This window comes from Elephas maximus, chromosome 17 (genome assembly GCF_024166365.1).
Source record: "Elephas maximus indicus isolate mEleMax1 chromosome 17, mEleMax1 primary haplotype, whole genome shotgun sequence".
Classification (NCBI taxonomy): domain Eukaryota; kingdom Metazoa; phylum Chordata; class Mammalia; order Proboscidea; family Elephantidae; genus Elephas; species Elephas maximus.
The window spans coordinates 34,135,424-34,258,789 of NC_064835.1; the positions used below are offsets into that span (position 1 = coordinate 34,135,424).

Genomic DNA, 123,366 nt, shown 5'->3' on the forward strand with positions numbered 1-123,366 from the left:
CTACATACCCAAAGTATAATCAGTTAGATCAATATTATCTTCAAAAACAAAAGATATTTACATGGATACTCTAGGGCCAGATTCTTTCCCGTGCCTAGGCCCTGCTCTGGTGGTATCAAGTTTGGGTGTTTTATACTGATTTCAAGTACTTGATGTTTTCATCTACTGGGCTTAACTGACAAAATCAGAGCCTCTTTTTAGTACAGACCAGGAGAAGGTAGAATCGAGGCTTTATCAATTAAGATATTTAAATCTTAGTTATCACAGTAAAGGTGTAATCCAGGCAAGGCTAAACATATTCTGTTTAAGAGACCACATCACTCTCCTTAGAGAAGTGGCCACACACCCCTTCAGCGTCAGTGGCACGGAGAACATGGAAGTGTTCCGAGCAGGAGATAAAGAGGGGACTGCTAGGTAGCTTTCTAACTTCTCTTGAGTCACATTTATAGACTGACCTCTCTGTTTATTATTAGAAGTGTAGTTTTACAGAATATCACAAAGCCTGTTAAAATGAGAGCAAAAAGAATGGAAAGCCATTTATACATTTTTCATGTACCCATGGGGGAATTTATCAGACTAATATTTCTCTGATATCTGGTAGGGGGTTGGTTAACATAATGTGTTCAGAAGACCGTAAATTTCTGAGTCAGACAAAAAAGGATTCAATCGTTTTCTCTGCTAGGTACTGACTTTTGGCTGTGAGCAAGTTATTTACTCTCTCTGAGCCTCAGTTTACAAGAGTCCTGGAAGCGCAGTGGTTAAGTGCTTGGCCGCAACACATGAATACCCATTGCCCTAGAGTCGATTCCAACTTATACCGACCCTACAGGACAGAGTAGAACTTCCCAATAGGGTTTCCAAGGAGCGGTTGTTGGATTTGAACTGCCGACCTATTGGTTAGCAGCTGAGCTCTTAACCACTGTGCCACCAGGACTCCACAGCATTGGAATAAAGGGTTTAAGATGTTAGTATTTCCTCTTCCCTTTTTACTCCCTTTCACAGCAGAAAACACAACTAACAGTTCAGGGTGTACTCTTCCAGGTTTCTTCCATGCATTTTGTTGTTGTTCTGTGCCATCAAGTCAATTTTGATTCATAGTAACCCCATGTGACAGAGTAGAACTGCCCCGTACAGTTTTCTAGGCTGCAATCTTTTTTTTTTTAATAAATATTTTATTGTGCATGAGGAGAAAGTTTACAAAGCAAATGAGTTTCCCATTTGATAGTTTTTTTATACTAATGTTCGATGACATTGGTTCTGTTCCCCACAATGTGCCTGCCCTCCCCCTATTTCCATCCTAGGTTCCCCGGTTCCTTTGGTCTTGAATTGCTACCCCTTCCTACCTTCTCATCTTTGCTTTTGGGCAAATATTGCCCTTTTGATCTCGTATAATAGATTCTTCTAAGGAACACATTCCTCTCTGGTATTATTTATTTTAAGGGCCTGTCTATGATTTGACTGAAAGACAGTCTCTGGTAATGGCTTCAGTTCCAGTTCAGAAGGGTGTCTTAGGGCTATAGTCTCTGGGGTTCCTCCAGTCTTTATTAGACCAATAACTCTGACCTTTTTTTGTGAATTTGATTTTCTGTTCTGCAATTTTTCTCCTGCTTTGCCTGGGACTTTCTGTTGTAATCCCAGTCAGCGTGGTCTTCTGTGGACCATCTAGTTCTTCTGGTCTCGGTTTGTGTAGGCTGTGTTTCACGTGATCCAATAGTCCTTTGGACTAATTGCTCCCTTGAGTCTTTGGTTTTCTTAATTCTCTCTTGCTTGGTGCGGTAAGAGACCAATAATTGTATCTTAGATGGCCACTCACAAGCTTTTAAGACCTCAGACACTACTCACCAAAGTAGGATGCAGAACTTCATCCTTCTGTACTATGTTGTGCCAATTGATGTAGACATCCACTGAGTCTATGGTCCTTCACCTTTGAGCCTAGGAACTTTGTGCCACGAGGTGTTTGGTTATGTCTAAGAACTTGCCCTGACTGTGGCCCTTGCGTGCTCTATTGTCTGTACTGATATATAATCATCACCTGTAGTTGTGTATGTAGAAATATCCACAACCAAATCTATACCTGCAAATGAGTGTGTTCTCTTATACCCTCCCACACCTCTTGTCATATCTATCTAGCTAAGTATTCCTTTGTAAATTACTGCTTGTTAATACTATCATTGCATGATTGTCTATACTATAGAAATGACTGTTGCTGCCCTTCCCTTTCTTCTTGTCTTCTTCTTAGTGTCCTCCCATGCCTTGGTCACATTTGGTTGACTTCCCGCGTACTATATACTGCCTTTCCTTTCATCAAATTAACACGTGTCTTCTATTTGGTAATTTTCCCTCCTTCCTCACCCCTGGTAACAATCAAAGAAAGCTTTTTTTTATGTGTTTCTTTCTAATAGTGGTCTCAGAAAATATTTGTCCTTTTGTGACTGATTTATTTCACTCAGCATAATGTACTCCAAATTCATGCATGTTGTGAGATGTTTTGCAGATTCATTATTATTCTTTATGATTGTGTAATATTCCACTGGAAGTTGTCAAAAATGAAATGGAACAGCATAAAGATCAATATCCTAGGCATTAGTGAGCTGAAATGTACTGGTATTGGACATTTTGAATCAGACAATCATAAGGTCTACTTTGCCGGGAATGATAACTTGAAGAAGAACGGCATAGTGTTCATTGTTAAAAAGAACATTTCAAGATCTATCCTGAAGTATAACACTATCAGTGATAGGATAACATCTACACACCTACAAGGAAGATCGGTTAGTATAACTAGTATTCAAATTTATGCACAAGCCACTAAGGCCAAAGATGAGGAAATTGACAATTTCTACCAGTTTCTGCAGTCTGAAATTGATCAAACATGGAATTAAGATGCATTGATAATTACTGGTGATTGGAATGCAAAAGTTGGAAACAAAAAAGAAGGATTGGTAGTTGAAAATACAATGTCAGAGATTGCATGATAGAATTTTGCAAAACCAGTGACTTATTCACCGCAAATACCTTTTTTCAACAACATAAACAGCGACTGCCTATACATATGGCCCTCACCAGACAGAAAACACAGGAATCAAATCCACTACATCTGTGGAAAGAGACAACGGAAAAGCTCAATATCATCTGTCAGAACAAGGTCAAAGACTGACTGAGGAACAGACCATCAATTGCTCATATGTAAGCTCAAGTTGAAGTTAAAGAAAAATTAAAACAAGTCCACAAGAGCCAAAATATGACCTTGAGTATATGCCACCTGAACTTGAGACCATCTCAAGGATAGATTTGATGCATTGAACACTAATGACCAAAGACCAGAGGAGTTGTGGAAAGACATCAAGAACATCATACATGAAGAAAGCAAAAGATTGTTAAGAAGACAGGAAAGAAAGAAAAAAAAAAGACCAAAACGGATGTCAGAAGAGATTCTGAAACTTAGTCTTGAACATAGAGCAGGTAAAGCTAACAGAAGAAATTATGAAGTAAAAGAGCCGAAATGGAAGATTTCAAAGGGTAGCTCAAGAAGACAAGGTAAAAATATTGTAATGAAATGTGCAAAGACCTGGAATTAGAAAACCAAAAAGAACATGCTTGGCATTTGACAAGCCGAAAGAACTGAAGAAAAATTCAAGCCTTCAGTTGCAATTTTGAAGAATTCTGTGGGAAAAATATTGAATGACACAGGAAGCATCAAAAGCAGATGGAAGAAAATACAAAGAGTCACTGTACCAAAAAGAATTGGTCAACATTCAACCATTTCAGGATATATCATATGATCAAGAACTGATGGTACTGAAAGAAGTTCAAGCTGCACTGGAGGCATTGGTAAAAAACAAGGCTCCAAGAATTGATGGAATACCAATTAAAATGTTTCAACAAAGGAATGCAGTGCTCACTCATCTATGCCAAGAAATTTGAAAGACAGCTACCTTGCCAACTGACTGGAAGAGATCCATATTTGAGCCTATTCCAAGCAAAGGTGATCCGACAGAATGTAGAAATTATCGAACACTACATTTTAATATCACATGCAAGTAAAACTTTGCTGAAGATTATTCAGAAATGTTGCAGCGGTACATCAACAGGGAACTACCAGAAGTTCAAACCAGATTCAGAAGAGGATGTGGAACAAGGGATATCACTGCTAATATCAGATGGCTCTTGGTTGAAAGCAGAGAATACCAGAAAGCTGTTTACCTATGTTTTATTGACTATGCAAAAGCATTTGACTGCATGATTAACATCGTGAAGAACGGGAATTCCTGAACACTTAATTGTGCTCTTGAGGAACCTGTACAAAGACTAAGAGGCAGTTGTTTGAACAGAGCAAGTCAATATTGCATGGTTTAAAATCAAGAAAGGTGGGCGTCAGGGTTATAGCTTTTCAACATACTTATTCAATCTGTACACTGAGCAAATAATCTGAGAAGCTGGACTATGTGAAGAAGAATGTGGCGTCAGAATTGGTAGAAGACTCATTAACAATCTGTGATATTCAGATAACACAGTCTTGCTTGCTGAAAATGAAGAGGACTTGAAGCACTTACTGATGAAGATCAAAGGCTACAGCCTTCAGTATGGATTACACTTCAACATGAAGAAAACAAAAATTCTCACAACTGGACCAATAAGCAACATCATGATAAACAGGAGACAAGGTTGACTTTGTCAAGGATTTCATATTACTTGGATATACAATCAGCATCCATGGATGCAGCAGTCGGGAATCAAATGAGGTAGTGCATTGAGGAAATCTGCTGCAAGAGACCTCTTTAAAGTGTTTAAAAGCAAAGATGTCACTTTGAGGACAAAGATATTTTCAATTGCCTCATATGCATGCACGTGAATGAATAAGGAAGACTGAAGAATTGATGTCTTTGAATTAAGGTATTGGCAAAGAATATTGAATATACCGTGGACTGCCGGAAGAACAAACAAGTCTGTCTTGGAAGAAATACAACCAGAGTGCTCCTTGGGAAGTGACGATGGTGAGGCTTTGTCTCACGTACTTTGGACATGTTATTAGGCGGGACCAGTCCCTGGAGAAAGACTTCATGCTTGGTAAAGGGTCAGAGAAAAAGAGGAAGACCCTCAATGAGACGGGTTGACTGAGTGGATGCAACAATGGCCTCAAACATAACAATGATTGTGAGGATGGCACAGGACCGGGCAGTGTTCATTTTGTTGGACATAAGGTTGCTGTGAGTTGAAGCCAAATTGATGGCACCTAAAAACAGTAGTATTCCATTGTGTGTATGTTCTACAGTTTGTTGATCCATTTTTCTATTGATGGGCACTTAAGCTGTTTCCATCTTTTTGCTATTGTGAATAATGCTGCAGTGAACACAGGTGTGCATATGTCTACTCATATTACAGCTCTTATTTCTTTAGGGATATACCTACGAGTGGGATTGCTGGGTCATATTGTATTTCTGTTTCTAGCCTTTTGAAGAAACACCGGACTGTTTTTTTTCCAAAGTGGTTGTACCATTTCATGTTCCCACCAGCAGTGTGTAAGTGTTCCAATCTCTCCACAACCTCTCCAACATTTGTTATTTTCTGTGTTTTTTTTTTTTAATTAGTGCCAGATGGTATCTCATTGTAGTTTTGATTGGCTAATGATTTCGAGCATTTCTTCGTGTGTTTATTAGCTGTCTAGATGTCTTCTTTGGTAGAATGTCTGTTCATATTTTCTATCTATTTTTTAATTGGATTGTTTGTCTTTCTGTTGTTGTGTTGTTGAAGTTTTCTATAGACTTTAGAGATTAGACCTTTTTCCCCCCTGTCTGTAGGTTTTCTTACTTTTTTGGAGAAGTCTTTTGATAAGCACAAGTGTTTAATTTTTAGGAGGTCCCATTTATCTAGCTCATTTTCTGCTATTTAGTTGTCTTTTCTTAATTTTCATCCTACTCGGTCTTTTCCAGTTTTTGACTCTAGGCTGTGATGATAAGTATTAGTTGAATAGAAAAATAATACATGCTTCTGGGTTTCATGTGTTCCCTTGTTGCTGCCCCTATTGACCGTCTCATGGATTTAATTATCATGTAGTAATATGTTGCTTTACTCTTTTCCGTCCTTAATATTTAAGTCTCTTAATGCTTTTCACTATTTTCATATTTGTTTTTCATTGGATCACACAAATTGGTAAAGTTAGGCAGATTTTAATAGTCCCACTTGCCAGACAAAGGAAGAGAATTCCAAGTGATGGACTTGTCCATAGCTACATAGCTAAATTAATGACCATTTCAGGACTAAGACGAGAACCCAGGATAACTGGGTTTAGTAACAACTGAAGAAACATTTGAAGAGCGCCTCCACTGTTGAGGGCATGGTGGCATGGCATACCGAAGAAACCTATGGTCTGGTGGGGAATAACTCGGGAAGCAAGAGCCACAATAGGAACAGCACCCTGGGATTCGAAGGTGGATGAAATTACATCTAATGGAGCACAGAAAGAACGAACACGTGTTTAACAGGTAGCTATTGGACAGAGGGCATTGCAGGCGTAGGAACAGCATTCAAAAGGGCTCTGTGATGAAAACCTGTGGGTTGTCTTTGGGGAATCGCTGATTCCGAATCGGGCAGAGACCAGTTGAACCACAGGCAGCTGGGCGTGTAGGGGCGTGGTGCGGAAAAAGGTTGGAAAATGCAGGCTCCTTCTCTTTGCACCACTCTGCTTACTCTACGGACATTGTCTCTCCATTTTAGTGCCAGTTTCCCGTGGGTAGAGATCCTGTGCTCTCCTTGCTTCCTTCAGCCTAAAGGGACTAATCCAGGACTCTGCATAGTGGATACGTAAATCACATTAAGCCTACTGAAAGGAAACAAAGCTGGCGAGCTCTCGCCATGGCGGTGCCGCCCCAGGGGTGGAATGGGGGAGCCGAACGCTCTGCAGTTGAAGTGGGAATACAAGTGGACCGAGAAAGCAGGGAGACGCAGGCCTCTTGCTAGTGATCTTAAACTGAAAAAAAAAAAAAAAAAGGATCTTTTCCTAAAACACAGGAGAATAGGGAATAAGGCCTCAAGGTCAACTGGTCCTCGCCCCACTTGGTCTCCATTGGGGGCAGCGATCCCGGGCTTCGGCGAACGCTGGGAAGGAAAGAATGAGGCCTAAGGACCAGAGACACCAAGTGTGGAAACGAGGGAAGCGGGCAGCGCGCACGGAGAGGACGTGCCCGGCGCAGGAGCCCGGGAGCGGAGGAAGGCAGCCTCATTAGCCCTTCCGCTGCCTCGGGGCAGGTCTTCTGTAAACAGTCCCGGACTCACAATAATTCATCCTGTTTTTAATGAAAACACTTCCAGAACTCAAAAGAGGGCGGTAGCCAAGGCAATCTGGAAAACACCCCGCAGGGCCCGTGGACCGGGATCTGTGTGTATCAGGCGGCCGTAGGCGGACAGACTACGGCCGCACGCACGGGCAGACAGCGTGGGCGGCGCCGGGCCCAGCTACCCCCTCCGAGGCCGCGCTGCGGCGGCTGAGAGCGCCCGGGGGCACGGCCCAGCCCGCCACGCACCGGCTCAGCCTCGCGGCCGCAGGGTCGCAACATGGGCGGAGCCGTCCGCAGCTGGGGGCGGGGCGGGGCGGGGCGGGGCGGGGCGGGACGCGCGCCATTCGCGGAGCCGTGACGCTGGCCCGCGCGGGGGTGGGCGGGAGCGGCCGGCTCCTCGGCTCCCTGATTAGCGCTGGGCGGAGCAGGAGGCGGTGCCTCGGGCGGGTCTGCGGGACAGTATTGGGCGCCGCGGGAGGAGGGCTGTGGTTTTGTGAAGTCAGTTCCGGTTGGTGTAAAACCCCCGGGGCGGCGGCGAAGGGGTTTCAGATGCTTCTGGGTCGCGGTGGGAGACGCGCAGGCGGTCCGCTGTGTGTGTTTCGGAGGCGAGCGCGAGCGCCACCGGCGAGGGGATGGCGGTGACCCGGACCGCGGCCACTGCGGCCATGGGCAGGCTCCTGGTCCTGCTGCTGCTCGGGCTCACGGCGCCCGCCGTGGCGCTAGCCGGCTACATCGAGGTAGGGGCCGCTCGCCGGGCGCCGTCTCCCCCAGCCGCCCGGGGGAGGCGGCCTGGGGCGGGCGGCTGTGCGCGGCGGGGGCGCGGTGCGGCGGGGGTCCGGCTCTGCGGCGGTCGGGCCCTCCCCGCCTCCGCTCCCGCCGCCCACCGCTTGGCGCAGTGCTCAGCCTGGAGGCCGTCCGGCCGGTCGGCTCCTCCGCTGCAGAGGCCACATCAAAGGCATCGGGGTTGCGGGGAGCCGGCGGTGCGGGGGCGGCGCGGGCGGGCTTCCCTGCCCCCGCTCGGCGCTGCGGGTCCTCGGGGATCCCTGCGAAGCGAAGGCTCCAACCGCGCCCTCCCTCGGGACAATGTCAGCCTCCCGCTGCGTGCCCCTGCGGCTCCGCGGGCTGCGGGCGCTGCTGCCGCCGCCGAGGGGTCTCTATCCAGACCTTGGTGGGGCGGTCCTCCCAGTAGGGACCGCGAGTCGCCGGCCCTGCTTGGCAGCCCCCTTAGGGCACCGAGAAGCGCGCTCGCACTCCGGAATGTGCGAGCGCCTTTCTCGAGGGAGATACCCACCTGGAAGCAGAGCCTTTATTGGCAAGGCGGATTTTGCTTATAGGACGCATGCTTCCTGGTTTTCGCCCTTCCCAAAGTAACCTTGATCCTGGGGAGCGAGTCAGTAGGCTTTGGCTAGACTAGGAGAAAGGTTGTGTGAAGCAGCGGGTGTGCGTCTCCTGCGCTGCCCCAGGAGTTGTTGGTTTTGCCTCCCTTTGAAATAAAAATCAGCAATGCTGGAATCAGCCCTTTGAGGGGCATTGTTAAATGTAGCAGTTTGCCAAAGTCTTATAAACAAGGGAGGAAAAAAAAAAAAAACCCTGCGATATTTGTGCTCGTCCCTTATGTAGTGGGTTTTCGCAAGCAAGGGAGGTACCCGTTAATACGTCGTAAAAACACTTTTTTGTAAGTCATGCAGTGGCGTGTGTCTCAAAATTTAAGTATTCTGCATCAGAGCCAGCTTTGTAAACACCTTTGTGCTGTGAGACTGGGTGAAGTGGCTAGAACTTCTTTGGCGATTCCCGGTAATTGGGGCCACGGGAACAGGGAAGGTTGCTTTGGGGTTGGCGTTGGGCTGGTTGTGCAGTGAGGTCTGGAGTGTGCCGGTTTACATAAACCTTCCCGTTGCCGAGGGAGACCGGGAACTTTATTTTTACTTGCCTCTTAGAAATAGTGCTTGATCTGTCGGACTGGAATGTGTTTCTGGTGTAGTTTATTTCTTAACCCTTGTCAGTAGTTTAAAAATTAGAATTGATTTGTGGGTAGTTGGCACATTTCAGAGAGACGTGAGACTGGACTTGATTACGTAGATGTTGACTGACAACTTTCGGATAAAATAAAAGAACGTGTCCACTTCTACAGAATATTTCAGTATCTCCTGGGATATTATAGGGAAAAACCACCCTCTGTGATGGAATGGCATAAAACGTTTGTATTTATCCTGCTTAAAGCTTTATGACTTCAGGAAAAAAAAAAGGGGGGGGTTAACTTTCAAATAGAAACGCACGATTTTAGGTTACACTCTCCACATAGTGGTTAGACATATATCGGTGATCCCCGGTATGAGTAGGATGAAAACAAGCTAAATCCGTAAGATGAGAGGTTTAAAAAAAAAAAAAGATTTGATAAGGAAGGAGGGATTTAGCCGTTTGGGCAAGGTTTTGAAAACCATTGTTCACACTTTTCATCTCATGTCCCAAGTGGTGTGAGTAGCTAAAAAAAAAAAATTCACAATGAAATATTCATCATTTTTAAAAGAATTATCACCCTTTCCCATTTAAACAGAATGTAAATATGTATTTGTATGCTTGCAGAGAAAGAAAAAATAATGTGAGAATTAGTTCTGATTGTTAGCCACAACATCCTTCGGTGGAAGGGCCTGTCTACATAGGAAATAAAAAAAAAAAAAAAAAAAAATTTTTTTATTAGGAAACATAGGAAATAAAAAATAAGACCCCCAAAATCAAGTATTCTTCTCTGATACCTCCTGTTCTTTGAAGCCATGTTTTTGCCCACACTTAATAAATTATGTTCCTAATGGTTTTAAAACAAGCTGCTTTTCCTTTTGTCAAACTGTTGGAATTTTATTCGTACATATATATATGTATATATAAAAAACCTGATTTTGTTTTTCTGCTCTCTGGCAAAGGAGTGCCTAAGCCTTACCTTAAATGAGAATGGTGTAAATCAAATTAGGATGTCTCTGGAAAGTTCCTCAATGAGATTAGCCAAAGGGATTCTAGCCAAATCCCTGGTCAGGTTGCTTGGCACAGAATAATTGATTGGAGAATCTTTAGTGTTGCTTGGTGTTGACTGAATTAATCTCTTACACCTGTTTAAAAAGGAAAACGAACCTTTCTGTACCCTAAGTCACTTCCTTCTGTAAATCCAAGACAAGTTCTTGGATTTTCTGTTGGGAAGTCTCAAGACAGCATTTGGTATTTGCGCTGAAAGCCTGTAAGCCACGGATACTTGGGCTTTGGAGAGCCAGAACTCAGGCTTTGTTCTGTCACATTTGGAAGTGAATGGGCCGTTTGATAACCAAAATTAATCCCAGATTTAGGTATGACAACTGAGGCACATGATTGAGAAGGCTTTGGTGTTGGTGTCTCTGAACGGTGGTGTAGGAAACGTCCGATGACTTCGGGAGATACCTTGGTAATGCATCTGATAGAAGCAGCAGTCATTATTTTGTCACAGCTGTGTTAAAAAATCTTTTGATAAATGTGATAAGCTAAATTTTATCAATCAGGTCCTCTTTTTACAGAGGGCTGTTCAGTATGGTGGCTGGAAATATGGCTAGTGTGACTGAGGAACTGAATTTTTCATTTTACTTAATTTTAATTAATTGAAGTTTAAATTTGAAAACATACATGACTGAGTGACTGGGAAACTTTTACCTGTTTGGAACAACTTGGTCATGTCAATCTAATTGTAGATTTTATAAAATGTAAATGCAGATCAAATATTTTCTGTGAACATTTAGTGTCCAAGCTCAGATATACTTTGAGTGTGAAATATAAACCCAACCTTTAAGACTTAGTGTGAAAAACGGTAAAATATCTCAATAAATTTATACTGACTATATTGAAATGTTAATATTTTGGACAAATTGGGTTAAATATATTAAAAATATTTCTACCTTTTATATGTGGCTACTGGAAAATTTAATACTATGTATGTGGGTCAAGTTATATTCCTGTTTTGGTGAATAGAGAGTGCTGATTTAAAGTCTTTAAGTTAGTCCTGCATGAGTATTTTATTAGTACAGTTTTTGAGTGCTGCTAATTTTCCCCCTGGTGAAGCCTTGCTTGAAGTTGGTCCAGCGTGATCTTAAATGTTTTTGTTAGAACAATGCTAAATGTTATTTTTTAGTTTCAATAAAAAAAAAGAAACTTTAATTAGAAATAATTTCAGACTTACAAAAAATTCCGAGAATTTTACAAACCAGAATTTTCCCTAGATTCACCAGTTGTTAACATTCCCCCTTTCAGCTTTTGCTTTATCATTCATTCTATTATTATTGTTGTATTTTTTGCTGAGCTCTTTGAGAGTAACTTGCTTACGTCATGCTCTTTTCCCCCCGAAAACTTCAGTGCATGGTTCCTACAATTCTAGGACATTCTCTTGCAAAGCCACAGTACAGTTATCAACTTAAGGAAGTTTAACATTAATGTAATGCTTTGGTCAAATCTACTGTCTGTAATCCAGTTTATCAGTTGACCTAATAGTGCCCTTTACAGTGTTTGGAAACATGGTCATTTTTAAAGCCAACGAGCTTTTGAATTCTTGGAAGGGTTAGTTAATTTTCCACATACAAAAATCAGATTTTTAACTTACCTGATAGTGTTTTGATTTTGAAAAATCAAAACTTAAAAATATTTCAAGATTTTTTATTCAGGTATCTTATTCACCTTTACCAAATTCTTAGGCTTTTACATTTTCTTTTTAATGTAACAAGAAAAATTATATAGGTAGTACTTATTCATTGTAAAAAGTTAAAATTACAAACGGTAAGAAATGAAAAATCACCTGAAATCACGTTATCCGGGAAAATCTCACTGTAAACATTTTGATGTCTGTATTTTCATCCTTCCAGATATATCATGTACATAAATTTTATGAGAATAGCCCATATTGCACATTGAAGCTGGTACCTGACAGTTGTTTTGAGTTATCCTGATACAAACTACTGAAAGAAAATACTGTCAAGTGTTCTGTGTTACAAGTAAGAAAGGGTAAATCTTTGTACAGTAATTGTAGTTTCTATGGAGGAGGGCATTTCAGCTAGAATTCTAAATTGCCTGTAATTCATTTTTCATGAGTTGTTTTTTAGTGAGATAAACTAGATTACCTTGAGGCTGAATTAAATTTAGTGTTGTGTACCTTGATTTATGACCTGAGATGGAGAGTGAACCATGCAGGTGCATTCAGATATAGATAGATTTTTATCACTCTTCTGGGTTGCAGTGCTTTATACCAAGTATAACTGATACCTACTTTTGCTAAGGGAATTTTTCTCACATAAGCGTCATGAAGTCTTTTTATTTTTTAATGAAGTCGTGTAAAACATAACTGTGATCCATCGTTTTAAAATAGGAAGGTTGGAACACTAGCTAACTTGTCATTTGATACTCAGCCATCCTACCAGTGTTCATTGAACCACTGTTACGGGTTTCCGTGCTAGAGCTGGATAGAGCAGTACTAAAAACAGGTGTGTGTCCTTTTCACTCCACTCAGTCTGCTTGCTGTGATTTCTAGACCTCACCCCCAGAGACCTCAATGAGTGCACCTGGGATGCTTTGTTTCCAGATGCTCCCAGGTGATTCTGATATGCCAGTAGAGGACAAAACTCCTGCAAACACCTCCCCCGCCCCCCCCCCCCGCCCCCGCCCCACGACAGACACAGACAGACACACACACATCTGGGTACATTATCATTTAAGTCCCAGAAACAGTCTGGTGAAATAGGTATTCTTATCCTCACCTAAAAAAGTGAGCCAGTAGAGGCCCAGGGCTTAAGATCACACAGCAGAACCAGGGTGTGAGTCCATCTATCCTGTGCTAAGTCTAGCCTTCTTTCTCTCCTCTGTATTAGGGTGTTTCATGTTTCCCTTTTGGTTAGAGATTTCTTTTTCACTTGCGTCCACCTGTCTTTCCCACGACCAAAAATCTAATGTAAATATTTTCTTGGAAAAGAACTAATTTCATAGTTAAAATTTCTCATGAACCAGTGTACACCAAACTGTTAACAGTGGTTGTGTTTGAAGGATGGAATTACAGGGAACTTTGCCTTTTTACATCTTCCATTGGTTTTTTTAAAACCTTTTAGTGTTTTTTTATGTAACATGCAAATTATTTTTAAAATAATAAGCTTGTTTCATTTTTGAATTCTGGCCAAAATTTTTAAGGAAAAAAATATACCCAGCTTATATAATAAATGAAGTAAAAGAACTGAAGATTTCAAAGGGCAACTCGAGAAGGCAAAGTGTTATAATGACATGTGCAAAGAGTTGGAGATAGAAAACCAAAAGGGAAGAACACGCTCAGCATTTCTCAAGCTGAAAGAACTGAAGGAAAAATTCAAGCCTGGAGTTGCAGTAGTGAAGGATTCTATGGGGCACATATTAAACGACGCAGGAAGCATCAAAAGAAGATGGAAGAAATACACAGAGTCGTTATACCAGAAAGAATTAGTCGATGTTCAACCATTTCAAGAGGTAGCATATGATCAGGAATAGATGGTACTGAAGGAAGAAGTCCAAGCTGCACTGAAGGCATTGGCGAAAAACAAGGCTTCAGGAATTGACGGAATATCAAGTGAGATGTTTCAAAAAACAGTTGCAGCGCTGAAAGTGCTCACTCGTCTATGCCAAGAAATGTGGAAGACAGCTTCCTGGCCAACTGACTGGAGGAGATCCGTATTTATGCCTATTCTCAGGAAAGGTGATCCAGCTGAATGTGGAAACTATTGAACAATATCATAATATCACATGGAAGCAAAATTTTGCTGAAGATCGTTCAAAAGTGTCTGCTGCAGTATATTGACAGGGAACTGCCAGAAATTCAGGCTGGATTAAGATGAGGATGTGGAACTAGGGATATCATTGCTGATGTCAGATGGATGCTGGCTGAAAGCAGAGAATACCAGAAGGCTGTTTACCTGTGTTTTATTGACTATGAAAGGCATTAGACTGTGTGGATCATAACAAATCATGGATACCATTGAGAAGAATGGGAATTCCAGAACACTGAATTGTGCTCAGGAGGAACCTGTACATAGATCGAGAGGTGGCTGTTAGGACAGAACAAGGGGGTACTGAGTGATTTAAAGTCAGGGAAGGTGTGCGCCAGGGTTGTATCCTTTCACCATACCTATTCAGTCTGTATGCTGAGCAGATAATCCGAGAAGCTGGACTATATGAAGAAGAATGGGGCATCAGGATTGGAGGAAGACTCATTAACAACCTGCATTCTGCAGATGACACAATCTTGCTTGCTGAAAGTAAAGACGAAGCACTTACTGATGAAGATCAAAGACCACAGCCTTCAGTATGGATTACCCCTCAACATAAAGAAAGCAAAAATCCTCCCAACTGGACCAATAAGCAATGTCCTGATAAACAGAGAAAAGACCGAGGTTGTCAAGGATTTCATTTTATTTGGATCCACAATCAACAGCCATGGAAGCAGCAGTCAAGAAATCAAAAGACTCGTTGAATTGGGCAGATCTGCTGCAAAGGACCTCTTTAAAGTGTTGAAAAGCAAAGGTGTCACCTTGAAGACTGAAGTGCTCCTGACCTAAGCCATGGTATTTCATTCATATCATATGCACATGGAAGCTGGACAATGAATAAGGAAGATCAAGGAAGAATTGATGCCTTTGAATTGTGGTGTTGGTGAAGAATATTGAATATACCCTGGACTGCCAAAAGAACGAACAGGTCCGTCTTGGAAGAAGTACAACCAGAATGCTCCTTAAAGAAGCAAGGATGGCAAGAGTGCTGCGTCTTACATACTTTGGAGATGTTGTCAGGAGGGATCAGCCCCTGGAGAAGGATGTCATGCTTGGTAGATTACAGGGTCCGTGGAAAAGAGGAGGACCCTCAACGAGGTGGATTGACACAGTGGCTGCAACAATGGGCTCAAGCATAACAATTATAAGGATGGCACAGGACAGGGCAGTGTTTTCATTCTGTTGTGCATAGGGTCGCTGGGTCGGAACCGAACAACAATAACAAACATAATAAATATGAACCCCTGTGAGGGTCTTGTCAAATCAGATATGGAATTATTTGTGAGATAAAAGGCTGCCTGCACTAGATTTGCAGTCACTTGCCTAGCTGAAAGATAAAACATTAGGAGAAGGTTCACACTGTAACCAATATGACACAGATAAGATTGTCGTTTAGAAAAAAAGCTAATCAGTATTTGGAGTTGGGGCACCTATAAATCCAAAAAGACAAAAACCAAACCCATTGCTGTTGAGTCGATCCCAACTCATAACGACCCTATAGGACAAGAGTAAAACTGCCCCAAGGAGTGCCTGGTAGATTCGAACTACCGACCTTTTGGTTAGCAGCCATAGCTCTTAACCGCTATGCCGCACCTATAAAAAACCAAAAACTAAACCCAGTGCCGTCGAGTCGATTCCGACTCATAGCACCTATATGGTTGGTAAATTAAACAGCTCACCACAACCTTTCTACTCTGCTGTCCTCAAGCTAACTTCTCTAATGGCTGCAGAATGGCTGCTGCAGCTGCAGAGGACATGGTCTGTCCAAAAGTATCCAGGGGAACAAGAGACTCTGTATATCTCCCTTTAAGAAGGAAGAAACCCTTCTCAAAACCTACCAGCACAAAACCCCTCAAATCTTGTTGGACAGATTTGTATCAGATGCCTGTGGCCAAACCAGACATGGGCAGGGAAATGGTGATGAGGCTTAAACTTACCAGGACCTGCTTTCTGGAGAGGAGGAGGATGCATACTTGGATCTAGTTGGGTTCAGTTGGGAAAGGAGGCTCTGGAGGTTGGGTAGCCAACAACAGTTTCTGCTACAAAGGACTGGCTGAAAGGAGGAAGAAGTCCTTTATCTTTACCTGAATTATCTGTAGGTTAGTTAAAATTAGCTGGTGAGATTGAGCCGTAAGCGGAACCTCTCACAGAGTGTGTTTGAGGATCTCAGCACCTCATATTGAAAAATAGTGCTGTCCAGAACAGGGTGACCAGGGTGGCGAAGAATTAAAAATCTGGGATGAAAGATGAACTCTGGGGGGCGGGGGGAGGTATTTAGAGAAGAAGAAAACAGATTTGGTTGGCAGTGTTGGTTAAGGATGTAACTGTTTTCAAGTATTTCATACTTAATCTTTGAAACACTTGTCTAGGCTGAAGTGAGATTTTTTTATATTACCCCTTTAATTGTGAATTTTTCCAACATAATATAGTGAATATATAACAAATACTCGTAGATCCAGCACCTAGTTTTGTTCAGTCTTAACATTTCATATATTTGGTTTAGCCTTTGTAAAAAGAAACACAGCGGTACAAATAACAAAACATTGCAGGAAGGATAAAGGCCTCATTTGATCTTCTCCCTGTCTCATTAACCTTTCCAGAACTAATCCTTATCTGAGTCAGAAGCATTCCCATGCATGTTTTCATGCTGGAAGACCCTTTTCATCTCTTTGGATCTCTGAAGAAACTTGCTCAGGCTCTTAGAGTGTAACCAGTATTTGATTATCAGTGCAGAGGGTTTATTGTTTGAGCATATTGTGGCGATATAAGGAGGTAAGAACGCTGAGGTATTTGCACTGAAATAAAGATGGCTCATGACTCATGAAGGTGCCAAGCATACAAGAAGACACTCTTGCTGCCCTCCCTACCCAGCATTGAAAGCCCTTGAGTATTTTTGAGCATTTTTCAAATACATAATTTTATTTATTTTGTTGTTAAGAATATACACAGCAAAACATACACTAATGCAACAGTTTCTACATGTACCATTTAGTGACAGTCTTCGAGTTGTGTAACCTTTCTCACCCCCCTTTCTGAGTTGTTCCTCCCTGCTTACCATAAATTCACTGTCCCCCAAGATTCCTACCTAATCTTTTGAGTTGCTCTTGTCCGTTTGATCCCATGGTTTTTGAGAACCCTGAATTTGGACTTCTAGCATCCTAAACTGAGAAAAAATTTGTTTGTTAAAGCCACCCACTTGTGGTATTCTTGGATAACTAAGGACATGTACCTAGGTGTGGATTTTTAAAACATTTCTGCTTGCAGAGCTTCTCGAATCTGTGATTTGATGTTTTTCATCAGTTTTTAGCCATTGTCTCTTTAAATATATTGTGTCTGCCTAGTTTACTTCCTTTCTTTTGAAACTCCAAATATACACGTCTGTGTTTTCTACTCCCTTTGTCTCTACATGCTTCGTTTGATAGATATTTTTTCTGTTAAACTTCTTTCTTGAGTTCTTAATTTCAGTTATCGTAGTTTTCAGCTCTGTAAAATTGGTTCTTCTTGTTTCTAGATCACAGCTGAAATTCTCAATCTGTTGTGTTCTTGAACATGACAAGCATAAAGTCAGTTGTGTCCTTGAACATGACAAGCATAAAGTCTCTGTCTGATAATGCCAGTTAGGGGCCTCTGTGGACTTTTTCTGTTTGTTTTTCCTGCTAACTGTGGCTTTATCCCTGTTTTAGAGATGTAGGCACTGAAGCATGCAGGTGAAGAAGTTTGACCGATGTCACAAATCAGTTAACATCAGGTTGATTCTGACTCATAGCGACCCTGTAGGACAGAGCAGAACTGCCGCATAGAGTTTCCCAGGAGCTCTTGGTGGATTTGAACTGCCGATCTTTTGCTGAGTGCATAGCTCTTAACCACTGGGCCACCAGGGTTTCTGGAGAATCCAAAACTTGGGCAAAAATTGGAATAGGTGATTCTTAGGAATCAGAAAGAACCTCTCTTTTATGTTTATAATCTATTTTTCCCTCATTTAATATATTGAATAACTTTCCAGGCCATTAAATATTTTACATTTTTTAAAGTTGACCGTTCAGATGGTTTGGGGCATTTGAACTCCCTGCAGTTGTACATGGTACAGTAGTCACCTTCCTAAATTGCTTTTATTTCCCTGAATTTGGATTTGGGTTCGTAGCTGAAGCGCAAACATGGCCTAAGGACACTGCCTGCCTGGCAGTGGTTGACTTTGGCAGCAGTATTGGAACAAGTATTTGAATATTTGATTGCAGTTTGACCTTATTTTATAAGGATGAGAGGGAGGAAAATGGGTAAACAGAAATGCTTATCTTACAAGCCTATGATTGGTGCTTGCTATATAGAGATTTTTGAAACTTTGGGGGAACACTAGGTGGACTCAAATTGTATAGGAAAAGTTAAGGAATGTATATAAAATGCTGAAAATAATGTTTTCAAGGGTTTTTTCCCTGCTAAAACGCTGGGAGTAATTGATATTTGTATATTTTATCAGCTCTCTAGTATCAGAATCCAAAATAACATGCATGGAATGTGTTTGTAACTTGCACATGTTTTCAAGTAGGGGACTGCCTCTTCTATCATTTATTTAATTGATTCCTTTATAACTGAACATTTGTTTCTAGTTTTTCTCTAATGTACACAGCGCTTAGTGGTTTAAAAAAAATTCTCCTAGCTGTATCTGAAATTGGCATTTAATAGAACCTCTGGGTATTGCTTGTTCAAAAAATGGAGACTTTCTGTGGTAATTGGTTCATTTGAAACTCTTCAGAGTCATCGTTATTAACCTACATTTATTAAATTGCTGTATGTAGAGTACTGTGACAAACAACCCCATAGCTGAAGGCACTATCTAGCTCCTAAGATGATAGATGAGAGAAGTCTTTTATGATAGACAGCACTAGTCCAGGGTTTTTTCTTTTTTAGATAGTTTTAATCTAGCTAGTCTGTTTTCTTACTTATTTAAAGGGTTTTCTTCCAGGTATTTTATACTATGTCAGCCGCAAGAAAGACATAAAAGTTTCCTCATAGTGTACAACTCAAGTGTCATAGATCTTTAAAGTAAATTATTGTAACCAATTTCCTGTGGTTGACAAAATACGATTAACTTTAAACGTGACTTTTGGGTGTTAGGTTTTCTGGTGAGTTCTGTTCTTTTAGATTAACTGCCATTCTCTACAGACTTTTTCTTTAGATATAAATGGTGATAACCTCCTAGCTGTGATGCCTACTACATAACCTAAAGTAGGAAGCATGTAGCCTGCAGACAGAATGTGGCCTGTTATGTGTGCTTTGTTTGGTCCTGACTTAGTTTGCTTTATATAAAATGTTTTAAATTTAAATTAGCTATCACCCAAATAACATGGGTTTTTGTGTAAAAATTCTTTTCCAGCTTTTGAAGAAGTTGGAAGATCTGGTAGCAGGGGTCAAGTAGCAGCAAGCCCTCTTGAGGTGGCAGGAAGGCCCCATCTCCCGAGGCAGGCTGAATATGGGCCACCATTTTTATGTTACACCCCCATATGCTTGTGTTACTTGTCTGTTGTTTTTTTGAGAGCCAAGTTTTTTGTTTTTTTCTATTTGTGACTTAGGTGAAAGTTTACAGCTCAAGTTAGTTTCTCAAACAAAATTTTACACACATTGTTATGTGACCCTAGCTGCAATCCCTGCAGTGTGACAGCACACTCCCCCTTTCCTCACTGGGCTTCCCGTGTCCATGCAGCCCGCTCCGTCACCTCCAGACAGGAGCTGCCCGTTTAGTCTCATGTATTTATTTGAACTCCTCATGAGTATTGTTCTATGTTTTATAGTCCAGTCTATGTCTGAAGAGTTGGCTTCAGGAATGGTTTTAGTTCTGGGTTGACAGAGTCTGGGGGCCGTGTCTTCTGGGGTTCCTCTAGTTTCCAAGTCTGGTCTTTTTACATGAATTTGAGTTCTGCACCACATCTTTCTTCTGCTCCGTCAGGGACTCTCTGTTGTGTTCCCTGTCAGGGTGGTCTTTGGTGGTAGCGGGGCACTATCTAGTTCTGGTCTCAGGCTAATGGAGTCTCTGGTTTATGTGGCCCCTTTTGTCTCTTGGGCTCATGTTTTCTTAGGTGTTCTTTATTCTCCTTTGCTCCAGGTAGACTGGGACCAATTAATGCATCTTAGATAGCTACTTAAACTTTTAAGACCCTGGTTGCCACTCACCAAAATGGGATGCAGAGCATTTTCTTAATAAATTTTGTTATGCCAGTTGACCTAGGGAGAGCCAAGTTTTTTATTTGTTATTTTTTGGATTTGAAATATTGTGTGGTAACATCCTTGGCCTGAGATTCTTTGCCATAGTTTTTAACTGCCACACAACTGCAACCAACGACTTTATGGGGGTTTTCTCTGTGTCAGTTTTACAGAGACGACCCACTCACCTAGTTTCTTGTCATCAACCTTGATCAGGTTGGTGTGGTATTCAGCACAAAGGGCCTCCACCAGCCTGACACACAGACCCAGCACAGTTGGATGCAGGTACGCAAAGAGGGCCTTGGTGCTTGCTTGAGACCTTGGCAGCGTCGTGACTTCTAGGAGCCAGGCCTTCTTGCACGAGGGTGGTCTTGAGCCTCTCTTGTAAAGCAGTATTAACGTCTCTTACACCTCCGGCAGCAGTGCCTGCCTTGGCCATGGTGGTGAGTTGCCGGTGAGCTGAGTCTTGATTTCACCCACGCCTTCACCTTTGTGCTACTCAGTAATGTCAGGGAAAGAGCTACAATAAAACAAAAAAAAAATTTTTTTTTTAAACCCATGACACTTCACAACAGAAATTTCTTTACTTGGCTGGTTAGACCCTGTACCCTTGTTTGAAGAGAATTTCTGCTTAAGACATCATTAGTAGTTTTCCTTTTAACAGTTTCCCCCCTTCTTGTAGCAGCTCTTAAGGAAAATGATTATTTGGGCCTTTATTAGCTTCCTTAGGATCTCCAGTAATGAAAAATCCTGCTGGGCTATCATTTTGAAAGATTAATCTTATGAATTGATATGTCATGAGACTGTTGGTTAGTGTTGTTTTTAAGTAATAGGGATATTAATCAGGACAGATTAAAATATTTTAAGTATTGCTCTTAAAAGATTAAAATGGAAAGCAGAGATTCAAGCCTGATAATCTCCTAGCTGAACAGAACCATTACGTGTGGTTTAATGTCTGTATATAGTGAGTGAGGAAACTGAATTTATCACAGAACTATACAGGTATAAGGCATATTGTGGATCATCTAGCACTAGCCCCTATTGGACAAACAGATCCCATCCCTGTAGTGGTCCCTGAAAAGCTGTAGAAAATAACACAGAACATAAACTCCGAGTCGAGTTTGAGGTAGTGGTGGTTGCTTCAGGAAGATTATTATTGTGATTTGGAAGGCAATGTTATAGGCGTACTGCTTTTAGCATTGTTTTTACTTCAGAGTTTGTAAAGATAAATTTCATTCAGATGTGTTACCACATCATTATTTGGCACGTTTTTGGATTTTATGGGAGAAAATGTTTAGAAGAAAGCATAGAGAGTCTTATGTAGACAAAGAAGTGGGCAGAAAGATAAAGAGTATTCTATTTTTTATACAGATATAGTAAAACCTGCGAAACCAAGAACCTGTATAAGGCAGAAACCTGTTAGAGAAGGAAACCTTAAATATTTTCCACTAAAACTAGCAATGGAAAAGTGGTAAGACTGCACCCTGTCAAAGGCGGAAAACTTGCAAGACCTGGAAAAACAAGGCAGCCCTGTTGAGTTCCAGTTCTCACAGATTTCACTGCATTGCATCATTTTATACCAGTGCAGGTAGAGTTCCTTATTGGCCAGGTAAAATATTATCATGCGAAACATTAGTGAGACTCAGTTACCTACGGAACTGTTAGCCTTACATACTTCTGGAAAATTTTTAAACCAGCATTTTCACAGGGCCGAGGGAGTTACTTTAAGCTAATACAAACACTTAGTTCTCTTTTATCAAGTAATTCAGCCTGTTTCCATTGTGCTATTATATATTAGAAATGATACCTAATATCATTTCTAATAGAACTGATTGAACTTCCATTGAACTACTTAATTGTTGTTCCCAAGAGATGATGGAGGTGAAGGAGAAGCCCTGAGTCATTGCTACTAAAAGTCAGTATGAACTGACCAAATTTGCCTTGGGTACGAAGTTAGCAAGTAGTATTATACCTAAGTAGCTACTTGGCCTGCCAGTCTATGCAAAGTTCAAGGTGAGCTAGTTCTAGAGCAGTCACCTGACTTGTAGGACAATAGTTTTAGAAGAAAAACAAAAGTTTTGGGAGGAGAACGGAAAACAAGGAACAACTTTTGTAGATACACAGTGAGTGTGTTACACAAGCTCTTGTATCTGCTGAAAATTGCCTCAGTGTTTGAATACTGGAGAAACCACTTTTTCCTTTTTTTTTTTGGTAGGGGCAATATGTATGTTGGCAAAAATGAATTCTTGCAGTATTTGGGCTGGCGTATCATTTAGAGGCTGATCTAGCTACTGCTAAGGACATACCAAAGCCTGTACTTGTTACATATTAAATCTTTTGTGTGTGTTTGTGTATGTGTGTGCTTTAGGTGAAAGTTTACAGAGCAAATTAGTTTCTCATTAAACAACACACATTTTTTGTAACGTTGGTTGCCAATCCCATGACATGTCGGCACTTCCCTTCTTGACCGTTGGGTTCCCCATTTCCATTTGTTCAGCTCTCATGTCCCCTCCTGCCTTCTTGTCCTCTCCCCTGGGCTGGTGTGCCCATTTAGTCTCAGATACCTGCTTGAACTACGTGGGTTATTGTTTGCTTTATGGGCCTGTCTGATCTTTGGCTGAAGGACGAACCCCAGGTGTGACTACATTACTGAGTTAAAAGGGTGTTCAGGGGTCGTGTGTACTCTTACGTTTCTCTAGTCTCTGTCAGACCAGTTATAGTCTGGTCTTTTTTTTTTTTTTGGTAGGTTGTTGGTCTTCTCAAATCATATTCAGTTTTCATTAAGTGACTTTTAAAAAAAGTTCAAGAACTACACCCCCATACACACCTTGTTGTTGTTAGTTGCTGAGGAGTTGGCTGCGACTCGTGATGGCCCTGTGTCCAACGTACCAGAGCATTGACTGGTCCTGCACCATCTCCATGGTTGGTGGTGCGTTTGAGTCCATTGTATAGTGCCTTCCACCCTAAGGGGCTCATCTTCCAGCACTGTATCGGACAGTATTCTTTTGTGATCCATAGGGTTTCCATTGATTGATTTTCAGAATTCGATCACCAGGCCTTTCTTCCTGTCTATCAAGGGTGACCCCTGCAGGTATTTGAAATACTGTTGGCATAGCTTCCAGTATCATAGCAACAGACAAGCCAGCACAGCATGACAAACTGACCAGCGGGTGGTGGATATATAAATATAAGTAAATAAATTAGGTTGTGGTTCGTAATGTTGTATTAAAACAAAGACCATTTGGGATACATAAAATCAATTTAGCAAGGTCGTTTTGTCATTTTTTTCATCCAAAATAGTGAAGCCTGTGAGAGCCAGAATGCTATGGGACCACCTTGTTTTTATGAGTCTCGAAAGTTTTCCACCTTTGATGGAGTGCGGTTTACCACTTTTTTGTTGCCCTCTGTTAATGGGAAGTATTTGAGTTTTTCTTCTCTGACAGGTTTCTGCCTTACACAGGTTCTAGCTTTCGCAGGGTTTACTGTAATAGTTTGGTGTTCGGCGATGATTGCCATCTTCTGATTTACTTTTATGGGGCTTCTGAATTCAGATTAATATGATTTATTGTACAGAGTAATTGGTTTAATGTGGTCTGGGCAATGTCTAAATCATCAGAGGAAGGAGATTTTAGCACAAGGAAGGGATGGTTTGATTTCTCCAGGAAAAAGTGATTAGATGTTTAATAAAAGCAGCATTCAGTGGAAAGTTGCAAGCACTGGTATAGAAACAGCAGAGTTTTCCAGAGAAGTTAGCTGAAATTAGGAGTAAGAAATCACGGAAGATGTTTCCGGAAAAATGCCTGACGTCCCCCCCCCCGACATGATTGAGGCAGGCTTGTCCAGTGAATTAACAGTGAAAATCCAGACTCATACCTTCTTTTTAAAATATAATTTTCATTTGTTGTTGAGAATATACACTGTAAAACATACACCAATTAAACAGTTTCTACATGTACCATTTAGTGACATTGATTACCTTCTTTGAGTTGTGCAACCATTCTCACCCTCCTTTTCTGAGTTGTTGGTGCCTTATTAACATAAACTCACTGTCCCCTAAGGTTACTGTTTAATCTTTCCAGTTGGCGTTGTCAATTTGATCACATATAGATCTTAAAAGAGCATACATAATATTCAGGGCAGACATTTTTTGCTGGTTAAGCTAAATTATTATTCGGTTTTAAGAAGACTTCACGGTGTATTTTTGATTTAAAGTTTAAAGATTATCTAAAGGCAGTAGTTGCAGGGGTTCAGCCAGTCTTCATGACTCCAGAAGTCTGGAGTCCATGAGAATTTGAGATTCTTTTCTGCATTTTTCCCCTTTTGATTAGGATTCTTCTATGGAATCTGATCAAAATGTTCAGTAGTGGTAGCCGGACGCCATCTAGTTCTCCTGGTTTCATGGCAAAGGAGGCAGTTGTTCATGGAGGCAGTTAGCCACACATCCTCCTATTCCTGACTGCCCTTCTGTTGCTCCAGTAGAATAGAGCACAATTGTTGTGCCTTGAATGACCACTTGCAAGCTTTTAGACACCAGGCATGACGCAACTAACTAGGAGGTAGAATAGAAACACCAAACACGTTATTAGGCGAGTTAGCTGGGATGTCCAGTGAAACCATGACCCTGAATACCCAAACCAAGGAACCAAATCCCATGGAGTGTTTGATTGTACATAAGCAGCCTCAGCAGCTACTTTTTTTGTCATTATTGTAAGTGTATCTCTCACACAACTTTTGCCGATTGAACTCTTTACAGGTATACAACTTATGCCGGCAGTTACAATAACTGGCTTTGCAAACTTACTGTTAATGAACACATTACTTCCATCACTGTTAACGCCACTTTTCCCCCTCCCTCCCTCCCACCCCTGGTAACTACTACTAAATTTTGTTCTCTGTGCATTGGCCCTTTCTTGTCTGTTTATGTAAGTGAGGTCATACAACATTTGTCCTTTTGTGATTGACTTATTTAAACTCAGTATAAATAAGCTTCCCAGCTTCCATCCATAGTGTAGCGTGTATCAAGACTTCATTTATTGTTCTGCATCCTACTTTAGTGAGTAGCATCTGGGGTTTTAAAAGCATGTGAGTGGCCATCTAAGATACACCACTGTCCCACCCCATCTAGAGCAAAGGAGAATGAAGAAAACCAAAGACACAAGGGAAAGATTAGTTCAAAGGACAACTACCACAGCCTTCACCAGACTGAGTCCAGCATAGCTAGATGGTGCCCAGCTACCACCACTGACTGCTCTGACAGGGATCACAGTAGAGGGTCCTGGACAGAGCTGGAGAAAAATGTAGAACAAAATTCTAACTCCCCAAAAAAAGACTAGACTTACTGGTCTGACAGAGACTGGAGAAATCTCGAGTATGGCCCTTGAACACCCTTTTAACTCCTGAGGTTCACCCTTCAGCCAAAGATTAGACAGGTCCATAAAACAAAATAAGACTAAATGGGCGCACCAGCCCAGAGGCAAGGACGAGAAGGCTGGAGGGGACAGGAAAGCTGATAATGGGGAGCAGTAGGTCAAGAAGAGGAGAATGTTGACAAGGTCATGGGGTTGGCAGTCAGTGCCACAAATAGTATGTATATTGTTTAATGAGGAACTAATGTGCTCTGTAAACCTTAATCTAAAACACCAAAAAGAAAAAAAAAAAAGACTTTGTTTTTCCTGATGGCTGAGTAGTAGTCCGTTGTATGTATATACCACATTTTGTTTATCCATTCATCTGTTGATGGGCGTTTAGGTTGTTTCTACCTTTGGGCTATTGTGAGTAGTGCTGCAGTGAACATTGGTGTACAAACCTGTGAGCCTCTGCTTACAAGTCTTTTGGGTATATACCTAGGAGTAGAATTGTTCGGTCATGTGGTAGTTCTTTTTTCAGTTTTTGAGGAACCTCCACAATGGCTGTACCATTTTGCATTCCCATCAGCAGTGGGTAAGGAGTTCTTATTCCCCACATCCTACCAGCGTTTGTTATTTTGTTGTTGTTTTCTACCCTAGTGATCCTAGTGGGATTGAAATAGGTATCTCATGGTGGTTTTGATTTGCATCTTTCTGATGGCTGATGATGCTGGTTATCTTTTCATGTGTTTATTGGCCATTTGAATGTCCGCTTTGGTGAAATGTCTGTTCATATCCTTTGCCCATTTAATGATTGGCTTATTTATCTTTTTGTTAAGTTGTTGAAATTTATGTATATATTGGTTATTAGATTCTTGTCAGATATATGATTTCCAAAGATATTCTCCCAGTTGGTAGCTTGTCTTTTCACTCTTTTGGTAATCTGTCTTTTGATGAGCAGCAGTTTTTAGTTTTTATGAGGCCCCATTTATTTATTTTGTCTTTTCCTGTTTGTACTTTTGTAATTAGATAATCCACTGTTGAAAGCTAGGCCTGACAGTGTTGCCGCTGCTTTTTATTCTAAGAATTTATGATTTTAGTTTGTATATTCAGGTCCTTAATCCATTTTGAATTTGTTGTGTGTGATACGAGGCATGGATCCTGTTTCATTTTTCTACATGTGGAAACCCAGTTTTCCCAGCACCATTTATTGAAGAGATTCTTCTTTCCCCATCAAATGGACTTAGCACCCTTGTCAAAAATCTGTTGACCACAGATGTTTGGGTTTATTTCTGGACTGTCAATTCTATTCCATTGGTCTCTGTGTCTATTGTTATACCAGTATCAGGCTGTTTTGATTACTGCAGCTGCATAGTATGTTTTAAAATCAGAGATAGTTAGTCCTCCTACTTTGTTCTTCTCTCTCAACATTGCTTTAGCTCTTTGAGGCCTCTTGACTTTCCATATAAAGTTGATGGTTTTAAGACAGGGAGCAAAAGCCCCGAGATCGGAGGGTGCCTGTTTGAGAAATAGCAAAGAGATCTGTGTGGTTAGAGGAGAGGCAAGTAAAAGAGAAATAGGCTATACTGTCAGGGAGGTAATAGGGGGTTGAGTGTGGAACCTAGAGACTTAGTAAGACAGAGAACAGAGGGGCCCCCAAATGTGCAAACAAAGTAATAAGAAATGGGCCAGGGTGCAGAAACAAAGCCATTCCCCAGAACAGTGGGGCAGGGTATCTAAAAATAGCCCACAAACTTCTGTAAAGTTGCCTTTCAGAAGCAGCTGGGGAAACCAGGCCCAGGGACATGCAGAGAACATCCATCCATGACCACTGTGTGACCTTCCACCACAGGTGGGGAGGGGCTACAACCCCAGCCAGGGAATCGAACCTGGGGAGCGAGAGACTGTGCAGGCGTGACACCCCATAATAAGTCCTGCTACGAATCCCAGAGGCCTTCGGGATAGGAGCCATCTTGAAAAGCTGCTGTGCGTGCACCTTAGTTAACATATCCCCACCTGTGCCTATGAATAAACATGAGTCTTTTCCCGCCCAAGAACTTTAAAAACTCAGGCCCATCTTTTGTGAGACGGGGTAAGCGCTGCTCTAGGCCCTCCTCGTGTCCACTTGCAAGCCTCTTCAATAAAGCTTTGCTTGTGTGGAAAACTGCGTGCCTTACCTGGCCATTCTTGACCAGTGAGAGGCAAGAACCTTATTCCGGTAACAGTTTCTTCTATTTCTGTAAAGGAGGTTTGGATTTTGGTTGAGATTGCGTTGAATCTGTAGATCACTTTGGATAATATTGACATCTCAGACACATACTTTTGAAGGAAATAATAAGTTTCTTAGGCCAACAAAGGATACTCATGAAGTTGTACCTCACTAGATTTAAATATTTAAAAAGTCCCAGCCAATCCAGCCCATGAAGGAAGTCACTCCAAAACATTTATGACCTAGAACCTTAAGTTTTAACAGCATTTGTGTCTGTTCTTTTTTTGTTTGGATATTTTTGTGGCAACACGTGCATTTCAGGAATAGATTCCCAGTTTGTAAAACTATACCTATAGAAAATAAGGTCTGTTATGTAATCTTGATTGTGACTTGGAGTCTCTGGGTTGTGCACATGGTTAAGTGCTTGGCTACTAATGGAAATGTTGCTGGTTTGAGTGCACCCAGAGGAGCCTTGGAAGAAAGGCCTGGTGAATTACTTCCAAAAAATCAGCCATTGAAAACCCTATGGAGCAGTTCTGCTCTGACACAAATGGGGTCACTTTGAGTTGGAGTCACTTCGATGGCAACTGGTTTTTTTTTTTTTTTAATCGTGGCTTGACTTTCAGCTGTCATTTAGTCAGACAGTAAGTGGGGGCTCTCCCATGTGGCAGCTGGAGAATCTTTCACTTTTTATTATGCTCATTTGCATGTTTTCCCCCCTAGTAGGCCAAGCCTCCTCGAGGATGAGGACTTGTGATTTGTTCACCTCGTGGTTGCTGGAGCAGCCTCTTGAAGGCCCTTGAAAGTATTTGTTGACTTGAAACAACAGTAGCTGAATTGGCCATTTCTGTGTGATGGGAACAATCTGTCATAAGCATTGTGTCTGCTCTGGTTGTTTTTGTTGCCTTGAAAGACCTTTGGATTTTGTTCTGTGGTTGTCAGAAACCTGGGAGGGGTGTTTTCGAAGTCTCAACCAGTGTTCCCTTAATGTTTTGTGGACCTAAAGAGTTGGGGGGTGAAGGAGATTGTCCCCCCTGCCCCCCCCCCACCCCCCAGCAATTGGATAAAACAAAAACTTTGGCGCTTAGCACTTACCCACACTGAACCTTTTTAAGATGAAATGTCTCAAGGCCGATTTTCCTAATTCCTGTTCATTCTTTTACTTGTAGCCCACCTACCTGCTTTGAACTAGCCAGGCCTCTTCAGCTTTGTGGCTCTTTAACTGTTTAACTCTTGGCCTTGGCCCCTCGTGGATTTCTCAGGGAGCCATCTGAATACCACATTCTTCCAGTTATGAGAAACTCTTACTAGCTATCATAATGGAAGAAAGTGCATTTAAATAGAATATATGGGTGAATGGAAAAAAAAAAAAAGCTGTTTCAGGGCTTTTCTTCCCTAGCATAGTATTAACTGAAAATTTAACAGAAAGCTTTTAATAAATAGAAATAAGTGCAAGCCACACATGTAATTAAAATTTTCTAGTTAACATCTTTTTTAAAAAGTAAAAATGTGAGATTTTAACATTATCTTTTATTTAACCCAACATATCAAAAAGTCATTTCAGCATCAACATGTAATAAAATTAATGATTTTTTAAATTCTTTTTTAATGTACTAAGTGTTTGAAGTCCTGCATGTATTTCACATTTATAGCGTATCTTAATTTTTGCATACTGTTTTCATTGGAAATATTTTGTCTCGTTTAAAAATTCCAGTAAATTCAGATTTTTGACCTAACATAGCTGGAGCTATGTTGTATCTAGCTGAAATTCTTCTTTGGCACATATAAAAGATTAAAAAATACCTATGCCACAAGTTTTTTTTTTTTTTTTAAGGTCACAAATTGCTTCTTCATAAATTTGCAAGTCTTTAGAGACAAAAAATGTGCTCCAATTAATTAATTAATTCTCAAGGTATTTATACTGAATCACTTCCCTAAGGCTAAAGAATTCAGAATTCAACTTTGGAAGGAGTTGGTCTTTGATATTGTTAAATATTTAATGTGGCTGGCTAGACCTTTCCCTGTCCTGGTTCAAAGAGAGCTGCCTGAATGGAAATTTTTCTGGTTTGGGTGTCAGGAGACCTGGCTTCTGGCCTAGACCCATCTTGGTGACCTTGTACAAGCATGTCTCTCATGTACCTGGGCCTCGATTTCCCCTGCCTGTAAAATGGCAGGTGTCTGACATACACAGCACCAGTACCCTTACCTGTGTTCATGGGAAGATGATCCTTCATTCATCATTTAGTTCAACTTCCTACTGAGTTGATTTCCTAAAGCAGTCTTTAGCCAGAATTATAGTGGTACCGTCGATAAGCTAGCAGACTGTATTGGGATTGTAAAATAGTTCAATGGCATAGCCCTTAGGCAGATTTGGATTTAAATATCTGAATTGATCCAAGGCACAGAGCTTCATAAGAACATAGTTGTTTGTTTCTGAAGCCTGTCTTCTTAACCACCGAGCAAACTGCCTCCTAGACAACAGTGATATTCTAACTCTGCTACTAATTGAATAATTTTTGGAAGCAGATCACCAGGTCTGTTTTCTGAGATCCTTTACATTCATTGTCTGCTTACAGATTTTATATACTTGTCAACACAGTTTGTTCTTCTGTGTGTGTGTTGTAAAAATTTTTGATCGTTTTAGTCTTTGTAATTAGCAATTTCATTGTCCATCATCGTTTGGGCTGTTATTTAATGACATGATGTTTATGGTTATTTCTTTAAAATCCCTGTATTCCTGTTAAAAAGGGATATCATTATTGCTCATGCTTCTTTTTCTAGGTTCACTTAAATAGTATCATTACTAATCCATTCTCAAGTCTTACCTATCTTGAAGGTCAAATTTAGCATTTTTGTGAAATTACTGTCTTTTTCTTTCTGACAGAGTACTTTGCCACTTTTAAGTATTATCTGGTCCTAGTTCTTTGGCTGCGACCCCAAAATGATTATTCTCACATGTGTCTTTAATGTAGTCAGAATCTCCAGACCTACATCTTTATTTATCTTTTAAACTTTTTTTTTTTTTACCTTGATATCCTTTGGCAAGTAAATTAAAAACCACATTCCTATAATTTCCCTTATTCCTGTGTTCTTCCTCTGGACTTAAATCTTTGTTTTAATCCAGCCACTGTCCCAGTCATCTAGGCTTGTAATTGGAGTCGTTTTGACTTCTCTGTTCCCAGGGCTATCTACTTAGTGACTCAGGAGCATGGTTCCTTCTTGTCCATTCGCAAGCCATCCCTCTAGTTCAGCTAGATAACCCACCTGTAATACTGCAGTGGCCTGCTGCTGTCACACTAATCTGCCTAGGTAGGTGATTTCTCATCACAAAACCCTCAAGTGGCTCGCCATTGCCTGCAGAAGGGACCCAGAACTACAAGGATCTTTGCAGTGTAATCCCAACCTCTGTTCTCCCCTCTAGCTAAACTGCTGGGACTCTTTTTGACTCAGTTTATACTCAAAAATATAACCTTCTTTTGAATTCTTCCTGTTCCTTTACAGCTTCTTGGTCTTGATTTATCATGATTCTTTGCCCTTCATGTGCCCTTATCCTGACCAATTTTTTTTCCTGACCACTTTTAAAAAATAAGAGCTTTAAACCATTGCCATCGAGTGATTCCGACTCATAGCGACCCTGTATGATGACAGCTTTATTGAGACATAATTCACACACCCTACCATTCTCTTAGCATATACGATTCAGTGGATTTTAGTATATTTACAGAGTTATGCAACCATCACCTCAATCAATTTTAGAACATTTTCATCACCCAAGAAAGAAACACTACGCCCATTAGCAGTCACTGTACCATTTTACGTCCCCACCAAGAGTATATCATTTATGTGTGTCCTCGTCAACATTTGTTATTGTCTTTTGAGTCTAGCCTTCCTAGTGGATGTGAAGTGGTATTGTGTATGGTTTTGATTTTTATTTCCTTGGTGGCTAGTGATGTTGAGCATCTTTTCATGTGCTTATTGACCATTTGTATATCTTTTTTGGAAATACAATTATTCAGGTCCTGTGCTTACATTTTAATGGATTTTTAAAAATTGTGATTGCATTGTAGGAGTTCTTTGTATATTCTAGATATAAGTCCCTTATCAAATATGTGATTAGCAGATATTTTCTCCCATTTTGTGAGTTGTCATCCTTGGGTTCACTTTCTTGATGGTGATCTTTGAAGCATGTAGGTTTTTTCATTTTGATGATGTCCAGTGTATCTCTTTTTTCTTTTGTTCCCTTTTGCTTTTGGTGTCATAACTAGGAAACCATTGCCTAACCCAAGGTCACAATGTTTTATGCTTATGTTTTATTCTAAGAGCTTTATAGTTTCGGCGCTTATATTTTTGGTTTTCAAGGTAATTTTTGTGTATGGTGTGAGGTAAGGGTCCAAATTCACTCTTCTCTGTGTGGATATCCAGTTGTCCCAGCACCATTTATTGAAAAAACTATTCCTTCCCCCATTGAATTGTCTTGGCACCCTTGTTGAAAATCAGTTGACTGTAAATGTGAATGTTTATTTCTGGACTGCCAGTCCTGTTCCATTGATCTACATGTCTGTCCTCATTCCAGTACCACACTGTCTTGGTAATTGAAGCTTTATAGTAGTAAGTTTTTAAATAAAGAAGCGTGAGTCCTCCAACTTTGTTCTTTTTCAAGATTGTTTTGGCTATTCTAGATCCAATGAATTTTTATGAATCCTAGGACCAATTTGTCAGTGTCTGCAAAGAAGCCACCTGAAATCAATTTGGGGAATATTGCCATCATAGTTCTTTGGGCTGTTAATAAGTCATTTGATCCATCAAGGTGAAGTGTCTTTCCATTTGTTTAGTTCTCTTTAATTTCTTTCAACAGCTTTGTAGTTTTTCAGAGTATACGTTTCAAACTTTTGTTAAATTTATTTCTGTTTCATCTGATGCTATTGCAAGTAGTATTGTGTTCTTCATTTCGTATTCGGATTGTTTGTGCAGGGTACAGAAGTACTTGACTTCTTTTTATCTTGTATTTGGCAACCTTGCTGAACTCATTTGTTCTTTTTTTAAGTGGATTTCTACATACAAGATTATGTTATCTGCAAATAGAGATTGTTTTCGCTTCTTTTTGTTCATTCTGAATGCTGTTTCCATCGTTTTCTTACCTAATTGCCCGGCCAGACTTTGTAGTACAGTGGGATTAGAAATAATGAGTGGACCTTCTTATCTTGTTCCTGATTATAGTGGAACCTAATCAGTTTTTGAAGTTGGGGAAAAGCTGCTGTGGTTAATAAATACTGTGCTGCAGGTGCCAACGGTTGCCCAGTGTTGAAAGTCCATGCTTTTTACCACACCCAGGATAAAAATCACGAAACCTATGGATAAAAAAGTGAGCACACAACTTCAATATATATTTTTATTTTTAAATTACATGCACATCCAGATGTACTAGTGAAGTAGATATATAAAAATGCAGATGGAAACAAAACAGATCAAAGAAGAAAATATCAGGAGAACAGCAAAACTTTGTTTACAGTGCAAAAACCTCACTAAAAATACTTTTTTAGAGAGAGTCATGTGATTAAAATACTCTTCATTAATTTTTAAAAACCTAGACCTTAAATTTCGTGAAATAGCTACTTAAAGGCCTAATTCTAAGTTCACTTTACTTTGATTCTTAGTGATAATGGCTGTCAGAGCTGAAGAAAAGACACTTGATATAGATCCCTAAATCTAAATGGAAGAAGTACTTTGCCGCACTTACTGAATTGTTACCTTCATTTTTCAGTCCTACTGTTAATTATGCAAAAAATTTTGTTGACGGTTAACTAGTAAACTTTTTCCTTGTTCTTGCAGGCTGTCTAACGTATGCCTTTTCTATATTTTTAACAAATGGGTGCAGGACTTAGTAAAACTCTTTATTTTGGAAGCTTTAAAATCAGCTTAGAAGGTTATTTCCAAGTTTTTAAGTGTGCAGATAACACATTTTACTATTTTAGTCAATAACATAACATAATGGGAAAATTTTCCAAATATCAGTTTTTAAAATGTCCTCTCATTAGCCATGGGTTACCTTTTAAAAGCAGTTCTTTTATCACTTATTGTGTAAAATATCACATTTACTTTTAAGGGAAGACCCAAACCAGACCAAACCCATTGCCATCGGGTCAAATCCAACTCATAGCAACCCTACAGGACAGAGTAGAACTGCCCCATAGGGTTTCCAAGGAGCAGCTGGTGGGTTTGAACTGGCGACCTTTTGGTTAGCAGCCGATTCTTAACCACTGCACTGCCAGGGGCCCTTAAGGGAAAGACTTATTTTTTCTAAAATGTCTTCTAGGTGTCTAATACTGACTTAGAGTTGCCATCATAAAAAATGTCAGCAAATACAAACCTGTTTTTTTTTTGTTGTGTTGTTGTTAAAAATGTGTTCTCTTTCAGTTTGATGACTCTTGTAAGTACTTGCCACGAGGTAATCATCACACTTCTGTGTGGTAGGAAAGATTTTACCTTTGCAAGGCCTTGGTAGCACAGTCACCACAACACACTAAAATTCATCACATTAGCTGCAATAGTTTGCTGCGTGGAAGTGGCCCAACAAGTGCAGGCTGCATTGTACTAAGACAGGAAATGTTTTAAACATCTGGGTGACCTAGCGCATCCCACTTTGGGAAGCCCTCATCTGTACTCAGAATTTTCTCACTTCTCATTTTTTACCTGGTTTCATTGTGACCTTGAATCAGTTCGCTGAAGTTACCGCTATTCTCGTAATTATTGAAATCTAGGTATTACTTTTTAGTTATTGCTACTTCTTGTCTCTGCAGTGTATAGTTTCACTGACATACGTTTCTGGATTTTCTTTCTGCCCGTCCATTAAATATTGATATTTCTCGTGGTGCTGTCCTTTTTCACACTACACAGTCTCCCCAAATGATCCTACTGTCTGGGCTTAGAAATTCTTCCGGGCTATTATTGAATTACAAGTCCTTCATTCCAGCCCACATTACCCTCTGGAATTCCTGACCTGTATTTTTGTCTGGTAGATAACTCCACTATCGCCACTTGAGTAACATAGGAGTCTTTCAAAGATAACGTATCCAGAACTGAAGTCTTTCTCCTTCACCAGTCCCCGGCCCCCTCCTGGCCATCCCTCTTGGGATCCCTGTTTTCCCTATCTAGATTAGTAGCTCCACAACTCCCTAGGTGTTGGAATTGGAAACTTGGAATCATTTTTGACCCTTCCTTCATGTCTCTTGCTCTAAGTCCTCAGTATTTCTCTAGCCTGCCCACTTCCTATCAATACTGCTCCTGCCTTTGTTCATTGTCTTTTTGCCTGGTTGAATGCAGTGGCTTCCTAACTGGCCTTCTTGTCTATAATCTTTTTCCCTCCACATAATCTTTCCATATGACACCCTCTCACATTCTAAAGTTGCCCAGGAAGGCCATACACATGCTAGAAGAGCAGTCAGCCACAGTTTCCTTGGAGAAGAGGTTCTGAAGACCCCTACCCCCGCCGTTCCTCTACTGTGCTAAGCCTGTAGCACACCTCTGTTACAGCTCTTCTCATGCCTACAGTATGCTTATGGTCTCCACTTCCTTGCCTCTCATTCCTAATGCATACATTATACTGTAATTGTGTATTACTCTGTGTTTGGGTCTCGTCTCTAAGACTTTGAACTCCCTAAATATACATACTGAGTCATTTCTGTTTACCGAGTGACCAGCATCTCGACTGGAATATACACGTGCTCCTCACTTATCACCTATCTCTTTATCTGACATTTTGCATGCATGACGGTAGTGAAAATTTATTCTCTGACTGTTTTGCACATTAATGACATATGGCTGGCAGTAACGAACGCCAGGGTGTGAGGTGAGAGTAACACTGGCTGTGATGGTTAAGGTTATATAATGTCAGTTTGGATAGGCCATGATTCTCAATGGTTTGGCAGTTATATAATGATGTAATTTGGCACTTAGGTAATGATGTAGTTGCCTGCCATTTTGCGATTTGATGTGGTCATCCTCCATTTTCACATAATGGCGATTTTCACGTAATAACCTGATCTTTGGAACCTAACCATGTTGATAAGTGAGAGTGAGGGGTGGGTGTAATTGTAAAATGATCAAATGAAATAGTCTTTGAGTAAAGGGTCAAATTTTATTAAAGGGCATTATGTTTAAAATAATCAGAAACAAAAGCTTGTGATCTTGTGAACACTTTCCCATCTTTAGTTTTCAATATATTTATTCATAGTTAGCTTTTGAATTGTTGCATTTCAGAAGATAGAGGTGAAGGATTCTAGTTTGTTCTAGCTTGTGTCCGGTGAGAGAATCAGACCAACAAAAATAAAGAACAGGATAGAAGAGAAGATGTCAACAAAGTCTTGAAGATGGAAAGTAGATGGACCCGAGTAACTGAGCACACCAGAAAAAGCAGAAACCTAAACTGAGAGCACACTGACTGGCAGAGCAGAAATCAGATAGGCTGAGGAATTGAAGCACTAGAACCTCTGAAGACAGTGAGGCAGGAAACAGGGAAGTGATTGAACTAAATATAAAGGGCAGTTAACTTCCTAAGGCTTTTCCCCACCTCACACCTCAGGAAGAGACTTGAGGTTTACTCTAGAGACGTGGGAGCTGTAGGCCTAGCAGGAGAAAGATAAGGAGAAGTGAAAGCCTCCCCGAGAAGCCCCAAGAACTCTGACAAGGCAGGCTTTTCCCCAGACAGGGAGCTGTGGCTCCTCTCTGGAGGAGTGAAGCCCACTCCCTGACAAGTCTTGTCCATGTACAGAAACCTTCTTAAACGTGAATTAGATGGCTTAGAATCACCAAGCATTTCAGGAAAGCCTTGAGCATGAAAAAAAGGAACAGAACAGACATGGGTGGGGCGGGGGGCAATTGAAGGAAATAGGAAATGCAGGGAACAGAAGAATAATGTCAGGTATGCTGTTAATATCTACCTTAAAGAGTAGGTGGTGTTATATCTATGAAATAGATTGCAACTAGGGAAAAAGAAAAAGACAGAGTGCAAGGAAGAGCTCCTGGACATTAGAAACATGGTACCAGAAATTTAAAAATCTGGTAGAAATCTTCTAGAACACAGGAAAAAAAGAACCTGGAAAGGAAAAGGTAAGAAAAGTAGAAGAGCTATAGGAAGAGAGAACAGAGGAAACAGGGCTGAGCGTGTCCAGACTGAAGTGGCCCAGTGAGTGACAAAAATATCTGCACTAAGGCACACTGTGATGAAATTTCAGAATACCAGCCGGAGATTGAGGAGATCTTAGAATGTATTTCGATATAGAAAAGTAGACCTGCATAAGGGGTTAAGAATCTGATTGGCCTTAAACCTACCAACAGCAGTGCTGGGAGCTAGAAGACAGTAGCTCCATACCTTAAACTCTTAAGAAAATTATTTCCAGTGTACAGTTTGGTGTTCACCCAAATTCCAATGAAGTGTGTGTATGGAATAAAAACTTCTTTTTAAAAAACCTGTCTTGTTTGAAATTCACCGTTCATACACTTTTGGGAAGTCTTGGGAAGATATGAGCCACAAAAACAAGGAAATAAATTAAGAAAGGGGAAAACACTGAGTTAGGAAACGGGAAAGGCAAAAGGAATTTTCATCCAAAGTTAGTTGATGGCACAGGATGACGGCTGTGCTCAGGCCTAGAGAATCATCGGTCCAGCTGAAGCAGGAAAATGGAGGGCCTGAGTAGGGATGTCGTCCAGAAAAAAGAAAATGAAACCAGTGGATCTCGTGGTGCGTCTGACTGTATATTGAAGGGAATATTACAGGTCTTTTTGGTAATTTCAGGAGGAATTAGCAATTGGTACATGTAAAACTAAGCAGGCAGTTGCTAATTCTGAGGGAGATCGATGTCTAAGAAAGCAAATGTAGTCATAGTATACTTTTTATGTTATGATCGTGTAAATAAGGAGCACCGATTTGATAACAGAAGAAAGGGAAGTGGGTGGGTGGGTGAGTGTCTATCTAGGATGTGGTTGGTGGTTTAAGAGTTAAATCCATTTTTAGTAAGAAGTTGATAATGTTTGGACTGAAGAATCAAGGTATGGAAATAGCAGAGTGTGTTTAGTGTCTTAGTTATCTAGTGCTGCTGTAACAAATACCACAAGTGGATGGCTTTAACAAACAGATTTATCTTCTCACAGTTAGGGGTCTAGAAGTCCACATTCAGGGTGCCATCTCTAGCAGTAGGCTTTTTCTGTCAGCTCTGGGGGAAGGTCCTTGTCTTTTCAGCTTCTGTGTCCTGGTTCCTTGGAAGTTTCCATGTGGCATGGTATCAGTCTTCCCCCATCTCTTCTCTCACTTGTTTAATCTCTTTTATATCTCAAGAGAGATTGACTCACGATACACCCTACATTAACCCTGTCTCATTAGCATAACAAAGACAACCCATTCGCAAATGGGCTTATAACCACAGGAATAGAGGCCAGAGTTTTCAACACATATTTTGGGGGAGACAAATTCAATCAGTAACACGTAGGAATGTGGGGATGAAAGGGCAAAAAGACCTGAAAGCAGCTGCCCTGAGAAGCAGGCTGGGGGTTGAAGATTGCACTTCTGTCATGAGCCTTGTACGTTGTGGCTTTAAGAACTGTGTACATGGGCTACTTTCACCAAAATTAAAATTAAAAAATTGAAACTTGCATACTATACAAACTTCTCTTGTCATTTATTTAACTTGCTGTTCACTGCCAATCCATTTATATGAAGACAGGTACAATGCCAGCTGTTTAGACATTGCTGCTGACTGATACCTGCTGACTTATATTGGTTTAACTAAATGTCCCAGGGGAGCAAAGAGCACAGGCTTTGGAGTCAGATGTTGGCTTACTTGGGTATAAATGATAGCCTACCGTAGTCCAGGTGCTTTTCCCGATACAGTGGTTAGAAAAAATAGACGGAGTCCCTCCACATGAGGACATGGACAGTGCAAGTAAACAAGCAGGGTAGTTTTAGAATGTCTGAGGAAAATGAACTGTGGTGTAATGGGTTAGGAAAGGTTGCTTAGATAGAGTTATCCAGAAGGCCCATCAGAGGGCACACATTGGCGTTGAGTTCAGCTCAGGGAAGAGCAGGGGAAGGGAGTTCTAGGTGGAGGGCCTTAGGGCAAGAAAGTCCCTGGCGTGTGTGGGAAACACAAAGAGGTTGGTGCTGAGAGCAAGGTTCAAAAAAAAAAAAAAATACCGCTTTGCCATCGAAGTGATTCCAACTCATAGTGACCCTATAGGACAGAGTAGAACTGCCCCATAGCATTTCCAAGGAGCACCTGGTGGATTCGAACTGCCAACCTTTTGGTTAGCAGCCAAACTCTTAACCACTGAGCCACCAGGGCAAGGTTGGGGTGATGAAATGATTTTGGAGATTGAAGCAGGGGCCAGATCATGGTGGGACTTTGAGGCCATGTTAAAGAGTTTGAATCCCTTGGAACAGAAGAGTAATATGATCTGACTTGAGGTTTGAGGCTATTCAGAACGCCCTGTGGAGAGTGGGTCACAGGAGGGCAAAAGGAGACACAGCTCCTCAGCAGCCCAGCCAACAAGTGGCACAAAAGTGGTATTTTACTGTCCACTTTGGGTGTGTGTTGTGTGCTCACACACGATTACATTCTTTTTATTCCTTGTCTTCACTTTTATGTAGTTTTTCCTGCTGTCCTTCATGGTTTATTTAGTAGTTAGGGGGCTTGAGCCCAGGAAGGCTAATTAATGGCTGATGAAGCAAACAGGAAACACACGGACTTGCAGCTCACACCAGCTTTATTACTTTATATTATTAAGTTGCTGATAATTACAGAAATATACATGGGCACGGGTCCAAGACAGGAAGAATTATGGTCTGCAGGCAGACCTGGTGTGAGCTGATAATATAGCCTGTGTTTACTTTTAAATTTAAATGCTACATAAATCATAGGAAAGATGTCTTTTTGACTTGCTTTCAGCTTGGAGAGGGTGGAGCTCATCCATATTTTTGTTATTGTTACAGTTTTAATGGACATTTTAAGTTAGTGATTCATTACATAAAATTGCTCTCTGAGTAAGTATTACTTGCACCTGCTAAAATGTTTAGTAAAATATCTGTATGGGAATTGCCATTTGTACCTTAGAAAGTGAATTTCCATTCCTCTGTGATTTGAAATCGACTTGACGACAATGGGTTGGGTTTGCGTTTTGCTCTCTGAAGGTCCTTGTGGCAAATTGTCTTATTTTCTAGTAATGAACAAGGAATTTCTGACAAGTTAATTCTTGCTACCTTTCTGCATCACAGACTGTAATGAACTAAGCCTGTAGTTTCCAGTATTTTAGTTTTAATGGAATAGTCAAACTGAGAGAAAAGGTTTTAGATAAGGTTTTCAATATTACAGAAAAAAAAAAAAACACTACCCACTTACCATCATTTTATGAAAAAACACTTTAATAACACAAGATAGAAAGAATATAATCTTAGAATATTGGACAGTCACTCAAGAGAGGACAGGTAGCATTTCTGTACCCTTACACATTCATAGATGCACACATATGTACGCCAGACCTTTCTTAATTTTGTGATTTTTCAGGAAACCTGTTATAGACCCTGTTAGCCCTCTTCCTCTCATGAGTGTTAGGGAAGGTTTGCTTTCAAACACTAGTAAAAACCATTGTGTGTATTAAAACATGAGTGTCTTCAGCTGCATGGATTTGCCAGTTATCTTTTTTGGATGCTGCACTCAAGGCAGAGAGACCCAGTGGAATCGGTTTCAGATCTCTGAGTTGGTGTTGGCTATTCATGTTTGTGGTTTTAACATTTTTTTTTTTTTTTAAATAATGTTTTCGGGGAAAGTTTATACAGCAAATTAGGTTCCCATTTAACAATTGCCGAACAAATTGTTCAGAGACATTGGTTACATTTGTCATAATGTGTTAATATTCGTATTAATTCCTTTTTGGATGTTTTGCGTGTGGCTTTAATATTTGAAGTGAGTTATATTGTGTTCCAGCCAAAGCTGACACATTGGATAGTTCCTCCTCACCTTAATCTTCTTAATAATAATCAAAGTTGATTATTTATTTTAGTGAAATTGGCCTGCCTGAATAATAGAATATTTTTAAAAGAAGTGTGATTTATTGCAGAAGTCCTCCTTTCCCCCTGCCGGTCATTGGTATTATTTTATTATCATTGGATCAATAATGATTTAGAATGAGCATGTGTAATTATCTAGTACTTCTGGGTGTTTGTTACTTGAAATCATCTCACCCTTTTAAGGTTTAGAAAACATCACAGTATGTATCCTCCCCCACCACACACACAGTATTTCGCACACTCTTAATAAATAACTGCTGAAGTAATACTGGCCAAACGAGTTCAAAAGTTAAGCCCAAGTTCACATCATTTAGATCATCTTAGGTTAGTACTGAAGCCTCCTGGCTTCCTGACCTTTGCAGTTAGCATGCCTTGGCGAAGTATGACAGATGGCTGCTTTACTTTGGAATCAGCTAATTCTGATTCAGTGAGGGAAGCTTTCTTTCCAAGCCATGTTTCTTGTGCATTAGAAGTTTTAAGAAAGTAGAGTTCTGTTTGCTGTAGTGTGGACCAAAGGCTGAAGCTGATAGTGTAGGTGCCATTTACTGCAGCCGTTGAAATTTAGGCAGCACAATATTTGTGTTGCACAGAGGTGAAAACTGAAATCCAGAGCGATTGGATACCTTTCCTGAGGTTACATAGCTAATAGAGGGAAAGTCCCACAAGAAAGTGAATTTTGAGAAATAACTTCCCTAGTGCCCTTTTGGTGACAGAATTGTCACAGTACAGCCGCAGATTCATCTTAACCTCACTCCTGTGCCAGCCCTAAGACTGCAGAGCCAGAAAACCAGCAGCTCCAGCTATTTAAGTAGTAGGGGTTGTGTTAAATTGTTTAGGTAGAATGGTGGTGACTGGATTCCCACAGACTAAAATGTGGAGCATTAATGCAGCGTCCTTTTAGGCATGCTCAAACTTGATAGGCAGAGAAGAAGCGTGCAGTCTTTTAACCCATTTCATCCCATCCTGGATTAGGGGAGGATGACCGGTCACGTGGGACTTCAGATGTTCTTCCTGTGTGCCCGTGATTTAAGCCTCAGTTCTGGATAATTCCAGCCAGAGAGAATTAAATCTTACTGGGACAGCCCAGTGATGCTGCTGCTGACATTTGAGTGCTTACTCTGCAGCAGGCGTTGGCTTAGTGCCTATGTAAAGCATTATCTTACTTTAATCCTCACCACAGGCCAGAGAGGAGTAGGTATTTTAGTGGTCCTGCTTCACAGATGAAGAAATTGAAAGCCTGATCATAGTAATAGCTGCCAACACTGGAAGAGCTCCTTCTTTGTGTCAAGTACTGTCAGGAACTTTGTATGTATTCACTCATTTAAATCTCAGAATAACACTATGATGTGTAGGCACCATCCAGACCAAAACCAGACCTGCTGCCATTGAGTTGATTCCCACTCCTAGAACCCTGTAGGACAGAGTAGAACTGCCCCATACTGTTTCCAAAGAGTGACTGGTGAATTCATACTGCCGACCTTTTGGTTAGCAGCTGAGCTCTTAACCACTGTGTCACCAGGGCTCCTATAGTAGTCATCATTTTATAGATGAGCAATCTAGACTCAGGTTAGCTGACCTGCCAGACATGACATAGTGCATCATTGATGGTACCTCTTAAAGAGCCCTGGTGGTACAAACGGTTAAGGTTGGCAGCTTGAACCCACCCAGCGGCTCCAAGGGAGAAAGATCTGCTCATCTGCTCCCATAAAGATTACAGCCAAGAAAATCCTATGGGGCTGTTCTGCAGTGTCATATAGGGTCTCTGTGAGTTGAAATCAACTCGCTGGTACCTAACAACAACAACTTAGAGCCACCACGTCATGCTCTACCTCTGAGGTAAGTGGTGTAATCAACAGAAGGCTAGTGGATGGCCAAAGCTGTCCCTAGTGCTTCTGTATCCCTGGAAATTGGTTTTTTAGAATTCCTGTTTTACTATGGGGAATTGAAAAGGAAACTGTAACGATCCCATCTTGGAATTTTAGGTTTATGAACCACCTATTTGACATAAAAATATCTTATGTATTTTTAAGTAACATCCCTTATAAAAGATTCTTAGTGCTCATCTCAGAGACACATACTGAAGTATAGACCTCGGTTGAATCTTGGTACTTGGATCCTTACCAGTGTGATCCAGATGGACAGATTACCATGTTCCTATAAAAAGCCTGAGAGTCTAAACCATTTTCAGTTTTGGAAATGATACCTCATTTAAACTTATAAAGCAGGGGCTATTTGTATAAATTACTGTTTATTAAATAATGCCTAATAGGTGGTGTATGTCAGTGGGGGAATGATGCTCTTGGTGTTCTCCCCCAAACCTAATTCACTAGTCCCTAATTAGAATTAAGTTCAAAAGTAAAAAAAAAAAAGGCCAAGTATTTCCAAGTTGGTGTAATGCAAGCTGTCACTTTTAAGAATAGGTTTTCTCAGTTTGCTGCTAAAACCAGAAAATGCTTAACAAGAATCCTGCCATTTTATTAAATGGTGGGTTGAAATGCTTGAAGCTTGGATTTTTTTTGTTGTTTGTTTTTAAACTCAAATCTTCACCACTCTGCTGTGGAAGAAGACACTCTAAAGGCTCTAAAGTGACCTTTTTGACTGTGAAACAAAAGTGGAATTTCTTTATATATTAGGCTATGGGTCAGAATTGTTATGTTGTTATTAGGTGCTGTTGAGTTGATTCCGACTCATAGTGACCCTATGCACAACAGAAAGAAACACTGCCTGGTCCTGCACAATCCTCACAATTGTTGCCATGCTTGAGCCCATTGTTGGAGTCACTGTCAGTCCATCTTGTTGAGGGTTTTCCTCTTTTTTGCTGACCCTTTACCAAGCATGATGTCCTCCAGGGATTGATCCTTCTTGATAACATGTCCAAAGTATGTGAGACATAGTCTTGCCATCCTTTCTTCTAAGGAACTTTCTGGTTGTACTTCTTCCAAGACAGATTTGTTCATCCTTTTGACAGTCCATGGTATATTCAATACTTTTCGCCAACACCGCAATTCAAAGGCTTCAGTTCTTCGGTCCTCCTTATTCATTGTCCAGTTTTCACAATTGCGTATATTGCATATGAGGCGATTGAAAACACCATGGCCTGGGTCAGGCGCACCTTAGTCCTCAAGGGGACGTCTTTGCTTTTCAATACTTTAAAGAGGTCATTTGCAGCCAGTTTGCCCAGTGCAGTGCACCTTTTGATTTCTTGACTGCTGCGTCCATGGGTGTTGATTGTGGATCCAAGTAAAATGAAATGATTGACAGCCTCAGTCTTTTCTCCGTTCGTCATGATGTTGCTTATTGGTCCAGTTGTGAAGATTTTTGTTTTGTTTATGTTGGGGTGTAATCCATACTGAAGGCCGTGGTCTTTGATCTTGAGGAAGTGCTTCAAGTCCTCTTCACTTTCAGCAAGCTAGGTTGTCATCTGCATAATGCAGGTTGTTAATGAGCCTTTCTCCCATCCTGATGCCCCATTCTTCTTCTCATAGTCCAGCTTCTTGGATTATTTGCTCAGCATACAAATTGAATAGGTATGGTGAAAGGATACAACCCTGGCCGCACACCCTTCCTAACTTTAAACCATGCAGTATCCCATTGTACTGTTAGAACAACTGCCTCTTGACCCATGTACAGATTCCTCATGAGCACAATTACATGTTCTGGAATTCCCATTCTCTGCAATGTTATCCGTAATTTGTTATGATCCACACAATTGAATACCTTAGCATAGTCAAGAAAACACAGGTTAACATCTTTCTGGTATTCTCAGCTTTCAGCCAGGATCCATCTCACATCAGCAACGGTATCCCTGGTTCCGCGTCCTCCTCTAAATCTGGCTTGAATTTCTGGTAGTTCCTGTCGATATACTGCTGCAGCTGCTTTTGAATGATCTTCAGCAAAACTTTGCTTGTGTGTGATATTAATGATATTGTTTGATAATTTCCACATTCGTTTGGATCACCTTTCTTGGGTATAGGCATAAGTATGGATCTCTTCCAGTCGATTGGCCAGGTAGCTGTCTCCCAAATTTCTTGGCATAGATGAGTAAGCACTTCCAGTGCCGCATTCATTTGTTGAAACATCTCAGTTGGTATTCTGTCAATTCCTGGAGCTTTTTTTTTCCTGCCAGTGCCTTTAGTGCAGCTTGGACTTTTTCCTACAGTACCGTCGATTCCTGATTGTATAGTACCTCCTGAAATGGTCAAACATCAACCAATTCTTTTTGGTATAGTGACTCTGTGTATTCCTTCCATCTTCTTTTGATGCTTCCCTGCGTTGTCTAATATTTTCCCTGTAGAATCCTTCACTATTGCAACTTGAGGCTTGAATTTTTCTTCAGTTCTTTCAGCTTGAGAAATGCCGAGCATGTTCTTCCCTTTTGGTATTCTATCTCCAGGTCTTTGCACATGTCATCATACGACTTTGTTGACTCTAGACGCCCTTGGAAATCTTCTGTTCACGTCTTCTACTTCATCATTTTTTCCTTTTGCTTTAGCTACTTGATGCTCAAGAGCAAGTTTCAGAGTCTCTTCTGACATCCATTTAGGTCTTTTCTTTCTCTCCTGTCTTTTTAATGACCTCTTGCTTTCTTCATGTATGATGTCCTTTATGTCATTCCACAACTTGTCTGGTCTTCTGTCATTGGTGTTCAGTTGGTCAAATCTGTTCTTGAGATGGTCTCTAAGTTCAGGTGGAATATGCTCAAGGTCATACTTTGGCTCTCGTCGACTTGCTCTAATTTTCTTCAGTTTCACTTTGAACTTTCCTATGGGTAATTGATGGTCTGATCTGCACTCGGCCCCTGGCCTTGTTCTGACTAATGGTATTGAGCTTTTCCATCATCTCTTTCCACAAATGTAGTCAGTTTGATTTCTTTATATTGAATCTGGCAAGGTCCATGTATATAGTTACTGTTTATGTTGGTGAAAAAAGGTATTTGCAATGAAGAAGTTGTTGGTCTTGCAAAATTTCTGTCGTGTGATTTCCAGCATTGTTTCTGTCACCAAGGCTGTATTTTCCAACTACTCATCTTTCTTCTTTTGTTTCCAGCTTCTGCATACCAATCACCAGTAATTATCGATGCATCTTGATTGCATGTTCCATCAATTTCAGAGTGCAGAAGTTGGTAAAAATCTTCAATTTCTTCATCTTTGGCTTTAGTGGTCGGTGTGTAAATTTGGATAATATTTGTATTAACTGGTCTCCCTTGTAGGCGTATGGATATTATCCTATCACTGACAGGGTTGTACTTCAGGATAGATCTTGAGTTGTTTTTTTTTTATGATGAATGTAATGCCGTTCCTCTTCAAGTTGTCATTCCTGGCATAGTAGACCATATGATTGTCCAATTCAAAATGGCTAATACCAGTCCATTTCAGCTCACTAATACCTAGGATATCAGTCTTTATGAGTTCCATTTCATTTCTGACGATTTCCAATTTTCCTAGGTTCATTCTTTGTACATTCTGTGTTCCAATTATTAAATGGATGTTTGCGGCAGTTTCTTCTTATTTTGAGTCGTGCCACGCCAGCAAATGAAGGCCTCGAAAGCTTGACTCCATCCACATCACTAAGGTCGACTCTACCGTGAGTTGGCAGCGCTTCCCCAATTGTATTTTGAGTGTCTTCCAACCTGGGGGAGCTCATCTTCCGGCACTATATCAGCAAGTGTTCTGCTGCTTTTCATAACATTTTCACTGGCTAATTATTTTCAGAATTAGACCGCCATGTACTTCTTCCTTGCCTGTGTTACCCTGGAAGCCCAGCTGAAACCTGTCTGCCATGGGGGACCCTGCTGGTATTTGAATACTGGTGGCATAGCTGCCAGCATCACAGCAACGTGCAGGCCCACACAGTACAACAAACTGACAGATGTGTGGGGACAGAATTGTCACAGTCCTCCAATTATAAAAAAAAAAAAATAGACAAATGAAATTTAATATTTGTACACATTGGGTTCTGCTACAATAGAATGTGTCCCTGTGTTCAGCCTGACATGTTACGTTTTTCAGGTACTGGGCCTTCGCTGATTATACTTACAAATTGCCCTATCGAACGCACTTTTTCTTTTCTGATAGATTTTACTCAAGATTGACACCATTAAACCTAGATTCAAATCCAGGCAGAATTTGAACAGGATGGGGGGCGGGGGGACCAAAGTTTTTATTTTGAACGAATCTTAAACTTAAATAAAAAGTTGCAAACATACAATGGTACACCCCTATTCCACCCGCTGCTTTCCTGAATGTTAATGCCTTGCATAATAATCATAGTACAGTGATCAAAGCTAGAAGGTTAACATAGGTATAGTGCTGTTACCTGAATTATGGACCTTGTTCAAATAATTGCACCAGGTTTTCCACCAGTGTCCTTTTACTGTTCCAGTATCCTATCCAGGATCTCCCATTGCATTTGTTATTTCTCTTTAGTCTTTTCCAGACTGTAGCAATCCCTCAGTCTTTCATGACCAGTACTGGTAAATATCTTACTGCATGGTGGTCACTTGGTTAAAGTGGTGTCTGACAGGTTTCTCCAGTGTGAAGTAGTTGTTTTCCCTTTTGTAGTTAATAAATGTCTTGGGAGGAGGGACCGTGAAACTGCTAAGAGTAGGATTTTACTCACTTTGTTCAGTTAAGCCCCTTGAGCATTTGATGATGGTTTATGGGCATAGATGTAAATCATTTCAATTTTCACTAAGTGCCGCTCAGGAATGAAACAGTTATGTGATATTTGTATCTATTAGTAGATTGTCAGTTTACTTTTTTTTTTTAAAGACCTTTGAGTAAGTGTGCTGTGTCTGTTGATAATACTAGCTTGCAGGTGGCTACTCAGTGCTACAAAGGCACTCTTCAGTATTTATTACAGCTAGAACCATGTGGATGTGATTTGTCAGCATGAAGCTTGAACACTGAAGTGTGGGTAATGCAGGGCCTTTCCATCCAAGGGAAACCCTGGTGGTGTAGTGGTTAAGTGCTACAGCTGTTACCCAAAGGGTTGGCGGTTCGAATCCGCCAGGCGCTCCTTGGAAACTCTATGGGGCAGTTCTACTCTGTCCTATAGGGTGGAAATCGACTCAGTGGCGCTGGGTTTGGTTTGGTTTTGGTCCCATCCAAGGAAACTTTCAGTAATGGAATCAAAATGTTCCCCTTTGGAGGGTGCTCCTCTCATGCAGGCACTTTCTCAGTCCCTGGAGCCAAATGTGATTCTGGACAATAGCTTACGCGAGGGAAGAAATAACGGAGCTTGGATATTTTCTTTGGATTGGGAGGCTTGTATTAGTCCTGAGCAGCTTTGTGCAAGGAGTTAAGTCTTACTGTGCCTCAGGAATTGAATCCCCTAAAGCAATGATTGAAGACACTGATTTAAATTAGTTTCCGATTTAGATTTATTTATAGTTACATATTTATTTATTGCTTTAAGCTATTTCAGGTTTTCAACCAAGTTATTAGAGGCACTTTTTACCAAGTTGAATTTCTGTCCTTGGATAGCTAAACTCTTTTCCCCAAGCCAAACTAATAAAATGGAATTTCTTATTAAGAATGAATTATTAAATAAAATGGAAGCACAGGGCTAGGGAAACAATTGATGCAGTTTGTCTGCAAAGCCTTAAAAGTGTTGCAGTGTCCATAGATCACAAGGACTGGCTTAAGTGCCAAAACATGGGGCATTAATTTGCTTTTTGAGAGGATTCCAGAGTCACAGGATATCAGAAGTGCTGACTTGGCAGTGAAATCTCATTTGTAACATGTTAGATGAGGAAACAGATTGATTTATATATTGGCATAATGGATCAAGGCAGTGCATACTTAAGAAAATGGAAAGCGTGTTAAATAAAAGCATTTTCAAAGTAGAGAAGCGTAAACATTACAGAAAACATCATCCTATTGTGTTCTACGTAAGGTTGGGGTATGTTTGATTAGCCGATTCTTAGACATGGTCCACAGGGCTTTTTATATTTCCGATGATACCTTCTTGGGAGTCTCTCACGACCACAAGGATTAATCTTTCTGAACTCAGAGCTGAATTACTACAGTGTATTAGCTGTCTGGAATGATTCCAGTTAGTCTCCTTTTCCTGGTAGTAACTGATGTGAGGATCTGCTGCTGCTTCTTAGCTACCTCTCCCCGTTGCTTTAACCTCTGGTATTTTACATTCTCTTTAGGGAAGGTAATGCCAACCATCTCAGCACAAAGATCAAGTGCACTTACCACTGATGTATTGACCTCGGTGGTTGACCTGTAAACTGAACATTTATACAGTTGGAACTCTTGTGGTCTTTATCAGCCAGCAACCATAATGGGTAGCATGTGGAACATAATCTTTGGTGCTGATAAAAGGCTGCCTGCACTAAAATGGACCACTCTAGGGCTGTGGCTGGGGTGAGCTCACAGTAACTGATGCTGTTTTTTTACTTGTTTTCTTTTGTTGAATTTGGGGAATAAAATTTACCCCCTGTACTTTTGAAAGATGAGATGCTACATCAGAAATCCTATTTGTTTCATGTTGTGGTGTGTTACCGAGTCAATTCTGACTCATACCAACCCTATATGACAGACGAAAAAAACCCACTGCCGATATGACAGACTAGAACTGCCCTATTAGGTTTCCTAGGCCATAATCTTTATGGGAGCAGATCCCCAGGTCTTTATCCCACACAGAAAGATCGATTTGAACCACCGACATTTGATTATCAGCCAAGCACTTAACCACTGTGCCATCAGGGCTCCTTACTTGTTTCGTACCTGCATTTAGTGTTAAAATATACAAGGCCATTAAAAAAAAAAAAAAAAAACCAAACCAAACTTGTTGCCGTTAAGTCGATTTCGACTCATAGCGACCCTGTAAGTCAAAGTAGAACCGCCCCAAAGGGTGTCCAAAGAGTGACTGGTAGATTCCAACTGCTGACCTTTTGGTTAGCCGTCAGCCTCTTAACCACTGCGCCACCAGGGGTCTATACAAGGTCATAGAATTTAAGAAATATTGCTCAAAATCTTTCGGATTTGACTGTGGCGTTCCTTTATAACAGATCTAGGAAACACCTTCTGTCTTAGGCTGGGTTCTCTGGAGAAGCAAAACCAGTGAAGTGTATATACATATGTATATATAGAGAGAGAGAGGTTTATCTCAAGGAAATGGCTCAAGTGGTTGTGGGGGCTGACAAGTCCCAAGTCCGTGAGTCAGGCATCAGGCTGGAAGTTTCTCCTGACTCATATAGATGCAGGTGCTAACGAACCCAATATCAGGAGATCTCATGGGCTGTGGAGACTTATGAACCTGAAGATCAGTAGGCAGTACGGTAGGCCATTGGCTCAAGTCCCAGGAACCGGAGGTCGGATGACACCAAGCTGGATGCAGGATCTAGAGTGAGCATAAGCCTGCTAGCATTACCAGAGCATCCACATATATTGGATGCAGGCCGCACGACCCAGAAAACTCCCCTAGATCCCATGTTGGAGGTGCTTACATTATATCACAAAATGGAGGATAACTGTTGTTGTTAGGTGCCATCAAGTCGGTTCCTACTCATAGTGACCCTGTGTACCACAGAACAAAACACTGCCCAGTCCTGCGGCATCCTTACAATCATTGTTACGCTTGAACCCACTGTTGCAGCCACTGTGTCAGTCTGTCTTGTTGAGGGTCTTTCTCTTTTCCGGTGACCCTGTACTTTACCAAGCATGACGTCCTTCTCCAGGGACTGTTCCCTCCTGACAACATGTCCAAAGTATGTCAGACCCAGTCTCACCATCCTTGAAGATAACTACATCATTACATAACTGCCAAACCAGTGAGTGTCATGGCCCAGCCAAGTTTACACACAACCATCACACTTTCCTCCTGTCTTTCAGTTTGGCTTCTCACATATTTATCATATCTTCCCAGATTTTTGTCGTTTATCTTTGTCTGGGCTTCTGAAGTAGGAAGCAGAGTATTTGGGGAGAGCACTGGTCTCGGTATGTAAAAATGTCCCTGGAATTTTCCTTGCCTTTATCTCTTTGTGTACTCATCTATATATACTTATTTTCCTCTTTGTCATAATTCATTTTTAGCCATAGTCTAGGGAGTGCTCAAAAGCATGCTCTAAGAATGCCCGTTTTACACGTCTTGAGTTCAGTGTGAGAATTGTTGAGCATATTTGTCTTGTTGTGTGTCCTTTATACCCTTTAATAATTTGTTTGACATAAACACCATTAGGGTATTACCTGTAGAAAAGTGTGTTTCTTTTTCTTTGGGGGAGACAGAATTTCACATCAGTTTGTAGCTTTATATGCAATTACACTGAAGGTATAGGACCTGCCCTCTTCTGTTAACAATTGCTTATTTGTTACAGTAGGACTGTAATCAATTCTGGAAACCCTGGTGGCGTAGTGGTTAAGTGCTACAGCTGCTAACCAAAGGGTTGGCAGCTCAGATCCACCAGGCGCTCCACGGAAACTCTATGGGGCAGTTCTACTCTGTCCGCTGTGAGTCTGAATCGACTCGACGGCGCTGGGTTTGGTTTTTTGGGTATAATCAGTTCTAGCTAATAAAGTTGCTAATTGTTTTCGGCATTGGATTTAATTGAGGTGTTTTTCAACCCTGACTGATCTTCACAACATTCTAATGCCAAATTAGCTTTTTCCCAAGTTATCCAACAATGTTTGCTCTTCCTTATCTTTTGGTAGTAGGAAGGAGGCTAATTTTAATAAGTACCTAAGAAAAAAACATGTAGAGCGAGTAGTAAATTTGTCCTGGAAAAAGATCATAATGTATTAAAAAATCAAGTGTAAGCTTATATACTTTGGGGCTCTGGTCTTAGGTACATATATATCATTGTTACATCTTCTTGTTGAATTTGTCCTTTTATCATTAACCAGTTTTGACTTAAAGTCTATTTTGTCTGATACCAAAATTGCCAGTGTGGCTCTCTTTGGTTTACTCTTTGCATGGGGTATTGTTTTTCCATCCTTTCATTATCAACTTGTGTCTTCAGGCCTAAGATACATCTTTTGTAGACAACATATAGTTGGATCATACATGTTTATCCATTCTGCCAGTTTCTGCCCTTTGATTAGAGCGTTTAGTCAATTTACTTTCACGGGTATTACTTGGTAAGAAAGGACTTACTCTGTTTTGCTTTTTGTGTGTTATACCCTCTTTGCCCTTCATTTCCTCAAGTACTGCCAACATTTGTGTTTTCTTGATTTTCTCTTTTTTGTGTGTAGTGAATCATTTTGGTTCTCTTCTTCCCTTTCGTGTGTATTTTTTTATTGTTAAAATATTGTGTTTTCCATGAACGTTTACACAGCAAATCAGTTTCCCGTTTAACTTTTTTGAGATAGTTTCTTGGTGGTTACCATGAGGATTACATTTAACATTTTACTTTATAACAATCTAGTTTAAATTGATAGCAGCTTACCTTCAGTAACTTACAAACACTTTATTCCTATATCATTCCTCCCTCTCTGTTTATGTTGTTTTCAACTATTACATCTTTATATATTTTGTGCCCTGTTACATAAATTTATACTAATTTTTATGCATAAAGCCCAAAGGGCTTAACAACTAGAATTAATAACCACAAATACCGTAAAACTGACCCTTATACTTGCCATGAAATTAGCTTTAATGGGGTCCCCCCCCTTTCTATGTATGGCTGTCTTTTGCTTTGTATCTGAAGGACTTTCTTTAGCATTTCTCATAGGGCAGGTCTGATGGTAACGTACTCCCTCAGCATTTATCTGGGAGTGTTCTGATTTCACCTGTGTGCATGAAGGACATTTTTGCTAGATAAAGTATTTTTGGTTGATGCTTCTGTTCCTTCAGCACTTTAAATATGTCATTCCACTGCCTTCTGGTCTCCACGATTTCTAAGGAGAAATTGGCACTTAATCTTATTGAGGATCCTTTGTACATTACTGTTTCTTTCTCTCTTGCCGCTTGCAGGATTGTGTCTTTATCTTCAGTTTTTGAGAGCTCGATTATAGGGTGTTGATCTCTTTGAGTTTCTCCTACTTGGGGTTCGTTGAGCTTCTTGGATTTATAAATTCATACCGTTCGTCAGACTTGGAAAGTTCTTGGCCATGATTTTTTCAATTTTTTTTTGTGCCTTTCTCTTCTTTCAGGATTCTTATGATTCGTGTGTTAGTTTGCTTGATGGTGTCCTACGTTTCTATTGCTGTGCTCAGCAGCCTTGAACCTTCTTGTTGCTGTTCAGATTCCATAATTGCAGTGACCTTCCTCTCTAGTTTGCATATTCTTCTGCCAGCTCAAATCTGTTGTTAAGTTCTTCTACTGAGTTTTTTGTCTGTTTTTGTATCTTTTAGTACTAATATTTCTGTTTAGTTTCTTATATTGTCTGTCTCATTGTTTATATTCTTGTTTTGTTTATGCATCACTTTCCTGATTTCCTTTAATTTTTAATTGGTGCTTTCGTCTAGTTCTTTGAACTTGTGTGATATTGTTGCATTATATTCTTCCAATCTGTTCATTATCTGTATTTCCATAGAGATGATTTCTCTCCACTTATCTTATTTTTTTGACTGGGCTGTCATGTCTGGTTTCTTCCTGTACCTTGTGATTTTTTTTGTTGTTGAATCCAGGATATTAGGATAGTACAGTGTGTCAGCTTTCTCAATTTCCCCATATACTTGGTGCTTTTTTTAAAGCACTAATTTCTGGAAGAAACCCAGAGGCAGGCACAGCCTTCAGACTTTGCTTGTCACTCCATTGCCCTGACAGACCTCTTATTCAGGCCAAACAAAGGCTTCAGTCCTTTAGCAGCTCCCTGACTAATCAGAAAACACTGATCAGTGCACCTTCAGGCAGGCACAGCCTATCCTTGCTCTCTGCTCCCTTCCTGTCTCTCTGAGGGCTTTGACTGAGGCCGTGGTGAGGTCTCAATCCTTCAAGTGGTACCCGGACTGGTCAGAGCATATATCCTGAACATTCCTCCAGATCTGTCCTGTTTACCTTGGAGCTAGAGATTGGGGCCCCTCTTAGTGTATAGGAGATTATGCATTGGCTGGGTCTGCAGCTCCACTGCAACCCATCTGTCTGCTGCACCAGGACAAGGAGGTTTGGGGACAGTGGAGTGATTTTCCTGCTGTCTGAAATTTGTCTATCTTTTTTCAGTTTGCAGCTCATTGCTGCTGTCTCTTGCCTTCCTTGTCAGGTTCTTACAGGGTCGAGTACAGATTTCTAGTTTCTTTTCTTGGTGTTCTTGTGGGAGGGTTGGGATTCTAGACCTGCTCACACCACTGTTTTCCCAGCACCCTAAATGTAAGTTCCTGATTAGAAGGATTATGGAGTCCATCAGCACAGATAGTGAGAGTTGTATACATTTTCCATTTATTTTAAAAGTCAATCTATCCATTCTTGCTAACAGAAAAACCGTTTCATGTTTATGTATTTTTTAAACAGAACAACACAGTAGACCATACAATTTAGCCCCCCAGGTTTAACATTTTAGAAAGGTGTTTACTTTTTATTTTGAAGTAATTTTTGTTAGGGTATACTACAAAACTCCATTTTAGCTGTAACCGTTAATACTGGCACATTAGTAGATGAGAGATACCTGTGTGTGTTTAGTGCTTAGTACTTTGCCAGAGTCATACTGTCGTAATACCTAAATGCTATTTCCCACCTATAATTTGTGAGCTAAGATCTGTTCATCAAAGAAGGGGATGCCAGCCAAAGAAAGACTTTATGGCACAGTTGATTATTTTTATTCAACAGGAGATAAAATTGTTCATGAAATCCCTTGTAGTGTTCTGTTTCCATGATCACATATTGAGTAATGAGAGCCAGACCTGACTGTTACCCTTCCTCATTGCTCATGTTATCCATCACCAAGTCCTGCCTATTTTACTCTCTGTATTGTCTTGTGTCCTTTGTCCCACCATACCACCTTAGTTAGCCCAAGCTCCTATTATCTCTCTTTCTTTGATTCTGCAGCCCCAGATTCCCGAGCCATTTCCCAGCATATACTCGTTTCCCTTCAGTTCGTTCTTCACTCTGCAACCAGAGAAAGAATCAGAGCTGCATTTTAGGAGTACTAACTTAATGTTTAAGACCTTTCAACAGCGTCCAGTCATAAAGACCAAAACACTTTGTTGGTGTGCTGTATTTGGTGTGGTCTTCTCCCCTTATGTGCTCATCCAGCCTTCTCTTCCCACTCCCCCCCTCAAAATCTGCCTTCCCTCCACATGTGAAGAGTAAAGCTCTGCTCAGGTGTTTTACTCTGCAGGAATCTTCCCTGATCACCTTACCCAAGACTAGATCAGGTTCCTTTTTCATTTGCTCTTCCAACACTGTGTTCTTTTCTGTCTTACAATGTCTCGGAATGAGATTACACTTCTTTTTTTTTTTGGTATGATTGTTGATTCCTGCAGTAGACCGTAAGCACCCGTGAGAGCAGGGGCCATAAGTTTTTTTTTTTTTTTTAATTGTGCTTTAAGTGAAAGTTTACAGTGCAAATTAGTTTCTCATTCAAAAATTTATTCACAGATTGTTTTGCAACATTGGTTGCAATCCCCGCAATGTGTAAACACTTTCCCGTTCCACCCCAGGTTCCCTGTGTACGTTTTGTCCAGTTTTCCTGTCTTTCCTGCCTTGTCGTCTTTGCTTTTGGGCAGGTGTTGCCCATTTGGTCTTGAATACTTGACTGAACTAAGGAGCACATTCCTCATGTGTGTTATTGTTTGCTTTGGGCCTGTCTAATCTTGGCTGAAAGGTAGACTTTGGGAGTGGCTTCAGTTCTGAGTTAGCAGGGTGTCTGGAGACCATAGTTTTGGGGTTTCTCCACTCTATCAGACCAGTAAGTCTGGTCTTTTCTGTGAATTTGAATTTTGTTCTACGTTTTTCTCCTTCGCTGTCCGGGACCCTGTATTGTGATCCCTGTCAGAGTGGTCAGTGGTGGTAGCTGGGCACCATCTAGTTCTTCTGGGCTTAGGCTGGTGGAGGCTGTGGTTCATGTTGTCCATTAATCCTCTAGACTAATATTATCCTTATGTCTTTGGTTTTCTTCATTTTGTTTTGCTGCAGACAGGACATCTAGATATATCTTAGATGGCTACTCGCAAGCTTTTAAGTTCCCAGATGCTACTCACCAAAACAGAATGTAGAACATTTTCTTTATAAACCGTATTCTGCCAGTTGACCTAGATGTACCCTGAGACTATGGTCCCAAGCCCTTAGCCCCAGTGACTTGGTCCGTCAAGGTGTTTGGATGTATCTAGGAAGCTTCTGTGACTTTGTCTTGGAGATACTGTAAGTTTTTGCTCACCGTTGTGTCCTAAGCATATAGCAGATTGCTTTGTAAAGTAATAGTTGCTTAATAAAAATTTACTGTGTGAATGAAGTAAAATTACTGGAACTTCAGCCATTTAATTTATGATTTTTCTGTGTTAATGGATGAAAGGTAGATTTGCTTGAATTAGAGTAAACCGAAATCAGGTATAATAAAAAATTAAAACATCCCAGATTTCCCATTGACCTTTCACTTCCATCATTTTTTATTCTGGCCCAGCTCCTAGGAAAAGGATTTGCTTCTGAAGATAAAAATAATAAAATAATGAAGATTTTAAAAAGATAAATTCTACTGTCAAAAACTACTGTATGAGCGTACTGTTGTACCGGATTTTTTGGAGTAAACCAGGAATTTTTTCCCCTTTCACAGGCTCTTGCAGCCAATGCTGGAACAGGGTTTGCTGTTGCTGAGCCTCAGATTGCCGTGTTCTGTGGGAAGTTAAACATGCACGTCAACATTCAGACTGGGAAGTGGGAACCTGACCCAGTGGGCTCAGAGAGCTGCTTTGAGACAAAAGAAGAAGTTCTTCAGTACTGTCAGGAGGTAAGAGTGTTGCCTGGAAGTTGGACCACTTTTTTTCTGGGCTGGGGTTGAACCTGTTTTCCTCAGGTGGATAGCCTGTCATTTTCTTTTGACCTAAGGCCAAGTTGCTAATGACCAGAGTGCCAGGCCTTTTGTTTTTAAACATACCGTATAATTGAGACTTCTGGAATCTCAACTGGGAGCTCTCAGTTCTTTCAGGAAGCTTGGCCAGTACAGCCTAGTTATCTTGCCTACCTACCCTTCATGGGAAGATGTGAGTCAACGCATGCGATATGCATAGTTGGTTTTCTCCTTGCTGATAGAAAGCTACCAGTTTTATAAATGATGATCTCAGATATGATTCAACTTACCGTTGAGTCAAAACTTAAGCTAGGAGAGGATATGATATATTTAACTTCTTACCAGTACTGGCATATGGGGGATGAAGTATTATTATATAGTTTCGTAAACAGACATTTTCTTAGGCTTGTCTCTTAAATGTTTTAGTTCACAGACTCACAGGAATTTACACTCTCCTACAAGTGAACTGGATATCTAAAGGATTTTTTTTTTTTTTTTAGTTGAAAGCTTGCTGGCTTTGTGTGTCTTAAATGGAGATTCCTTCTTTTACAAGAATGCATCAAAAATGTAGACATGTACTTATCAAAAGAAAACTAATAGTTACAGTATCTTTTTCCTTGGCCACTTGAATTGGAACTAGGAGTATTGGGGTGGAACTTTAGGGTTCATATAGGAGAAGGGTGGAGGCCAAGGAAACTTAGATACTCGTCTTTACCTGTGAGTAAATGCGCATCTGCAAATTCAGTTTATTGTGTGTATGTGTGTGGTGTGTGTGTTCTTTTTTTAACAGATGTATCCAGAGCTACAGATCACAAATGTTATGGAAGCAAACCAGCCAGTCAGTATTGAAAATTGGTGCCGGAGGGACAAAAAGCAGTGCAGGAGCCACATTGTTACACCTTTCAAGTGTCTGGGTGAGTGCTCCTTTGGAAGTGTTGGCTGCTTTTCTGGAAGTGGGTTCCCTCGTTTTGAAAAATGATTTTATTGTGGTAAAAAATATGTAACACAACAGTAGCCATTTTTTGTGGGGTACAATTTAATGACATTAATTGCGTTCAGCATGTTATGCATTCAGTCATCACAATTTATTTCCAGCAGTTTCCATCCACTCACACAGAACTCAGAACCCCTTAACCAGTAACTTCCTACTCCTCCCTGCCCCCAGCCCTGGTAACTAATGAACCTTGTCTTTTTACATTGGCCTGTTCTATATATGTCACTTAAGTGAGATCGTACAATATTCATCCTTTTGTGTCCAGCTTCTTTCACTCTGAATGTTTTCAAAGTTCATGCATGTCATAGCATGTATGAGAACTTCATTTTTCTTTACGGCTGAGTAACACTCCATTGTATTTTGTTTATCCGTCCGTCTGTCGATTGAAACTTGGGCTGTTTCCACCTTTTGGCTATTGTGAATAAATGCTGCAGTGGACACAGGTGTACAAATATCCGTTTGAGTCTCTGTTTTGGGTCCCCCGTTTTTAAATTTAATATTCTCTTGGCTCAGAGTGAAATATTTATATCTGTTGAGAGCTATGTGAGTTTATTGGGAAATTCTCTTTTGAATATTTACTTTTTCCTAGTGTTTACAGTTAACTGCTTTTAGGTGATTATTAACTCTGCCTCTCTGATCTTTGTCTTTTGAGGATAAGCCTTTTTCACCACATTGAATAAGAGTGCTAGCCTCAGAGCACTCCAGCGTTGCCCTCATATCAGTGGTTGGAAATGAGTGCTTTACACTGGTAGTAATGAGAGGCTCTGAAGCAGCCCCAGGGATAGAAACTTCCTTTTCCTTTACTTCACCCCACACACATTCGTTAGGTACCAAATGCTATATTATTAGGCAGACCAGAATTCTGATCCCTTTCGGGAGAAGGAAAAGTGACTCATCGCTGCCTGTGTCGTTGAGAGGTGTCATATCCTTTGGTACCTGCTGTTCTTCGGGAAGGGTGTGGGCCTGGTGAGGGTGTTTATGAGTCTGTGTAGCTGGTATTAACATTCGGAGCCAATTTGATTAAAGATGTACCTTTTTTTTTTAATATAATTTTTATTGTGCTTTAAGTGAAAGTTTACAAATCAAGTCAGTCTCTCACACAAAAACCCATATACACCTTGCTACACACTCCCAATTACTCTCCCCCTAATGAGACAGCCCATTCTCTCCCTCCACTCTCTTTTCGTGTCCATTTTGCCAGCTTCTAACCCCCTCCACCCTCTCATCTCCCCTTCAGGCAGGAGTTGCCAACATAGTCTCAAGTGTCCACCTGATCCAAGAAGTTCACTCCTCACCAGCATCCCTCTCCAACCCATTGTCCAGTCCAACCCATGTCTGAAGAGTTGGCTTCGGAAATGGTTCCTGTCCTGGGCCAACAGAAGGTCTGGGGTCCATGACCACCAGCGTCCTTCTAGTCTCAGTCAGACCATTAAGTCTGGTCTTACGAGAATTTGGAGTCTGCACCCCACTGCTCTCCTGCTCCCTCAGGGGTTATCTGTTGTGCTCCCTGTCAGGGCAGTCATCGGTTGTAGCCGGATACCATCTAGTTCTTCTGGTCTCAGAATGATGTAGTTTCTGGTTCATGTGGCCTTTTCTGTCTCTTGGGCTCTTAATTGCCTGTGTCCTTGGTGTTCTTCATTCTCCTTTGATCCAGGTGGGTTGAGACCAATTGATACATCTTAGATAGCTGCTTGCTAGCATTTCAGGCCCCAGATGCCACTCTTCAAAGTGGGATGCAGGATGTTTTCTTAATAGATTTTATTACGCCAATTGACTTAGATGTCCCCTGAAAGCATAGTCCCCAGATCCCTGCCCCTGCTACGCTGGCCTTCAGAGCATTCAGTTTATTCAGGAAACTTCTTTGCTTTTGGTTTAGTCCAATTGTGCTGACCTGCCCTGTATTGTGGGCTGTCTTTCCCTTCACCTAAAGTAGTTCTTATCTACTGTCTAATTAGTGAATTCCCCTCTCCCACCCTCCCTCCCTCCCCCCTCTTGTAACCATGAAAGAATGTTTTCTTCTCAGTTTAAACTGTTTCTCAAGTTCTTATAATAGTGGTCTTATACAATATTTGTCCTTTTGCAACTGACTAATTTCACTCAGCGTAATGCCTTCCAGCTTCCTCCATGTTATGATTATTGATGCGTAGTATTCCATTGTGTGAATATACCATAATTTATCCATTCATCCGTTGATGGGCACCTTGGTGGCTTTCATCTTTTTGCTGTTGTAAACAGTGCTGCAGTAAACATGGGTGTGCATGTATCTGTTCATGTAAAGGCTCTTATTTCTCTAGGATACATTCCAAGGAGTGGGATTGCTGGATCGTATGGTAGTTCTATTTCTAGGTTTTTAAGGAAGCGCCAAATCGATTTCCAAAGTGGTTGTACCATTTTACATTCTTACCAGCAGTATGTAAGTGTTCCAATCTCTCCACAGCCTCTCCCACATTTATTATTTTGTATTTTTTGGAATAATGCCAGCCTTGTTGGAGTGAGATGAAATCTCATTGTAGCTTTGATCTGCATTTCTCTAGTGGCTAATGATCGTGAACATTTCCTCATATATCTGTTAGCTATCTGGATGTCTTCTTTAGTGAAGTGTCTATTCATATCTTTTGCCCATTTATTTTTGGGTTATTTGTCTTTTTGCAGTTGACTTTTTGCAGTATCGTGTAGATTTTAGAGATCAGGCACTGGTCAGAAATGTCATAGCTAAAAACTTTTTCCCAGTCTGTAGGTAATCTTTTTACTCTTTTGGTGAAGTCTTTGGATGAGCATAGGTGTTTGATTTTTAGGAGCTCCTAGTTATCTAGTTTCTCTTGTATATTCTTTGTAATGTTTTGTATACTGTTCATGCCACGTATTAGGGCTACTAAACTTGTCCCTATTTTTTCTGCCATGATCTTTATCGTTTTAGATTTTATGTTTAGGTCTTTGATCCATTTTAAGTTAGTTTTTGTGCATGGAGTGAGATATGGGTCTTGTTTCATTTTTTTGCACATGGATATCCAGTTATGACAGCACCATTTGTTAAAAAGACTGTCGTTTCCCCATTTAACTGTTTGGGGTCTTTGTCATATATCAACTGCTCATATGTGGATGGATTTCTGTCTGGATTCTCAATTCTGTTCCATTGGTCCATGTATCTGTTGTTGTACCAGTACCAAGCTGTTCTGACTACAGTGGCAGTATAATAGGTTCTAAAATCAGGTAAAGAAAGGCCTCCCACTCTGTTCTTCTTTTTTAGTAATGCCTTATTTATCCGTGGCCTAATTCCCTTCCACATGAAGTTGGTGATTTGTTTCTCCATCTCATTAAAGAATCTCATTGGGATTTGGATCGGAATTGCATTAAATGTATAGATCGCTTTTGGTAGAATAGACATTTTTATAATGTTAAGTCTTCCTATCCACGAGCAAGGTATGTTCTTCCACTTATGTAAGTCTCTTTTGGTTTCTTGCAGAAGTGTACTGTGTAAGTCTTTTACATCTCTGGTAAGATTTATTCCTAAGTATTTTATCTTCTTGGGGGCTACTATAAATAGCATTGATTTGGTGATTTCCTCTTTGATGTTCTTTCTGTTGGTGTAGAGGAATCCAACTGATTTTTGTACGTTTATCTTGTATCCCGATACTCTGCTGAACTCTTCTATTAGTTTCAGTAGTTTTCTGGAGGATTTCTTAGGGTTTTCTGTGTATAAGATCATGTCATCTGCAAATAGAGATACTTTTACTTCTTCCTTGCCAATTTGGATGCCCTTTATTTCTTTATCTAGTCTAATTGCTCTGGCTAGGACTTCCAGCACAATGTTGAGTAAGAGTGGTGATAAAGGGCATCCTTGTCTGGTTCCCCATCTCAGTGGGAATGCTTTCAGGCTCTCTCCATTTAGGGTGATGTTGGCTGTTGGCTTTGTATAAATGCCCTTTATTATGTTGAGAAATTTTCCTTCTATTCCTATTTTGCTGAGGGTTTTTATTGTGAATGAGTGTTGAACTTTGTCAAATACCTTTTCTGCATCAATTGATAAAATCATGTGATTCTTGTCTTTTGTTTTATTTATGTGGTGGATTACATTAATTGTTTTTCTAATGTTGAACCATGCCTGCATACCTGGTGTGAATCCCACTTGGTCATGGCGAATTATGTTTTTGATACGTTGTTGAATTCTATTGGCTAGAATTTTGTGTTGAGGATTTTTGCATCTATGTTCCTGAGGGATATAGGTCTATAATTTTCTTTTGTTGTGGTGTCTTTACCTGGTTTTGGTATCAGGGATATGCTGGCTTCATAGAATGAGTTTGGGAGTACTCCGTCCTTTTCTGTGCTCTGGAATACCTTTAGTGGTAGTGATGTTAACTCTTCTCTGAAAGTTTGGTAGAAGTCTGCAGTGAAGCTGTCTGGGTTAGGGCTTTTTTTTTTTGCTGGGAGTTTTTTGATTGCCTTTTCAATCTCTTCTTTTGCTATGGGTCTATTTAGTTGTTCTACCTCTTTTTTAGTTTAGGTAGGTAGTGTGTTTCTAGGAATTCATCCATTTCTTCTAGGTTTTCCCCAAATTTGTTTGTGTGTAGTTTTTTATAGTAATCTGATATGATTCTTTTAATTTTAGTTGGGTCTGTTGTAATATTGCCCCTCTTGTTTCTTATCCGGGGTATTTGCTTCCTCTCCTGTTTTTCTTTTGTCAGTTTGGCCAGTGGCTTATCAATTTTGTTGATTTTTTTTCAAAAAACCAGCTTTTGGTCTTGTTAATTCTTTCAATTATTTTTCTATTTTCTATTACATTTAGTTCAGCTCTAATTTTTATTATTTGTTTTCTTCTGGTGTCTGTGGGTTTCTTTTGTTGCTCTCTTTCTATTTGTTCAAGTTGTAAGGATAATTCTTTGATTTTGGCCCTTCTTTTTGGATATGTGCATTTATTGATATAAATTGGCCTCTGAGCACCGCTTTTGGTGTGTTGAAAGGTTCTGACAGGAAGTGTTTTCACTCTCATTGGATTCTCTGAATTTCTTTATTCCATCGTTAATGTCTTCTCTAATCCAGTCTTTTTTGAGCAGGATATTGTTCAGTTTCCAAGTGTTTGATTTCTTTTCCCGTTATTGATTTCCACTTTTATGGCCTTATGGTCAGAGAAGATGCTTTGTAATATTTCAGTGTTTTGGATTCTGCTAAGGCTTGCTTTATGACCTAATATGTGGTCTATTCTAGAGAATGTTCCATGTGCACTAGACAAGAAAGAATCGTTGGTTGCTGTTGGGTGGAGTGTTCTGTATATGTCTACGAGGTCAAGTTGGTTGATTGTGGCATTTAGATCGTCCGTGTCTTTATTGAGCTTCTTTCTGGATGTCGTGTCCTTCACCGAAAGTGGTGTGTTGAAGTCTCCTCATATTATTGTGGAGCTTTCTATCTCACTTTTCAATGCCGATGGAGTTTATGTATCTTGTATCCCTGTCATTAAGATGTGTCCTTTTATTACTCAGAAACAGAGCTGTTGCTTTGAATGCATAGGTAATGTATATATTCATCCTAACTGCGTATCACCTGACACTTTCCAATTATAGTCACATACCTGTAGCTTGCTGGGGTGTCAGGGTAGCACAAACAGTTAGTGGACTTGGCTGCTGACCAAAAAGCTGGCAGTTCAAGCCCATCTAGAGGTGCCTCAGAAGAAAGTCCTGGCAATCTACTTCCCCAAAAATCAGCCATTGAAAACTCTAAGGAGTATAGTCCTACTCTGATACACATGGGGTCACCATGAGTCATAATAGACTAGACAGGAACTGGTTTGGTTTTTCTTTTAGCTTATCTGTAACCTGAGTGACTGAGGTACAGATTTGATTGGTCATAGAAGCCTAAAAGGGCAAAACAGTCAATTTTAGATTATCCATTATAGGGTTAACATAAATATAGCATTAGCATAGATATCCTGAGTAGTTCTAGCTGTGTTTATTTTTAGCCAATAATTTAACTTATTCCCCTACCTCCTTTCATGAAAACACTTCTTAGAACTGCAAACAGCAGCAAAATTGAATACATTGCTTTTCTTATTGTCACATGAAACAAGGATCTATGGCCACGTAACAGGAAAGAGCAGGACCTCAACAGCAGAAAATACTTAAAATATGTGGCAATTAGCCTTGTCGTAGAATTATTCAGTGGGGGAGGGGGAAACTATGTGTAACACAGTTTACTTGAAAATTGAGCATCTTGCGGTAGTGTGAAAGTTGTTAAAAATGTTATGTGATGTGGTTTAAGGGTGCTCCTCCATTCCACTGGGCTCTGAGGGATCTATGGGTCCGTTGGTTCTCTCAAATTCGCAACTGTAAGTAGAGCTACAGCTTGTTCTTAAGTATTTGTAGACAGTAGATAGTACTTGACATCAGTTCCTCTTCTGTATAGGTTTCTCCTTTTGCATCATTCTTACTAAAAGACTTTCCTTCTCCTCTTGTGTGTTCTGTATCACTTGATGGCTCCATCCTCACTTCCCCCAGCCCATATCTAAGCTTGAGACCTGGGAGACATTTTTGATTCCACTGTTTATCTTGCCACATTCAGTCCGCTTTCAGACCATCTTGATTTTTTTCCACACTTCCCCATCTGTGCACTGAGGCACCCCAGGGCCTTGCAGCAAACTCATAGGGGGATCACGTATGGGATATTTGTGGCTTTCAAGGGAAATATAGTGACATCTGTCAGACATCCCCAAACTGCTTGCCGGAGGTAGTTCAGTGTCAGTGTTAGATCACTCTGTTCTTTTTGATGACCTTATGTCATTGCAATGCTGGGTTTTCAGTAGTTCTTGTAGTCACACGCAAATATCACACGAATATCACTGTAGAAGAGGAAATGTGGATGATGGTATTCAGTCTCATTGCAAGGACGGAGAAGTTGTGTCCCATCTTTCAAGAGACGCTAGGTGTTAGGACACAAATACTTAATGAGTTATTTGGAACTACCTGCTTAACATTTAGTATTTCTACTTTTTGGCCATGAGTGTGACATGAAAAAGCTACTGAGACACTCAGGGTGCTGAAAACCAAGGAGGTTTGGGGACCTCTGGCTACCATGCTTCCTCTCCACCTGATCCCCACTGCTCTAGTTGAGCCTTCCGTCATTCCCTGCCTGGACCACGACAGCAGCCTCCATGCGTGCTTCTCTCAGCTCCTTTGTCCAAGATTCTGCCCTCGATGATCTAAAATGAAGATCTAATTATGTCTCTCCTGTGCATAAACCCTGTAGTAGCTCTTCTTTGCCTAAAAGATAATGTTTAAGCTCCTTCCCATGGCTTAGCAACTCTCCATAATCTTGACCCTTGTCTAACTCTGCCCTCCTGTCTGCCACTCCCTGCTCTGTGCTTTACGCTTCGTCGGTGTTGAACATCTCGTGGTTCCAACCACATCATACCTTTTGGCTCTTGTTGTTTGGGATGCTTCTTTGTTCCTTACCATTCTAGCTCCCTTACCTCCTCCCCCGTACATACACATACTCATACTTACTGTTTCTCTCTCTGTCTCTGTCTCTCTACTGAGTTTTTTCCTGAATCATTTGGTAATACTTTGCAGATATAGTACCTTTATCTCTTAATATTTCTGTGTACATTTTCTAAAAACAAGGACATTTTCATATGTAACCATAGTACAGCCATCAAAATCAGGAAAATAACAAACCGATTGGATATCTGAGCTGCAAACTCTCTTCTGGTTTAGCCTGTTATTCCAACAATGGGCAGAATCCAACCAGGATCACATATTGCATTTAATTAACTCTTTAGTCTTTAATTGTCTTTCATGATCACTGTAAATTTCTTATGATCCTATGACTTACACATTTTTGAGGTAATATCACAGAAATAGTTCTTTGTTTCCCATTGCATCGTATTAGGAGTTGTGTGATGTCATTTTTTTCCATTACTGGTGATAAGTTTCATTACCTGTCTAAGATGGTATCTGCATCCATTTATTTATATCATATGGATTCACTGTCCAGTTGTGGCCAGTGGGAGCCCCTTTGTGCTTCATGTCCTCTTGACATGTTCTTGTCATTCTGTGAGAACTTCCTTACTTTCTGATGCAAAAAGATGCTCTAGGCTCATTCTGTATTTTTTCTACCCCATCCTATTTCTCCAAGAAGCCCTGGTTTTAATGGAGAATGGTAGTTAGAAACTAAGATCTGGTATTGAGTGTGCTTAGTGCTACTAGGCTGTAATTGTTTCTAGGACCATTCAGCACACAAGCTAAGAATATACTTATACACACATGTATATATCTGTATCCATATTTTTATATCTATGTATGTAATATCTGTGTATATATATATATATATACACACACCTCCAGTTCTAGTCCCAACACCACAGGGTTATTCTAGCCTTTCCCCTTTCTATATTAGTAACTTTCTTCTCTGGTAGTGAGAAACCCAAGTCCCATTATCCTTAGTATACTAACTTACTTTCTCAATAGAATTGCATGCACTTTTTAAAAATAGTTTCCTTAAGATATAATTCATGTACCATACAATTTATTCATTTAAAGACTACAGTTCAATAGATTTTAGTATATTCACAGAATTATGCAATGGTACGTGATTCTTTTAACATATAAAGTATACTAAAAACTGATACAGTAAAAAGTGAGAATCTTGTATATTTTACTTACCAGAGGTGACCATGACCATGATAAGTGTTTTCATACATGTGAAGATGAATACCATGCTTTGGAGTAAGGAGAGGTTAGTCTGTGATTGGCTTCAGGTCTTTGTGATGTCTACCCAACCCAAAGCATTGACAGGCTGGAGGAAGGGTGAGGGGTTGAGGAACTGGGGAGAAACAGGATAGGAATATGTTAGTATCAGTGTAATTCTCTTTTAAATGGATATTTAGCATATCGCCTCAAAATTAACTTTGTATCTTATGTTACAGTAATTGTCTCCTGTTAATCTGTAAAGAAATAAGTGAATAAATAGGATGATCAGTGTAGAACACAGTTGGTGTGATGTGAAAAAGCCAAACTGCTACCACTTTGGGGAAAGGGGTGCCTTACGTCTGATGTTTTAAGACTGGTCCTGTACTAAAAAGAGTGTTTTGTAAGCCCATGACTGCGTTTGGTTTTTTTGGGTGGGAATTTGGACAGAGTGTTACTGTGATTTAGAGATTACCAAAAAGATGTTCAAATTTAATTTCTACTTTAAAATCATAACTAGCCTCAGAAGCTTTGAGGTGCAGTCTTCGGCAACTGCGCAATGGCATCGTACAGCTCACTGGTCATTGCAGGTGTCCATTTGCAAGTACACCTTCTCAACTTATCCACTGTCTCATTATCCGACATTTCACATTTCCAACAATACTAAGAGTCTCCTGACTGTTTTTTGCATTAACAGCATACACTCTGGCAGTAACGAATGCCAAGATGTGAGTTGAGAGTAAAGGTGGCTTTGATGCTGAAGGTTGTGAGTCAGCTTGGCTGGGCCGTGATTCTCTGTGGTTTGGCAGTTACATAATAATGTAACTTGGCCATTATGTAATGATGTGGTCATCCTCCATTTCGTGATCTGATATGGTCATCTTCCATTTTCACATAACACTGATTTTATGTAACAACCTGGTCTTTGGAGAGCCTAACCATCTCAGTAAGTGAGGAGAAGGGTGTATTAGCTTTTGAATTCATTCTGGTACATAAATCGTCACCTGATTTCCATTGTGGACCCTGTGCAAGTTAAATGTTTATGCTGATGAGACTTAGTCTGTGTCTTTGATTATTCTCAGAGCCCTCTTTACCTCAGAGACATGCACTAGGGATGACCAGACCATTAGATCTCACCAAAGCTGCTTGTATTTGGTGGTCAGGTTGGTTCTCTTGGTTTGCTCTTATTACACGGGCTATTTTCTTCCACCGGTTACAGCTTCCAGGAGCACCATAAGTTGGCATGGTTTTCCTGTTTGCAGCTGAAGAGTACTTTTGCAGTAGGTTTATTTATGCAAGTGGAATTTCAACAGCCCTGCAAAAGCTCTAAAACCTGGATGCCTGCTGTGGCACTCCTGGAGGGAGGTGGTTTGAAAAAAGTAAAAAGAACCATGGGGAATGGGTACAGGTTGAAGATAAGTCATAAACGCAGCTAAAATGAAATCCTGCAGGTTAAGGTTTGCTAAATTGCCATATTCATTGATCAGCTTGTTAAATTGAATAGCAAAACTGTATAGCTTTATATTTATCCAGTGACTGGGGAAATTGTGGTCATTACTTATTGTACTTCAATTGGATTAAATTGAGAATTGTTACAAACTTGGATATAAACTTGTAAAGTGAGACCAAACCACTTTCAATATTCTTCTCTAAAACAGAGTGATATTGATCTGCCTGGGTGACTTTTTTTCCCTAGAAGCTTCAGATAAATAATTGTAGCAAAGGCAGAAAGTAACAGTGAGGTGATAGAACTAATGCTGGGATTGAAATGTATTCTTCTTTTAGTTTACTTTTTTAAAAAAGAATTTATTTTTTGATAAAAAATTGGGGAAAAGCAAAACAAAATCATTTCCAGTTTGTGCGGTTAACCTTGGTTAACATTTTAATGCATGGACTAGATTGTTGGTTTTTTTTTGGAAATGTGAGTGTTTTTAAATTTTTCTCCACCCTAAATGGAGTCATATTACAAATGTCCTCCCCACCTTTTTTTAAAGATGATATACAGCAGCCCCCCCTTATCCACGGTTTCACTTTCCCCAGTTTCAGTTACCTGCGGTCACTGAAAATATTAAATGGAAAATTCCAGAAATAAACTATTCATAACTTCTAAATTGAGCGCCATTCTGAGTAGTGTGATTTGAAATCTCACGCTATCCCACCCAGGACACGAATCATCCCTTTGTCGAGTGTATCCATGCTGTATACACTATCCACCCCTTGGTCAGTCAGTAGCTGTCTCGATCATCAGATGACTGTCGTGGTATAGCAGTGCTGGTGTTTTACTTAATAATGAATGGCCCCCAAACACAAGAGTGGTGATGCTGACAGTTTAGATATGCCAAAGTTACTGTTAATCTCTTACTGTGCCTGATTTATAAATTAAACTTTATCATAGATATCTATGTGTATGAAAAAACATAGTATATGTAGGGTTCAGTACTGTCTGCAGTTTCAGGCATCCACTGGGGGTCTTGAAATGTATTCTCTGTGGATAAGGGGGGATTCATCGAGCATCTGTGGTTAAGCACTCGGCTGCTAACCGGAAGATCAGCAGTTTGAACCTATCAGCCACCTCGGGGAAGAAAGATGTGGCAACCTGCTTCTGTAAAAATTACAGCTTTGGAAGCTCTGTGGGGCAGTTCTGCGCTGCCCTATATGGTCGTTATAAGTCAAAATCAACTTGAAGGCAGTGTGTTTGGTTTTGGTTTTTATGTGCTATTCTTAAAAGACTAATTTGGCCTTAAAAGAGTTAGCCAGGCTAAAGGAGGGAGGGGTTGGCTTATTTGGTGATTTTAAAATTACCAAACCATCATGAAAATTTTTACATGTTAAATATAGCCATAATTATGACCCCATGGTATTCCATTGTATATATGTGCTGTTATTAAACCAATTCCCTATTAATGGACATTTAGATGGGTTCTTGATTTTTTATATAAGTAACATTGTAGTGAGTATCTGTGATTGTTCACTTGCTTCCTTAGGATGTATGTGTAGAATTAGAATTGTTAAATCAAGGAGTACTCTTTTGTTTTTTAACTTTTCTAGTTTATTTTCTATTTCAGTAGTATTCATTCTTTTTTTTTTTTTTTTTGGATTTTAAAAGTTAGGTGTGTTCATTGAATACCTGAAAATTGGTTGGCATTTAATTTTACAGTTTAGCATAAGAGTTAAGAATTACTTTATTAGAGTTCTGGCGTTTTTCTTTTTAAATATTTTTATTTTAAATTCTGTAATGTTTCAAGCATACTAAAAAGATAAAATACAGTATCATGGTCACCCATGGACCCACCATCCTGGATTAAGTTCTTCAACATTTTGCCATGTTTGCTTCATCTTTCCTTGTTTTTTAGTAATGGGATAAAATGTTCTAGATACAGCCAGACCTGTCATTCTTCCTCCCTTGCTAACGGTAGTCACAACCCCAGTGTTTCATGTATCATCCTTATGCATGTTTTTATACTTTTGGTACATACGTATATCCATGAACAATTTGCTTTTGTTTTTTAAAACTTATATTAATGCTGTTATACTGTACCTAACCTTTTACTGCTTATTTTTATTTTACATCGTTTTGGGATTTATCTAAGATGATATAAATACCAAAAAACCTGTTGCTGTCAAGTCATTTCCAACTCATAGCAACCCTATAGGACAGAGCAGAGCTGCATGGCTGGTGTATTCCAGCTGCCAACCTTTTGGTTAGCAGCCGAGCTCTGAACTGCTGTGCCACCAGGGCTACGTAGACTGCCTCTTAAATACGCTCTTGGGTTGCCGCTCCTAGGAGAGGGCAGATCTCAGTTTACCATCTTGTTTTGTTCTAAACTTTGTTAATCTAGTCGATTGTGAAGTGTGGGTACATATACCACCTCCCCTGGAGCCTTTAGGGTCCTCCAGTGCGACCCTGTGTCTGTCCTTTGTATCCCTGCCTTAGCGCTTTCTGCAGGGGTGGTGCTGAGCTCGGTCCACTGAACTGGGCTCTCTGTCTCAGATGCCCCTATTCTGACAGCCATGTGAAACCTAATTCCCTGGTATAACAATTTGGATGTAAGCAGGCTGTCTGCACAGTTCCAGCTTGTCGTGTCAGGAGCATGCCTCACGGTGGATAGGGATCACCCCTCTCTTGCTCCTTGGGCGCTGACTTCTCCAGTGTCCCGAGACTGAGGGCCTAGTGCAGAGGCTCTGGGAGGACTGGTCTACACAGACTTTGTACTAGATGAATGCCCTAGATTACTTTATCATACTTTTTTTGGACTCAGAAGTTAGCCTGCCTGCTTCCTTTTCTCCTGTACCTGCTTACCCCACTGCTCCCTTAACTTAGTACATGTCTCTCCCTCTGTTTTCCTCCACTTAGACCCTGTAGGGAAGGTATGACTGATGGTAAACTCCATCTCCTGCATCAGAATCAGTAAATGCAGATTATTGAGTCCTCCTTTAGACCTGGAGCCCTGGGGGCACAGTGGTTAAGAGCTCCACTGCTAACCTAGACCTACCAAGTGACAATCTCTGGGTGACAATCCAGTGATGTATATGTTTTTAACTTTCATTACAGAAAATTACAAACATGAAAATGTAGTGAGACTAACGCAGTTCACCCCCATGTCCCCATTTCCTTTCATCTGGAGTCCCAGCCCCACCCCACCCCCAATTATCTGAAAACAAGTCACAGATAGCTTTCTTTTTTTTTCCTGTGACTATTCCAGCATGTATTTCTAAAAGAATTCTGTTGCTCCCTGGTGACGTAGTGGTTAAGAGCCACGGCTGCTCACCAAAAGGTCAGCAGTTTGAATCCACCAGGCACTCCTTGGAAACTCTGTGGGCAGTTCTGCTCTGTCCTATAGGGTCGCTATGAGTCGAAATTGACTTGACGGCAACAGGTATGCATATAGATTCAGATGACACGTTTTTGGCAGAAATACTCTGTGGGCGATAAGTTCTTCTTAGGGCATGACGTATGTCAGTTTGTCCATTATTGGTGATGTTTATATAGCTGATCACCTGGTTAAGGTAGTGTCTGCCAGAGCTGCTCATCGTCAAGGTGTACCTTTTCCCCTGTGTATTAATCACCCACTGGTGGTTCTTGCCTGCATAGTTATTACAGTGCTTTGTTTTAGAGCTAGGTGTCTTTAGGTCCACAAAAAGCTAAAGTAAGATTCACCTGCATTTCAGTAGAATACCTAGTCTTAGTTTCCTGAGTATTTTGTTATTAGAACAGGTGTGTGGGCAGGACTAGGGAGGTAAGAGGCAAGGAACATTATTCATGTGGTATCAGAGGCTATGGGACGTAGCTGTGCGTGTTTGGGGTGGCCGCATTACAAGACTCCTGTGCTGCTTCCACCCAGCATGTGCTGCTCCAGCCCTGCAATGAGATTGTGAAGAAGGATTGGAGTCAGGGAGGCAGAGCAAGGGAAATCCAGCATCATGGCTCAGGGAATGTGGAGTTCCTACAGCTGCTTGCCTGGAGCCACACCACCCACCTGGCCTTTGGGTGTGGGAGGCGTCCATCAGCTGATGCAGATTGGCTGGAGACTGCCCCTGGTCCATCTGACTGTAACTGTCACGGTACTCGGCAGCGAGGGTCACGTCCCCTTGAGTCTGTTATCAGATCGGCTTCTCTTTTCCAGTGGGTGAATTTGTGAGTGATGTTCTGCTAGTTCCGGAAAAGTGCCAGTTTTTCCACAAGGAGTGGATGGAGGCGTGTGAGAACCACCAGCACTGGCACACTGTCGTCAGGGAGGTAAGAGAACGGTGGTCGGGGGGAGGCCAAATGTTGCTGGATCTGCTGGGAGAGAAAGTAGCATTTTCCTCCAAGTCTCACCATACTTCTAAATTAACCCTCCGCCCCCCGTCATTTCTTCAGGGTTTGCATTTACTTGTATTTTCTGGGTTGTAAACATTTGAGGGAAGAATTGATACTCTTACAGGAAATTTAGGGTTGACAGTCCAGCTCCTAAAGCTGAGTGTTGAGCAAGAATGCTGTGTGCTGTCATCGGCATCCCAAGAGAGTCACCCAAAGTCCTAAAGCTGTGTGGAGGTAGCCAATTAAGGAAAATATGTGTCTGGACATATATACAAACGAGATTCGCTGTGTTTTGTTTTGGGAGAATTACGCTTTCTTAACTCTTGTCTTTTGTGGATAAATTGGTTCTCCAGTCAGTGGTCTTTCTCCAGTCAGATTCTGGAGCAGAGTCAGCTCTTACGATGAACGTAGGTTATTGTCGGCCGTCTTTAACTGGTGCTGATCATTACCAGAGGGGACTCCTTAATTTTCTCCAACTTTGGGCTTTCAGTGTATTTGTCCCAGATGGTGTTTCTCCATTGTGAATTAAAAAATTCGTAAGTCTTCTAAAAATAATAGTGCCACAATTTTTGGACAGAAAATTTGTGTGTCCATAAGAGAAAGCCTTACATAGTGATTTGCTCACAGGTTTTTCTGCGTAGAGCTAGGGGCCCAGGATCACTTGATCCTATTTTCTCTGGAGCATGTTCTTACCTTGGTACCTGGATTTCTTTTAGGCATGTCTGACGCAGGGAATGACCTTGTACAGCTACGGCATGCTATTACCCTGTGGGGTAGACCAGTTCCATGGCACCGAATATGTGTGCTGCCCCCAGCCGAAGAGTACTGAGTCCACTGTGTCAAAAGAAGAGGAGGAAGAAGAGGAAGACGATGAAGAAGATGACTATGATATTTATAAAAGGTCAACTTTTATCTCAAGCCTGTGAAACCATCTCACTTAAGTGGCTGCTGCTGCTCGCTGCTCGCTTCTGGAGGAGGGAGGCGGGTATTCCCCCGTCTATGCTCGCAGTTGAACCAGTTTTCGGTTCATTGGAGCCATAACTGGTCACAGGAGTACAAGGCTTTCAGCTTCACATTGCCCTGGGCCACACTATTTTCTGCAGGTTGTGCAGTCTGTTCACTAGCTCTTCCCTTTTGCTGATGTAGCTGAGCTGAGGGCTTTAGTGGCAGTTAACTGTGAGTTGAGCCTATTTCCTGTCTCTATTTTTGTGTTTCAAAATAGGCAAGGGAATTATTGTTGTGCATTGTCCTAGGAGTTGGCATCAACCTTCCTTTTTTATTGTGGTCTCTAGTGAATTTCCTACCGAAGCAGATTTGGAAGACTTCACAGAAGCAGCTGTAGATGAGGACGACGATGAGGAAGAAGGGGAGGAAGTGACGGAAGACCGTGATTACTACTACGACACCTTTAAAGGAGACGACTACAACGAGGAGAACCCCACTGAGCCCAGCAATGACGGGATTATTTCAGAGAAGGAAATTGCCAACGATGTTAAAGGTAACCCGACGTAGAGCCGTGGCTTTAAAATCCGTATGGTAGCTACTTACTTAGAGCTTGGTGTGCTGTGTTTTTACAGGTAAGTCACAAAAGGAAAAGTGGTGTTTCCGTACATTGGAGGTGATTCAGCTCTCCAGTGCATGGGCGTGCCATCTGAGCATTGGCGGGCCCCTCTGTAGGGTGTGTGGCAGTTGACACATCCAGGGAGAGGGCAGAACTGAATCAGAAGATACCATCATACTTGTAAAGATTTAATCAGAGAACAGGGACTAGAGAATAAGAGATACCATAATCCACCCTTTGGCATGCTTCTTCCCCATCCACCTGAGATGTTCTCTCCCCAAAGAGAACTCCCCCTCTTCGGTACTGCTAAAGGGTTGGCCTTGTAGAAGGAAAATGCCTTCCTTGGTATCTCCTTTCCCGAATGTGTTCCAGTCTGTCAGCTGCCCTGTTTGTCCATTAGAAAGATGTTTGCAGCTGGGAGGGTGGAAATTTATGGTCTTCTAGTAAGGGACCAGGGTCAGTAATGTTTTCATCTTGCCAATTTAAAAGAAAAAGATTGTGAAAGTTCCAGTACCACGTACACAGTCTCCTGCCGATGGTACATTTGAGGGCAGTTAAGACTTGAAGATTTACTGAGGGACCAACTTGGGGAAAATTACTTAGTGAGTCCAGAAGTTTGTGATTCACCTTGAAGAAGGTGAAAACTGAGAGCACTCGTCCTTCCAGCTCCTTGAGTGTTAAGTAGTTTGTCGCTGCTTAAGACATCACTTCCACCTGCATTGTCCCCTTTCATCCTGGGAATCACAGGATAGACAAATCAGGCAAATACTGCCACGTAAAGATCAGAAATGGGAGGCTCAGGGAGCCTGTATACCAGTTTAGACTCGGGACAATGTAAAAAATTATTTATTTTCCTTTCTAAGTGTCCTTCTGCATGTCAGAGTGGGTCCTGCTCACTGAGTTGGTGAGTGCGCCAGCCAGTGTGTTTAGGTTCTGGTGTTAAGTCTGTCCCCAGGCATCTCCTCCTTGCTCCGTCCCTCCCGCCCCTTGCTGGTCTGTAGTATTTTGAAACATGTGAAGCCACTGCTGACATTCTGACCATTTCCACACAGCTGTCTGCTCCCAGGAGGCGATGACGGGGCCCTGCCGGGCCGTGATGCCTCGTTGGTACTTCGACCTCTCCAAGGGAAAGTGCGTGCGCTTTATATATGGCGGCTGCGGAGGCAACAGGAACAATTTTGAGTCTGAGGATTATTGTATGGCTGTGTGTAAAACGATGAGTAAGTCCCGCCTCGCGCTGGCTCTGTGCTGCAGCCACTGTCCTGTCAGTGTTCTGTCTCTCTGGCCATCCTCGTGACTGCGTCTCTGTAGTGTCCCTGCCAACTCAGGTGTTGCTGTCAGTTGTCCCCTCACCTTTGTGCTTCCTAGAGCTAGGCTTGGCTCCCTTCTGGTGGATGTGCAGTCGACTTCTTGTGCCCGTTCTCACTGTGTGCCTGGCTGGTAGTGGTGTTCCCTCTGGTGCTGCGGGATCTTCTCTCATCTGGTTTGTGGTCTGCAGGCCTCCAAGCCTTTAGTGTTGGTCAGGAGCCCTTGGCTGTCTCTAGTGGAAAGGCACAAACAGGTAAGCAGATCAGCCACGAGTTCTGCACCGGCTCATGTTCTGGGCTTTGCTGCTCATTCCTGTTTTTGAACTATCACTACCACTGCCCCCCGGCATGCACGCTGGCTAACAGGACTTCCTGTTCTCTAAAGTGACAACAGGGATAATTCTGGGAGATAGCTCTGCTGCCATATGGTATTGGCTTGTTTCTTCTGATGTTTTGGCAACACTAGATCATGCTGGACTCTAGAAAGTGGATGGGTTTTCGTTTGTGTGTTCTTTGGTCACAAAGGAAATTCATTGGTTCAGTTGAATTGGGTTTACGTTAGACATAGGAAGGAAGACAGTTTTCCTTTCTCTCTAGTTAGCTCTTTACCTCTTTCTCCTCGTCTGACCTTGCAGCACTAGCCCGTGGGTTTCTAAAAATCCCCAGGGCAAGGCAGGCTTTTCTTGGCTCCTCCTCTGGAGTTGATTAGAATAATGAGTTGCTGCCTGTTCCTGGTATTTGCTCCCCAAGTTTCGGCTGTAGCTTCTGATGGCTTTTCATTCAAATACCTTTGTTTTCCTTTTTCCTCACCCTACCAAAAGATATTTTAAATCCTAAGATGGTGTACTTTTAGCTATTGCTCTGTGGAAAGCCATTTTTATTTGGTTGAAAGTTGAAGTAAAGTATGAGACTTAAGGAAACTTTGGTGGCAGAAACTTGATTTATTCAGAAAGCATTTGGAGCTAGAAACACTTACGGTGATGATGTTTACTACTTTGTAAAGCTATTCAAACCGAGAGTCAACAAAACATTGCTTTAGCTTTAACCCTGAGGAATCGGGGATGTTGAAAAATTTCACTGTTGACCTTCTTTACTCAAAGGGTCAGGTAGGTAGTGATGTAAGACAGGATGGAATGGGAGTTCCTGAGGGCATCGTCAGTTATACAAAGTCTGAGAAGTTGTTTCCAGTGAATTGCTGTACTAGCGTGGACTGAGGGCTGAGGGAGATTTGCCAAAGAGAATCTGTGTGTTCATGTAGTTGTGGGAACTCCCAGCTAGAGTGTTTTGAGGGCGTGGAAGCACTGCTGCTGCCAGGGGTAAAGCTTGTGTCCTCCATGAAGAGGGCTGGGAAAGTGTCCTGACTTTATGAGCAGTCACTTTTCATAGGGACAGAGGGGTGTGTCCCTAGGTCTGAGCCCCACTGTGCCTGTAGAACCAAACCTCTAGGCATACTACCTCTCTTTCTGTTAGGGAAGGTGGTAGCTTGTGTTTTATGATAGCTTTATCCAGCCTAGGCTGTCATCAAAGGCTCCACCCCAGTGCACAAGCCTTCTCTCAGGGCAACATGAGTACTGATATTCCGGGAATTTAGTGCTTTGAAATTGTCTTCGCCTCACTTTTGAGTATCCTGGGAATGTGTTTCGCTAAAGCACAGTATGCTCTGATTGAGTGTATCGGAAAGCTGGGTATTGAGATCTGATTTAAACTTAGGAAGGAGTCGAATATGCCTCTCAAAATTAGAGTTGTGCCTTTTAGGTTTATATAATAAAAGGGGATAAATAAAAGATTTCTGAGAATAACTTTGGAGTAGCGTACTTAATTTATAGCTGTATTTGTCAGTTGTACAGTTGTTTTAAGGTTGTATTAAAATTACGCAGTTCCGGGAATTAGGTGGATTTGTTTCTCAATGAAAATTACCTGGATTTGGGCTTTAGTTCTTCATTTAGCTCTGAAATTATGTCAAGATGTAGTAATTAATGCTGGCAAGTTACTTGTCCTCCCTTCAGCTTGGGAAATCTCCAGTGAGTTGGGCTAATAAGAGTTTCCATAGGTATGTATTTCTTGTGAGGTTGACCAAGGAAACTCATCACCTCAATCCTTTCCTTTAGAATGTTAAGCTCCACTGTACAGATACTCATTTGCCTGGGGCCAGAAATAGCTTCTGTGTGAGGAGCAGTGGGGAGTTTATTTTCATGGATTTTGTTTTCTGTTAATGGCCTGGGAAGGCCAATCAGTATAATGGATTGAAAAGCACAAAGCACCGTCACACAGTGTAAGTTGTCCTTGTAAAAATATAGCACCTCGATTGATTGTTTTTACCGGAGGTGGGGCCAAGAGTCCCTCAGTGATACTGAAAACTAAAAATTATAGCTACAGTGGTTTAGACTGCCTCCACACCCAGCCTATAAGCAAAGAACAAGCAGTTGGACCAGTTTTCCAAAGTAAATTATGACCTAAAAATAGCCAGGAGAAAGGAAGTGCCTCTATTGGGTCTGATTGGGTCTGATTTCAGCCCTGGTCTCTGTCCACATGCTTCACTGACAGGCAATGAGGTAGCTATTTTTTCAGATTTTATGGTTTCAAGAACTGAAGGGAAGGTATAGAAGCATATTTTGTTTTTTCACTCTGAAGTTATAAGTAGATGTCTCACTGGTGCTGAAGACACCAGGTGGTTGACCTACCAGTAAATTGCTACATTAGCGTGGACTGACATGGTTGATGACTGTGATGGAAGGAAGATTGCCCACTGTGATCTGACAGAGTGGAGTCTTGGCAGACAGGAGCACCCCGTACTTGTAGCATGATACAAGATAAATGGAATCAATTTTGCAGGTCCTGAGCTTGGTTTTCTTCCCAGGGCACAGGCGCCTGGCCCTCAGAAAAGAGAACTTTCTCTGTAATTTTGTTTCAGTTCCCCCAACTCCTCTGCCAACCAATGATGTCGATGTGTATTTCGAGACCTCTGCTGACGACAATGAACATGCCCGCTTCCAGAAGGCCAAGGAGCAGCTAGAAATCCGGCACCGCAACCGAATGGACAGGGTAATCCTGACATTCTCCTCCTCGTGGTATTTGGCATTGGGTAACACGGTTTTCATAGTTTTGGAGAAGAGTGACCCCAGCTCTTTAAAACGTCCTGGTAGCTGTGATAGGAAAGGTCAGGTACAGGAGCGTAAGTCAGCTACCTTGTGGTCCTTCCTCCCTTCCCTGCCCCTGCCTCTATTATAGTATAATTAACCTTGAGTGCTTATCAGCTGCCAGACATTCTGCCAAGCACTTCCTCTATTAGGTACTTTTCTTTGCCATTAAAACCAGGTGCCGTCAAGGTGATTCGACTCATGGCCACCCCATGTGTGTCAGGGTAGGGCTGTGCTCCATTCCCACTTTTTTAAAAATGTATTTCTGTTGTAAATAGAAAGCTATTATCATTCGCCATAAGAAGAAGGTAATTGTAAAAATGTATTAGGTGGAAGCAAATGTATTAATAAATTTTAACTAGATGCTGTTGCCAGTGAGGCTTTGCGCCTCGGGATGTTTTCCTTGAAAAGAGTTTATAAGTGGTACAGAAGTATTGGTCATAGGAGCAACAAAGTGCAGCTTTCTCCTTGACTTACTCAGAAAGGCCAAGTGGAAATTGGAAAGGGAGTACCTTGCAGTGTTACTTCGTGCTCAGTCTCAGTACCACCTAAAATCCTACATATTACTGCTGTGTCGGTACTTTGGGAAATGATCCTTATTTTATTTTATCCACACCAGTTCTGAGAAGTAAAACATTAACCCCATTATTTTGATGAGGCACAAAGACACAGACTTTTAAGCAACTCAGGGTTATGTAATTAGGAGGTCGTGGGGTTGAGGTGCCATGTGGATCCCTGTGGAGGCCTGAGATCTTATGAGGCAGAGCCCTGGCCTCCAAAGGGATCATATGAGGCAGTTCCCTTTGCAGTGTTTCCTGTATTAGGTCCAGTGCCTGGCAATATTTTTAGAAAATTGAGGTGTTTTAGGGGATTGTTCTCTGATTATAGTTGGGTGTTTTTGTTTTTTAAGTATAATTTACTTTTGCCGTTGTTGAGAATCTGACTAAAGTGTTCTTGACCTTTGTTCCAGGTAAAGAAGGAATGGGAAGAGGCAGAGCTTCAAGCTAAGAACCTCCCCAAAGCAGAGAGACAGACCCTCATTCAGGTAAGACACGTTCCCCAGGGACAAAGTGGCCAGCTTGGTCCTTTAAAACGATGGTCAGACGCAGACTCACAGGAAGTTAGAACTTGACACGTCCTTTTAGTTGAGGACTATGTTACAAGGAAGTAGCTGGTGTGCTTTTTCTTTTCACCTCCCAAGTGGCATTCTCTAGCACTGCTCATCTATGATGGAGGAAACCAGACCTCCCACCAAAGCACTGCTGATTCTTGCCAAGAAGTAATCTTAGCTTGGCTACATTTGTTAATTCCGCTCTCCTGGCAAAACTCCTCTGTCATCTGTCATCTTCATTCTTGTTTTTCAGCAGGACAGAATTTGTTTGTTTTTTTTTTGTTTTACAGGCTTACTGAAAAGTCGAGAGGCAGAAAATAAAGATCTCTGATACACATTCATGTCTAACTTTGTAAGAATGTCACCTTAAAATCGTAGCAGCAAATTGCATTCCCCTTGTCTAGGAGAGAGTTGGTAGGATAGGGATAGCAACATACGAGACTGATTTGGGTCTCATAGAACTGATTAGATTTTAAATCAGCTTGTTTATGTTTATGTTTAGCTGAAACCTCACTTCTTGTGAAGTTAAGACTCTACGGGAAGACCTTTGTGTTCATCATTCATTTAGAAAATCTGTTCTAGAGTTTTAATTTCTCTGTAAGCCAGTGCATCTTGTGCAGGGAAATTCAGCTCAACAGCTTAAACTACCACTAACATTGACGGGGTCGGTCATAAGTAACTTGCTCTTCATGATGTGAAGGTGAAGGTTTCTGTATGACCTAGCGCATCAGTGGAAGCGGTTTCACAGCACACATCGTTTTGGCTTGTGGTTTCACGGTCTGGAAGTCAGTGCCTTGCCGCAGTGGGAAAGGACAGTACCTCTGTTACTGTACCGTGCACCAGCAGTCAGGCACGGGGCTGCAGCAGCAGTAACTTCAGCTACGGAAGTGCCCAGGAGTGCTTCTAAAACTCAGCACTAACTTGCTCTCTTTAGATAAGAAAGTAATTATCCTGACAGAAATCAGATAAGATATACTTTGGTCCTACCTTGTACTACCTCTCTAAACCTGTTGCCTTCTTGCCCAGGCACTGGGCAAGCACCAAGGCCTGGAGGTCGCTTGCTTAGACTTCTTCCAGGTGCCGTGAATTACATGCTGTCCTCCTTTCTTGGTGTAGCACTTCCAAGCTATGGTTAAAGCTTTAGAGAAGGAAGCAGCTAGTGAGAAGCAGCAGCTGGTGGAAACTCACCTGGCTCGAGTAGAAGCCATGCTGAACGACCGCCGGCGCATGGCCCTGGAGAACTACCTGGCTGCCTTGCAGTCTGACCCACCACGGGTGAGTTGTATTCAGAGCTGACTCATCGGTGAATTGTATTCTTAGTGTCACCTGCCTGAAGTGTGTGTTTGTGGAAGTAGTGTGTGACACACAGGTCTGTGAAAACTGCATTTTTATGACAGGTTCTAGCAACACTTGAGGTAAGGAGAGAAGATTATGGAGGAAGAAGTATTACGTTGTTCTAGAATTTGTTTATTATATAACTTTAACATATATCACTTTATGCCTGAATATACCTACCACCTGTCACGTGAAAGTATCTTAACCTCAAGATAGTGGTGGGTAATTATCCAATTACTGAATTTTCTCTGCTAGCCTTACTTTCAGAGAATAAAAACACACTTTCCACGGATGAAGGCTTTTGAACCAGTTCCATTCTATATACTACTATGAAGAAAACATTAACGTACTTCATATGGAGACTTTTCTGTGCTAGTGGTCACGCACTTTTTGTTATTCCCTGACTTTAACCTGCCTTGCTTTGGGAGATGGGAGAATATTGGGAAAGGCCTCCTGAAGTTGGCCAGTCAGGACTCTTCTGGGTGACCAGAGACTACCTAACTTTATCCAAGGCTGAACGAGGAAAAGAGGACAGTGGGCTAGAGATTCTGAAAGACTATCAAGGGGTCAGTGCCACTTTGCAACTTACTATTTGGTATTTTACTTGGAAAGGTAGCTTCTTGTTACTTAGTAAGCTAAGAGCTTTTGAAAGTACAGCTTTCGCTCTTGTGCCTAAGCGGGCTTTATACCCTGAAGTGAGTTTTTGAAGTTAATTTTCCTGCCTGTTTTCAACTCTCTAGTCTGGATATTAAAACAGCTGCCCCTGTCCCCTGCAGCCTCACCGCATCCTCCAGGCCTTGCGGCGTTACGTCCGTGCCGAGAACAAAGACCGCCTGCACACTGTCCGTCATTACCAGCACGTGTTGGCTGTCGACCCAGAAAAGGCAGCCCAGATGAAATCCCAGGTACAGCCGACGTCATAGAAACTGCTCTTTGAAAGTACTCTAGTGGAGAGGGATTGTCTTGACTAATGGTTGGACAGTGCTGATAGTGGTGCTTATTATTAGTCCTTAAAAAAATTAGAAAGTGATTTTTTGTTTCCAAACACATTTGGCACATGAATTGGTTTTTGCAAAGGTACTATGTACTATTTTTAAAATATCTTTTTTTCCATACTTTTTTTTTTAATATCAAGTGCTTTCTACTTAGGCGTCCCTAGGTAGTGTAAACAGTTAAGTGCTTAACTACTAGGCGGGAGGTTGGCGGTTCGAACCTGTCCAGAGGTGCTTCAGAAAACAGGCCTGGCTATCTGCTTCCGAAAGCTCACAGCCTTGAAAACCCTGTGGAGCACACACAGTTCTACTCTGACACACACAGGGTTGCCGTGAGTTAAAATCAACTTGAAGGCAGCTCACACCAACTATCTACTTAGACAGTGTCTGAAAGTTTGAGAATATGTCATTATATTGGAGTGATAAGTCAATTTCTAAGTCTATTTTTATGTTAGTTCTGATTTAAGGTACTCCCAGAATTAATATTTAAAATCCTTGTCTAGGTAACTATATTAGCAGATCTTTAAAACTGGCCTCTCTTCTCTTGTGCATTACAGTTTTTGTTAAAACCTTTTATATGCCTGGATTTTGCCCCATGCTGGGTCAAGCTTTATTTGACAGATTTGTAACAGATCTACGGGTATTTGTTTCTGGTCCCTGTTTCTCATTTCGGTATTGTCCATATATTAACTCGAATTTTACTGTCTTATATTAGTAGGAAATTAACTTGTGTTCAAGACTGCTGGATTCCTTCTAAACCAGGAAGTCTGGTAGTTCAGCCGATTAAGTGGTTTTCTTAAAGAGGACCTTATAATAGCGTGACTGATCTTACTTTATGTCCTCCCATATTTTAAACATAACGCTGTGTCGATAGTGGAACCCAGTACACAGGAATACACTTAGAAGCGTGGACACTTGCCTGTCTTCACAGAAGCTCCCATTTGCCCAGCTTCCTGTGTGTGTATTATGTTTGTGAGGTAATCTCCCTCAGTGTCCTAGGAATATTGGAGCTGAATTTATTGCTGCATTTTGTTGAGCAAAAGTTTCTGTGCCAACTATCTATATGCTGAACTCTGTACTAGCATCTGATGCTACAAAGCTGAGTCCCTTATGCCTTTGAGCAGTCTAGCATAGAATTAATTTTATTGACTGTAAAGATGACCAATTAAAAAAAAAAGCAAACTTGTTGCTGTCAAGTCAATTCCAACTGATAGCAACCCTGTAGGACAGAGTAGAACTGCCCCGTTGGGCTTCCAGGGGGCAGCTGGTGGATTTGAACTGCCAGCCTTTTGGGTTAGCAGCTGAGCTCTTAATCACTGTGCCACCAGGGCTCCGGATGTTGAGTAGTTGTCCTTAAATACATAGAGTTCACCTTAGAGGTTGGATGTTTTGGGGAATAAGAGAAATCAGGCTCTTGAAGAGTAGGAAGGCTGTAGTTCCTAGAAGGCATAGCGTCTGGGCCTGTGGCTGAGGCTTGGTTTTAAGCTGGGTGGCATAGAACAGAAGGAGAAAGGGCCAGGAGTCCTAGAGTAGCTTCCAGGAAGCTTGGATGGAAAAATGTATGCATCTTTGCAGGAATTAGAATTTTCAGTTCTATTTTTTTTTTTTTTTAAACTTAATTATTTCTGCTCTTTTGGTTGAAACACTGGACTACTGTGTTGTATTTTAAAGAAAAGATAGTCTGTTTAGTGTGGTGAGAAAGGGCAGGGGAAAGACTTTGATTGGTGTATTTCATTAGTAACTGGAGAGCAGTTAGGTGGAAGCAAGATCAAAGTGCCACACCAAGGGACATGGGAAGTACAACCCCCATGTGAGAGAATCCCCAGGGGGATAACGCAGCTCTCCTCTGTGGTATTTACTATCTGCTAGTGAAGCTTGGCTACTGAATTACATTAACCTTTTGCCTGTTTTCTCATCTGTTATCTAAGCCCTAGAAAAACCTGAATATATTCAGCCTGTTATAACATGTGTCATATTCGGTGGCTTGGATGTGAGTGACATGAGGCCTTTTACCCTCCTTATGACTACAGCTCAGGGGTTCACTAGGAAGACACTAATCTCAATAATCCACCTTGTGGTTCTTGTCTTCCTGTGGGTGTATGAACCAAACCATCTCAAATGGCTCCTTAATTCATCTGAAGAAACATACCAGTGTCAACACATGCTAAACTGGGTGCCGTGTTTCGTTTGCATTTGCATTTTTCTCCCGGGCACTCACTCTCTGTGCTTTCCAATCAATTTGCTTGATTGACAGAGTGGCAAACATAAGATTAAATTGCTTTCATCCTTGCTTTTAAAGGTCAGAGAGGCATCAATCTACAAGAAAAGCATCTTTCCATTTAAGGGTTTCCATTTTGACCCTTCACGTCATGGCTTCGAGGCCGCGTAGTTAAGTCCATTGGCTTAGAGCTCCCCCTCTGGGAAAAGCTGGGTAGCTCTAAGTCTAGCCAGTCAGGAACAGCTTAGTTTCTGAATAGCTTGTATGAGCTGTAGCAGTGAGCCTCAGTTGGGGTAGATGTCTGCCAAAAAAACCTTCTGGTGTCACCTTAAAAAGCTTTAAAAGTAAGTAACCGGTTGTTGTTGGGTGCCCTCAAGTCAACTCCAATTCATAGCAACCGCATAGAACAGTGTAGAACTGCCCCGTGGGGTATTCTAGGCTGTGATCTTTCGGGAGCAGGTTGCCATGTCTTTTATTTTGTGGAGCCACTGATGGGTTCAAACTGCCGACCTTTCTGTTAACAGCTGAGCGCTTTAACCATTGCTCCACCAGAGCTCCTCAAGCAACCAGTCATTCCTTTTTTTTTTTTTTTTTTGAGATAAACAGCCTTCAAGCTGTGGAAGACAGAAATGGTAGATAAGTCTTTCCTTTATCACCTATGTAAAATCAGGTTATAATTTATGCCTCAGGATGAATTTTTGAAAGAACCATGTGATTTAGTTAAATACGAGTGAAAAAGCTCTGCTGTCCACCACAACCATTTTTAGCCATTGCTTCATTAAGTAAAATCCACAAATGAACCCCTCCCCCGTCTGCTTTTTAGCCAGTGATTTCAGACTCTTTTTTTACCCCATTTAATCTGGCAAGTAGTAAAAATTAACAGACCTGCCCCCTCTTTTAGCGGAACTTCATTGAGTGTTTGACATGGTACAATTTAGGCTTCTCGTAAAGAGCCCTATAGTCAGTAAGTTCCTCATGAAAAGCAGATCAAAAACTCGCTAGTGAAAATTTTTTATTAAGTTTTCTTTTAGCTTGGCGCACTCTTGGGACAAATCATCCGGTCACCCAGAGTGTTCTCCACAGTCTGAGCCCGTTCTTACACTTTAGTGGTCAGTAAATGCAGCGTTTTCTCTGGCCAGCTGCTTTGCTGGACTCTGTAAAGAGCCTGCAGCTTCAGCAGGTCTGAAACCATATGGGGCTGTCCCTTCCTCCTGGCCTGGTGGTTTTCACTGACAGTGCCTCTCTCCTGTCCTTCCAGGTGATGACACATCTGCATGTGATTGAGGAAAGACGGAACCAAAGCCTCTCCCTGCTCTACAAAGTTCCTTACGTAGCCCAGGAGATCCAAGAGGAAATTGGTGGGTGTCCTGACTGTTGTCTGTGTCAAGGTCAGGCAGGACTTCTCACCCAGGCGCAGTGGTAATGGCAGTGCAAGGTTAGAGGAGATGGGAACGAGTGAGGCCTGTAAGGTTCGGCACTCACAGCTGCCATTTCAGAATCTGGAATGACACAGAGGTGTGTGCAGCCAGGTCGAGGAAGTAGCCCAGGACAGAAGTATTGCAGTGAGCCATGCAGCCTGTGACCAACCTGTTATCTGTGTGAGATGGGGAGAGCCTGTGACATTTCCTGATACCATCTTTTCCCCATAATTGCTGATGTATTTCAAAGTACCCTATTGCACGCATACTCGTTTCTTCCCCCTCTTTTGGTCTTTATCTTCATTTATGCATCAGATGTTTATTATGTCTGCTCTGCATCGAGTAAAATGGTGAACAAGTGGACAGTGTCTGGGTGGATGGCAGCACTAAAATCTTACTGAAGTTAAATTTACGTGAAATTAGAAGGTACCCGTTGACACTGAGTGGAGGTGTGAGGTGGAAGGTGGTGTGTCTGAGGCCGAGGTCCAGGTCTGGGAGGCATGGTACCTGTCGACACTGAGTGGAGGTGTGAGGTGGAAGGTGGTGTGTCTGAGGCCGAGGTCCAGGTCTGGGAGGCATGGTACCTGGACAATACTTAAACTGTCGCCTTGGACGAGACCACCTCACCAGAGTTTATAGTGAGAAGGGGGTGCCCAGGATGAGTCCTGGCGTTCCCTGTGTGTTGCTACAGAGTCAGGGACCCCCCTCAGCGATCGCCCTCTATAACAACATAAATGAACCCCTTTCAGACAGTTGAGCCTGTGCCTAGAAACTAGATCCTTCTGAAAGCCTGGTTTCCTGCTGTATCTCTCTGTCAGATGAGCTACTTCAGGAGCAGCGCGCCGACATGGACCAATTTACTGCCTCCATCTCAGAGACCCCTGTGGACGTCCGGGTGAGCTCCGAGGAGAGTGATGAGATCCCACCATTCCACCCCTTACACCCCTTCCCATCCTTACCTGAGAGTGAAGGTGAGTATGATTGACAACACGGCTTCCTGGCAGTGGGGCAGGTTGGGGCGGGGGGCAGGGGTACAGGTACAAATTGGAACTTAGACTTTTGAAACTGGGTTGAACTGGGGAGGTTGTTTCCCTGGTGAGAATCAGGAAGGGAGAGGGAAATGAGATTTACTGAGCACCTACCACGTGTCAGCGCTGTGCTGGCTGCTCTCAGGTGGCTCTCCCGTTTCAGAGATGGATTGTTTAAAGCCACTGCTTTTCCTAGTCTTGTCCACTAGCTCAGCTTGGGTGATGCCGTACATTTCGTGGTTTAAATAGCACTTCCATTTTATATTGTGTCATCTTTTTGTAACAGTCTTGGGAGGTAGGGAATGGAGAGGCTAAAGAAGGTTAGTGACTCACCCACGGTCACATCTCTGGCATGAGGTTGGGACAGAAGCTCTGTCCTCTGACTCTTAGGCATTCTTTACTCCCTTGTTGGTTCTTGGTATCTAAAAGTATCTCTGAAAGCTGTGAGTCTGCACCAAAAATAAACAGGCCACTGAGAGCTGGGCCCTGAGACCAACGTGTGTAATCACATTCTCTTCTTTGTCTACTGCTGCTACTGGTGGTGTTAACGATAAAAATAATGGTGCACAGCTGCTGACTCCGTATCGTATGCCAGCTTTAGCTCAGCGTTTTACATGCATGCTCTCCTTTAGTCATTTAAAAACACTGAAACTTAGTGGTCTGACTGAGACAAGAAGGATCCCGGCGGTCATGGTCCCCAGACCTTCTGTTAGCCCAAGACAGAACCATTCCCAAAGCCAACTCTTCAGACAGGGATTCGACTGGACAGTGGGATAGAAAATGATACTGGGGAAGAATGAGCTTCTTGGATCAAGTAGACACATGAGACTATATGGGCAGCTCCTGTCTGGAGGGGAGATGCGGGGACAGAGGGGGGCAGAAGCCAGCCAAATGGATACGAAAATAGAGAGTGGAGGGAAAGAATGTGCTGCCTTCTTAGGGGGAGAGCAACTAAGAGTATATGGCAAGGTATATGTAAGTTTTTGTATGAGAGACTGACTTGGTTTGTAAACTTTCACTTAAAGCACAATAAAAATTAAAAAACAAACAAACAACACTGTCAGAGGAAGATACTGTAAGTGTTCATATTGGGGATTCCAAAGATCTTGCCCAGAGTCACGTAACTGGTAGGTGGGGAGTCAGGCCAAATGCTGGAACAGAGGCCTGAAGAGGCCCAGCATGGAATGGAGCATTCAGCGTTGCCTTCAGGTCAGAGCAGAAATGCCTTCTAAACTCGTTTCCGTAGCGGTGTAGACTCAGTGCAGCTGACCCTTCAAGTAGTAAAGTGGGATCTGAGAGAGTCCCCCATAAATAAAGATTTACCACTCCGTGCCAAAAGTCTGTTCTTCCAAACTCAAGCCTCCGTGGGCTGTCAGGTGGCCATGTCTGGGCCGGAGGCATGCTGGACGTCTTGAACTGCGTACAACCTCATCTCCTTGTCTGCAAGCCACAGCAACTGCCAGCTTCAGTGTTTGCTGTTTTCTAGGACAAATACCATGGCAGGCGAAGCTAAGTAATTTGGGACTTTCCAAAAATTTCCCTAAAAAAGGCTGAAGACAGACCTGCTTCTTTCCGTCTTCTTAGCGGGCCACGTGCCTTAGCCCTCACTGCCGGTTTGCTTGTGGGATGTTTTCAGGTGTGGCTCTTAAGGAAGAACACCTTTCGTTCCCATTGTAGAGAAATTCTAAGATAGGAATTTTGAAAGAAGCTGTTTTCTTTCTTAATCTCCTTTTGTGCTGTTTTGTTTGTTGTTTTTCTTTCTGCTAGACTCTCAGCTGGAGTCGCACCACCCAGTGAAGAAAGGTTGGTTTTTCAGAGATGTTCATTAAGACCTTCACCCCCTCACTTCCTCATGTGTCGGCGTTTCATTTTGTGTTTCATGCCATCGCCTGATCTTTTCCACGCCATTTTCAAACATTGCCGCCAGGGGAGCCAGCGATGCCCTGCCTCCATGTTGCTGTCCTGTTGGCTTGACCTCTAGCGCTTAGAATAGTGGTTTCCATGATGTTTGTAGTGTGGTCCTCATCAGCTTTCCTTTTGGGGTGTCCAGAATATACAGAGCAGACCTTTCCCTTTCCTTTTAGATACTGTTTACCCTTTGTCTTCACCACTTGTCTCATATCCCCTGACTTGTAACATTCACTCAGAGCTGAGTGAATGAGTGAAACAGACTGACACAGGTGAACTCTGGTAGCAAGCCTCCAGTTTTCAAAAAAAAGTTAACAGTATGCAAAGTACTGTGCTCAATGCTTTACATACTTGACCTCATTTAATCCCCTGAAAGTCCCTTGAGTAGGGTTTTTAATCATATATTAGGCAACTAAAGAAGCCTCAGAGATTACATGGTTTGCTCAAAGTCATGAGTTTATCAGTAAAGTGGAGGAACCAGGGTTTGAACCCCGTTCCCTCTGTCTTCAGAGCCTATACTGCTTCTATAACATAATAGGTCTGTGTCTGCTGCTGAAGTCTTCCAGGTTGTTGGGTGGCCCACAATCTCTAGAATCATCGTGAATGAGTTCAGACATGTCATGATACATGTATTTTATGAGCCCCTTCTTGGCTGTGGCAAACTAATTATGGACAAGCAGTGTTCTGGTTTATGCCACAGCTTGTTCTCAGGGCATAAAAATGTGATTTGAATCTTCTAAAAATCACTTGTCTGTAAATGCTTTATTTTGTCTGCTTGGGTGTGCTGCCTGCTTTAGGTCACTGTGCTAACATTTCTCTGAACAGATACTTGAAATGCTTATAGCTAATAAGGAACTTTCTAGAAATTTAACTGGCTTTAGCCCTTATACTGCAGCTGTTAGTATTTGTAATAATTAGCCATTAACTCTTGGTCTCTTGATTATCTGTTCCATAAAACCAAAGTGTTTTTGGTCAGTGTTTAGGAAACACTTAGGTTACACCACCAAAAAAGTATTAGAATAGTCTGGACTGATAATAGAACTTAAATTAGTTGGCTCAGTGACGCATTAGTTTTTTTAATAGGATCCTACCCTTTAAAATTCTGAAGGGGCGAGAGAGAAAAAGAAATGGAAGTAGCCCAGAATTTATTAGGCTTGATCATAAGCACCCTTGCTAAGGCAGCCCTTTCCAGATTCCTCTTTCTCAAGTGGCTGGAGTACAATATTGGTATTTCTTGGCATTTTGGGACTGCAGAACCACCCTAGTTTAACTTCCGTAGAGGCGAGCCAGCAATTCTTCTTTAAAAGGAAAGCTTTGAGGAAAAAACTGCATCATTTTTGGCTGCATTATAATGAGTTAATGCATCGTGCATTAGCCAGCCTGCAAGGTCAGCCGTTGTGGTAGATGTTATTAATGGCTCTGTGTTAATAGCCAGAAAGCTTCGTGTGATTGGGCCTAGTGTCATTGTCTGTCTTTGACAAGCCCACGAATGATAGTGCTTTGCGTATACTCATGTTTGGATCTTACTCATTTGCAGGTAGTTACTTTAGAGTGCCAAGTATGTTATCGGGTTTATCTGTTTATACAACGTTCAAATCATAGACGTTTATACGGAACTCTGGGTATTTGTTACTGCTAATAAGCAAGGAATCACAAGCTTTGGAGCTAAAAATAAAGAAGATGGCTCCTTGCCTTTCCTCTCCTGGAAGGGCACTGGGCTCAGCCAGGCTGCGCGTTAGATGCCATCACTTAGAGTGCCACACACGTGGTGAGGGCTCAGGGGATGTCTGACTGTGACGAGGATGGTGTTACTATTGTTCTCTTCAGAGAAAGGTGCCTTTCACCCTGCCATCACTTAGAGTGCCACACACGTGGTGAGGGCTCAGGGAATGTCCGACTGTGATGAGGATGGTGTTACTATTCTTATTCTCTTCAGAGAACGGTGCCTTTCACCCTGCATTGGCATCCTCCCAGCTTGTGGAATGCTTCCTTCCTTGTTCATTGTGTGATAACTACTCAGTATGGGACTATTCATGATCTAGACACTGCTTTTTTCTGAGAGGGTTATAATCTAGTGGGAGACAGAGAAGAAGATTCGTAATTACAAACTGATTGTAAGTGCTGTGGCCTGGAAACATCTTCCCAGAGAAGCGGAAGCTTGGAGGGTGAATAGGAGGGGCTTGAGGTAGGGAAGGGTATTGCTGGCAGAAAGAGCTGTGTGTAGGGTAAAATATGATGCTCAAGGCAAGTTTTCAGATTGATCGCTGGTGTTGGTTTCTGTACCCCTTCAGAGGGAACTCATTCTGCTGGAGGAGTAAGGTGTGGGGTAACAGGGGGTATCACCTAAGGTAATTACATGCTTTCCATGATAGAATGCCTTTGGGCTCAGCTTCTTACAACAAACATTCTTTTCTGGAGCCTTACCTTCCATTTTTCCAAGTGGAGTCAGGTCCGCCCTCTTTCCTCTCCATTCTGCCCATGGGTCCTCTGGAGAAAGCTGGTATCATTCATCCTCGTAGAGCACAGTGTGTCCTCAGCACTGTGACCCAAGTAGCATATCGAGTAGCCTCCCTGGCCCTCAGGCGTGAGTTTACAGCTTTTGTGAGGTTGGCACCAGGTCTCAGCCCATCCTCTCTGTCTGCACAGGATCTGGAGCGGGAGAGCAGGACAGAGAACTGATAGGTGCTGAAGAGAAAGCGATTAACAGTAAGAATGAAGTGGACGAGAATATGGTGAGCCACTTCTCTTTTCTGCCCTGCATGTTTTCATCCTGAGATAGAGTGCGTGGTGTTGTTTTAGATGCTTTCTGGATGACCTCTGTGTGGTAGAAGGTTGGTGGGCTCAAACTGCTCCCCAGATATGCTGTCTTGTTTACAATCTGGGTATGAGAAGAAATAAACTCTTCCAACAGTAGCTCATCTCTTGCGGTATAGTAGGAAAATATTTTTGCAACTAAAGATAGGAATAAAATGTTAGGGGCTATTTTGAAGGGAGTAGAGATTTAATAACTTGAAAATGAGATGGAGTTGGGTTTAGTTTTTTCCTGCCTTAGGTTTATACCTTCTATTATCCTTCTAAAGGAGCCCTCGTGGCTCAATGGTTAAAGTGCCCGACGGCTAAGTGAAAGGTAAGCAATTCAAACCCACCAGCCACTCCATGGGAGAAAAGACCTGGTAATCTGCTCCCATAAAGATTATAGCCTAGGAACCCCTATGGGGGCAGTTCTACTCTGTCCCATAGGATTGCTATGAGTCAGAATCGACTCGGGTGCGTACAGCAGCCGTTACCCTTCTAAAGAGCCCTTGCGGTGCAATGGTTAAGTGCTTGGCTGCTAACCAAAAGGTCGGTGGTTTGAACCTACCGGTCTACTCCTTGAGAGAAAAGACCTGGTGATCTGCTTCTGTAAAGACTGCAGCTTAAGGAGCCCCATAGGACAGTTCTTCTCTGACCTATAGGATCACTGTGAGTGAGAATCAGCTCGATGGCACACAAAAACGACATTGTCATCCTTCTACCATTTTCTGTTACTTATGTTTCTGGATTATCCTTGACTGAGTTTGATATTTCAACTTAATAATCTGTCCTGAAATATCTCTCACAGCAGTTACCTAAGGGAACATGCATGTGAAGCCCTTATAGGACCAGCTGCTGCACAGTAATCTTGCAGCCACACTTGCCTCTTCATTTAGGGATCTGGGGAGTGGATGTGGGTGAATGTGACGGAACGGTTGTTGGCGAGTTTGCGTCCAGAGGTGTAAACAGAGTGGAAAAGAAGCACTTTCATCTATACTGTTTCCCCTGACAGTCCTATGTCGGTTCCAGGTCATTGATGAGACTCTGGATGTTAAGGAAATGATCTTCAACGCCGAGAGAGTCGGAGGCCTTGAAGAAGAGCCGGTACGTATTTGGTTCCAGTGCCTGCTGCCAGCTGTCCTTTCCATCCTAGCCTTTTCTCCTTTCTGCCTTCTCAGTTTAAGTAGAAAATGGGAGAGATGCCTGATCTCTTAAGGTAACAAAGGTCCCTCATGCCCATTCTCCCCATACTTTTGAGTAAGAAAGCTAAAATTAAAATTTCCATGCAGTTTGGAAAAAGGGAGTCTTACCACTGTGAGCTGTTGGTGCTGTGTTGGGTTTTAGAGACATCCTTTAAAGGCATATGGCCTTCGTTGGTTTGTTCATCTCTTCACAGTTGCAGGCTTTTAACAGTGTACAAGTGGCCACTTCACTGGGGCTTCACTCCACGTCTGGCTTGTTATTGCAGGAATCTGTGGGGCCATTGCGGGAGGACTTCAGTCTGAGCAGTAGTGCCCTCATTGGCCTGCTGGTCATTGCAGTGGCCATTGCTACAATCATAGTCATCAGCCTGGTGATGCTGAGGAAGAGACAGTATGGCACCATCAGCCATGGCATCGTGGAGGTGAGGAATGGGGGCTTCTCTAGGCCTGGCCCCCTGCTGGCAAGGGCTTGCTCTGGGCTCTAGTCCTCCTGGAGGTGGGACGGGGGTGAAATGTATGGAATTCAAATGCCAATGTCTTGTACTGGAAACACTGCTGTCATGAGTTAAATTACCCGCTGGATTATTAGGTCACGTTTTGGAAGTCAGCCACAACTGAATTATGCTCATCCTGTCACAAAGGGACATCGCCAGCTTTAACATTAATTTAGGTTTTGACTCTGAATGCCAGCAAGTCATAAGAACGTTTAACTTTGCTTAGGGTGAAGACTGTGTTCTCCTTAATGTTTCTTTTTTTCCAGGTGTGTTAGATATTTGCAAATGAAAGACTGCTAATCTTCTTCTTTTTTAATGGGGGAAAAAGCAAGAGGAAATTTAGAAATAACCAAAGCAGGCCATTCCTGCCCATCTTCTGCTGATTTGTAATCAGAGCTTCCTGCCACTTTTTAGTGCGTGGTGGGAATGGTTAGAATCTCTTGATTCTCAGTGTAGATAGAATAAGGACCATGAAGTGCTTTGGAAAGTTAGTTTAGATACAGGTCTTAGTTATTTGGTTTTGTCTCCTGCTGTAGACTGAGCTAGATGTAGAGTTTTAGAGCCGAAAGAAGACATAAAGGAGATTATCTAGTCCAGTTCCTTCCTTTATAGATAAGTCGTTCATTTGACTGTTTTCTTCTCCCTGGAATAAGCTTTTAGGACTCTAGCTTTGAAAAACATTGCCTCCTTTTACTCTCTCTCACTCTTCTCTCTTTCTTTCCCATCTGGCATCCTCACCACCATCCACCCAACGAAAAGGAGACACTGGGCTATGTGGGGGCCTAGGACATTGTGCAGCAGATAACCCAGGGCTTCTGATAACCCTATACGATTCTCACTGAATGCACCACAGTGACCCTCAGTTTTTGTTCTTCCAGGTTGACCCAATGCTTACCCCAGAAGAGCGTCACTTGAACAAGATGCAGAACCATGGTTATGAAAACCCAACCTACAAATACCTGGAGCAGATGCAGATTTAAGTGAGCCGAAGTCTGTGTGTTCCTGGTTGGAACGGGGTGGTGAAGGTGGGCCAAAAGAGGTCCAGCGTTTTGGATCGACTACTGACCAACGGTTGCTTGCAGAGAATTTCATCTTACATTCAGAACTCCTGGGTCATTAAGACTATAAAGTACTACTGTAGAATTGCAATTTCCATTCTTTTAAATGGGTGAGAAATGTTAATATAATGGTATATGATATATAAACCTTAAGGGAAGAAGTGATCTATTGCAGATATTTGACGGATGTAGTGTTCTTTTTTAAATTAATCAGAAATCCAGTTCTCTTGTACTGTCTCAAACATGCTCTTTATATAAATGAAAAACGTTGCTCCAGTTGCATTGTATAAATCAACTCTTCAAGGCTCACTCACTATCCTGATTTTTATTTTTAAAAAGTAAAAAAAAAAAAAGACAGTATTCCTTCTTTAAATGAGTTTCAGAAAGTAGCTGAGAAACTAAGTGAAACAGGGAACTGGAATTGCTCATCGATGCACATCATGACACCCTCTCAGAATTATTTGGAGAGACCAGTTTCTTCAAGTCTGGTGCTTCCGCTTCTGGATAATGTGGTGTCTATATACAGGTCCTGCCCCTCAGGAGCTGAAAGGCACTTAGTTCCAGCATCTTCTAGTGAGCCTGATGTATACAGATGAGGGTCTCCATGACTGCTTTCCTTCTAGATCCAGTTCTTCCACGGACTAGCCTGTAGTTGTGTCCCCTTCTCCCACTATTCATCGTTTAGTCCCCTCACAGGTGATGTTCAAATGTGATGTCTTTCTCCTCCATGGACATTTCCCTCCAAAGGCACTGACTGTCCCCCACTCCCACCCCCATTTGTTGTTTTTCCTTCTCTGCCCTCCTCCGTTTCTTGTCACCAGCCTCTGGCAGGAGCTCAGAGAGGACTGCAGTAAGTAGCTGCTAATGGCCCACACAGAACAGGGGGAGGCTTGCTTTCATTTGAAAAGAGGATATTCCAGGTTGCCCATGAAACTGGATGTATCAGCACTGTGGAAAGCATCAAGGTTTTTGTTTCCTTCACATGAGTCTTTGTAATGTTCGTATTGTTGTTGTTGATGCTCACAGCTTTTTCTTTCTTGTTTTGTTTTTTGAAGCTGAAGGTTCTGGTAACCTGTGGTGTATTTTTTTTTTTTTTCTATTTTTGTGACTCCCCCCCGCCCCTTTGACCCTATCCGTGTCTCTTCCCACTATGCACAGATTAAACTTCACTTACAGACTCCTTAATATGATCTGTGGAGAATGTACAGTTTAAACACATCAATAAATACTTTAACTTCCACAGAGACTCCTTGGTTTATTTATGCCTGAATTGATCTGTGGTGATGGTGTCCATCCTCCTGCCTGGGAAACAGGGGATCCACTTTCCATGAAGAATTACCAAGCTTTGAGGCAGAGGCTAAAATTAGTCTACTCAAGCAAGTTGACTCTTGGGCTTGAATTCCAGTTTTCATTTTAAAAGGGAAAGTCTGCCTATAGCGTTTATCTGGCAAATTTTTTTTTTTTAATAATTTATTTTTGTCATTGAGAATATACACAGCAAAGACATATATACCAGTTCAACAGTTTCTACATGTACAGTTTGGTGACCTTGATTACGTTCTTCCAGTTGTGCAACCATTCTCACCTTTTTCTGAATTGTTCCTCCTCCATTAATATAAACTCACTGCCCTTTAGCTTCCTATCTAATCTTTCGAGTTGTTATTGTCAATTTGATCCCATATAGATCTTAAAATAGCATAATGCTCAAAGCAGACATTCTTTACTAGTTAAGCTAAGCTATTGTTTGGTTTTAAGGCTTCCAGAGATGTTTTTGGTTTAAGTTTTAAAGGTTGTATCAGGGCAATAGTTTTGTGGTTCATCTACCCTCCAAGGCTCCAGAAAGCCTGGAGTCCATGGGAATTTGAAATACTATTCTGCATTTTCTCCCTTTTGATCAGAATTCTTCTATAGAACCTGTGATCAAAATGTTCAGTAATGGTAGCCGGTCACCATCCAGTTCTTCTGGTCTCATGGCAAAGGAGGCAGTTGTTTATGGAGGCAATTAGCCACACATTCCATATTTTCCTCTTATTCCTGACTCACCTTCCTCTGTTGCTCCAGGCGAATAGAAACCAATCATTTTGCCTTGGATAGCCGGCTGGCAAGCTTTTAAGACCCCAGGCACTACACCGGTAACTAGGAGGTAGGACAGAAGCACTGAACACATTATTAGGCCAATTAACTGAGATGCCCCATGAAACCATCACCCTAAACCTCCAAAATAAGGAACCAAATCCTATGAGGTGTTTGTCCATAAGCAGCTTCAGCAGCTACTCTTTTTTTTTTCTTGGTTGTCACTGTAAATATATCTATCATAACTTTTGTCACTTCAACTTTTTACAGGTGTACAACTTACAGCAGTTACCCTGATTGGGTGTGCAACCCTACCCTTAATACATGAGATTTTTCCATTACCGTAAACTGAAACAATGTACTCCATACACAGTAACCCCCGACCCCCTTTCCTCTTTCCTCCCATCCCTGGTAACTACTAATAAACTCTAGTCTCTATATATTTGCCTGTTCTTGTCTTTTTATATGTGAGGTCATACAATATTTGTCCTTTTGTGACTCATTTCATTCAGCATAATGTCTTCAAGCTCCATCCATACTGTAGCATGTATCAAGGCTTCATTTTTCCCACTGTCTGGGTAGCATGCCATTGCATGTATATATTACATTTTGTTTATCCGTTCGTCTGTTGATGGGCATTTAGGTGGTTTCCACCTTTTGGCTGTTGTGAATAGTGCTGCTGTGAACAGTGGTGTACAGGTCTCTATGAATCTCTGCTTTCAAGCCTTTTTTGGTTGTCATTGTAAATGTATCAGACAACTTTTTGTCACTTCAGCTTTTTACAGGTGTACAACTTCTTGACAGCAGTTACCTTGATTGGCTGTGCAACCCTACCTTAATACATGAGATTTTTCCATAACCATAAACCAAAACTCATTAGGAGTGGAATTGCTGGGTCATATGGTAGTTCTATTTTTAGTTTTTGAAGAACGGTCACACTATTTTTCACTGCGGCCATACTACTGTACGTTCCCACCAGCAATGGATAAGGGTTCCAATTTCCCCACAACCTTGGCACAATTGTTATTTTCTGTTTTGTTTTAATCTTAGCCATCCTAGTGGGAGTGAAATGGCATCTTGTGGTTTTGATTTGCACCTTTGTGATAGCTAATGACGTTGAACAGCTTTTCATGTGTTTGGTGGCCATTTGAATGTTCTCTTTAGTGAAATGCCTGCTTAAATCCTTTGTCCGGTTTATGATTGGGTTATTTGTCTTTCTGTTGTTGTCAAGAGTTTTATATCTATTCTGGTTATTAGATTCTTATCAGATACATGGTTTTCAAAGATACTTTCCCAGTTGTTAGCTTGTCTTTTCACTTTTTTGGAAAAGTCTTTTGGTGAACAAACAATATTTATGAGGTCCCATTTATCTTTTTTGCCTTTTGTTTTTATATTAGATAATCCATTGTTAAATGCTGGGCCTGACAGTGTTGCCCCAGCATTTTTTCCTAAGAATTTTATAGTTGTAATTTTCACGTTTAGACCTTAATCCATTTTGAATTTGTTTTTGTATATGGCATGAGGCCTGCATCCTGTTTCATTTTTGTCTGGCAAATTTTATTTCACCTCTTGGTATTTATGAATATGAGACTTTTTGCATTATGATACTGGAAGCAATGAGTAGGACTTGTGACTAAACTTTCAGAGAAGTGTTCGCAGCCTCCATTTCTGAGTTCCTTAAGTAACCTGTCACCAGGAGACCATGTGTTTTCATAGAAGAAGCTGCTTGGTTTGTTTACCTGACAACTGCTTACAGCTCTTTATGTACTTGAGGGTGCTTAATAAGTTACTTTCACTAGTGATCTGAGCCTTTTCAGTGCTTGGTTGAATGTGTAACAATGAATTCAGGGGCTAAGAGTCCATGTGGGAGACGCAGGGTGAACTCCCAGCCACTATGCCTTGGCAGCCACCATTTGTCAGTGGAGGGTGGCATGTTGCTATGATCCTGAACGAGTTTCCGCAGAGCTTCCACACTAAAACAGGCTAGGAAGAAAGGCCAGGTGATCTACTGCCAAAAATCAGCCAGTGAAAACCCTATGAATCACCATGGTCCAATCCACAACCCATCAAAAGATGATGGTGCAGGACCAGGCAGCATTTCATTCTGTTGTGATTGAGATCGCCGTGGGTTAGGGGCTGACTAGATGGCAGCTAATAACAGCGACAGTCTTCTCAGAGTCCCCATCCTAGTTTTAGGATAAGGCCAATTTAAATACATGGTTCAGTTCTGAAGGTATACGTGTGTATAAGTGTACACGCGTATATGATGTGTTTTCCCAAGAATACTGGAATAGGGAGTGCACTGATCCTCTCCAGCCAGGAAGCACCTGAGGGTGAACCAGTCAGACAGGCTGGTCCTCTGTAATGATCAGCATTTCCCCATCAGCCTCTCCCTCCTGCACTGGCCACTTATGCTGCTGCCAGGAAGGTCATGAAGATTTTTATTTTGAAGCCAGTTTCTGCCCAAGTGCTCTGAACAGCTGATCTTCCGTGATTTTAGCTGGAAAACATGGCTCTAGCAGCATTTGTTTCTAATTCAAATCTAGCGGACCAGCTTCATTTTTCTTAGCATCTGCCATCTGCTAGCTCCTTTACCAGCAGTATCTCATTAATCTTCTTAGCCTTTTGATGTTAGCATGTTGTTAGCTGCCATTGAGTAAGACCCAAACTCGTAACAACCCTATGCACAACAAAACGAAATGCTGCCTTTCCTACACCATCCCCATGATCAGTTGCAGTATAGCATAGGTATTCTGATTTTACGGAAAACGAATGGACCCAAGGTCCAAACCCAGCCCGATGTGACTAAAAAGTCCACAGTCGTTTGTTGTTCAGTTTATGTCAGTGCTGGAAGACAATGGGCCAGGACTCACCCTAAATGCTGGTGACTATCAATTAGTACCAGAATCCAGCTGGTATCAGGATTTCTGTCCACTTCCAACTCTCCTGTGGCTGATGGACCTCAGGGAAATTAAGGGCTGACGAGGTTGCAGTGGTCTCCATGTACACATTACCCAAACAGGACAAGCACAGAGAGCCAGGTTAGGATGTAGGCATCTTGGCAGCTAGTCTTACAGACCTTCCTCACCTGTACATATGTGCGTTGTACAAAACAGTCTGAGTTAATCAAATGCACCTGGGTTTGTAGATAAAGTTGTAGATGTAGATACATATGTGTGGTCGCTGTATAGAGCTTTAGAGTCCCTGAGTGGCGCAAATGGTTAATGCTCTCAGCTGCTACCCAAAAGGTCGGTGATTTTAGTCTACCAGAGGCACCTTGGATGAAAGGCCTGGCCATCTACTTCTGAAAAATCAAGCTGTTGAAAACCCTGTGGAGGACAGTTCTACAGAGCTCATGGGGTCTTCATGAATCGGAATTGACTCAACAGGCTTTGTTTGGTTTTTATATAGAAATCACGTCTTCTACTTTGAGGAGGAAACACCCATGGAAATGCGTGTGTGGCAGGGACTGCCCGGTAAGCCTCACCCTAGGCCAGCTCCACTCTGCTCTCTGGTGGCTCAGGACTGAGAGGAACTTAGTCATCTGGTCGTTTCTGGCTTTCGGTGATTCGGCTTTGACCTCAGGAATGTGGCCCTGCCCACCTTGCTGTCAGGCAGGTGCTTGCAGCTCCCCACTGACTGACTGCTGAGGTCCTCCTGCCTCCCCACCTGCTGCTCTCGGGTCTGGGCCAGCCCCAGGTGTCTGTGTAATCTACTCTGGTTTCACTTGCTGTGATAACTAACATTTTAGGAGATGCACATTAGCATGTAATGAGATTTTAAGATTCAGGGAGGCCCAGGGCCCACTCTAACAGGAGCCTACTATCTTAGGTTTCCCATGAGAAGTGATGTTGTGGACATGGGCAAAATGGATAAAGGAACTAAAGGGATCCGTGGCTGCCCTTCTGATTTTACAGTGGAAACATGACCACAAGACCATGTGCTATCCAGTGGGCGAGCCAGAGTCTGTGGTGTGTGCTGTATGTTCTTTGTTCTGGCACAGAGAGGAAGTGGTCCTTATCAAACAAGCAGTGGGGTGTCTTGCCTTGTTGCCTACTATGAAATACAAGGGAAAATTGTGCCTGTCCTGTCCTCTGTGGATACTTAACTTAGGTCTCTCTGTTTGGCAGGCCTGAAGGATCCCACAGGGGAGCAGCCATTCTAGAGGTATCTCTAGAATGGAGCAGGGATAGATATCTAGAGAATGGACCAGGGAACATAATTCAGTTTTGTTTTTTAGGATCCTTGAGCGTGATGGGCACGTCTTCTTGAGAAATCTGTAGGGGTTCTATGGCCAGGTCAACCCGGACTTGGTTGAACTTAAAATACAGAAGTCAGTGGCCCTTTCTTATTAAAGCAGTGGCCTTCATCAACATTTTTAGTGTGTGTATGTATAGTTATTTTAAAATTATATACATGTGCTATTATAATAACAACAACAAAAAAAAACACCAGTTGCCATCTAGTTGATGGCATGTATGTCAAAGTAGAACTGTGCACTATGGAGTTGTTAGTGGATGATGTCTTAGTTATCTAGTGCTGCTATAACAGAAATACCACAAGTGAATGACTTTAACCAAGAAAAATTAATTTTCTCACAGTCTAGGAGACTAGAAGTTCCAATTCAGGGTGCCAACTCTAGCAGAAGGCTTTCCCCCTCTGTTGGATCTGGGGGAAGATCCTTGTCATCAATCTTCCCCAGTTGAGGAGCTTCTCAGCACAGGCACCCTGGGTCCAAAGGACATGTTATTTTCCTGGCTCTTGTTTCTTGGTGGTATGAGGTCTCCATGTCTGTTTTCTTCTCTCTTTTATATCTCAAAAGAGATTGACTCAAGATACAACCTAATCTTGTAGATCGACTCCTGTCTCCTTAACATAACTCTATCTAATCCTGCCTCATTAACATCATAGAGGTAGGATTTACAACACATAGGAAAGTCACATCAGATCACAAAATGGTGGACAGTCACACAATACTGGGAATCATGGCCTAGCCAAGTTGACACACATTTTGGGAGGACACAGTTCAATCCACAACATTCCACTCTTTGGCCCCCCAAAATTCATGTCCTTGCTACATGTAAAACACATTTACTCCATCACATTATAGCAAAAGTCTTAAATCAACTCCAAGTCCAAAATCCAAAAATCTCTCTTCAACTGTGAAATCTAGAATACAAATTACCTGTTTCCAAAGTACAGTGATGGAACAGGCACAAGTTGGAAATTTCCATTACAAATGGGAAAAATTGGAGGGAAAGAAGAGATAATAGGTACCAAGCAAGTTAGCAGAACACATTACGTTAGCCCTCAAGGCTTGAAAATAATCCTCTGTTCTCTGAGACCATTTACACAGTGGCCCTGCCCTCTAGACTCTGGGTGTTGGTCACAGCCTTCGGATTCTGAGTGGAGGCCTTTCTCGGCCCTGGGCTTCAGCTCTGCCTTCCAGCCCCGCTGGAATGGCAACTCTGCTGCCTCGAATTTGGGCAGCCCCGTTCTCCTAGTCTATCTGAGTGGCAACTCCACCCTTTGAGGCTGAGGCAGCTCTGCTTCGTGGTTCCTCGGCCTCTCAGCCCCTTGAGCCTCACTGCCTACGTCTGCCTGCTGAGAGAAGTGTTCTAAAGCTCTTTAGGTCCTTTAATAAGTGCCTGGAGGCACCCCTGCCTGCCAGTAAACTTTGTCCAGAAGGCATTCAGCTCTCTGGCTCTGTGAGCCAGCAAGCCTAGCTCCACCAGTAAGTGCCCAGAGACACCCCACTCCGCCAGGAAGCTTTCTGTGCAAAGGCACTTAGCTCTGTTGCTCTGTGGGTCGGAACCATCTAGCGCTGGTCTGCTGGTTCTACTGCTGCTGCGTCTTGCTGTCTGTGCTGTCTCCAGTGTAACATTTCTCCTCACTTCCTTCTGAGTCCTCACCAGAATTGTCTTTGATGTCCATAATTCCACCAGTAGTCCCTTCAGGACAATCTAAGCTTTTAATATTAGTCACTTTCAAACTCTTCCAGCCTCTATCCATTCACAGTTTCAAAACTGCTTTCTGCATTTTAGGTATCTGTTAGAACAGCACCCCGTTCTTTCAGTACCAAATTCTTAGTTATGTATATATTTCTATAACAGAAGTGGCTTTACAAAGAGAAATTTCTCTCACAGTCATTGAGGCTGGAAGTCCAAATTCAGCGGAAGGCTTTCTCTCTCTCAGCTCTGGGGAAATATCCTTGTCATCAGCCTTCCCCAGTCAAGGAGCTCTCAGCACAGGGACCCTGAGTCCAAAGGACACACTATTCTCCTGGCTCTTGTTTCTTGATGGTATGAGATCACCATGTCTCCCTACTCACTTCTCTCTTTTGTATCTCAAAAGGGATTGACTTAAGACACAATCTAATCTTGTAGAAGAAATCCTGGTGGCATAGTAGTTAAGAGCTACAGCTGCTAACCAAAAGATCAAGTTTGAATCTACCAGCTGCTCCTTGGAAACTGTATAGGGCAGTTCTGTTCTGTCCTACAGGGTCTCTGTGAGCTGGAATCACCTCCACAGCAACAGGTTTGGTTTTTAATTTTGTAGATTGAGTCCTGCCTCATTAACATAACTACTGCTAATCCAGCCTCATTAACATCATAGAGGTAGAATTTACAACACATAGGAAAATCACAGTAGATCACAAAATGGTGGAGAATTAACACAATATGGGGAATCAAGGGCTAGCCAAGTTGACATATTTTGGGGGGACACAATTCAGTCCACAATAGATAATTTTCAGAATTAGATTGCCACTGTTGGGTGGATTCGAACTGCCAACCTTTCAGTTAGTAGCCCAGTACTTAACTGTTTGTACCACCCAAGGCCTCCACTGTCATAAATAGAAACTTGGAAAGCATAAATAAGATGAAATAATTTATCTGAATTTTATTTAAAAAGCGTACAAAGCCTTTTGGGTCCATTAAAATACTACTCAGAGAAGGAAACCAAAGTCTAAGAAAAGAAACCAATCTATAGGAATAATAGCCTACACAAGCCACAGCCTGAGTTTACCCTGGTGCCCGGCTCCCACTACTAACCATTGGATCAGGGCCACAATAGATGGACCCTGATAGAACAGAAGATCTTAAAGAGTCCAGACTTACTGGACCAGTTGAGGCTAGAGGACTCCCTGAGCCTATAGCCTTGAGATACTCTTTAAGCCTTCAACAGAAATAACAGATTGGCACAAAAAATAAAAGGTATTCTTGAAAGTACGGTGCTGCATTAAAAAACTTACCTATATGAGACCAAAATGTCAACAATTACTCTAAAGAAGATGAGAAGAAAGGGGGCAGGGAAACAAGAATTATAGAAACAGAGCAACCAGAACAGAATTAAAGAGAATGTTGACACACTTGTGGAAAATGTAAATAATGTCACTGAACAATTGGTGTAGAAATTGTCAAATGGGAACCTAGTTTTCACCGAAAACAGTAAAATTTAAAATAAGTAAATCTAGTTAACTATAATGATATGAAAGTTAGATGTAAAATAAAAATAGTTCTGCATTGTATATCAATGTCAGGTTTTCTTTATCCATCTGTTGATAGATAAGTTGCTTCCAGTTTGGAGCCATTATAAAGTTACTGTAAGCATTCTTGCACACACACACACAAACAAAAACATACACATACACAAATATATTACTCGGGAAAGTGTTAGGCTGCTAACAGGTTGGCAGTTTGAACCCACCGAGGGAGAAAAGGCTTGGCAATCTAATGTCTTAAAGAGTACAACCTGATGCCATTACTGAACATTTTGATCAAAGATTCTATAGAAGAATCCTGGTCAAAAGGTGGAAAATGTAGAACAGAACTTTAAATTTCATGGACTTCAGATTTACTGGAGCCATAAAGGTTAGATAAACCATGAAATACTGCCTTGAGATAGTCTTTAAATCTTAAACCAGAAGTATCACCTGAAGTCATCTTAAAACCAAATAGCTTAACTTGTAAAAAATGTCTGCCTTGAGCATTCTGCTGTTTTAAGAACTATCTGGGATCAAATCGACAGCAGCAACTGGAAAGATTAGATGGGAACCTTGGGGCAGTAAATTTATGTTAATAAGGAACAACTCAGAAAAGGAGGGTGAGAATGATTACACAACTTGAATGTAATCAGTGTCACTAAATGGTACATGTAGAAACTATTGAATTGGTGTATGTTTTGCTGTGTATATTTTCAACAACAACAAAAGAACATTTGAGCCTGGGAAACCCTTCAGTTTCTACACTGTCATATAGGGTCACTATGACTCAGAATTGGCTTGACAGCACACAACAACAAAATAGTGCTAGTTTTAGTGCAGGAAAAGTGATCACTTTCATTTTGTACTTTAAAAAAAAATTAAGTTCGTAGTTTATTTATCATCATCCCAACCAGGATGTCTCATTACATTTAGTTGTCATGTCTCCTTAGGCTCCTCTTGGCTGTGACAGTTTCTCAGACTTTCCTCATTTTTATAACCTGGTTCATTTTGAGGAAACCCTGGTGGTGTAGTGGTTAAGTGCTACAGCTGCTAACCAAAAGGGGCAGTTTGAATCCACCAGGCAGTCCTTGGCAACTCTGTGGGGCAGTTCTACTCTGTCTTACAGGGTCACTATGAGTCAGAATCGACTTGGTGGCAATGGGTTTTGGGTTTTAGTTGGTTTTGAGGAGGACTGGTAAGGCATAGCATGTTACTTTTTTGGGGTTTGTCTGATGTTTTTCTCATGATAAGATCCTAGGGCTCTGGGGTATGATTATGGGAGGATTACCACAGACGTAAAGTGCTCTTTCCATCATATCTGATCAAGAGCACATGTGCCAACATGATTTATCACTGTTGATGTTGACCCGGGCCACCTAGCGGAGGTTGTGTTGGTCAGGTCTCAACACCGTCAGGCCTTTTTCCCCCTTTCCATACTGTGCTCTTTGGAAGGAAGTCACTACATGCAGCCCACACCTGAGGAGTGGGGAGCTAGGCTTTCCACGTCTCATTATTTTCTAACTTGTGTTTTAACACTTTTAAATAGAGCAATTAGAAAGTCTGTTTCTAAGGTCAGTTTGTTTCAATGTTGTATTTAATGGTTATCAAAGCTGAGAGGTCTTGACTAATACTGGCTTCACAGGTGCCTACGCATGTCAAAACTTACCAGACTCTACACTTTTAATATGTGTAGTTTATTGTATGTCAATTACAGCTAATAAATATGTTTTCTTTAAAGGCTGAAAGGACACCTCCCTTACAAAAACAGCCTGGAGTACTGGAAGTGCGTCACTTGCTGAGCCTATGATGGTGCAGTGTTGCCTTGTCACTTCTATCTGCCAATTTCATTTCCAAGAGTAAGTGTGCAGATAGCTCTTTTAGGTGAGATATCACTTTTGGATAACATTGCAGAAAAGGGAATTCCAGAACACTTAATTGTGTTCATGTGGAACCTGTACGTAGACCAAGAGGCACTCATTCCAACAGAATAAGAGGATACTGCATGGTTTAAAGTCAGGAAAGGTGTGCGTCATGGTTGTATCCTTTCACCATACTTATTCAATCTGTATGCTGAGCAAAGAATCCAACAATCTGGACTCTGAAGAAGAACGTGGCATCGGGATTGAAGGAGGACTCGTTAACAACCTGCAATATGCAGATGACACAACCTTGCTCGCTGAAATGGAAGAGGACTTAAAGCACTTACTGATGAAGATCAAAGTATGGATTACACCTTAACATAAAGCAAAAATCCTCACAACTAGACCAATAAGCAACATCATGATAAATGGAGAAAATATTGAGCTAGTTAAGGGTTTCATGGAAGGAAGCAGCAATCAAGAAATCAAACAACATATTGCATTGGGAAAATCTGCAAAAACCTCTTTAAAGTGTTAAAAAGCAAAGGTGTCAAGAGGCAGAGCCAACACGGTGCTATAGATAGAAGCACCACTCTGTCCCTCCACAGCAAAGACCCAAAAAACAAAACCAGAGAAAAATGTCAGTCCTGGAATCCTATGTGTCAAATGAAGAGATAAAGAACTCAGCGAGGCATTGAATGGAATAAGAAACTGACAGAGAACAGAGAGCGAGGAGAGATACGTGCAGAGGTCCCCTATCAGCTAACATAGCACAGACTCGCCAGACTCAACAGACAGGGAGTACGGGAAAGCAGCTTCACAAAGCTCCCGGCAGGAGATAGAGCACCCAGTAACCAGCAATATGCAATTTCCCACTCCCCTCTGTCCTTCTCCCCCCTGCTGCTTGGCCTCCGCTGCTTCCTAGCTGGTTGTGTGTGGTTGTTCGGCCAGCTGGGAAGAGCAGGGTCCTTGCTGTTTGGATTCGCCCCACCCACATTGGAGGTCAGTGGACAGGGAGTACAGGTGAGCACCTTTGCAGAGCTCCCAGTGGAAGACAGAGCACCACTCCAGTCCGCTCCCCACTGCTATACCTCCGCAGCTTCCTGCTAACTGCAGTCTCTTGACCGGGAGGCACTACACCCATGCTGGCCAGCTCCATCAGTGCCATTTGTTTGTTGCTGGTGTTGATTTTTTTGGCTTCTTTTGGTTTCCTTCCTGCCTCTCACCGCCTCCCCCTCCTTTCTCTCAAACGCCTGTCTCCATGTGCCAGCTGTATTTCTTCTTTCTTGAAAGGCTGTGAAGTGCTGCTCGACTGGAGAACTGCTTCCCTGGACCACACCACCGTGCTGGTGGGATCCCTGGGGTTTTTTTTGTTTGTTTTTCTTTTTCTTTTTGAGGCTTGGGAGCCCCTTCTAGCCGGGCACAGTCCGGCTTGGGAGCCACTTCCCTGGTGTGTGTAGCCACACCAGTGGGATCCTTGGGGGCATTTCCTTTTGTTTTGTTTGTTTTATTTTTCCTTTTGCAGCTTGGGATCCCCTTCTAGCCAGGATGTACCATGCAGCCTGGGAGCCACTTCCCTGGTCTTGCAGCCACGTTGGTGGATCCCTGGGGGCTTTTCTTTTTTTCCTATTTTTTTTTTCTTTTTCTTTTTCTCCATTTCTTGGTTTCTTGTCTCTCCAATCCAGTGGCATGTTCCCTTAGTGCTCTTTTGTTTGATTGTTTTTGGCTCCTGTTTATCTCTCCTCTCTCTTCTTTCCCATACCCATCTTAGCTCCACATTTCCCAACTTCCCATCTCCTTCCTACCTGCACCATGCACTGAACATCACACCCCCAAGCAGCACAGGCACAGCCTACCAAAACCTGCCCTACCCTGGTTTCCCGCCCACCCTGTCGGCCCTAGTATGTGCCACAAACAACCCATCCCAACCCCTCCCCTTCAGCTGGACCTGCCCTGCTGCACCATAGCTGAGTAACAGGCCCTGCCCATTGGACAAGGAGGTGAAAAGTATTGTGCCCACAGACGAGCAAAACAATGCACAGACTGCCCGCTCAGACATAACCAAATAAAACAAAAAAGCAAGATGGATCAAAAAAAAATCTACAAGCAGTAAACGAAGAAAATGACTACCAAATGTCCCGACAGCAGACAACATCAAAACATAAGAAAAAACTACTGAATGTCCCGAAGACAGCAGACGATATCAAAACAGGATGGTTCCAGTAGGCATCCAAAATAAAATACCAGATGACTTTCCAATAGAAGAAAAGGCACTAGACCGACCTGATAGAGAATTCAAATCTCTAATATCCAAAGCTATCCAAGGGTTGAACAAAAAGCAGACAAAAATAAGGAAAAAATAGACAAATTCATAAAGGCAGACAAACTCATGGAAAATACAGACCAAAAAAATGGAAGAATTCAGAAAAATAATACATGAACAAAATGCCGAAATAAATTCAGAACTAGAAATTGTACAAAAACAATTAGAAATCCAAAAGATATAAACAACAAGATTTCAGGAATGGGCAGTGTCATAAAAGGGCTAAGGAGCAGGTTTGAAACAATGGAGAACAGAATCAGCAAAATTGAAGACAAACACTTGGATACAACTTTGAGGAAAAATCAGAAAAAAAAGAACAAAGAAAAATGAAGAAACCCTGAGAATTATGTGGGATACAATCAAAAGCAAAAATTTGCCAGTGATCAGAGTTCCAGAACAGGGGAGAGAAAACAGAAAACAGAGAAATCATTGAAGAATTTCTGAGAGAAAACTTTCCTAATATGAAAGATGAGAAGCTGACCATCCAAGAAGCTCAACGAACCCTGTATAGGATAGACCCCAAAAGAAAATCACCAAGGCATATCATAACCACAGTAGCTAAAACCAAAAACAGAGAAAGAATCCTGAGAACAGTTTGAGAAAAACAAGTCACATACAGGGGGGAAACAATAAGACTAAGCTCTGATTATTTGGCAGAAACCATGCAGGCAAGAAGGCAACAGGAAGACATATATAAAACCTTGAAAAAAAAAAATTGCCAACCAAGAATAATATATCCTGCAAAACTCTATTCAAATATGATGGTGAAATTAGGACATTTCCAGATAAACAGAAATTAAGGGAATATGTAAAATCAAACCAAACTTACAGGAATTATTAAAGGGAGTCCTTCAGTTTGAGAACAAACAACATCAGACCACAACATGAATCTAGGACACAATATCATACCAGCCAGATACTGCCTTAGGAAATGAACTCTCAAGGACTATCCAAAACCAAGAGAATTACAACAGGGAACCAGAGAGGTTAATCTGTAAATGACAACAATGTCAAAACAATAAAAGAGGGAATAAACGGTGTAAGTATAGAACTTTCTAATGGAGAGGAAGGGAAGGTGATACCAAGTAATAATAGACTGGTCCAAGCCTAGGAAGACAAGAGTGAATTCCAAGGTAACCACAAAGAAAGCCAACAAACGTACTCATCAAAATATAGAAGAAAAACAAAGTCTCAGTAAAAACAAAATCTACAAAAACAAAAGGAATTCAGCACAGAAGAATAACAGAACAAAGAAAATGTCAGCACCATAAAAAACACTACAAAATGACAGCAATAAACTCACACCTATCGATAATTACACTGAATGTAAATGGCCTAAATGCACCCATAAAGAGACAAAAAGTGACAGAATATATTAAAAAAAAAAAAAAACCAGGATCCATAAATATGCTGTCTACCAGAGACACACCTCAGAAACAAAGACATAAATTTATTAAAAACCAAAGAATGGTAAAAATATATATCAAGCAAACAGCTACAGAAAAAGAGCAGGAGTGGCAGTACTAATCGCAGATAAAATAGACTTTAAAACAAAATCCACCATAAAAGACAAAGAAGGGCACTATATATATAAGGATTAAAGGGATGATCCATCATGAAGACATAACCGTAATAAACATCTATGCACTCAGTGACAGGGCTCCAAAATATTTAAAACAAACTCTTAACAGCACTGAAAAGAGAAATTGACAGTTCCACAATAATAGTAGAAGACTTCAACACACCACTCTCAGTAAAGGACAGAACATCTAGAAAGAAACTCAATAAAGATACAGAAGAGCTAAAGGGCACAATCAGCCAACTCAACTTTATAGACATATATAGACACTCCACCCAACAGCTGTAAAGTACCCATGATTTTCCAACGCACATGAATGTTCTCTAGAACAGACCATTTCTTAGGCCACAGAGCAACCCTCCACAAAATCCAAAACATTGAGATAATACAAAGTATCTTCTCTGACCACAATGCTGTCTAGGTAGAAATTAACAGAAAGAGCAGGGAAAAAAAAAAATCAGTTACGTGGAAACTGTATAACACCCTGCTTAAAAACCACTGGGTAATAGAAGAAATCAAAGATGGAATAAAAAAAATTCCTAGAATCAAATGAGAAGAAAAACAAATCATACCAAAATCTTTGGGACAGAGCAAAGGCAGCCCTCAGAGGTCAGTTTATAAGAGTAGATACACACATCAAAAAAAAAGAAAGGGACAAAATCAAAGCATTAGCTACATAACTGGAACAAATAGAGAACAGCAAAAAAAAAGGAAATAACGATCAGAACAGAAATAATTGAAATAGAGAATAGAAAAACGAATTAACAAATCCAAAAGTTGGTTCTTTGCAAGGATCAACAAAATTGACAAATCAATGGCCAGCTGACAAAAGAGAAACAAGAAGGGACACAAATAACCCAAATAAGAAATGAAACGGGGGACATTACAACAGACCCAACTGAAATAAAAAGGATAACAGAGTATTACAAAAAACTATACTCCAACAAATTTGAAAACCTAGAGGAAATGGATAAATTTCTAGAAACACTACCTACCCAAACTAACACAAAATGATGTTGAAAATCTGAACAGACCCATAACAAGAGAAGAGACTGAAACGGTAATTAAAAAAAAAACAAAACCCTGGCCCGGATTCGCTAGAGAATTCTACCAAACATTCAGAGAAGAGCTTACATGAGTACTTCTCAAACTATTTCAGAACATAGAAAAGGAAGCAATAATTCTGAATTCATCCTTTGAAGCCAGTAGAACCCTGATACCAAAACCAGGCAAAGATACCACAAAAAAAAATTACACACTGATATCTCTCATGAATATAGATGCAAAAATTCTCAACAAAGTTCTAGCCAATAGAATTCAGCATCATATTAAAAAAAAATACACCATGACCAGGTAAGATTCATACCAGTTATGCAAGGATGGTTCAACATTAGAAAATCAATCAACATAACCCATCACATAAATAGAAGGAAAGAAAAAAAATCACATGATCATCTCAATCGACGCAGAAAAGGCGTTCAACAAAGTCCAACACTGATAAAAGCTCTCAAAAAATGGGTATAGAAGGAAAATTTGTCAACATAATAAAGGGCACCTATACAAAACCAACAGCCAACATCATTCTTAATGGAGAGAGGCTGAAGACATTCCCCTTGAGAAAAGGAACAAGATAAGGATGCCTTTAATCACCACTCCTATTTAACATTGTCCTGGAAGTTCTAGCTAGAGCAATAAGGCAAGAAAAAGAAATAAAGGGCATCCAAACTGGTAATGAAGAAGTTAAACTGTTCCTATTTGCAGATGATATGATACTATACATAGGAAAATCCAAAAGACTTCATGAGAAAACTACTGGAAGTAATTGATTCAGCAGAGCAGCAGGATACAAGATAAACATACAAAAATCAATTGGATTCCTATACGTGAACAAAGAGAATGATGACAAGGAAATCAGGAAAACAATACCGTTTATAATAGCCCCTAAAAAAATAAAATACTTTGGAATAAATTTAACCAGGGATGTAAAAGACCTATACAAAGAAAACTACAAAACACTACTGCAAGAAACCAAAAGAGATCTACATAAATGGAAAAACATACCATGCTCATGGGTAGGTAGACTCAACATTGTGAAAATGACAATTCTACCCAAAGTGATTTACAAATACAATGCAATCCTGATCCAAATACCAATAACGTTCTTTAAAGGGATGGAAAAACTAGTCATTATGTGAAAGGGGAAGAACCCCCAGATAAGTAAAGCACTATTGAAGAAGAATAAAGTAGGAGGACTCGCAATATCTGACCTCAGAACGTACTATACAGCTAAGGTAGTGAAAACAGCCTGGCACTGGTACAATGACAGAAACATTGACCAATGGAACAGATTTGAGAACCCAGATGTAAATCCATCTACCTACAGTCACCTGATCTTTGACAAGGGCCCAAAGTCCAACAAATGGGGAAAGACACTCTTTTTAACAAATGGTGCTGGCAAAACTGGATGTCCATCTGCAAAAAAAATGAAATATGACCCATACCTCACTCCATACACAAAAACTAATTCAAAATGGATCAAAGACCTAAATATAAAGCCAAAAACTCTAAAGTTCATAGAACAAAAAATAGGATTAATGTTAGAGGCCCTACTACACAGCATTAGCAGTATACACACCATAATCAAGCACACACGAACTCCAGAAGATAACCTAGATAACTGGGATCTTCTAAAAATTAAACACTTACGCTCATCAGAAGACTTCACTGAAAGAGTAAAAAGAGAACCTACAGACTGAGAAAAAAAGCTTTGGCTATTACAAATCAAAGGTCAAATCTCTCGAACCTACAGGAAAATCTAACACCTCTACAATAGAACAAGTAATCCTATTAAAAAATGGGCAAAGGAAATGAACAGACACTTCACCAAAGAAAGCATTAAAGCAGCCAACAGACACATGAGGAAATGCTCTGAATCACTAGCCATTAGAGAAATGCAAATCAAAACCACAATGAGATACTATCTCATTCTGGCATTACTGGCACAAATCAAAAAAACAGGAAATAACACATGTTGGAGAGGCTGCGGGGAGATCAGAACTCTTATACACTGCTGGTGGGAATGCAAAATGATAAAACCATTTTGGAAAGCAATACGGCCCTTCCTTAGAAAGCTAGAAGAAATACCATATGATCCAGCAATCCCACTCCTAGGAATGTATCCTAGAGAAGTAAGAATTATCACACAAATAGACTTATGCATACCCATGTTCATTGCAGCATCGTTCACAATAGCAAAAAGATGGAAACAACCTAGATGCCCATCAACAGATAGATGGACAAACTGTGTTACATGCACGCAATGGAATATTACACAACACTAAAAAACAGTGCATCTGCAAAGCATTTCATAATGTGGATGAATCTGGAGGGCATTATGCTGAGTGAAATAAGTCAGTCACAAAAGGACAAATATTGTATGAGACCACTATAAAAACTCATGAAAAGGTTTACACACAAAAAGAAAATTTTTGATGGTTACAAGGGAGGGGAGGGATGGGAATGAAAAAACAGTAAATAGACAATAGATAAGTGGTAACTTTGGTGAAGGGTAAGACAGTACACAACACTGGGGAAGCCAGCGCAACTTATACAAGGCAATGTCGTGGAAGCTCCATAGACACATCCAAACTTCCTGAGGGGCCAAATTGCTGGGTTGACCATGGTCTCCGGGAACGTTTAGCTCAACTGGCATAACATAGTTTATAAAGAGAATTTTCTACATTCTACTTTGGTGAATAGCATCTGGATTTTAAAAGCCTGTGAGCTGCCATCTAAGATACTCCACTGGTCTCACCCCTTCAGAAGCAAGGAAGAATAAAGAAAACATACAAGGGAAAGATTAGTCCAAAGGACTAACGGACCACATCTACCATGGCCTCCACCAGACAGAGTCCAGTACAAGTAGGTAGTGCCTGGCTACCACCACAGACTGTTCTGACAGGGATCACAATAGAAGATCCCGGACAGAGCTGGAGAAAAATGTAGAACAAAATTCTAACTCACAAAAACAGACCAGACTGAGAGAAAGGGCCACATAAACCAGAGACTACATCAGCCTGAGACTAGAAGAACTAGATGGTGCCTGGCTACCACCGATGACTACCCTGACAGGAAACGCAACAGAGAATCCCTAATGGAGCAGGAGAAAAGTGGAATGCAGATTTCAAATCCTCGTAAAAAGGCCAGGCTTAGTGATCTGACTGACACTAGAGGGACCCTGGAGGTCATGGTCCCCAGATCCCTTGTTAGCCCAAGATTGGAACCATTGCCAAAGCCAACTCTTCAGATAGGGATTGGCCTGGTCTATAAGATACATAATGATATTGGTGAGGAGTGAGCTTCTTGGCTCAGGTAGACGCATGAGACTATGTGGGCAACTCCTGTCTGGAGGCGAGATGAAAAGGATGAGGGGGACAGGAGCTGGTTGAATGGACATGGGAAATACCGGTTGGAGAGGAGGAATGTGCTGTCTCGGGGGAGAGCAGCTAGGAGTACATAGCAAGGTGTGTATAACTTTTCATATGGGAGGCTGACTTGATTTGTAAACTTAAAGCACAATAAATAAATAAATTTAAAAAAATAAAATAAGATATACAACCTTCTTCACACACACACAAAAAGACCAGACTTATTGGCCTGACAGAGACTGGAGAAACCCCAAGAGTATGGTTCCCAGACACCCTTTTAGCTCAGTAATGAAGTCACTCCTGAGTTTCAGCCTTCATCCAAAGATCAGACAGGCCCATAAAACAAAACAAGACTAAAGGGGCACAACAGCCCCAGGGGCAAGGACTAGAAGGCAGGAGAGGACAGGAAAGCTGGTAATAGGGAACCCAGGGCTGAGAAGGGAGAGTGTTGACATGTCATGGGGTTGTTCACCAATGTCAGAAAACAGTATGCGTCCTAACTGTTTAATGAGAAACTTGTTTGTTCTGTAAACCTTCATCTAAAGTACAATTAAAAAAAAAAAGCAAAGGTGCTACTTTGAGGACTAAGGTGTGCCTGACCCAAGGCATGGTGTTTTCAGCCACCTCATATGCATGTGAAAGCTGGACAGTGAATAAGGAAAAATTGATGCATTTGAATTATGGTGCTGGCGAAGAATATTGAGTGTACCATGGACTGCCAGAAGAATGACAAATCTGCCTTGGAAGAATTACAGCCAGAATGCTCCTTAGAAGTGAGGATGGTGAGACTTCATCTCATGTAATTTGGACATGTTACCAGGAGGGACTGGTCCCTGGAGAAGGATATCATGCTTGGTAAAGTAGAGGGTCAGCAAAAAGGAAGAAAACCCTCAATGAGATAGATTGACACAGTGCCTGCAACAATGGGCTCAAACACAGCAATGATTGTGAGGATGGCACAGGACTGGGCAGTGTTTTTGTTCAGTTGTACATAGGATTGCTATGTGTCTGAACTGACTTGGTGGCACCTAAAAACAACCTCACTTTTGGCAGCAAGATGACTTTATAATGGAAACCTTTCCAGAAATCTGTTTTCAAAATTCTCCATAGCATGAATTCCTTTAGTAAAAGTCAGCAAATTGGAACAGGAGTCTTTTAGGAAAAAAAAAAAAACTACGTGGGAGACGTTTTGTAGCACACTGCACTTAACAGCCCCAGCTTCTTTTGTGGCCGTGGCCTCTTACACGTTTTCCATGTGGACTGGCACCAGAATTTTTCCTGGAAATATCTCTTTCCTCCATCAGTTGTTGCATTTACCAGATTGTCATAACACATTATTTTCTGTAAAATACAGATATTATGTAAGAGGCAACTGTAGGGTTAAAAACAGGCATTCTAAAGCAAACTGCCTTTTCCTAATTTGGCCCCTTACTAGCTGGACAACCTTGAGGACATTAACCGCTCTGTGCCTTAGTTTTTCCATCTGAAAAATGGGGGTAGTAACAGCACCTTACCTTAGCACGTTGTTAGGAGGGTAGAGAGTTAACAGGTATAGAAAGGTACTAGACCTAGACTGGTGCCTAGCAAAAAGCAAGTGTTCAATGAATGTTAGGTATTATTTTTTAATAGAACAAATCATTTACTGTTGACACATTTCCAGTACATGGGAACTCACTAAAAAAATAGTTATTTGTGTATTTCATGATTAAAGCAATTTAGGAAATACAAGCTGAGATATGATGGAAATGTCTGTACTTTCACCCAGATCTCCCATGCGCTAACATTTGTTCTTTCTTCAAGTCTGTGCATCTTCCAACGATATTTACAGACCAAAGGATGGATTATAGCATTGCCGTGTTTCTTCTGTGTATTATTTCAGCCAGATTTACTGTGGCAGGAAAAAGTGATTTCACAATGGTTTATGGTTTTTTGTCCTTGGCTTCTAATTAATAAGCCTCAAACAGTACATTTATCATTACTTAATGAAATTTTGTAAATTACTAAAGTGAGTATGGCATGACTTTAAACACTAAAAAAATTGTGAAGGCTTGTCTTCATGTTCTGGGCACTTCATTTTTAAGTCTCGTTAATCATGTTGGCTTCATAAAATCATTAGCTAATACCTCTAGACACAAGGCACTGAGGGCGAGGTACGTCATCACTAATAGGAAATGTGAGCCCTTCCAAATGGTCTTGATAATTTACGACTTTTTCAGCCGGACTGCTCATCAGATGGTTATTGCTTTAGCCTGATAACTGGCTGTGCTTGCTCAAGGAGCAGAAATGTCGGTCTTGCCCTTTTCTTGTTCTGAGCTTGCAGTTATCAATATTCAACTGCAGTGAGGATAGTACTCTGCAAGGCTTTTTAAACTATAAACATATATTTATATTTACGCTATTTGATTAAAATCGGTCCCTTTAGGCATGCGGCGGCAGCAGTAGGCTCAGAATGTAAGGAAATGAGTGAGCCAGCACATCTCTGTGATGGACACAGAAATGAAGATCAGAAGTCACCTGAGCACTGCAGTGAGCCCCGGCAGTCTGTCGTTTCAATACAGCCCGTGTGGACCTCACGCAGCGCACAGGTCAGCGCGTGGGCTGGAGGATGGCTACAGCCTCAGATGGTGGAAGGGGTGAAACCAGATGTGCTGCTGATACAGGCAGGGCAGGGGAGGTCAGAGCACGGGGAGGTCTCAGTGACGCTCTCAAGACAGAAGTGCGTTTCCAGACAGGCCCCAGCAGGGCAGTTCAGTGCACCTGTATTTACTTAGCCATGGACACCCCACTGCCGCGACAGCAGCCCCCCTGAATTTGGAGAATTCCTATATTATTAGTCATTAGTCCTGCCTACCCAAGGCAGAAACTGGAACTTGACTTCTCAGCTCACTCATAGGTGGGGCATTTGTCGTTAGTTGCCATAGAGTCAGATCCGACTCAGAGAGCTGCCTCAACCCAAATCCTGCTCTTCCTGGGTAGCCCTCATCCGATGACTGACTGAGGCCTGAACACTTCGGCCGAGCACCGCAAGACTCTGAGACGTTTAAGCTCCAGAGCTCCCTTGCGTTGGCCAAAGCTGTTATTGGGCCCCCACTGCAGCTTGTCCTCTCTCTGTCCAACAGATTGAAACATTGCCTGGTCTTGTGCCATCTTTGTGATTGTTGCTATGTTTGAGTCTATTGTTGTGACCACTGTATTTTGAGTGGCTTCCAACCAAGATGGCTCACCCAGCACTATATCAGGCAGTGTTGTGCTGTGATCTATGGTGTTTTCATCAGCTGATTTTCGGAAGCAGACCACCAGGTCCGTCTTCCTAGTCTGTCTTAGTCTGGAAGCTCTGCTGAAAACTGTCCACTATGGATGACCCAGCTGGTATTTGAAATATTGGTGGCGCAGCTTCCAGCATCAGCAATGCGGAAGCCACTACAGTACGGCAAACTGACAGATGGATGGCGGTAGGCAGGGAACAGACATGTAAGTTAGGACATGCCCATGAGCTGCACAAGAGACTTATTCAAGAGGAAACAGAGAGGACAGAGGCATTGCAGAAACCCACTTTCTGGCTAGCAGTGGTAGCCCTGCTGGTGTCCAGGGTCTGGTGTCCCCAAGACAGCAATGGGAGGCACCCCTCCAGCCTGGTAGTGGTCAGCCTTATTTCTGGCTGCATCTCCACACTTGCCTCTCTGGCCCTCCAGGGATCCTGTAAACCTCCTAATGATTATATTAATTTACCTTTTTTTTTACTCAAACTAGCTAGAGTATCCTGTTGTTTGTGTGCTGGCAAATTGACAAGAACTCCATTAAGTAAATTCACTGAACTCTAATGGGAAAATTGTAGCTGTCACCTTTATTTAATGAAGGAGGTAGGGCCCAACAAAAAGGGGCCTGGCAACAAGGATTCTCAGTGTTACATAGAGAAGGTACAAATATGAGAAAGAATAAGTTAATATCCTACGATCATATATTTGAATTGGAAGTATCAATGTGAACTTGTCAGATATTTTATCTTTAAAAATTCCTGGCTTTACCAACCAAAAAGCCCCAGAAACAATGGCCAACTCAGTAGTAATGAGCATCCCTTGTGCCCAGATTATGGTCTTGAAATACCATTTCTTATTAAAAGACACTAGAGTGTCTTGGAGAAACCACTGATTACGGGCCTGGGACAAAAAATGTGCAAGACGAACTGGAAAGGAAAGAAACTATCAAAGATGACAGGATTGGGTCAAAACGATGCGAGTCAGCCTGGAGGGACCCCACTGGCTAGAGATAGGACAATTTGAACATTGATAAGGATAAAAACTGCAAGGAACCAAATCATATTGTTATGGATTGAATTGTGTCCCTTAAAATGTGGAAGTCCTAAGCCCCAGTACCTGTCAAGGACGTTGTTTGGAAATAGGGTCTTTGAAGATGTTGTCAGTTAGCGTGAAGTCATATGGCAATAGGGTGGGTCCTAATCCAAAGTGAATGGTGTCTTTTTATAGAAGAGGATTAGAGACAGAGACAGACAGGCAGGAAGACATGCACCTGCAAGTCAAGGTGCACCTGAAGCTACCAGAAGCCAGGAGAGACAAGAAAGGAACTTCCCCCAAGAGCCTTTGGAAAGAGGATGGCCCTTCCGGCACCCTGAATTCTGCCTTCTAGCCTCCAGAACTTGGAGACCCTGGTGGTGTAGTGGTTAACTGCTACAGCTGCTCACCAAAAGGTCTGCAGTTCAGATCCACCAGGTGCTCCTTGGAAACTCTATGGGGCAGTTCTACTCTGTCCTGCAGAGCCGCTATGAGTTGGGACTGACTCAACGGCAATGGGTTATAGGAGCCTCCAGAGCTGTACCAAAATGAATTTCTGTACTTATAAGTCACCCCATTTGATGAGCATTGTGAGGCAGCCCTGGGAAACCAATACACATATCAAACATGTTTAAACCCCAGAGCTCATGAATAGTACAAAAACAAGCAAGCAGAACCCAATTGGTCCTTGTTGGGGGATTTTAGGTAATAGGAAATTAACTATTTTGAAAACTATTAAATAAAGGGAAAGACTTAGATATTTCTCATCCTTCCTTTACAAATGTTACCACTGGGTGTTTATAAAAGTGTTCTAACAGGTCAATAAACAAGGAATGATTAACTGAAGTATTACTGTTTGGACCTCCTAGTGAGTTTAAGAATGGAGCTAGGAGTACAAAATAAGACCCATGCCTCATGTTCAAGAACACATCAAAACTCATTGCCATCTAGTTGATTACGACTTATAGCAACCCTATAGGACAGAGTAGAACTGCCCCATAGTTTCCAAGGAGTGGCTGGTGATTTGAACTGCTGACCTTTTGGTTAGCAGCCTGAGCGCTTAACCATTATGCCACCAGAGTGCCAAAGAACACATTACCACCCATGAAATCATCTTCCCCCTCAAAAAACAAAAATGAAACCAGTTGCTGTCAAGTTGATTCCAACTCATAGCGACTCTATGTGTGTCAGTAAAACTGCTCCATAGAGTGAGTTTTTGGAAGTAGATTGTCAGACCTTCCTTCTGGGTGCCTCTGGGTGAACTCGAACTGCCAACCTTTTTATTAACAGCCGAGCGTGTTAACCATTTGCACCACTCAGAGACACCCCCAAAACCACACCTCTATCCAAATAAAACTCTGGATACAACTAACAATTTGCCAGAAACATAACAGGAGAGCCTGCTCTGAGAACAGTCAGCCAAACCCTGACCATGGGAGGTTCTGCAGAACAAGCAGTCTGGTTTCATCAGTTAATGAAGTGTGAACGGGGAAAAAAGACAAAGTGGGAACCTATAGATTAAAAGAGGCCTAAAAGACAATGAAAAGAAAAGAAAAACCACAGGCCAAAGGGAAGTTACAGTGCGTAGAGCTTCAGGCTTCAGTGATGAAACTATATAAAGAAAAACAAGGAAGTGATCTCCATGAAGGCCAGACTAGCAGTTAATCTCAGTGGGGAGATGGAGGCTGTTTGGGGATGGGCAGAGGTTGGCCAAGTTCTATTTCCAGTCACGGGTGGAGCTTTCAAGGGCCTTACCTTATCATAATCCAGGAAGCTGTGCATTTGTTTTGTGCTAGTCTTTTATTTGTGTTCCATTTAACAATGAAAATTTTTGAGTAATAATGAAAAGTCATGTACTTACATATTATTTATTCTTTTAACAATTTAGCAACTGTTTATTGAGTGCGTGCTGGGGAGGTAGATACTGGTCCGTGTTGATAATTTAGTGGGGGCACATAGACACTAAATGATCCCACAGACTTAAATACAGTTAGAAATTGTGACAAGTGCTTGAAGGAAACATAAAGGTAATGGCCAAAGAGCACAAAGGAGACTTGAGTCAGACTGAAGATCAAGGAAGACCAGTAGGGGCGCCATCTCCGGGAGTGCCCCAGCCCTCCATCCTTCAGCTCTTGCCTCATTTCTCTGCTCCTTTCCCAGCATAGTTCTTTTAAAAAGCTTTTAAACTTTCCACTAACAGATGAATGGATAAATAAGATGTGTTATATGCATACAATGGAATATTATTCAGCTATAAAGAGAGATGAAGTCCTGATGCATACTGCAACATGGATGAAAACATGCGGAGTGAAATGTCAGATACAAGGACAAATACTGTATGATCCCACTTATATGAAATATTTAGCATAGACAGATGTATAGTGACTAGAGTTTAGAGTGGCTGCCGGGCCCTGGGGGAAGGGAAATGGCGACGTTGCTACTTAAGGGGAGCAGAGTTTCCATTTGGGGTGATGAAAAACATTTGTGGTGATGGCACAACATGGTGAATGTAATTAATGTCACATGGAAAAAATGGTTAAAATGGCAAATTTTATGTTACCACAATAAAATAAATAAGCCTTACATTTGGCTCTTCCTCACCTTTGTTCATTCTTCAACACATCCTGTTCTGATTTCTGTCGTTAACGCTGCCTTTGTCAAGTCACAGTGATCCAGAGGGTGCCTTTTTGTCCTCATCTGCCTTGACCTTTCCCAGCATTCAGCGCATGGTTTGGGTTTGTTGGTTTGTTTGTTTGGAGACTCCTCTCTCTTGGTGCCTGTGAGCCACACTCGGTTTTCCTTCTGACTCACCAGCTAGCTGATCTTTCTCAGCTCCTTTGCTTGCTCCTCTGCCTGAACCCAAGACATTGGTGCACCTCAGGGCTCGGCCAAGGTACTCCTGCCTGTTTGCTGCACTGCTTCTTGGTGGATCTTCTCCCTGGCTTGGCTCCAAAATGCACCCTGTAGCTTGGATCTCTCCTCTGAACTCTCTGAAATCTCCACTTGGAGGCCTCGTGGAGATCCCAGATTAATTTACCATAACCAACATTCCCTTCCCCCACATCAACCCACTCCCCTCCTCCAGCCCTCCCATCTCAGCATCTGACACCACGCTCTACCCAGGGCTCCCACCAGAAAGCTGGGAGTCACCTTGTCTCCTCACCCACCCCAGCAGCAGGGACCTCTCTATTCTACCTCCAAGATACATCTACGATCTTGTCCACATCTGGCCATCTCTACCGTTGTTGCCCCAATCTGAACCACTGTATCTACTGCCTGGACCACAGACAGCCTCCTATATAATCTCCCTGCTTCTACTCTTGCTCCACTCCAATCCCATCTCCACTCAGCAGCCAGGGCCATCTTTTCAAAATTATAAATTGGATCACGTCACCTTGCTGTTTAAAATGCACTAGAAGATGGTTATACATAAAATGGAGAATTACTCAGCCATAAAGAGAAATGAAGCCCTAATGCATGCTATGACATGGATGAACCTTAAAAACCAGATGCTGAGTGAAATAAATGAGTCACAAAGGACAAATACTGTATGATCCCACTTACATGAACTGTCTAGAATAGGCAAGTGTATAGAAACCAAAGTTTATTAGTGGTTACCAGATGAGGACAGGAGGGAACGGGAAAGGAGGTCTCGATGCTTAAGGACCTGAGCTTCTGTTAAGGGTGATGGCAAAATCTGGGAACCAGATACGGATGTTGGTTGAACAACCTGATGAACATACATATGAAGAGAAAAGATGAACTATGCCTGGACAAAGTTTCACAGAAGTGACATTTTAGTGCTGAATTTGGATTTTACCAGGAGAAGGAGATAAAGTGGGGTGGGGTGCAGCAGGGAAGGATTCTAGGCAAGTGGAGCAGCACTGGAATGGCCCAGGGGCTTAAGAGAGTGCTCAGTGAGTCTCTGGTGCTTGTGGCAATCAATGTGTGTGGGAGGTGGGGGTGTTGTATAGGGAGAAGGCAGGATTACCCCATGGCTACTATTGTTAGCTGCTGCCGGGTCAGCTCTGACTCATGGCAACCTTGTGACAACAGCCCAGTCCTGTGTCATCCTCACAATCACCAGCAGTCTGAGTCTCGTCGCAGTTACTGTGCCAATCCATCTCACTAGGGTCTCCTGTGACCCCATTGGCCCTCTATGTCATAAAACCTGATGTCTTCCTCTAGCAATTGACCTTTCCTTATGACGTGTCCAAAGCAAGCAAGCCAGACAAAGTTCTGTAGTGATCTACAAGGTTTCCACTGGCTAATCTTCAAAGAAGTAGATCGCTGGACCTTTCTTCCTAGCCTGTCTTAGTTTGGAAACTCCACTGAAACCTGTCCACCATGGGTCCTGCTGCTATTTGAAATACTGGTGGCATAGCTTCCAGCATCATAGCAACACGCAGCCACCACATACAAGCGTTTGAGAGACAGTTCAGTGAACAAGTCATATTTAGAAAGTACGTCTTTACCGACAAAGCCCTTCCACAGAGAAGTTAGAACTCTACTAGCTCAAACGAATGGTGGTGCTCAGTGTTGAATGTATAAGCCTTGTTCTTCCAGAAGACTTAAAGACACTTATGGATGATGGCTCCATAACTGGTGAATCTTGCCTTATTCCTTAGGATGTGGAAGGTTGTTTAACAAGAACCAAAGTGCAAGACTTTCTCTTTTGGCTGCACTGGGAACTTCTGACTTTTATGCTAATGTCCCAACCTCTTGTTGGCAGATTTTCTCTCCCCCTTTTTTTTTTTTTGAAGGAATTGCCTGCAGGCCACGCACGATCTGCTGCCCCCTGTGGGTCTTACCTTCTTGGACAGTAATAGTTGTTGTCAGGTGCTGTCCAGTCGGTTCTGACTCATAACAACCCTGTGTACAACAGAACAAAACACCGCCCAGTCTTGTGCCATCTTCAACAATCATTATGCTTGAGCCCATTGTTGCAGCCACTGTGTCAATCCATCTTGTTAAGGGTCTTCCTCTTCTCTATGGCCCTCTACTTTACCAAGTATGATGTCCTTCTCCAAGGACTGATCTATCCTGATAACATGTCCAAAGTATGTGAGATGTAGACTCGCCATCTTTGCTTCCAAGGAGCATTCTGGTTGTACTTCTTCCAAAACCATGGCAGTCCATGGTTTATTGAGCCCTGGTGATTTAAAATTTGGGCTACTTACATTTAATCGAAGAGGCCCTGGTGATGCAGTTGTTAAGTGCTCGACTGCTAACTGAAAAGTTGATGGTTTGAACCCACCAGCAGCTCTGTGGGAGACAGATGTGGCAGTCTGTTTCCATAAAGATTAAACCAAACCTGTTGCCGTCGAGTGGTTTCCAACTCATAGCGAACCTATAGGATAGAGTAGACCTGCCCCATAGGGTTTCCAAGGAGTGGCTGGTGGATTCAAACTGCTGACCTTTTGGTAAGCAGCTGAGCTCTTAACCACTGTGCCACCAGGGTTTCTCCATAAAGATTACAGCCTTGGAAACCCTATGGTCTGTCATAAACGGTTGTTAAGAGTCAAGATTGACTCAATGGCTCCTAACAATAACA

At 41.7% G+C, this 123,366-nt stretch overlaps 1 protein-coding gene and 1 pseudogene across 4 annotated transcripts; one reads left to right on the forward strand and one right to left on the reverse strand.

The window, feature by feature from the left end:
* The first annotated feature begins 7,779 nt into the window (after window positions 1-7,779).
* APLP2 (amyloid beta precursor like protein 2) lies at window positions 7,780-95,041 on the forward strand. Of its 4 annotated transcripts, XM_049856481.1 has the most exons (18): window positions 7,782-8,011; window positions 56,518-56,691; window positions 57,542-57,665; window positions 72,042-72,154; window positions 72,934-73,118; window positions 73,510-73,715; window positions 74,831-74,998; window positions 77,997-78,127; window positions 79,193-79,267; window positions 80,450-80,608; window positions 81,445-81,573; window positions 85,137-85,236; window positions 86,115-86,267; window positions 88,092-88,127; window positions 90,879-90,964; window positions 92,055-92,129; window positions 92,494-92,649; window positions 93,600-95,039. In XM_049856481.1, exons 1-18 carry the CDS (start codon window positions 7,907-7,909, stop codon window positions 93,699-93,701), a joined length of 2,277 nt encoding a protein of 758 aa, XP_049712438.1. In that variant the 5' UTR covers window positions 7,782-7,906; the 3' UTR covers window positions 93,702-95,039. The 4 variants fall into 4 exon arrangements, with proteins under 4 accessions (XP_049712440.1, XP_049712441.1, XP_049712438.1 ...); XM_049856483.1 differs by lacking the exon at window positions 74,831-74,998 and having other exon boundaries at window positions 7,780-8,011; window positions 93,600-95,041; XM_049856482.1 differs by lacking the exon at window positions 88,092-88,127 and having other exon boundaries at window positions 7,783-8,011.
* Window positions 20,302-20,693, reverse strand: LOC126060378 (40S ribosomal protein S12-like; annotated as a pseudogene).
* Window positions 95,042-123,366: the final 28,325 nt, after the last annotated feature.

Coding starts and splice junctions, on each gene's coding strand:
- APLP2 (XM_049856481.1), top strand. CDS start 7,907: ATGGCGGTGACCCGGACCGCGGCCACTGCGGCCATGGGCAGGCTCCTG. Junction 8,012..56,517: donor CGCTAGCCGGCTACATCGAG/GTAGGGGCCGCT, acceptor CCCCTTTCACAG/GCTCTTGCAGCCAATGCTGG. Junction 56,692..57,541: donor TTCTTCAGTACTGTCAGGAG/GTAAGAGTGTTG, acceptor TTTTTTTAACAG/ATGTATCCAGAGCTACAGAT.